Source organism: Bufo gargarizans, unplaced genomic scaffold, assembly GCF_014858855.1.
Source record: "Bufo gargarizans isolate SCDJY-AF-19 unplaced genomic scaffold, ASM1485885v1 original_scaffold_962_pilon, whole genome shotgun sequence".
In the NCBI taxonomy this organism is placed as follows: domain Eukaryota; kingdom Metazoa; phylum Chordata; class Amphibia; order Anura; family Bufonidae; genus Bufo; species Bufo gargarizans.
In genome coordinates this window covers 24,713-168,891 of record NW_025334773.1, presented here as the reverse complement: position 1 = coordinate 168,891, position 144,179 = coordinate 24,713, and the positions used below count along the sequence as shown (strand labels likewise).

Here is a 144,179-nt window from a genome sequence, read left to right as displayed (position 1 = left end):
TGCTTGTCTGTGCACTGCTTCTTTGCAGACTGCTTTTTTGCACACTTTTCTGCTCTTAGGTGCACTGACTGAAACATCTCCACAAACTTACTTCCCATCTTAGTTAAATTTTCTTCCCCAGTTTTCCTTAACAAGGATCTGATCTTCTCTGTATCTAAATATATATTTTTTTGAATTAATCCCTATACTTATATCTTGGACACCCTTTAGCTTTCACCATTCAATGCATTAATATTACCATTAATAATTCCAATGCTTATTAGGAGCCTCCTGGTTCAGGGTTACATATTTTAGAAGAATTGACAGTAGGACCATACCAAATTCACTACAAATCTGATAAGAATCCACTTTCAGTAGATATACATGAGGGATTTGCAACCCTGTTCACATGCAACAGAAGAAAGTGCACCTTTCTTTTCTTGTTTTGCTACTTGTCCTAACGGACTCCACATGAAAAATACTTTTTGATGAGCCCCATTGAACTGGGCAAATCCTCTAATGGACCTGTGGCCGATCATATTGCCTGTCTATGGCAGAAATCTGAGTGTCAGCCTTGGATCCTTTAGAAAGTATGGATTGGATTTGCCTATAGCAATCCTTATGGGCACTGCGATGGCGGTGATCAGTGGTTGTTGCCCATCAATTACCTGTGTAGAAGATCAGGGCACAGGGACATTCCCTATGAAAGCCATTGGTGCTGAATGGTGAAGGTGGCCATGGAGCTGGATGTTTCCGGGAGATTTTCCACTTGAGTTCATTTTACAGGTCTTTAAAATTTTACTATTAAGAATGTGTTTTTGGGGGATTTTGGAAAAATGGATCATTTACATGGCCTGGAGTCTTTTATAGGGAACTGGCACCAGTCACCCGGCTCGTTGCCGTGAAGAATAATATCATGAACTCGGCTCAATTTTATCACTCCCGGTAACGACCTGAGAAGTGCATATTTTTACACCTGTTCTACAAAGGAGAGACTTTGATAAATGACCTCTCGCTCTCTGCACTAGCTGCCGATCCGACAAACAGCAGGGTCAATTTGTTTCCCTTGGCCAGGCCCATCGGCTTCGCTCCTCGTAACAAAAACATCTCACTTGGGGGCCCCCGGCTGGTTCTGGCCGAGGAGCACACAGGTATGCTCAATCACCATGGTCAGATGGAGCCGCACAAAGTCAGCCCTATGCAAAGCATTCAATTTCCTGTTGTGCCTTAATCCGTAATTAAAGCATGCCACTGAACGAGGTGCCAACAGGATGTCCCCTCCTTTCCCACCAGATGTTTCCCAGGCTCAGCAGAACTGGCCCGAGCTGTAATAATTCAGACATAAATCAGAGAACGTTCTTGTGCATAATTTGGGTGTTTGCTTTGCACTGAGAAGCTCACCCCAGGAAGTGGAGGGGGCACCCACCGCCAACAAGAAAGGGGCACTATGTCCTTGGACTTGAAACGCTGCTTGAGTTGAACTTGCAGATACCTGTGGGCTCATTGACCGGGAGTGGCCAAGCTGAAAGGTCCATTTGTGAGGGATAAGTTACAGTCCGGACAAAGGGTCGGTTCTTCCTAGGTAGAAGGATGGTAGAAAAGTGACCTTCTGTCCTGTAATAAGTGCCCCAGTGATGGGTCAGAAGGGGACCACCCTGGGTCTTGCACAGAGACTCCTCACATTATCTGCTCCACAGGGACAACATATAGAATCCACGTCACTAATTCAGACAGAGCATTTCTACGTGAGGCGTGAAGCTGAACTATCCCACCACTATGGATCCCTTGGGCTCTCATGTCACCCTGCTCTGCCTCCCGCTTGTCTGACCCATGCAGCCCTGACCCAGACCATGCCATGAGTGGACATGTCTGATCCCTGAGGGGACCATGTAGCATGGCCCTCGCTGACCTTTGCGAACACTGATCACCTTCTGCATCCTTCCACAATTGCCTCATTGCCTGGTAGCAGACCTATCACAAGGGCAGATCATGCTTTCTCTATGGGGCCCGTGGTGCAGAGGGGCCAGCACACATCTGCTCCTGCTTCATTTCATGCTTGTAGTGTGGAGATAATATTGAGACATTAGACAGTTATAGTATATATATTATTTATAGCAGAGGGCCAGGCTTCTGCTAGGAGAACCGGTGTCCTCATGATCTTGATTTGCAATCCAAGGTGCAAACCATCCATGTACTGTATGTGCTCTGCTAGCGCTATCAAAACATCTGAGCAAGAAGCATGTACTGCTAAATAACAGTGCCATACAGTGTCCACATATGACTGCCATACAATACCAACATAACAGTACCATACAGTGCCCACATATCACTGCCATACAACGCCTATATAATAGTATCATACAGTGTCCACATACTGCATTACTGCCTATAAAATAGTGCCAAACAATGCCTATCTAATACTACTATACCGTGCCCACATACTACTACATACAGTGCCTACATAGCACTCTCATAAAATGCCTACATAATATTGCCATATGATGCCCACTTACTGCATTATTTTCTATATAATAGTACCCTACAGTGCCCACAAACTGTATTACTGCCTACATATAAATAATGGTACCCTACAGTACCAACACAGTATTGCCATACAATGAGTAAATAATGTTAAGAAGTGAACATGTAATGCTGCCATATAAAGACTAATTAATAGTGATATACAGTGCCCACATACTATTGCCTTATAATACCTTATAATTTTATAGTAGTTCTATACAGTACCCATATAGTATTTCCAAATCAAGCCTACAGAATACTGCTATACAGTGTCAACATAGTACTTCTATGTAAACCCTACATAGTGCTATTCAGTGCCCATATAGTACTTCTATGTAAAGCCTACAAAATAGTGCCATGCAGTGCCCACATAGTACTTCTTTATGAAGCCTACAGAATACTGCTATACAGTGCCCACTTAGTACTTCTATGTAAAGCCTACAAAATAGTGCTATACAGTTCCCACATAGTACTTATATGTAATGCCTACAGAATACTGCTATACAGTGCCCATATAGTACTTCTATGTAAAGCCTACAGCTTAGTGCTATACAGTGCCCACATCGTATTTATATTTAAAGCCTACAGAATAGTGCTATATCGTGCTAACATAGTACCGTACTTCTTTGTAAACCCTACAGAATACTGCTATACACCAACTTGACAACAAACTGCGCTGGATCACGGAACTGCTTGAACTTCAACGGATATGAAGAAATCGACGAATCGCTCGGACCTTGAACGAGAAACTGGCAGGATCACGCTCTCTGTGGACGATAGTATTCAAACTACAGATAAAACAAAACACGAAACCAGGCATAGTGTAAGTTACGACAGAGGTACTTACGGGGTAAAAAAGTCATATAGCATTAACACCATATTAATCTTACAGGAGATAGTAAAATAAATAAATAAATATGTAGATAAAAAACTACGGGAGGGAAAACGGGTGGGGCAATACTCGCCTCCGTAATTTTATATCAAGACACGGAGGCTCCTATTGCAAGTTTAAAGTCTATTCATAATGGAAGAGAATGCATGAGACGATGGTCGAAAATAGAATTCCCCAAACTTTGAAACACGTGACCAATCCGCCAATTTAAGGATTTCTTAAAGTCGCGCTCCGGACACCACCATGGACGTGGCGGCTGCACCCCTAGCGGACTGTGCAGTGAAAATGGAAGTGTCAATGCCCACAAGGGAAAGAATCCATTTAACCCAACGTGAAAGTGTAACACTAGTAACCGGGGTGAAGGGCCGTCGGAAAGAAATTAATAACTGAGAGAAACGTGACGAACGAAGAGTCGCCGTTCGAAATTCATATTCCCGCAAACAGACGACTGGACAAAGCGATGGCGAAGAAGAGAAAGTTGGATAGGAAACCGACCGAATAAAAGTATTATTCCGACGAGAAATGTTAAAAGTAACCCCATCTGGGGTAAAAGAGCGGGCGTCGTTGTCCAACGCCCGAACATCCGACACCCTCTTGCAAGAAATGAGGCAGAGCAGGGTCACCAATTTAGCAGACAATTGGCAAAGCGAAAGATCTGAGTTAGCCGGCCAGGAGGCCAAGAAAGTAAGGACCAAAGAAACATCCCAAGAAGTCGTAAAGCGAGGTCTAGGTGGATGGGACAGACGAGAGCCCATCAATAAACGACATACCAAAGGATGCCGGCCTGCTGGGCAGCCGTCAAAACCGTGATGTCTGGAAGAAATCGCCAACCGGAAAAGATTCATAGTGCGATAAGCTTTCCCTTCCTCAAAAAGGGAGGTAAGGAATTGCAAAATATCCGTCACAGGCGCCTCAACGGGATCCAGATTCCGAACACTGCACCAACGAGTCCAAGATCCCAAGGCTGCCTGATATGCCCGTCTGGTACCAGGGGCCCATGCATTTTCCAAAAGGATCCTAGTCGTCTCCGAAACTCCCGCCATGTCCCAGGGACTCCTGACACCCTGCACACCAGAAGCCGCAAGGAACCGTCCAGAAGAAGAGGGTGCAGCTGGTTCGAAGGACCCATCAACAGTTCCAGATAACTGGGAAGAAGGAAGGGCTCTTCGACCAGTAACTCCAAAAACTGGGGAAACCAGGACTGAGTCCTCCAAAAGGGCAGAATCAAAACCAATTCGGCTAACTGACGGCGAATTTGGGCAAGAACTCGTGGGATCAGGGCAAACGGAGGAAAAGCATACATGAGAGAGCCCGTCCAATGCTGTATAAACGCGTCTACCGCCTCTGCATCTGGATCCGGACGCCAACTGTAAAATCTGGGCAGTTAAGCGTTCAAGCGTGAGGCGAATAGATCGATGGAGATGGGACCCCAAAGAGACGATATGGCAGAGAATACTGTCGCGTCTAATTTCTAACCGCTGGCATCCGAGATATAACGCGAACTTCAGTCTGCAAGGGTATTGTGCAGACCCGGAAGGTATACCGCCACAACCGTGATGTCCTTGTCCAGACAAAAGGACCAGAAGTCCTTCGCCAGATGAGTCAACAAAGTGGAGTGAGTGCCGCCCATTGAATGTACATAACGGACCGCCGACACATTGTCCATCCGGAGTCTGATGCACGCCGTGGCTTTGCCGTTGGTGAAATTCCGAATAGCGAAGGATCCCGCCAGAAGTTCCAAGGCACTGATATGTAGTCGGGACTCATCCGCCGACCATGGGCCTCCGGTGGAAACACCGTTGCAATGCACGCCCCAACTGTGGAGACTGGCGTCCGAATCCACGGCCAGATCCGGTTGGGGACCAAATATTGCTCTGCCATTCCATGCCGAGAGATTGTAGATCCACCACGTTAACTCGTCCCTGGTCTCTTGATCCAGAGTAATCAAATCCGCATAAGACGCCCCCGCCTGGAGATGGGCAATCTAGAGGCATTGAAGAGCTCGGTAATGTAGAGGAGCTGGGAAAATCGCCTGAATGGATGAGGACAAAAGGCCTATTATCTAAGCAAGGTGTCGGCGGGAAAACTGAAGACGTGAAAGGGTGTGACGCAGCTCCTTGCGAATGGTACGTACCTTTGACGCAGGAAGACTGAGTGTTTGTGCGGATGAGTCTATCGTGAAACCCAGGAACTCCATGGACCTGGAGGGGCATAGACAGGATTTTTCCCAGTTGATGATAAACCCGAGATTGGAGTGGAGCGTTATTGACATCTGCAAGTGGTCCAAGAGAACGGAGCGACTCTGGGCCATGAAAAGGATGTCGTCCAAATAAATTATCAACCACACTCCCCGAACGCGGAGCCACGAAACAACCAGGCACATCAGTTTGGTGAAGGCCCAAGGGGCGGACGATAGGCCAAACGGAAGGCAAGTGAAACGCCAAACATGACCGTTCCAACGGAACTGAAGTAAATCTCTGGAGGCCGGTGCGATCGGGACTGTAAGGTACGCTCCCTTGAGATCGACCTTCGCCATCCAGTCTCCCGGTAGAAGCATGTCTCTGAATAGGTCGATACCCTCCATTTTGAAGTGGCGGTACCGAATGGGGAGCACATTGGCGGTAACACAATGGGAGCACATTGAACACATTTTATAAGTGGTCAGAAACTTGTAAATAACTCATGAAAGAATAAAGTTACGTTAAAACCAAGCACACCATTGTTTTTCTTGTGTAATTCCCAATAAGTTTGATGTGTCACATGACCCTCTTCCTATTGAAAAAACAAAAGTTGGATTAAAAATGGCCAACTTCAAAATGGCTGCCATGGTCACCACCCATCTTGAAAAGTTTCCCCCCTCACATATACAAATGTGCCACAAACAGGAAGTTAATATCACCAACCATTCCTATTTTATTAAGGTGTATCCATATAAATGGCCCACCCTGTAGATTCGTTTATATTGCGTATGTATAATTCAAAAAAAAATATATTATGGTTATTGTTATTATTATTGTTGTGATGATATAGGCGGTTTATTCGGCAACTGGACCAGTTAGTTTTCTGTGATTCTTTGTATATAATTGGTGTAGGGTGGGTGTATGTATATAATATCATGGGTGTCCTGGGTGGGGATGGTGTATGTATAGTATTAAAAAATAAAATAATAATAATGTTGTGGTGTAGGGTCAGTGTATATATGTGTAGTTGGTGTATGCCTATAATACAATATTGTGTACGTTGGTATATATTATTATTATTATTAGTTATTATTAAAGCGCCATTCATTCCATAGCGCTGTACATATGATAAGCGGTGCACATACATAATACAGACAAATTGCACTAAGCATGAACAAGAGGAGTTGCAAAGTGGTACAGAAGGAGAGAGGGCTCTGCCTGTGAGGGCTTACAATCTACATGGTATGGGAGAAGGACACAGTAGGTGCGGGTTAAGTTGGTCATGGCAGTATAGAGGCAGAAGGGTCACTGGTTGTAGGCATGTCTGAAGAGGTGAGTTTTTATGGTTTCCTTTGAAGGATTCCACTGTAGGTGAGAGTCTGATATGTTGGGGTAGGGAGTTCCAGAGCATGGGGGATGCACGGGAGAAATCTTGGAGGTGGTTGTGGGAAGAGGTGATAAGAGGAGAAGAGAGAAGGAGGTCTTGTGAGGATCGAGATTGCGTGTGGGGATGTATCGGGAAAGTAGCTCAGAGATGTAGGAAGGTGACAGGTTGTGGATGGCCTTGTATGTATTTTTTAGTATTTTTAACTGAATTCGCTGGGCAATGGGGAGCCAGTGAAGGGATTGGCAGAGGGGAGAGGCAGAGTAGTAACAGGGGGAGAGGTGGATTAGTCGGGCAGCAGAGTTGAGGATAGATTGGAGGGGTGCGAGAGTGCTAGATGGAAGGCCACAGAGGAGGATGTTGCAGTAGTCTAGGCGGGAGATAATGAGGGCATGTACAAGTATTTTCGCAGACTCAAAGTTGAGGAAAGCGCAGACGCGGGAGATATTTTTGAGTTGGAGGTGGCAGGTGGTGGAAATGGCTTGGATGTGCGGTCGGAAGGAGAGGGCAGAATCCAAGGTCACTCCAAGGCAGCGGACTTAGTTGACCCGCGAGAGTGTGCAGCCATTGATTGTGATAGATAGGTCTGTTGAGGGGGTTGAGCAAGATGGGTGAATTCTGTTTTATCCATGTTAAGTTTTAAAAAGCGAGAAGAGAATAAGGAGGATATGGAAGATAGGCATTGTGGGATTCTTGATAATAAGGTGGTGATGTCTGGACCAGAGAGGTACATTTGTGTGTCATCAGCATAAAAGTGATACTGAGAGCCATGGGACTTTATGAGCTGTCCCAGGATGAAAGTGTAGATAAAGAAGAGCAGTGGTCCTAGGACAGAGCCTTGTGAGACACCAACAAAGAGGGAATGAGATGAGGAGGTGGTGTGAGAGTGGGGGACGCTAAATGTCCACTCTGTTAAAATTGTTAAAAAGTTGTTTAGGGCTGTGGGACAGGGAAGATATAAGAGATGAGAAGTAGGCCTGTTTTGCATCAGGATTTGAAAATGAGGAGGAATTGCTTGTATGCGGTGAAGTGATCCTTAGAGTGGGATTTCTTCTATTGCCGCTCAGCAGCCCTGGAAGCTTGTCTGAGTTTCTTTGGTCAGGTTGGTGTGCCAGGGTTGTCTGTTGATTTTTAGGGTCTTGTTGTGTGTGAGAGGGGCAACAATGTCCAGAGATATACTTATTGTGGTGTTATACAGGGTGGTGGCAGTATCTGGATCTTGGAGGGAACAAATGGTAGAGAGTGGCAGAAGAGGTCAGAAAGCAAGCAAAAGTCGAGATTTTTAAGGATCCTGCAGGGGGGTGTTAGTGTGTGGACCGGGGGAGCAGCAGAAGAGACCAGTGAAGAGAAGGTGAGTAGGTTGTGGTCGGATAGGGGGAGAGGAAAATTACAAAGGTTAGATAGAGGCAGGTTAAGATAAGATCCAGAGTGTGACCATCTCTGTGGGTGGGAGCAGAAGACCACTGTGAGAGGCCGAAGGAGGAAGAGAGCGATAGGAGTTTAGCAGCAGCTGAGTGGCAGGTATCATTAGGGATGTTGAAGTAACCCATGATGATAGTGGGGATGTCGGCAGAAAGAAAGTGTAGGAGCCAGGTGTAAAAGTGGTCAAGAAAGATGGTGGCTGGGCCTGGGGGCGGTAAATGACAGCTACTTGGAGGTTGGAGGGAGAGTAGATGCGAACAGAGTGTACTTCAAATGAAGTGAGTGTAATGGAGGGTGGCAGTTGAGTTGGGCTGTAGGAGCAGGTTTCTGATAGGAGAAGACCAACTCCTCTACCATGTTTGCTGCCGGGTCGGGGGGTTTGAGTGAAATTAAATCCGCTATAAGAGAGTGCAGCATGGGAGGAGGTGTCAGAGGGTGTCAGCCATGTTTCTGTGAGACCCAGAAAGGAAAGTTTCCGAGAGATGAAAATATCATGAATGTAGGACAGTTTGTTACAGACCGAGAATGCATTCATAATGGTCCTGCAAGAGGGACCAAATTAACAGGGGTCAGAGGAATGGTTATTAGGTTTAAGGGGTTGCAGAAATTTGTAGAAGGAGATTTGTAGTAGGAGGTAGAGGTGATAGTGGGGATTTGCTGAGGGGGGCCTGGATTTGGAGAGATATCACCAGCAATAAGGAGAAGCAGAGACAGTGTTAGTAGGTGAGAATAAGAGAGGGCATGAGGTATCTGTGTGTGTTTGGGAAGGAAGTTTTTTATGTTGCCAAACAGGTTTGTGCAAGCGGTCAGATGAGAAGGTAAGATGGAGGGAGAGATGAATAGTTATTTGCTGGGTGAATGGATGTGGGAGTATTTCAGGAGGTTTTGGAAAAGTGGGAAGAGTAAGATGAAAGATTGAAACATTGTTTGCATTAACTCAATTGACTCAATAATTAGGGGTACAGATGGGCCAATCTGTCACAAAGAATCCCGGTCACATCGCACGGTGTGCTGTCTTCCTGGCGCTCGAGTTCGACACATCGTGGATCAGGTTGACAGATTACTGGGAGGGGCTGGAGAAGATCCAGCGGTCATGGTCCATATCAGAACCAATGACAAAGTTAGAGGAAGGTGGAGCGTCCTTAAATGATTTTAGGGATTTAGGTCAAAAGCTTAGGGAAAGGACCTCAAAGGTAGAATTTTCCACGAGCCACACAAGAAAGGCAGCGGAAGATTAGGGAGGTTAACAAGTGGCTCAAGAACTGGTGTAGGAAGGAGGGGTTTGGGTTCCTGGAGAACTGGGCCGACTTCTCTGTCAGTTACAGGCTTCATTGTAGGGATGGGCTGCACCTCAATGGTAAGGGGAAGCTGTTTTTCGGCAGAAGATGGCTAGAAGGTTGGAGGAGTGTTTAAACTAGGGATTGGGGGGGGGTAATTACATTATAGGATGGGAAGATAGTGCAGATAGAGACCGGGGGCAAGGTAATGGGACTGGGGGAGAAATGGAAGGAGGGACTAGAACAGCTCAGAAGGAAAAGTGTAAGGTACAAAATAGACATAAACCTCTTAAGTGTATGTATACTAATGCCAGAGGCCTGACCAATAAAACTGGGGAACTGGAATTAGTTATGTGTGAGGAGGACTATGACATAGTGGGAATAACGGAGACATGGCTGGATGATGGCTATGACTGGGCAGTTAATGTACAAAGTTACAGTCTGTTTAGAAAGGATCGCCAAAACCGGAGAGGGAGAGGGGTCTGCCTTTATGTAAAGTCTTGTCTAAAGCTCACAGTCCGAGAAGATAAAAGTGAGAGACATGAACATGGGGAGTCACTGTGCATAGAAATATATGGAGGCAAAAATAATAATAAATTACTAATAGGAGTTTATTATATACCACCTAATATACCAGAGTCCACAAAAAATCTGCTACTAAACGAAATAGATCAGGCGGCAAATCATAATGAGGTGGTTATTATGGGGGACTTCAACTACCCAGATATAGACTGGGAAACTGAAACTTGTTTATCTCATAAAGGAAACAGGTTCTTGGCAATACCCAAAGACAATTACCTTTCCCAACTGGTTCAGGACCCGACTAGACGTACGGCCATACTGGTCTTAGTATTAACCAATAGACCTGACAGAACAATAGATGTGCAGGTTGAGGGACACCTGGGAAATAGTGACCATAAAGTAATAACCTTCCAATTATCATTCAAAAGAGTGTTTCTTCAGGTAAGAACAAAAATACCAAACTTCAAAAAAGCTAAATTTAGCCAACTAAGAGAGGCCATAGGCCTAACTAACTGGGACAAAGTCCTCAAAAATAAAAATACAGCCATATACTGGGATATTTTTAAAAGCATGCTAAAATCTAATTGTGAGAGGTACACACCTTATGGGAACAAAAGGTTAAGGAACAAGAAAAAACTAATGTGGATAAATAGAACTGTAAAGAAAGCAATAAATGACAAAAAGTAAGCATTTAAATCACTAAAACGGAAGGATATCAAAGAAGCATTGAAAAACTATAAGAAAAAAAAATTTGAATATGTAAAAAACTAATAAAAGCAGCCAAACTAGAGACTGAGAGATTAATTTCCAAAGAGAGTAAAACTAACCCTAAAACATTTTTAAATTATAAAAATTGTAAAAAGTATAAATCTGAAGGTGTCAGACATTTACAGAGTAATGAGGGGGGGGGGAGTTGCAGAGAGCGATGAGGAGAAAGCAAAGCTATTAAATATTTTTTCTCCACTGTATACACTGATGAAAATAAACTGTCAGATGAAATGCAGAATGTAAAAGTTAATTCCATATTTAAAGTGCCCTGTCTGATCCAGGAAAATGGAAAAGCGGCGTGTTAAAAAGATTAAAATAGACAAATCGCCAGGACCAGATGGCATGCACCCCTGTATCCAAAGAGAATTAAGTAATGTCATAGCCAGACCATTATTTCTGATATTTGCAGACTCTATACTGACAGGAAGTGTTCCACAGGATTGGCGCATAGTAAAGGTGTTGCCAATATTCAAAAAGGGTCCAAAAACAGAGCCCGGAAACTATAGGCCGGTAAGTTTAACATCTGTTGTGGGTAAACTGTTTGAAGGTTTTCTAAGACATGCTATCTTGGAGTACCTAATGAAAATAAGCAAATAACTCCATTTCAGCATGGCTTCATGAGGGATCGGTCATGTCAAACTAATTTGATCAGTTTCTATGAGAAGGTAAGTTCTAGACTTGACAGTGGCGAATCAATGGATGTCGTATATCTGGACTTCTCCAAAGCATTTGGCACTATACCACAAAAAAAAGGTTAGTATATAAAATGAGAATGCTCAGACTGGGAGAAAATGTCTGTATGTGGGTAAGTAACTGGCTCAGTGATAGAAAACAGAGGTTGGTTGGTTATTAATGGTACACACTCAGATTAGGTCACTGTCACTAGTGGGTCACCTCAGGGGTCAGTATTGGGCCCTATTCTCTTCAATATATTTATTAATGATCTTGTAGAAGGCTTGCATAGCAAAATATCAATTTTTGCAGATGACACTAAACTGTGTAAAGTAATTTACACTGAAGAGGACAGTATACTGTATATATACTACAGAGGACAGTATACTGTATATATACTACAGAGGACAGTATACTGCTACAGAGGGATCTGGATATATTGGATGCTTGGGCAGAGAAGTGGCAGATGAGGTTTAACACTGACAAAAGTACGGTTATGCACATGGGAAGGAATAATGCAAGTCACCCGTACATACTAAATGGTAAAACACTGGGTAACACTTACATGGAAAAGGATCTAGGAATTTTAGTGAACAGCAAACTAAGGCTTCATCTCTGCTCCAAAATCATCTTCTGAGCGTAAACCTAACGGACCCCATTATATGGGGTCCGTAGGCTCCGCTCGGCTCAGTTATGTGCCCGATCCGTCCTTTCCGTTCTCCTGCTCCTATAACGGAGCAGGAGAACGGAAAGGCTGAACGCTGATGTGAACTCAGCCTAAGCTGTAAAACCAGTGTCAGGCAGCTGCTGCCAAGGCCAATAAGATAATGGGTTGCATCAAAAGGGGCATAGATGCCCGTGATGAGAACATAGTCCTGCCACTTTACAAATCGCTAGTCAGACCACACATGGAGTACTGTGTATAGTTCTGGGCTCCTGTGAACAAGGCTGACATAGCAGAGCTGGAGAGGGTCCAGAGGATGGCAACTAAAGTAATAACTGGAATGGAGCAACTACAGTACCCTGAAAGATTATCAACATTAGGGTTATTCACTTTAGAAAAAAGACGACTGAGGGGAGATCTAATTACTATGTATAAATATATCAGGGGACAGTACAGAGATCTCTCCCATCATCTATTTATCCCCAGGACTGTGACTGTGACGAGGGGACATCCTCTGCGTCTGGAGGAAAGAAGGTTTGTACACAAACATAGAAGAGGATTCTTTACGGTAAGAGCAGTGAGACTATGGAGCTCTCTGCCTGAGGAGGTGGTGATGGGGAGTACAATAAAGGAATTCAAGAGGGGCCTGGATGTATTTCTGGAGCGTAATAATATTACAGGCTATAGCTACTAGAGAGGGGTCGGGGATCCAGGGAGTTATTCTGATGCCTGATTGGAGTCGGGAAGTAATTTTTTATTCCCCTAAAGTGGGAAAATTGGCTTCTACCTCACAGTTTTTTTTTTTTGCCTTCCTCTGGATCAACGTGCAGGATAACAGGCTGAACTGGATGGACAAATGTCTTTTTTCGGCCTTATGTACTATGTTACCAACTATTTCTGTAAAAACCTTTGGTCCCCTTCTGGTTCAATTCTGGTATAATTCGGTATGTGCACTTAAAGAGTTGCACTTGAAAGATGTTGCATTGAAAAGACCAAGGTCTGAAAGAAAGGACGTAGATTTATACCACTCAGTGTTCAATCAGGTGTGAACAAGAGGGGAGGGGGCTACATGTGGTCTAATCAAAGGAGGACCAGATACAGGGGTGAAATAGTCAATGTAAACATATACTCCATAAATCCAGCAGGAAAAGAGACATTAAAGGTTCAATGCAGACATACCAGGGGATGAGAAGGAAAGATGAGGGGTGTGGACAATATCAGACTCTGGAAAAGTTGGGTGCAGCAGTTAGCTTCAGTGTAGACATACCTGGAGAGGAGAGCATTGGGTGATGGTCAGTTCAGTAGACCGTGATGACAAAGTGGATTCCATATCCATAATATTACATTCTGGTATAATTCGGTATGTGCACTTAAAGAGTTGCACTTGAAAGATGTTGCATTGAATAGACCAAGATGTTGCATGTGTGATAATAGTATATTAATATTGGAGTGAGGGGCTGGACCAGTGTTAGTTGTATTTACTGTTTGGTTGTGTTTGATATTTTGTGATGATTATGGTTATTAAAGGGGTTTTCTGAGTATCCCCTGGATAGGTCATCAGTATCTGATCGGTTGGGGTACGACTCCCAGGACCCCTACTGATCAGCTGTTTGAGAAGGCAGTAGTGTAGGGGCCTTCTCTTTGCTTTCCCTAGGCCAGTGACGGCGCGTTTATCGGTCACAAGGCCTAGAAGCAGCTCAGCCCAATTCACTTCTCTGCAATACCAAGCACTACCACTATACAATGGAGGGCGCTGTGTTTGGTAAGCTTGGAGAAGGCCGTGGGCTCACAGGAGAGCTGCTGCTTTCTCAAAAGGCTGATGTCGTACCCCCACCGATCAGATACTGATGTCCTATCCTGAGGACAGGTCATCAGTATAAAGATCTCAGACAACCCTTTTAAAGGTTCTCAGACATGTCAGGGGTTCATACATTTTAATTTCATCCTTATCATAAAAGGTTTTTCGAAATTTGCACTCATGTATTTGTTTTTCCACGTCACAAAACTAAAAGCTTTGTATTTTTGTTCTATTTTTTTTTTGGGGTGGGGGGGGGGGGGACTGTGCAGAATTCTATATGGCTCCCGGCAGGCGATGGGTTAAGTGAGAAGTAACAGAGGACTATTTGTCTTCATAAGGGCTCCTCTCCTCTGTAATATGCGGTTTTTGGTGCGCAGTCGTGACTCATTCAACCGTCCAATATTAATATTCCCATTCACTCAGGTCCTGTCATTGAACAACCGACATCTGGATGAAATTTGGCCGCTTTTCCGCTAGAAAAAAGTCAGCCAAAAAGTTTTAAAGCAAAAATAAAGATGAATCAAGAACTGCAGACTGGAAACAAAAGAAATATGAAGACGTGACCTCTCCAGAATCTTGACTCTTTACCAAAAGGCTTGAAGTCTGCTGCCCAGATCTACCCAAAAAAATAATACATAACAGGACCCAACAATCCAGTGACCGCACAGGGTGGTCAGCGGGGGAGCTCAGTGACGTAGGATCTCACCAACGACACAGTTCAGACGCAACCGTAGCTAAATGGGGGCTATCATAATGGAGGATGAGGGTACCTCAGGCTCTGGGTATGAGATCTGTGAGACCCCAAGTATAAAAATTGAAATTTTTGAATTCTTATGTGCAGATGTTATGTGGCCAAATCATTCTGTATCCACCAAAAGTGGACAGAACCGCTGCTCTATAGATTTATTTCCATGCAGAGGTTGCTGGACAGGCTAGAATTCTGCCTCCAAACCACTGGACGCAAGGAAATACTATATAACATACTCTGAAAACGAAGACATCACACTGTACAACAACAGTATCTGAGCTACCAAACTATACAAGGCCAAGCACTGGGATACTAAACTACAGAAGAACCGGAACTAAGTGACCCAGGATGGCGCCATACTAACACAGCTTATCACAGGCCAATCACTAGTGTTGATCGAGCACCAATGTGCACAATGGAAGTCAATGGGAGAACCAGAGCAAAAATTACAAGGAACCGGCACTGCAATACATCCTTCATTACACATAAAGGAGGGCATCATAATCACCCTTGAAAAATTATGATTGATGGCCTGCTGAGCTGACCCTCTAAAACATTAGGGGTGAGGGTCTGCTGCTGAGCTGACCCTCTAAAACATTAGGGGTGAGGGCCTGCTGCTGAGCTGACCCTCTAAAACATTAGGGGCGAGGGCCTGCTGGTAACCCTCTAAAACATTAGGGGCGAGGGCCTGCTGGTAACCCTCTAAAACATTAGGGGCGAGGGCCTGCTGGTAACCCTCTAAAACATTAGGGGCGAGGGCCTGCTGGTAACCCTCTAAAACATTAGGGGCGAGGGCCTGCTGGTGGCCCTCTAAAACATTAGGGGCGAGGGCCTGCTGGTAACCCTCTAAAACATTAGGGGCGAGGGCCTGCTGGTAACCCTCTAAAACATTAGGGGCGAGGGCCTGCTGGTAACCCTCTAAAACATTAGGGGCGAGGGCCTGCTGGTAACCCTCTAAAACATTAGGGGTGAGGGTCTGCTGCTGAGCTGACCATCTAAAGCATTAGGGGCAAGGGTCTGCTGCTGATCTGACCCTCTAAAACATTAGGGGTGAGGGCAGCCTAATAAGCATGTTGATATGATGGAGGAGGAGGACGAGAAAAGGAGCTTGAACCATATACCCTTTTTTGTGGGGTGCATAGGAATATAGTGTATTCAATACACCATAAAAGCCACATTTAAAGTGCCTTTATGTTCAGCCGCTTTCCTTTGGTGGAGTAGTCAGGGGCAATCCAGGCCTTGTTCATTTTTATAAGAGTCAACCTGTCAGCATTTTCAGTTGACAGTCGGATACACTTATCAGTTATTATGCCCCCAGCAGCACTAAATACCCGCTCTGACAAAACGCTGGCGGCAGGCCAGCACCTCCAAGGCGTAGAGCGCCAGTTCGTGCCACGTGTCCAGCTTGGACGCCCAATAGTTGTAAGGCACAGAGGGATCACTGAGGACGCTGACACGATCTGCTACGTACTCCTTCACTATCTTCCAAAATTTTTTCCTCCTTGTGACACTAGGCCGCGCATCAGGGTGCTGGCGGGGTGTCATAAAATTGTTACAGGCCTTGGAGAGTGTTGCCCTGCCTTTGTTGGAACTGCTGTGTGTTCCCCTCGTCTCGTCTCCTCGGTTGCCCAAGGAACTACAGTTGTGTTCAAAATTATTCAACCCCCACTGAAATTTAGTGTTTTTGGGCAGTTTGACATTGATTTTGATCATTTCCGTCATCTTGTTTACAATTAAATCACAGAGGCCCTTGTAAGTCAGACAAATCTAACATAACATTTATAATGAAATAACCACAAATGTCTTTTCTGTGCTCACATCGTTATCAGTTTTATTCAACCCCCAAGTGACATTCAATCTTAGTACTTAGTACAACATCCTTTTCCAGTTATAACAGCTGTTAAACGTGAAGCATAGCTTGACACAAGTGTCTTGCAGCGATCTACGGGTATCTTCACCCATTCTTCATGGGCAAAAGCCTCCAGTTCAGTCGCATTCTTAGGCTTGCGCGCTGCAACTGCTTTCTTTAAGTCCCACCAGAGGTTCTCAATCGGATTTAAGTCTGGTGACTGCGATGGCCACTTCAAAATGTTCCAGCCTTTAATCTGCAACCATGCTCTAGTAGACTTGGAGGTATGCTTGGGATCATTGTCCTGTTGAAAGGTCCAACGTCTCCCAAGCCTCAGGTTTGTGACGGACTGCATCACATTTTCATCCAATATCTCCTGGTACTGAAGAGAATTCATGGTACCTTGCACACGCTGAAGCTTCCCTGTACCTGTAGAAGCAAAACAGCCCCAAAGCATGATTGACCCCCCCGCCATGCTTCACAGTAGGCAAGGTGTTCTTTTCTTTATAGGCCTTGTTCTTCCTCCTCCAAACATAGCGTTGATCCATGGGCCCAAACAGTTCTAATTTTGTTTCATCAGTACACAGAACGGTATCCCAAAACTTTTGTGGTTTGTCCACATTACTTTTAGCATACTGCAGTCGACTGTTTGGAGACAGCAAGGGGGTGCGCCTGGGAGTTCTGGCATGGAGGCCTTCATTACGCAGTCTGAGCTGAAACTTCAGTACCCACAGCTGACAAATCTTTTTTCAGTTCCTCAGCAGTCACACGGGGACTTTTCTCCACTTTGGGCTTCAGGTAGCGCACAGCAGTCGAAGTCAACATCTTCTTTCTGCCACGACCAGGTAGCGTTTCAACAGTGCCCTTTGCCTTGAATTTGCGAATGATGCTTCCTATGGTGTCTCTTGGTATGTTTAACATCTTTGCAATCTTCTTATAGCCATTGCCCTTCCTGTGAAGAGAAATCACCTCTTCTCTTGTCTTCCTGGACCATTCTCTTGACTTCACCATGTTTGTAAACCCCCCAGTAAATGTCTAGAAGGAGCTGAGTATCACAGTCCTTTTACATCTGCCTAATTGGTGCTTATTATGCTTGATTGCTGCTCCTTGACATCCACAGGTGTTTTCAATACCTGATCGAAAACACTTGAATGAACCTCTGTTCTTAAGAGTGGTAGTCTTTAAGGAGTTGAATAATTGTGTCAATGAAGAAATCACAAAAAAAAACATTTAATACTGTATTACAAAAACAATTGATGTCATTTTAGTTGCATTTGGTTCTTTAAAAAGTCCTTGTAAGATTTCATTCTGAACACAATTACAAATGTACACTAAATTCCCTAAAACCCTTTACAGCATTGGGGGTTGAATAATTTTGAACACAACTGTACATACTCTACTGCCAGAGCGTTGGCAGATGGAAATTTTTGGAGCAATTTTTCCACAAGGACCTTCTGGTATTGCACCATTTTGCTCGTCATCACCACCACAGAAATAAGAGATGAGAAGTTCTCTTTGTAGCGGGAGTCGAGAAGGGTGAACAACCAGTAATCGGTGTTAGCCAAAATGCTTATAACGCAAAGGTCACGGGAAAGGCAGCCTAACATAAAGTCAGCCATGTGTGCCAGAGTGCCAACAGACAAGACTTCGCTGTCCTCATCAGGAGGATGACTCTCAATCTCCTCATTCTCTTCCTCCTCTTCGGCCCATCCACGCTGAACAGATGGAATAAACCTGTTATGGGTACTACCCTCTGTAGTGGAGGCAACCGTCTCCTCCTCCTCATCATCATCATCATCCAATTTGCGCTGAGAAGACGAACGAAGGGTGGTCTGGCTATCACCCTGTGTACTGCCTTCCCCCATTTCCACCTCTTCCACATGCAAAGCGTCCGCCTTCATTGTGACCAGCGATCGTTTCAGTAGACACTAGTGTTTGCGAATATTTAGAATATAGTGATATTTATACGCTATTTCGAATATTCTAGATTCTTGCTTGTGGGCCAATGAGGAGGCTGCAATGTCTTTGTCTGAGTTTAGCAACATCCCCAGCAACCAATAGGAAAGTTGCCTACCCCTTACTATATAAGAACCTCCCCGGCAGCCCTTGTGTGCAGTATTTTGCAGATCTGAGAGAGAGCAGTGTCATTGCTGTGCTCTGTGCTTTGCTGAGTCATTACATTAGTTAGTTAGTTAGTTAGTTAGTTAGTTAGTTAGTTAGTTAGCTTATATATAAGATAGTTAGTGGCAGATAGTCAGTGTAGGTTAGATAGTGATATAGTTCTGCTGTCCATACATACATGCTACATACATAGTGCTGTGATGTCACAAGTTCACAACAATACTTAGTGCACCAATCACGAATAAGTAGTCAGACCTGTTAAAATGTGAGGTTGCACGTATTGCGCCAAAATATTCGAATCATTAGTGCCGATTTTGCAATCACGAATACATTGGAGCACTCTATTTGCATATAAAGCTATTGTAATGTTCTGCCGTGCCAACCATTTTCTCCAGTCTCAGGAAACCTCTAGCAGCTTGGAAAATGTAGCTATAGTGCCCCACGCCTGTATTTCGCACGCATTACGCGAATATTACATTGACGATTTTTCGCGATCAAGAAAATAATCTCGAATTCTCCAATATATGACGAATATTCTACTAAATATTCGCGAAATACCACAAATTCAAATATTGCCCCTGCCACTCATCACTAGGACACAGAAGTTGGATGGTTACGCTGATAATAGCGTTATCGCCGCTCACCATTTGTGTTGATTCCTCAAAGTTGCGTAAAACCTCACAGAGGTCAGACATCCATGACCACTCGTCTGCTGCTCACAAAGCCTGGCCAACATGTGGAACGTGGAGTTCCAGCGCGTGCTCCCGTCTTACAACAGTCGGTGAGTTGGCAATTGCAAGCGCTGCTGCAGCGTTGCCAGACCGGCAGAAGCTGTCAATGACTTGTGGAAATGGGCACACATGAGGCGCACCTTCACCAGTAGCTCAGGCAAATCGGGGTAGGTTTTGAGAAACCACTGAACCACAAGGTTGAACACGTGGGTTAGGCATGGTACATGTGTGAGCTTGCCAAACTCCAAAGCTGCCACCAAGTTACGGCCATTATCAGACACACCCATGCCTGGTTGTAGGTTGAGTGGTGAGAGCCACAGCTCAGTCTGGTCTCTTATCCCCTGCCACAGCTCTGCGGTGGTGTGCTGTTTGTCACCTAGGCAGATCAGCTTCAGCACGGCCTGTTGCCGCTTCCCCACTGCAGTGCTACACTGCTTCCAGCTACTGACTGATGGATGACTGGTGCTGCAAGATGAGAATTCAGAGGTGGATGGAGGAGGGGGTGGAGGAGGAGAAAGGGGGGTTGCAGCCACTAGTATAGGTGGTGGAGGAAAACTTGATGGACGTAGGGCCCGCAATCCTTGGCGTCTGTAGCACCTGTGCCATCCCAGGGTACGACTCACTCCCGGCCTTCACAACGTTCACCCAGTGTGCCGTCAGGAAAATGTAGAGTCCCTGGCCAAAAGCACTTGTCCATGTGTCAGTCGTTAAGTGGAACTTCCCAATAACTGCGTTGGTCAGGGCACGGGTGATGTTACGGGACACATGCTGGTGTAAGGCGGGGACGGCACACCGAGAAAAATAGTAGCGGCTGGGGACTGAGTAACGAGGGACTGCCACTGCCATCAGGCTGCGGAAAGCCTCTGTGTCCACAAGTCTAAATGGTAACATTTCCAGGGCCAGCAATTTGGAAAGGTGCGCATTTAGTGCTATGGCCTGTGGATGGGTGGCTGGGTGTTTGCACTTTCATTCAAAGGCCTGGGGTATGGACATCTGTACTCTGTGCTGGGACACAGAAGTGGATGTGCTAGCTTATGGTGCTTGCGAAGGTCCAGGTGCAGGACGGGAGGCATCCGGGCCTGCGTCTTGGACAGGGGATTGGCCAGCACGTAACACAGGGGAAGAGGAGGCAGTGGTGTGACCCGCAGACACTGATTGTGGACCCAGGCGTTCGGCCCACCTATTAGGCTGCTTTGATGCCATGTAGTGGATCATGCTGGTTGTGGTGAGGTTGCTAGTGTTCACGTCCCTGCTCATTTTGGTAAGGCACAGTTTGCAAATGACAATTCCTTTATCGTCCGCACTTTCCTCAAAAAAGCGCCAGACTGCGGAACACCTACCCCTTGTCAAGGGAGATTGCCACTAGGGGGTGCTCCGGGAACAGTGCGGGCCTGTTTGGTGTGGCCCGCCTTCTCCCTTTTGCCACCCCACTGCCTCTTCCAGCCTGTTGCCGTGCTGCGGATCCCTCCCCCTCTGTACTGCTGTCCTCGCTCGGCTTGCCACCTTCCCAGGTTGGGTCAGTGATTTCATCGTCCACCACATCCTCTTCCACTTCCTCACTCTGGTCATCCTCCTGACTTGTTGCTAGCACTGATTCAGACCCTGTTCACACACCACAGACAGTTGAGTGGTAGGACCCCATGCGTGCTGAGACACCGTGACGTGGTGCATGAGGGGCTCCGATATGTTCCTGACTGGAAGATATTGGCAAAGTTCTCAGCTTTTAACATCGGCCTGAGGAATTAGCTAGTGTTGTCAGTTGCGTATCGTTTTGGTGCATTTTTTGCATAGATTTTTGTATGTATATTTTTTTCATCTGCACAATGTATCATTTTGTGTAAGATGTTCTTGTGGTGCATGTGGTCCGCCCCGGCATCCTCCATTGTACGCATTTTTTGCTGGGGATTGCCGTTGTCTGCGGACCGCATACGGAGGAATTGCTCCCCCGGTTATAGACACGCTACAGTGTCTGGGTTTGGAGCATTTTCACCCATTTAGGCCACTTTTTTCAGTGAGTTTTTTCATCCTCCTGACTTGTTGACCTAAAAAAAAACTCACTTATTGACAACTGTGTCTCATCCTCATCATGAACCTCTTGAGACACTAATTGCGGTTGACTTATTGGCAACTGTGTATCATCATCATCCACCTCGTGAAACACTAATTGCCTTTCCCCACCGTCATCTTTTTCTAAGTGTGAATGCTTAAGAGTTTGGGAATCAGTGCACAAGATCTCCTCATGTCCCTCTTCAAGCGGGCTTGGCGAGAGGGCCAAGTCAAGGAATGGCGATGGGAGGAGGAGGATAAGGGTGAGGATTCTGTTGACCAGACTCTTGGCTACTGAGATTGGACTTTGTGGAAGACAGGGGGGTGCTTAACCGACTGGAAGCATTATCTGCTGCAATCCAACCGACCACCTGGTCGCACTGGAGTGGTGTCCTGAGCCGCCCTGCAAACTGGGACATGAAGCTAGTAAGCGTGGATGAGTGTATTTCTTGTGCTCGGGCAGCAGGCACGGTTTCACAGCGCCCAGAGCCACGGCCTCTGCGTGCACCATCAGCAGCACGGCCACTTTCCCGTCCCTAACTGCTCGCCTTGAGCATATTAAATGGTATATATGCTTGCAAGTATGTCACACGTACAGTAGTGCAGGTTTTGTAGGTGTATGCGCAAATAAATTTTACTGAATGTCACAGATATTTAGGATGTGCAAACGTTATTGTAACGGAACTCCTGGCACCCCGACTGGGAACCTCCGTTGATGGATGCTCCTAGTGCTTCCCGAGGGCTCCAAGCACTCCACTTGACACGATAAGCACTGCAGACCCCACGAACCAGCACAGCTTGGTTGGGATCTCGCCGTCTTCTACCCACCCTGGACCTACGACAAGGCTTCGAGGTTTCAGTAGGTGAACCTCTCTTCCTTCAGAGAGTGATGCAGGAACAAGCTCTTAAAAGAGCTCAGGGATTATAGCCAGTGGAGTATACAGCGTATAGCATTCCCCAGTGTAGATGAAGCCTTTTCCCCACACACATGAGGCAAGGCTCTATGTTGAGGGTAAAACAGAAACTCTTTAATGGGGCTACATGTCAGCCTTTTATGCAGGTCTTCCAGCAAGGGATACTCCCCTGGGGACCTTGTGGAAGACTGAGACAGTTTTTACGTTAGCCAATCACATGCATTTACAGTATGGAAATGCTCCCAGAAATTGTACACAACCCCCTCTCTGCCTGTGATACAATTAACAAACACAATGAGCTCTGCCTGTGATACAATTACCAAACACAATGGGCTCTGCCTGTGATACAATTACCAAACACAATGGGCTCTGCCTGTGATACAATTACCAAACACAATGGGCTAACTTAATCACTCACAGGCAGAAAACACACATTTTTCCCCAAAACACAGAAAACACCCCAAAGCCCCACATATCCCCATAAATTATACATCCCTGGATAGCTCTGATCTGGGCAAACAACTGTCACGGATGTAGTAGGGGAGAACACCAAAAGACAATCAAGAAGGAAGGGGAAAGACACTAGGCCTCACTGCTAGGGAAGGAAAAGGGTCACCACCTATAAAACCCTGCTCCTGGCCCTAACTCCTATTCGTATGGGCACCTCTAGATGGTAGAGATACCCATACACGGGAACCTAGTAAACCCTGCTGACCCTCAGATGCCCTAAAGATAATGACAGGGCTGAAGGCAGAGACCACCTGTTCCTTCCCTGGTGTAGGAACTAGCGTCTCACTGCGGAAACAACCGGGGGGGGGGGGGGGATACAAAACACAACAAGCTGAACACTTAACTTCAGAGGATGAAGGATGAACAGGACTACAACACGAACCACACTCCAGCTCTTCCAAGACCAAATGAAGCTATCCCAAGCAAGTAGTAATGAGAAAAGTCAGACTAAATAGGGCAAGGTAAAGGTCACATGATCCACACCTGAACAGGAGGACCAGCAACACACAGACAAAGTGAAACCAAAAGAGGCTGTCAGATCACTAATGCGTAGATAATCTTTCAGACCTTCTGGGACCTGTCACAGATGTGACAACATATCCAGAAATCATCCAGATCCGAGCAGGGGTTCCCGAATTCCATGGAAGTCACATTTGACCGACTGCAAGCATGGCTTTCCTGCCCAAAACAGTTCCGCAGATTTAGGCTGTGTGGCCGGTCTACCTTCTCCTTCAAAGTTTTAGTATATGGGCCATAATCCTGAGGCAAAAGGCTGGCAAACAGGCCCTTCCAAAACCCAGTGGCGAGGTTATTTCCGCCATACATCTCCCCCTTCCAGGAAAGACTAACCTGGTACTTGACCTCACGCCGGTCGATACCTGAGTTAGTCTGGCAGCTCACCCACAACCAAATACTAGACCTGTTGAATTTGCTAGCCTGTCTCTGTCCAGTGAGTCCACCAAGGTTGTGTTGGTAGCTGGTACTCCCAGTCTCTTTGCTGCTCTCTGGCTGGGAGAGGAGGTTGCTTTGTGGGCAGAGATCAGCGGCACTCTGCCCCTCTTCCGCTGGGATGTGGTCAGGGAATCCTACCTGGTTGCGGATCTGCTGTGGAGAGGAGGGATCGCTTAACTCCTGCTCCTGGCATTCCTGCGGGGTTGGTTAGGGATCTGTACAGGCCGTCCAGCATCCCTGTAGGTCTGGTGCAGAGACCGCGGTCCCATCTGCACCATCAGAGTTAGGGGTGCTGTCCCCTTGTGGTTGGGGAAAGAGATCGGTTGTCTCCTCTCCCTGCAAGGTACACTGCCGCTGGGGAAGGGAGACGATGCTCTCCTCTCCCTGCAAGGTACACTGCCGCTGGGGAAGGGAGAAGACGCTCTCCTCTCCCTGCAAAACATACTGCCATTGGGAAGCAGGACCGACTGTCCCTACTCTCTGAAACTCCGGCTGCCGTTGGAGATCTGGGCCGACTGCCCCGCATCCCTGTAGGGCCGGTGGAGAGACCTCGGTCCCATCTCCACCTGCACTATGGAGTTCCCCCCAGAACCCATTAATAAGGTCTCCTATATAGCTGGTAGTGAAGTAGGGTGTACCTCAGCGGGGTCTTCCCCGCCACAGAGCTTTAAGTCTGAGGCTGCCACCCAACTCTCCTGCAGGGTATTCTCAATTATGTGGAGCAGATGTCAGTAGTCCTGCTCCAGCCCCCACTCCAGTGTCACTAGATATTCCAAGTCTGGTCTCACGTCATTGGGGTCAGCCCAATCTTGCATACCCTCCCTGAAGTCGTAGATGTCATAAAATTGGGTCTCCATAGTGCTCCCGAACTGCGGTTCTGTGAAAGCCTCCCACAACAGGCCAGGGCCATCGTAATCATACCCCTCCGGGTTGTCGTGCTCCGCTATCCAAGGTGTATTCCGAGCGGTACACCACCAGAGCGCCTGGTAGGCATTCTCTAGCCACAGCTCCTGTCACACCCGGAGCTCGAACTCGTTCACCCACTCCTCCAGGGGCTGCTCTCCCAGGAGGGGCATCTGTAGGGCCAGTCGCGTCTGTCATCGCTGGTCCTTGCTGGGGAGTCTCTCGCCCTGCCGACGCTGTACGGGGACAAGCGTTGCCCTCAATTTTGTAAATCCACGAACAGTGTCTCCGAGCTGCTTCTCGTAGCACTAGGACGCCATCCCACTGCTCCCACCTCTGTTACGGAACTCCTGGCACCCCGACTGGGTACCTTAGTTAAAGGATGCTCCTAGTGCTTCCCGAGGGCTCCAAGCACTCCACTTGACACCGTAAGCACTGCCGACCCCACTAACCGCCGCAGATTGGTTGGAATCTCGCCTTCTTCTACCCACCCTGGACCTAAGACAAGGCTCCAGGCTCCAGTGGGTGAACCTCTCTTCCCACAGAACAAAAAAGGATGAGGGTGCGCTCACCTGGATAATAAAGGAAGCACGGAACACGCTGGGAACAAAGCGTGGAAGTATCATCCAAAGAAACAGAAATCTAGCTTCCAGTACAAAAAAGTGGCAGCTTTTATTGGAAATAGTGCATTAAAAACCAGTTACAGATGTGCACAGTGATGTGTGTGGTATGTTATACACTGGTGAAAACGGAGGAAAAAGAAACCTGTAAATGGCGCCAGGTACCTATGGAATAGTATTTTTATCCCACCAAATAATAATCGGTGGCTGGTTATGGGATGTCTTCAATTGAAGACATCCCATAATCAGCCACTAGTTATTATTTAGTGGCATAATACTACTATTCCATAGGTACCTGGCGCCATTTACAGGTTTATTTTTCCTCCGTTTCCACTTCTGTACCATGTCCACATAGGATATTCCTTATCTGGACTATATCTGGACTATATACTATTACCTCCCCAGTTACTAATTACACCTAGAATTATTATTTACGGTCCTTCCTTTGGCACCCTGCCAGGATATCCCAGACCCCTTTTCTCCTAAAAGGGCCTGTGACTAATCCCCTCTTCCTTTTTCTTCCTCTTGTCCCTGCCTTGTGTTATACACTGGTCAGGTATACAGATGCGCACAGTGATGTGTGAGGTGTGTTATACACTGGTCAGGTATATAGGTGTGTACAGTGATGTGTGAGGTGTGTTACACACTGGTCTGGCATACAGATGAACACAGTAATGTATGTTACACACTGGTCAGGTATACAGATGTGTACAGTGATATGTGAGGTGTGTTACACACTGATCAACTATACAGATGTGCGCAGTGATGTGTAAGGTGTGTTACACACTGGTCAGGTATATAGATATGCACAGTGATGTTTGTTACACACTAGTCAGGTATATAGATGTGCATCAGTGATGTTCAAGGTGTGTTCTACAGTGCTCAGGTATATAGGTGTGTACAGTGATGTGTGAGGTGTGTTACACAATGGTCAGGTATACAGATGTGTACAGTGATGTGTGTTATACACTGGTCAGGTATACAGATGTGCACCAGTATTGTATGAGGTGTTACACACTGGTCAGGTATACAGATTTGCACAGTGATATATGAGGTGTGTTACATACTGGTCAACTATACAGATATGCACTGTGATGTATGTGGTGTGTTACACACTGGTTAGGTATACAGATGTGTACAGTGATGTGTGTGGTGTGTTACACACTAGTCAGGTATAGAGATGTGCACCAGTTGTGGGTGTGCTGTGTAATACACTGGTCAGGTATGCAGATGTGCACAGTGATGTGAGAGGTGTGTTACACACTGGTCTGGTATAAGGATGTACACAGTGATGTGTGAGGTGTGTTACACACTGGTCAGGTATATAGATGTGTACAGTGAGGTGTGTTACATACTGGTCGGGTATATAGGTTTGCACAGTGAGGTGTGTTGCACACTAGTCAGGTATATAGATGTGTACAGTGAGGTGTGTTACACACTGGTCAGGTATATAGGTGTGCACAGTGAGGTGTGTTGCACAATGGTCAGGTATATAGTTGTGTACAGTGAGGTGTGTTGCACACTAGTCAATTATATAGATGTGTACAGTCAGGTGTGTTACACACTGGTCAGGTATATAGGTGTGCACAATAAGGTGTGTTGCACACTAGTCAGGTATATAGGTGTGTACAGTGAGGTGTGTTGCACACTGGTCAGGTATATAGGTGTGCACAGTGAGGTGTGTTACACACTAGTCAGGTATATAGGTGTGTTGCACACTGGTCAGGTGTATAGGTGTGTACAGTGATGTGTGTTGCACACTAGTCATTTATATAGTTGTGGGAGGAGCTGCTTGGGCCAGGATAGGCATGCCTATGGACCGTCCCTGTCCCTATCCGACTGGCTGGAGTGTGCCCGGTGCCAGTGACGAGGTAAGGCCTGAATAAGTGGGCCACCCAAGAGGAAGGTATTTAAGAAAGGGAAGGGAGGGAGGGCAAGAAGCCGGGCGCCCTTACTGCTTGTGGGAGGGGGTTTAAATGAGGTAAGCGCGCCCCTCCCACAAATACAGGCTGCAAGCAGCCTTCAATACTTGTGGGAGGAGCTGCTTGGGCCAGGATAGGCATGCCTATGGACCGTCCCTGTCCCTACCCGACTGGCTGGAGTGTGCCCGGTGCCAGTGACGAGGTAAGGCCTGAATAAGTGGGCAAGAGAACCGGCAAGTGCAGGGTATGAAGTATTTATTGAAGTATTGTGCGGCCTATAATGCCAAAGAACAGAAGGCTCGGGATACTTCCGTCCGTGGATTTGGGATGTACCTTGAAAAGCAGGATGATCTCCATCGACCCATCTTACGGATGATGTGTGCTGGTACCTGGTGACTGGATGCTGCCGACGCCGCCCCTATACGAAATGAATGCCCGGATATTGCGCTAGGGTTGTAACCCAAACCTGCGGCCAGGGTGCGGATATTGGCGATGAACAAGGTGGAAGACAGGGGCTTCCCGAGAACTGGAAGTAACAGGCCGTCCAAAGCGGGAGATTGAAGTGAGGCCAGGAGCTCCTGGAGCACCTTGATAGGACACCAACAGTTAAACGAGGGGTAAAATTCCACCTCCGTGGGGGGACCGGTTTGACTGGTCTTGGAGAACGGAATGGACAAGACAAAGTGGTCGGAGTGCCATGCGAGATGCCGTCTTAGCAGGGTCGATCGGGAGATGGTGTTGCAGGTGAATTCCCCGGGCCTGAGGAACCCATAAAACCCGAGATACATGGCTGCCTTCGTGACGATGCTTGCAAACTGGCCAAAAGGAAGCCCATCCAGGGCTATGGATAACCTGCGGAAAAGCTCACCTGAGACCGGCTGCCTGCGCACCTGGACTGCCGTGCTGGCCTTCTGAACGCCCCTGAGGGTGGCTTTGATGGCCTGATTCGAGAAGATGGACCTGGCAGAGGGGTCGCTGAGCATCCGGTGGTGCTGGATGCCTGCCAAATACAGCCTGATGGTATTGTATGAGAGGTGGCGGTGGGAGTGGCAATGGGCTATGAACGCCATGATGAAGGTGACCTCATCTACGTTCCCCTGCGGGTGAGTGTCAGCAAAGCGTCTAAACATGCTGAACCCGGTATCGTAATTCCTGGCGGTGCTGGTGGCTAGCGACCGCCGGATCAATGACTGCGCTGTTGCGACCAGGGGCTCTAGTCCAACAGGAGGGCGCTGTAAGGTGGAGCTGGAACGCCGACGGGATCCGCCTCTGGGAGTTCCTGGAAGAAAGTACTGAGATTAAAGCGGGACAGGGCGTCAGCTGCCACATTCTGCGCTCCCTGAATATGGACCGCGAAGATGTGGAAGTTACACTTCAGGGATAGCCAGACAAGCCTACGCAACATGGACATAATCCTAAGATTTTTGGCCCTCCCCTTGGAGATCACTTCCACCAGAACCTGACTGTCCGTTCTCAAGACAACCGATTTGTTTGCCCAGAGCGGACCCCAGACATGGGCTGCCGCCACGATGGGGTATAGCTCCAATAGTGGCGAGGACCTCATGGCCCCTGCCTCGGACAGGAGCTCCACCGGCCAACCGCCGACCAACCAGTGCGGATAGAAGACTGCCGCGAACCCACGGGAGCCCGCGGCGTCCGTGTAAACCGTGGGGGAAGCCGCGTTTGGGGATGGCACGAACAAAGAAATGCCGTTCCACCCGGTCAGGAAGGTTCGCCACATCCTAAGATCCGCCATGGCGGGACCGTCCAGCCGGACGGTGGAGTCCTGGTCAGGCGCAGCCGGGAGGAGATTGAGGAGCCGTGAGATGAAGGACCTCCCCTGTGGCATGATTTTGAAGGTACATGTGAGGAATCCTAACAGGGACTGGAGCTCCTGCCTGGACAAAACTCCAGACGAGGCCGCGGAGGCCACGGCGGACTTGATCTTGGCCAACTTGGCTGCGGGGAGGCTGGCCTCCATGCGGACCGAGTCCAGAGTAATGCCCAAGAAGGTAACCCCCGTGCCTGGACCCTCTGTCTTAGCGGCTGCCACCGGGACCTTGAGCCTGGCGAATAGCTGGAGCAAGCTCCCCAAGCCTGATGGGGGGCTCTGGGGCTTCTCGATGATTAGGAAGTCATCTAAATAATGAATGACCATTTCCATCCCCCCATGATGGACAAGGATCCAATGTAAGGCACAGGCAAACTTGTTGAACAACCACGGGCTGCTTTTAGACCCAAACGTAAGGCGGTTGGCAAAATAAAACCTGTCTGCCCACTGCAACCCGTAGTACTGCCATAACCGAGGAAGGATGGGGAGTAGCTTGAAGGCATCCGCGATGTCGGCCTTGGCCAACCAAGCCCCCTCCCCGGCCAGCAGGATGAACTGAATGGCCTCGTCAATGGACGAATAGGACATTGAGTACTCCCCCGATGGGATCAGGGAGTTGAGACTAGGGATCGGCGACATGTGTGGAGCAGACAGGTCGTATATCAGACGCTTTTTATTTGATGCTTGTTTGGAGACTAGACCAATGGGGTTGATCCTCCACTCGGAAAAGGGAATGGCTTCAAACGGGCCTAGCAGGAACCCTTTGTGGACCTCGTCTCGCAACAGAGTGGCCACCGCCTCTGGATCCTGTAAGGCTGACTGCAGGTTCCCTCCTTCCCAGGAACTTTGCGGGAGGGTAATGAGTCCTGTGTTGAAACCCTTCTCGAAGCCGGTGATGAGGAACTCCACTGACTGGCGATCCGGGTGATCTCGTAACAGGATGCCCAAGAGCTCAACGTTGATGTCGGATAGTCATAGGCCCTTACGTTGCCTCTTCGGGCAGCTGGAGCGGGGGTGGGCCCTGAAGCAGAGGGAACACACATGCAGAGCTCTACAACTGTTGAAACCGCAGCCCCCGGCATTAAAATTGTTGCAGACCTGACTCTGGCCTAAGAAGGTGATGGGCCTGCCCAGCTTGTCGGTGGAACCCTGAGGCCGTTGCGCGCCAGATGGGCCTGGTTGGGGGCTTTCCCGGGCCGGGGTGGGAAGATTAGGGCACCAGTCGGCCGTGTGCTGGATGGATTGGCATGAAGCGCACGTGGGGGCCTGTAACCCAGCAAAATGCCGGCAGAATAGCTCCATGTCCAGGCTCGCCCAGTCCGTGGTGAACTGGAACTGGGCGAGGGCGGCTGCCGCTTTGGCTGAAAAAGACCTGTGATAATCGTAGAAGTTCTTTCCCCCGTACTTGTACCCTAAGTCGGTGACTTGGTACAGGTAGGAGTCCAGCTCCTCACGTCTGTGTGGCTGGACGCTGCAGACGGTATCTCGGTAAAGGCTGAATGCCAGGACGAACTCGGGAACCGACAGTTTCCGGTTCAGGCGGGAATCCTTGGCCCGCATGACCACCGAGACCTCCCCGCAGTTGATGATTTTATTCTCGGACACGTCTTGTGATGCAATGAGGATGGACGCCAGGTTGACGTCCCTCCCTGCCAGGATGTCCTTTTTAAGGTTTTCCGGAATGTAATGCGAGGGGGCAATCTGGGGTCTGACACGGACCGTACCTGGCGTCAACTCTTGGGATGTGGATGGCAAGACCGGCCGTGCTGGAGAAGGCAGGGCTGGAGGAGGCCGGGACTCCCACTCCCCCATCCTAGTCTGGATATCTGCCACCGAACCTGCCAGACTGGCGATGGTGGCCTGCAGCTGCAGGAGGGTTAGCTGGATCGATGAGGGAGAAGGCTCCTCGCCTGACCCTGATGGAGTCGTCATCAGGAGCCGGTACAGCTCCGCTTTCCTTGCGGTGGCCGGATGGTGAATCCCTCTGCGTCTGAGCTCCGCTATCAACTTCGGAACGGTCCAGCTCCTCAGGGAGGGGTTGCTGGCGTGGCCTGACACGGAGGTTCCGGCCAAGGACAGATTCTCCTCTGACTCAGGGACCTGTGACATCTTCAAGCTGCATGGAGGAGGTATGAAGGTGACATATGAGACTTCCTTTCCCCCCCCCCCCCCGGGAGCCCGACCGAGAGCTACAGGGGAACTAGTTCTCCTGACCGAATGGCGTTGCCTGCTACTTACCTTGACCGAAAGGAACCACGCTACAGACTTCTGTATGGGCAGACCTATGAACGGGAGCTTATGACCACGAATAGCTAAATGCGGAAACAGGTCGTAGCACCGCTTTGCGGTTGTATCTTACCTGAACCGGAAAAAAATAGGCGCAACGACCGTGATTTGCTAGAAGCTCCGGTGGGTGCGGCCCTGCTTATGACAAAATAAATAACATAAGCCGTGCTTACCGTTGCACGGTGAGGGCCGCGACCTGCTGGTCAGTGAACCAACCACACCTGAGCGATTCAGGGACCCGTTGCCCCTGAGCGATTCCGGGAACTATTGCGCCTGAGCGATTCAGGGAACCCTTGCGCCTGAGCGATTCAAGGAACCATTGCCCCTGAGCGATTCAGGGAACCATTGCACCTGAGCGATTCAGGGAACCCTTGCACCTGAGCGATACCGGGCACCCTTGCACCTGAGCGATTCAGGGAACCATTGCACCTGAGCGATTCAGGGAACCATTGCACCTGAGCGATTCAGGGAACCATTGCACCTGAGCGATTCAGGGAACCATTGCCCCTGAGCGATTCAGGGAACCATTGCACCTGAGCGATTCAGGGAACCATTGCACCTGAGCGATTCAGGGAACCATTGCCCCTGAGCGATTCAGGGAACCATTGCACCTGAGCGATTCAGGGAACCATTGCACCTGAGCGATTCAGGGAACCATTGCACCTGAGCGATTCAGGGAACCATTGCACCTGAGCGATTCAGGGAACCATTGCACCTGAGCGATTCAGGGAACCATTGCACCTGAGCGATTCAGGGAACCATTGCACCTGAGCGATTCAGGGAACCATTGCACCTGAGCGATTCAGGGAACCATTGCACCTGAGCGATTCAGGGAACCATTGCACTTGAGCGACTCAGGGAACCATTGCACTTGGGCGATTTCAGGGAACCAATGCACTTGGGCGATTTCAGGGAACCAATGCACCTGAGCGAATTCAGGGAACCATTGCACCTGAGCGAATTCAGGGAACCATTGCACCTGAGCGAATTCAGGGAACCATTGCACCTGAGCGAATTCAGGGAACCATTGTACCTGAGCGAATTCAGGGAACCATTGCACCTGAGCGAATTCAGGGGACCATTGCACCTGAGTGATCCCGGGAACCGCTGCACCTGAGTGACTCAGGGAACCATTGCACCTAAGCGATTCAGGGAACCATGCACCTGGGCGATTCAGGGAACCATTGCACCTGAGCGATTCAGGGAACCATTGCACCTGAGCGACTCAGGGAACCATTGCACCTGAGCGACTCAGGGAACCATTGCACCCGAGCGACTCAGGGAACCATTGCACCTGAGCGACTCAGGGAACCATTGCACCTGAGCGACTCAGGGAACCATTGCACCCGAGCGACTCCGGGAACCATTGCACCTGAGCGACTCATGGGACCATTGCCCCCGGGCGAATCAGGCAACCAACGTCCCTGAGTGACTCAGGGAACCATTTATTTTTTTTTTTTATTTTTTTACCATCATAGTCTTGGGACTTGAGACAGAGATACTGTGACTGATCTTGGAAGCCACCTGCATGCGACACCCTTATCATGACCTGGTCTGCTTAAGTGTGGCAGCCTGGCCCAGCACCATTGCTCAGGTTTACCTGCATGCTTGTGAAGTGGCACCTTAACCCTTCTGATGCTCCTGTTGCAGGCACTACCCCTTAATTAGTTTGCGGCCCGAGGTGTGTGACTCAGGGAGACCAGGCCTACTGCCTCAATCTCTGACCCCCTGACACACACACCGCCGTCATGGACGGTACACGGGCCGCCGCTGCTTCGTAAGCCGCCACCCCCCCCACAACCCCACACATAACCTCTTCTCCTGGCGTGCCGCGCGGTGCTCCGGCGGCTCTGCCGCAGCCGCCAGGCCGGAACCGGCAACCGCCGCATATGTCCGTTCATTCCCCCCCCCCCGATGCGCCGGGTGAGACGGCTGCTGCAGAACGAGGTGCCGGTGGCAAGGCGTATCTGGCCGGGCCGCAGCGGTGATACTCACGGTGCACTTCGGAGGTGATGACAGGGACGTACGAACGGGACGACAATCGACAGAGCCGCGACCGGAAGTGACGTCAAGGCGCTGGAAACTGCAAATGCAAGAAGCCGGGCGCCCTTACTGCTTGTGGGAGGGGGTTTAAATGAGGTAAGCGCGCCCCTCCCACAAATACAGGCTGCAAGCAGCCTTCAATACTTGTGTACAGTGAGGTGTGTTACACACTGGTCAGGTATATAGGTGTGCACAGTGAGGTGTGTTGCACACTAGTCAGGTATATAGGTGTGTACAGTGAGGTGTGTTGCACACTGGTCAGGTATATAATGTGCACAGTGAGGTGTGTTGCACACTGGTCAGGTATATAGGTGTGTAAAGTGATGTGCGTTAAACACTGGTCAGGTATATAGGTGTGCACAGTGAGGTGTGTTGCACACTAGTCAGGTATATAGATGTGTACAGTGAGGTGTGTTGCACACTGGTCAGGTATATAGGTGTGCACAGTGAGGTGTGTTGCACACTGGTTAGGTATATAGATGTGCACAGTAAGGTGTGTTGCACACTAGTCAGGTATATAGATGTGTTCAATGAGGTGTGTTGCACACTGGTCAGGTATATAGATGTTCACAGTGAGGTGTGTTACACACTGGTCAGGTATATAGGTGTGTACAGTGAGGTGTGTTGCACACTGGTCAGGTATATAGGTGTGCACAGTGAGGTGTGTTGCACACTGGTCAGGTATATAGGTGTGCACAGTGAGGTGTGTTGCACACTGGTCAGGTATATAGGTGTGTACAGTGAGGTGTGTTGCACACTGGTCTGGTATATAGGTGTGTATGGTGAGGTGTGTTGCACACTGGTCAGGTGTATAGGTGTGTATGGTGAGGTGTGTTGCACACTGGTCAGGTGTATAGGTGTGTACAGTGATGTGTGTTGCACACTAGTCAGTTATATAGTTGTGTACAGTGAGGTGTGTTACACACTGGTCAGGTATATAGGTGTGCACAGTGAGGTGTGTTGCACACAAGTCAGGTATATACAGGGAGTGCAGAATTATTAGGCAAGTTGTATTTTTGAGGATTAATTTTATTATTGAACAACAACCATGTTCTCAATGAACCCAAAAAACTCATTAATATCAAAGCTGAATATTTTTGGAAGTAGTTTTTAGTTTGTTTTTAGTTTTAGCTATTTTAGGGGGATATCTGTGTGTGCAGGTGACTATTACTGTGCATAATTATTAGGCAACTTAACAAAAAACAAATATATACCCATTTCAATTATTTATTTTTACCAGTGAAACCAATATAACATCTCAACATTCACAAATATACATTTCTGACATTCAAAAACAAAACAAAAACAAATCAGTGACCAATATAGCCACCTTTCTTCCTTTCTTTGCAAGGACACTCAAAAGCCTGCCATCCATGGATTCTGTCAGTGTTTTGATCTGTTCACCACTGGTCAGGTATATAGGTGTGCACAGTGAGGTGTGTTGCACACTAGTCAGGTATATAGGTGTGTACAGTGAGGTGTGTTGCACACTGGTCAGGTATGTAGGTGTGCACAGTGAGGTGTGTTGCACACTGGTCAGGTATAAAGATGTGCACAGTGAGGTGTGTTGCACACTGGTCAGTTATATAGATGGCACAGTGCGGTGTGTTACACACTGGTCAGGTATATAGGTCTGTACAGTGAGGTGTGTTGCACACTGGTCAGGTATATAGGTGTGCACAGTGAGGTGTGTTGCACACTGGTCAGGTATAAAGATGTGCACAGTGAGGTGTGTTGCACACTGGTCAGGTATATAGATGTGCACAGTGAGGTGTGTTACACACTGGTCAGGTATATAGGTGTTTACAGTGAGGTGTGTTGCACACTGGTCAGGTATATAGATGTGCACAGTGAGGTGTGTTACACACTGGTCAGGTATATAGGTGTGTACAGTGAGGTGTGTTGCACACTGGTCAGGTATAAATATGTGCACAGTGAGGTGTGTTGCACACTAGTCAGGTATATTGGTGTGTACAGTGAGGTGTGTTGCACACTGGTCAGGTATATAGGTGTGCACAGTGAGGTGTGTTACACACTAGTCAGGTATATAGGAGTGTACAGTGAGGTGTGTTGCACACTGGTCAGGTGTATAGGTGTGTACAGTGATGTGTTTTGCACACTAGTCAGTTATATAGTTGTGTACAGTGAGGTGTGTTACACACTGGTCAGGTATATAGGTGGGCACAGTGAGGTGTGTTGCACACTAGTCAGGTATATAGGTTTGTAAAGTGATGTGTGTTAAACACTGGTCAGGTATATAGGTGTGTACAGTGAGGTGTGTTGCCACTAGTCAGGTATATAGGTGTGTAAAGTGATGTGTGTTAAAAACTGGTCAGGTATATAGGTGTGTACAGTGAGGTGTGTTGCACACTGGTCAGGTATATAGGTGTGTACAGTGAGGTGTGTTGCACACTGGTCAGGTATATAGTTGTGTACAGTGAGGTGTGTTGCACACTGGTCAGGTATATAGTTGTGTACAGTGAGGTGTGTTGCACACTGGTCAGGTATATAGTTATGTACAGTGAGGTGTGTTGCACACTAGTCAGTTATATAGTTGTGCACAGTGAGGTGTGTTGCACACTAGTCAGGTATATAGGTGTGTACAGTGAGGTGTGTTGCACCCTAGTCAGTTATATAGTTGTGTACAGTGAGGTGTGTTACACACTGGTCAGGTATATAGGTGTGCACAGTGAGGTGTGATGCACACTGGTCAGGTATATAGTTGTGTACAGTGAGGTGTGTTGCACACTAGTCAGTTATATAGTTGTGCACAGTGAGGTGTGTTGCACACTAGTCAGCTATATTGGTGTGTACAGTGAGGTGTGTTGCACCCTAGTCAGTTATATAGTTGTGTACAGTGAGGTGTGTTGCACACTGGTCAGGTATATAGTTGTGTACAGTGAGGTGTGTTGCACACTAGTCAGTTATATAGTTGTGCACAGTGAGGTGTGTTACACACTGGTCAGGTATATAGGTGTGCACAGTGAGGTGTGTTGCACACTGGTCAGGTATATAGTTGTGTACAGTGAGGTGTGTTGCACACTAGTCAGTTATATAGTTGTGCACAGTGAGGTGTGTTACACACTGGTCAGGTATATAGGTGTGCACAGTGAGGTGTGTTGCACACTAGTCAGTTATATAGTTGTGCACAGTGAGGTGTGTTACACACTGGTCAGGTATATAGGTGTGCACAGTGAGGTGTGTTGCACACTGGTCAGGTATATAGGTGCGCACAGTGAGGTGTGTTGCACACTGGTCAGGTATATAGTTGTGTACAGTGAGGTGTGTTGCACACTAGTCAGGTATATAGGTTTGTACAGTGAGGTGTGTTGCACACTGGTCAGCTATATAGGTGTGCACAGTGAGGTGTGTTACACACTAGTAAGGTATATAGGTGTGTAAGGTGAGGTGTGTTGCACACTGGTCAGGTATATAATGTGCACAGTGAGGTGTGTTACACACTAGTAAGGTATATAGGTGTGTACGGTGAGGTGTGTTGCACACTGGTCAGGTTTATAGGTGTGCACAGTGAGGTGTGTTACACACTAGTCAGGTATATAGGTGTGTACAGTGAGGTGTGTTGCACACTGGTCAGGTGTATAGGTGTGTACAGTGATGTGTGTTGCACACTTGTCATTTATATAGTTGTGTACAGTGAGGTGTGTTACACACTGGTCAGGTATATAGGTGTGCACAGTGAGGTGTGTTGCACACTAGTCAGGTATATAGGTGTGTACAGTGAGGTGTGTTGCACACTGGTCAGGTATATAGGTGTGCACAGTGAGGTGTGTTGCACACTGGTCAGGTATATAGTTGTGTAAAGTGATGTGCCTTAAACACTGGTCAGGTATATAGGTGTGCACAGTGAGGTGTGTTGCACACTAGTCAGGTATATAGATGTGTACAGTGAGGTGTTTTGCACACTGGTCAGGTATATAGTTTTGTACAGTGAGGTGTGTTACACACTGGTCAGGTATATAGGTGTGCACAGTGAGGTGTGTTGCACACTAGTCAGGTATATAGGTGTGTACAGTGAGGTGTGTTGCACACTGGTCAGGTATGTAGGTGTGCACAGTGAGGTGTGTTGCACACTGGTCAGGTATAAAGATGTGCACAGTGAGGTGTGTTGCACACTGGTCAGTTATATAGATGGCACAGTGCGGTGTGTTACACACTGGTCAGGTATATAGGTCTGTACAGTGAGGTGTGTTGCACACTGGTCAGGTATATAGGTGTGCACAGTGAGGTGTGTTGCACACTGGTCAGGTATAAAGATGTGCACAGTGAGGTGTGTTGCACACTGGTCAGGTATATAGATGTGCACAGTGAGGTGTGTTACACACTGGTCAGGAATATAGGTGTGTACAGTGAGGTGTGTTGCACACTGGTCAGGTATAAATATGTGCACAGTGAGGTGTGTTGCACACTGGTCAGGTATATAGATGTGCACAGTGAGGTGTGTTACACACTGGTCAGGTATATAGGTGTGTACAGTGAGGTGTGTTGCACACTGGTCAGGTATAAATATGTGCACAGTGAGGTGTGTTGCACACTAGTCAGGTATATTGGTGTGTACAGTGAGGTGTGTTGCACACTGGTCAGGTATATAGGTGTGCACAGTGAGGTGTGTTACACACTAGTCAGGTATATAGGTGTGTACAGTGAGGTGTGTTGCACACTGGTCAGGTGTATAGGTGTGTACAGTGATGTGTTTTGCACACTAGTCAGTTATATAGTTGTGTACAGTGAGGTGTGTTACACACTGGTCAGGTATATAGGTGGGCACAGTGAGGTGTGTTGCACACTAGTCAGGTATATAGGTTTGTAAAGTGATGTGTGTTAAACACTGGTCAGGTATATAGGTGTGTACAGTGAGGTGTGTTGCACACTAGTCAGGTATATAGGTGTGTAAAGTGATGTGTGTTAAAAACTGTTCAGGTATTTAGGTGTGTACAGTAAGGTGTGTTGCACACTAGTCAGGTATATAGGTGTGTAAAGTGAGGTGTGTTGCACACTAGTCAGTTATATAGTTGTGTACAGTGAGGTGTGTTGCACACTAGTCAGGTATATAGGTGTGTAAAGTGATGTGTGTTAAAAACTGGTCAGGTATATAGGTGTGTACAGTGAGGTGTGTTGCACACTGGTCAGGTATATAGGTGTGTACAGTGAGGTGTGTTGCACACTAGTCAGGTATATAGGTGTGTACAGTGAGGTGTGTTGCACACGGGTCAGGTATGTAGGTGTGCACAGTGAGGTGTGTTGCACACTGGTCAGGTATAAAGATGTGCACAGTGAGGTGTGTTGCACACTGGTCAGTTATATAGATGGCACAGTGCGGTGTGTTACACACTGGTCAGGTATATAGGTCTGTACAGTGAGGTGTGTTGCACACTGGTCAGGTATATAGGTGTGCACAGTGAGGTGTGTTGCACACTGGTCAGGTATAAAGATGTGCACAGTGAGGTGTGTTGCACACTGGTCAGGTATATAGATGTGCACAGTGAGGTGTGTTACACACTGGTCATGTATATAGGTGTGTACAGTGAGGTGTGTTGCACACTGGTCAGGTATAAATATGTGCACAGTGAGGTGTGTTGCACACTGGTCAGGTATATAGATGTGCACAGTGAGGTGTGTTACACACTGGTCAGGTATATAGGTGTGTACAGTGAGGTGAGTTGCACACTTGTCAGGTATAAATATGTGCACAGTGAGGTGTGTTGCACACTAGTCAGGTATATTGGTGTGTACAGTGAGGTGTGTTGCACACTGGTCAGGTATATAGATGTGCACAGTGAGGTGTGTTACACACTAGTCAGGTATATAGGTGTGTACAGTGAGGTGTGTTGCACACTGGTCAGGTGTATAGGTTTGTACAGTGATGTGTTTTGCACACTAGTCAGTTATATAGTTGTGTACAGTGAGGTGTGTTACACACTGGTCAGGTATATAGGTGGGCACAGTGAGGTGTGTTGCACACTAGTCAGGTATATAGGTTTGTAAAGTGATGTGTGTTAAACACTGGTCAGGTATATAGGTGTGTACAGTGAGGTGTGTTGCACACTAGTCAGGTATATAGGTGTGTAAAGTGATGTGTGTTAAAAACTGTTCAGGTATTTAGGTGTGTACAGTAAGGTGTGTTGCACACTAGTCAGGCATATAGGTGTGTAAAGTGAGGTGTGTTGCACACTAGTCAGTGATATAGTTGTGTACAGTGAGGTGTGTTGCACACTAGTCAGGTATATAGGTGTGTAAAGTGATGTGTGTTAAAAACTGGTCAGGTATATAGGTGTGTACAGTGAGGTGTGTTGCACACTGGTCAGGTATATAGGTGTGTACAGTGAGGTGTGTTGCACACTGGTCAGGTATATAGTTGTGTACAGTGAGGTGTGTTGCACACTGGTCAGGTATATAGTTGTGTACAGTGAGGTGTGTTGCACACTGGTCAGGTATATAGTTATGTACAGTGAGGTGTGTTGCACACTAGTCAGTTATATAGTTGTGCACAGTGAGGTGTGTTGCACACTAGTCAGGTATATAGGTGTGTACAGTGAGGTGTGTTGCACCCTAGTCAGTTATATAGTTGTGTACAGTGAGGTGTGTTACACACTGGTCAGGTATATAGGTGTGCACAGTGAGGTGTGTTGCACACTGGTCAGGTATATAGATGTGTACAGTGAGGTGTGTTGCACACTAGTCAGTCATATAGTTGTGCACAGTGAGGTGTGTTGCACACTAGTCAGCTATATAGGTGTGTACAGTGAGGTGTGTTGCACCCTAGTCAGTTATATAGTTGTGTACAGTGAGGTGTGTTACACACTGGTCAGGTATATAGGTGTGCACAGTGAGGTGTGTTGCACACTGGTCAGGTATATAGTTGTGTACAGTGAGGTGTGTTGCACACTAGTCAGATATATAGTTGTGCACAGTGAGGTGTGTTGCACACTAGTCAGCTATATTGGTGTGTACAGTGAGGTGTGTTGCACCCTAGTCAGTTATATAGTTGTGTACAGTGAGGTGTGTTGCACACTGGTCAGGTATATAGTTGTGTACAGTGAGGTGTGTTGCACACTGGTCAGGTATATAGTTGTGTACAGTGAGGTGTGTTGCACACTGGTCAGGTATATAGTTGTGTACAGTGAGGTGTGTTGCACACTAGTCAGTTATATAGTTGTGCACAGTGAGGTGTGTTACACACTGGTCAGGTATATAGGTGTGCACAGTGAGGTGTGTTGCACACTGGTCAGGTATATAGTTGTGTACAGTGAGGTGTGTTGCACACTGGTCAGTTATATAGTTGTGCACAGTGAGGTGTGTTACACACTGGTCAGGTATATAGGTGTGCACAGTGAGGTGTGTTGCACACTAGTCAGTTATATAGTTGTGCACAGTGAGGTGTGTTACACACTGGTCAGGTATATAGGTGTGTACAGTGAGGTGTGTTGCACACTGGTCAGGTATATAGGTGTGCACAGTGAGGTGTGTTGCACACTGGTCAGGTATATAGGTGCGCACAGTGAGGTGTGTTGCACACTGGTCAGGTATATAGTTGTGTACAGTGAGGTGTGTTGCACACTAGTCAGGTATATTGGTGTGTACAGTGAGGTGTGTTGCACACTGGTCAGGTATATAGGTGTGCACAGTGAGGTGTGTTACACACTAGTAAGGTATATAGGTGTGTACGGTGAGGTGTGTTGCACACTGGTCAGGTATTTAATGTGCACAGTGAGGTGTGTTACACACTAGTAAGGTATATAGGTGTGTACGGTGAGGTGTGTTGCACACTGGTCAGGTATATAGGTGTGCACAGTGAGGTGTGTTACACACTAGTCAGGTATATAGGTGTGTACAGTGAGGTGTGTTGCACACTGGTCAGGTATATAGGTGTGTACAGTGAGGTGTGTTGCACACTGGTCAGGTATATAGTTGTGTACAGTGAGGTGTGTTGCACACTGGTCAGGTATATAGTTGTGTACAGTGAGGTGTGTTACACACTGGTCAGGTATTTAGGTGTGCACAGTGAGGTGTGTTGCACACTAGTCAGGTATATACGTGTGTACAGTGAGGTGTGTTGCACACTGGACAGGTATATAGGTGTGCACAGTGAGGTGTGTTGCACACTGGTCAGGTATATAGTTGTGTAAAGTGATGTGCCTTAAACACTGGTCAGGTATATAGGTGTGCACAGTGAGGTGTGTTGCACACTAGTCAGGTATATAGTTGTGTACAGTGAGGTGTGTTGCACACTGGTCAGGTATATAGTTTTGTACAGTGAGGTGTGTTACACACTGGTCAGGTATATAGGTGTGCACAGTGAGGTGTGTTGCACACTAGTCAGGTATATAGGTGTGTACAGTGAGGTGTGTTGCACACTGGTCAGGTATGTAGGTGTGCACAGTGAGGTGTGTTGCACACTGGTCAGGTATAAAGATGTGCACAGTGAGGTGTGTTGCACACTGGTCAGTTATATAGATGGCACAGTGCGGTGTGTTACACACTGGTCAGTTATATATGTCTGTACAGTGAGGTGTGTTGCACACTGGTCAGGTATATAGGTGTTTACAGTGAGGTGTGTTGCACACTGGTCAGGTATAAATATGTGCACAGTGAGGTGTGTTGCACACTGGTCAGGTATATAGATGTGCACAGTGAGGTGTGTTACACACTGGTCAGGTATATAGGTGTGTACAGTGAGGTGTGTTGCACACTGGTCAGGTATAAATATGTGCACAGTGAGGTGTGTTGCACAGTAGTCAGGTATATTGGTGTGTACAGTGAGGTGTGTTGCACACTGGTCAGGTATATAGGTGTGCACAGTGAGGTGTGTTACACACTAGTCAGGTATATAGGTGTGTACAGTGAGGTGTGTTGCACACTGGTCAGGTGTATAGGTGTGTACAGTGATGTGTTTTGCACACTAGTCAGTTATATAGTTGTGTACAGTGAGGTGTGTTACACACTGGTCAGGTATATAGGTGGGCACAGTGAGGTGTGTTGCACACTAGTCAGGTATATAGGTTTGTAAAGTGATGTGTGTTAAACACTGGTCAGGTATATAGGTGTGTACAGTGAGGTGTGTTGCACACTAGTCAGGTATATAGGTGTGTAAAGTGATGTGTGTTAAAAACTGTTCAGGTATTTAGGTCTGTACAGTAAGGTGTGTTGCACACTAGTCAGGCATATAGGTGTGTAAAGTGAGGTGTGTTGCACACTAGTCAGTTATATAGTTGTGTACAGTGAGGTGTGTTGCACACTAGTCAGGTATATAGGTGTGTAAAGTGATGTGTGTTAAAAACTGGTCAGGTATATAGGTGTGTACAGTGAGGTGTGTTGCACACTGGTCAGGTATATAGGTGTGCACAGTGAGGTGTGTTTCACACTAGTCAGGTATATACGTGTGTACAGTGAGGTGTGTTGCACACTGGTCAGGTATATAGGTGTGCACAGTGAGGTGTGTTGCACACTGGTCAGGTATATAGTTGTGTAAAGTGATGTGCCTTAAACACTGGTCAGGTATATAGGTGTGCACAGTGAGGTGTGTTGCACACTAGTCAGGTATATAGATGTGTACAGTGAGGTGTGTTGCACACTGGTCAGGTATATAGTTTTGTACAGTGAGGTGTGTTACACACTGGTCAGGTATATAGGTGTGCACAGTGAGGTGTGTTGCACACTAGTCAGGTATATAGGTGTGTACAGTGAGGTGTGTTGCACACTGGTCAGGTATGTAGGTGTGCACAGTGAGGTGTGTTGCACACTGGTCAGGTATAAAGATGTGCACAGTGAGGTGTGTTGCACACTGGTCAGTTATATAGATGGCACAGTGCGGTGTGTTACACACTGGTCAGTTATATATGTCTGTACAGTGAGGTGTGTTGCACACTGGTCAGGTATATAGGTGTTTACAGTGAGGTGTGTTGCACACTGGTCAGGTATAAATATGTGCACAGTGAGGTGTGTTGCACACTGGTCAGGTATATAGATGTGCACAGTGAGGTGTGTTACACACTGGTCAGGTATATAGGTGTGTACAGTGAGGTGTGTTGCACACTGGTCAGGTATAAATATGTGCACAGTGAGGTGTGTTGCACACTGGTCAGGTATATTGGTGTGTACAGTGAGGTGTGTTGCACACTGGTCAGGTATATAGGTGTGCACAGTGAGGTGTGTTACACACTAGTCAGGTATATAGGTGTGTACAGTGAGGTGTGTTGCACACTGTTCAGGTGTATAGGTGTGTACAGTGATGTGTTTTGCACACTAGTCAGTTATATAGTTGTGTACAGTGAGGTGTGTTACACACTGGTCAGGTATATAGGTGGGCACAGTGAGGTGTGTTGCACACTAGTCAGGTATATAGGTTTGTAAAGTGATGTGTGTTAAACACTGGTCAGGTATATAGGTGTGTACAGTGAGGTGTGTTGCACACTAGTCAGGTATATAGGTGTGTAAAGTGCTGTGTGTTAAAAACTGTTCAGGTATTTAGGTGTGTACAGTAAGGTGTGTTGCACACTAGTCAGGCATATAGGTGTGTAAAGTGAGGTGTGTTGCACACTAGTCAGTTATATAGTTGTGTACAGTGAGGTGTGTTGCACACTAGTCAGGTATATAGGTGTGTAAAGTGATGTGTGTTAAAAACTGGTCAGGTATATAGGTGTGTACAGTGAGGTGTGTTGCACATTGGTCAGGTATATAGGTGTGTACAGTGAGGTGTGTTGCACACTGGTCAGGTATATAGTTGTGTACAGTGAGGTGTGTTGCACACTGGTCAGGTATATAGTTATGTACAGTGAGGTGTGTTGCACACTAGTCAGTTATATACAGTCATGTGAAAAAATTAGGACACCCTTTGAAAGCATGTGGTTTTTTGTAACATTTTTAATAAAAGGTTATTTCATCTCCGTTTCAACAATACAGAGAGATTAAAGTAATCCGACTAAACAAAGAAAACTGAAGAAAAGTCTTTTCAAGATCTTCTGTAAATGTCATTCTACAAAAATGCCTATTCTAACTGAGGAAAAAGATAGGACACCCTTGCCCCTAATAGCGAGTGTTACCTCCTTTGGCTGAAATAACTGCAGTGAGACGGTTCTTGTAGCCATCTACCAGTCTTCGACATCGGTCTGAGGAAATTTTACCCCACTCCTCAATGCAGAACTTTTTCAGCTGTGAGATGTTTGAGGGGTTTCTTGCACGTACAGCCCTTTTCAAGTCACCCCACAGCATCTCAATGGGATTCAAATCTGGACTTTGACTTGGCCATTCCAGGACTCTCCATTTCTTCTTTTTCAGCCAATCTTTGGTTGATTTACTAGTATGTTTTGGGTCATTGTCATGTTGCATGGTCCAGTTCCGCTTCAGCTTTAATTTTCTAACTGATGGTCTCACATGTTCTTCAAGCACCTTCTGATACACAGTAGAATTCATCGTGGATTCTATGATGGTGAGCTGACCAGGTCCTGCTGCAGCAAAGCAGCCCCAAACCATGACACTTCCACCTCCATGCTTCACAGTTGGTATGAGGTTCTTTTCTTGGAATGCTGTGTTTGGTTTACGCCAAACATGTCCTCTGCTGTTGTGTCCAAATAATTCAATTTTGGACTCATCTGTCCAAAGAACATTATTCCAGAAGTCCTGGTCTTTGTCAACTTTATCTCTGGCAAATGTCAGTGTGGCCTCGATGTTTCTCTTGGAAAGCAAAGGTTTCCTCCTTGCACACCTCCCATGCAAGTTAAACTTGTACAGTCTCTTTCTGATTGTAGAGGCATGTACTTCTACATCAACAGTAGCCAGAGCCTGCTGTAGTTCTCGAGATGACACTTTAGGGTTTTTGGAGACCTCTTTTAGCATCTTGCGGTCTGCTCTTGGGGTGAACTTGCTGGGGCGACCAGTCCTGGGCATGTTGGCAGTTGTTTTGAAAGCCCTCCACTTGTAGACTATCTTCCGGACAGTGGAATGGCTGATTTCAAAATCTTTTGAGATCTTTTTAAATCCCTTCCCAGACTCATAGGCTGCTACAATCTTTTTTCTGAAGTCCTCTGACAGCTCTTTTGCTCTCACCATGGTGCTCACTCTCACTTCAACAGTCAGGAGCACACCAAACTAAATGTCTGAGGTTTAAATAGGGCAAGCCTCATTCAACATGCAGAGTAACGATCTACTAATTATGTGCACCTGGTGTGATATACCTGTGTGAGATCTGAGCCAATTTAAGAGGGAATACATGTGAGGGTGTCCTATCTTTTTCCTCAGTTAGAATAGGCATTTTTGTAGAATGACATTTACAGAAGATCTGGAAAAGACTTTTCTTCAGTTTTCTTTGTTTAGTTGGATTACTTTAATCTCTCTGTATTGTTGAAACGGAGATGAAATAACCTATTATTAAAAATGTTACAAAAAACCACATGCTTTCAAAGGGTGTCCTAATTTTTTCACATGACTGTAGTTGTGCACAGTGAGGTGTGTTGCACACTAGTCAGGTATATAGGTGTGTACAGTGAGGTGTGTTGCACCCTAGTCAGTTATATAGTTGTGTACAGTGAGGTGTGTTACACACTGGTCAGGTATATAGGTGTGCACAGTGAGGTGTGTTGCACACTGGTCAGGTATATAGTTGTGTACAGTGAGGTGTGTTGCACACTGGTCAGGTATATAGTTGTGTACAGTGAGGTGTGTTGCACACTAGTCAGCTATATAGGTGTGTACAGTGAGGTGTGTTGCACCCTAGTCAGTTATATAGTTGTGTACAGTGAGGTGTGTTGCACACTGGTCAGGTATATAGTTGTGTACAGTGAGGTGTGTTGCACACTGGTCAGGTATATAGTTGTGTACAGTGAGGTGTGTTGCACACTGGTCAGGTATATAGTTGTGTACAGTGAGGTGTGTTGCACACTAGTCAGTTATATAGTTGTGCACAGTGAGGTGTGTTACACACTGGTCAGGTATATAGGTGTGCACAGTGAGGTGTGTTGCACACTGGTCAGGTATATAGTTGTGTACAGTGAGGTGTGTTGCACACTAGTCAGTTATATAGTTGTGCACAGTGAGGTGTGTTACACACTGGTCAGGTATATAGGTGTGCACAGTGAGGTGTGTTGCACACTAGTCAGTTATATAGTTGTGCACAGTGAGGTGTGTTACACACTGGTCAGGTATATAGGTGTGCACAGTGAGGTGTGTTACACACTGGTCAGGTATATAGCTGTGTACAGTGAGGTGTGTTACACACTGGTCAGGTATATAGGTGTGTACAGTGAGGTGTGTTGCACACTAGTCAGTTATATAGTTGTGTACAGTGAGGTGTGTTACACACTGGTCAGGTATATAGTTGTGTACAGTGAGGTGTGTTGCACACTTGTCATTTATATAGTTGTGCACAGTGAGGTGTGTTGCACACTAGTCAGGTATATAGGTGTGTACAGTGAGGTGTGTTGCACACTGGGCAGCTGTATACTCGTGTCCGCACTGTTGTGTTCTCTCCTTGCACACTGTGCGGTTTGTGAGTGACACTGACACCAGTAACAGTTGGAGACTTCTGGGTTGTCAGGCTGGGAGGAGAGGAATGTGCAGTGAGTCAGCGGCAGGGAAGGGGTCAGCTCGGTGTTACTCGCAGCCCCCTCCCGCCCCTTACAGGAAGGACCCCCAGCCCCGCAGACTGGCAGAGCTGCTCTCCAATACCCGCACCGGCCGCAACTTCTTCCCGGGCCTCAGCGACTCCTGGAGGAACCCCTGGGACCCCCGAAAGTCTGCACACCGGAGGGAAGCCTCAGGGACTGGAGAGGAGACCCCCGGGGACCAGGAACTGGGACAGTTCAGGAGAGGGACAGCATGGAGCTTCTGGCCGGATAAAACAGCGGAGAAGTCTAAGGTGAGACAGTCCAGAGGCTGAGAGACCCCCTAGAGACCCCCGACACACTCCTGGATACATTGTATCATCGGATCTATCTTCAGATGAAGAAGTTATCAGCTTTGGAGACTCATGTGGTACCGAGACTGATACATTGTATCATCTAGTATAAGGTCTGGATACATTGTATAATCTAGTTTAGGCTCTGGATACATTGTATCATCTAGTATAAGGTCTGGCTACATTGTATCATCTAGTATAAGGTCTGGATACATTGTATCATCTAGTATAAGGTCTGGCTACATTGTATCATCTAGTATAAGGTCTGGATACATTGTATTATCTAGTATAAGGTCTGGATACATTGTATCATCTAGTATAGGCTCTGGATACATTGTATTATCTAGTATAAGGTCTGGATACATTGTATCATCTAGTATAAGGTCTGGATACATTGTATCATCTATTTTAATGTCTGGATACATTGTATCATCTAGTATAAGGTCTGGATACATTGTATCATCAAGTATAATGTCTGGATACATTGTATCATCTGTTATAAGTTCTGGATATATTGTATCATCTATTATAAGGTCTGGATACATTGTTGCATCTAATATAAGGTCTGGATACATTGTTGCATCTGTTATAAGGTATGTATACATTGTATCATCTACTTTTATAATCGGAGTCTATTGGAGTAGTATGGGGGGGGGGGTCCTACATATATTGTTTGTGCTGGAGACCATTTTTGTGTTATTACATTGATTCCTCTTTGTTGTCTTCTGCTGTGTTTCTGTGAAGTTCTGGACACATTGTATGTGACACATGATGTGTAAGGATATATAGACCATTGTTTATATGATGCTGTCCATACATTGTTGCCGACTATGGATACTGGATTGTAAAGTCTCCTTTACTGAAGAAGTAACTGGTGGCTGTGGGATGAGAGGACACAGGGTTTGTTTGTAGTCTGTTGCCATGGAAACACATAGCTCTGCATAGACCCTTAGCTTCATTCCTGTTATTAGATGCACTGGATAAATGGGAGCGGGCGGCCTCAGACGGCGGATGGGGGCCGCTTATTACATCAGTCTGTATTCTGATCGGACAATAATAATTTAATCTGCGCTTATAGTCATCGGGAACATAAGATTAGTGGGATTGTTGTGATGGAGGATGGGATCTAACCGCTCTACGTCCTGGTCGGAGAATGGACAGCGCCTCCGTTACTTTATGGAAGTATGGGGAGATTACTCAGCGACTACTCCAACAATAAAGTCTAAGTATATCTGATGGGGGTGATAGCACTCCAACCAAGATGATGGGAGGAGAATCCATTAAATAGCTCCTGACAGGTGACAGGACTGAATGTGTAGGACATGTTCTACAGGGTCGCCACCACTTTGAGGTCCAATAGCCATAACTACAACTCCTCTATGCCCTTACCATTGTCCAGTGCATGTTGAGAGCTGTAGTTTCACAAGGCACTTTCCGGGGCCCAACATTACTAGTTATGCTCCTGACAGTCACCATACATATGGTATTGTATACACTGCTCATCCCTGGAGTCCCCACCTCTCAGCAAGATGGGTCCAATGATTAGCGCCTGGTGATCCCATCCAGCCCAGATGTCAGTGGAGAGAGCCACGTGCATGCCCAGCCACCTCGGGTTCTGCCCCACATAAGGGCTCCCTTCAAACATTATGCCCAGTGGCCTCGGTTAATATAACTGTTAAGGATGAGCAAAATTCCTTTAGTTCCAATTTGGAAAAGAAAGTATTTGCATATTTTCCAGTGGATTACTCCATCAAATGTGAAGCCACCCTTAGCTTTATTTTCCTCTTAGAAAGAAACCTAATTTGCATATCCTTTTTCCCCAGAAACCCAGAGGAGCATTGCCTGCCCTTGAAGACTCCTCACACCTACTAGGCCCTCTCCATAAGGAGAAACAGTACCCCCCTGAATCCTGATCAAGGCCTCTCACCTAGCTAAGCCAGTTCTCTCCGCAGTCACTCTGTCTGTTGATGAGGTCCAAGTTCTGCTTCAAGGCCTGTTTACAAGATCAAGCATTAACTTTTGCTTTTGAGAGAACAGCTAATTTGCATACCCCTTTTTCCCAGAAATCCAGAGGAGCATTGCCTGGCCTATAAGACTCTTCCCACCTGCTGTCTATAAAGAGAAAATCTCTTTCTCTCTCTCTCTCTCTCTGGAAAAATTCTACCCAAACAAATGTGAAGAAATTCTGATTTTACCGAATCGGATTTCTTTCAAAACTTATTTTGATTGTAATGAATTGATTCGCCCATCTCTAGACCCTGTGTACGTGGCCTGAAATTCCAGAAAGTCATAAGAATTCATGCAGTAACACCATTATAACTGGAGATGTCTGTAAATGGTATCTGTATAAATGTCACATTCTGACAGTTATACAGAGATGAGCGGCGCCACATACACTGACTTTTCCACTGACTGAACGACATGTTGCAGTCCTCCGAGGTTCTACAGCAGCTGCACTGTGCATTTTAAGGTCCTGTAATATGGCGTATAACGCCGTCACCTTGGAGTCCCTTGTCCTGTAATAAACGGGCGGCTTGTAATATTCTCGTTTACCGTAATTTTACGCTAATTGTTCACGTGACGTAATCGACAGTGTGGGAAGTCTACAGAGACACAACCCTAATAGCGCAGCCATGACCAAGAGAACCGATCCACTTTCCTGACCGATCCCATTGACTTATAGTTGGGGGTTTCACGTTTCCACCATTTTTGCGCCATTCTTCCCATCGAAAAACGCGACATCACGGAGGATTTACAGGACCGTAAAATCTAAAATACGACTGGGATGTAAACCTGTCAGTCATAGGACCAAAGGTCTCGCTGCTTTCACACATCTACACAGTCACAACATCACAGTAAACATCTGCTTCTCTGCCGCAACTCTCACTCTCCTTGCTTCGTTGGGGGTTATCCTCCAACATTGTGCTAGAATGGAAGGACTGTAAGGGCCCCCATTATAAGGACTGTGGGGTTGGGGGTTGGAGCGGAAGCCGATTCTTCCCGGAATAAACCGAACATATCGTTGGCCTCCTGTAAGAATTATTGATCCGGATTTTGAACCGTCTTGACCATTAGGAGAATTGGTTCCTTCTGGCTCCGTTCTCTTCACCGGAACTCGTAAAGATGGAAGATGATCGGGAGCGTGCCCGAAATGAATGTGTGTGAATAGGGAGCCAGGAAATATCTATGTAGTGACCACCTAACAATCTAGATGTGACAATCAGGACTGCTGGGTGACCAAAAGCTATGCAGGAGACCAGGAACCCCCTGGCCAGGGCCAATGGGGTATCTGGTCTTCTGCCACTGAATGCTTGAAGGGCTTCTGTCATCAGAAACATGGACTTACCTTGGCAGCTGAACAAGATCATGGTTTTGGTCCCATCAGCCTCCGTCCCTGCATTCTGGAGTAAATTGCACTTTAGGAATATGCAAACGAGCCTCTAGGAGCAACGAGGGTGGTGAGGTGGCTCACTTCTCCACCGCTAAGACTGGCAAGCCAGGCAGTGAAAACATATTCACGCCTGACCCTGAAGTCTCGTGGGAGCACATTCGGACATGTGTAGTAAATGGATGGAGATTGCCCATCTGCTCGGTGATCTCCATCCCTTTACTGCACACGCTCCAGTGAGACTTCATGGTCAGGCGTGAATATGTTTTTCCTTCCCGGCTTGTCAGCCTTAGTGGTGGGGTGCGACATGAAGATGAGAGAGCAGGAGCAGCGAGGTGCAATGCCACTGCCCTTGTTGCTCCTAGAGGTTCATTTGCATATTACAAAAGTGTAATTTTCTCTGGAATGCAGGAAGGAAGACTGATGGGACCAAGACCATGATCTTCAGTTTTAGTTCCTTGTTTCTGATGACAGAAGCCCTCTAAAATGGCTCCCACCCTGGTGGACTCAAGCCCTCCATCCCTTTGTATTATGTAGAATCAGTCAAGAATTATGCTTGCTATCAATGAATGGAAACATTGGGAACTGAGCCTTGATACACTGTAACAAGCCATGTGTACTGGTGTGAGTTGGACATGATCAGGGCAAGTTTTCCATCTCTGATTGTGATGTTTCCATTCACTGACAACAAGCAGGGGTTACAAAGCTTTATTTAAGGCTTTGTAATATGTTCCTGTTGTGGATCGATGCATGAACCTCATTAATATCTTGCACAGGCCATGATCCTCAAGCTCTTCTGTATAATGGACCTGACGTCATCTCTGAACCTGCAGCTGTAGTAGTAGGAGGAGGGAGACGATAGGAAAGTATTACACAGGCACGGCCCAGTCTGCTGCAAGGTCGGACTGGGACCAGTAAGATATAGGAAGTTTCCGTAGTAAATGTGAATTTTCCGTGGCTGAGGACATTACACAGGCCGGAGGCTCATAACATGGTGATGCTGCGCCCGTCAGGAGACGAACCTCCCCACCATGCATGGAGAAAAAATGCAGGAGATAAAAGCTGGAGATACCAGGACTAAATCTAGGACTGGCCCCTGTACATGAGAGCAACCACCAGGGCTATAGTCCTCAACCTGCATCTCCAGCAGGTGCACAGCTACAAGTTCTGACACCATGGACTCTACCACCTTGAGGACCTAGGGGGCCTCCATACCTAAGACAGGTCTTCCAGCACTTTCTGGTTGCTCCCTTGGCATTCACTCTTTATAAGAGCAGGATATAAGCCACTCTCCTCTGGGACCCCAACTCTCAGGAATAGGGGGGTCTCCTGATGGCTTGTGCATATGTGGCACTCTCTCTGAGTTTTGAAGTTGTGCTGTTTCCATAATTCTCCATTTGCATGTGTGGCTCCAAGGGGTCAGATGAGGTCTGAGTACCAAACGTGGACTGAGGGCCCTCACCAAGCATGATCCAGCCCTGGCTGAGCGTGTGGCCTGGTTCCCATGGTCAGGCTTGCTTAGACAGATTTTGGTCCTGATAACCTTGTACAGTTTGCACTATTTTTATGCTTCCGTTGGATTTCCGTAGTTTTTTTATTTGTTCTCCTCAGATTTCCTGCTTTTGTTTACAAATAATCATAATTTAATATCTCAGCACAAGAGTCTGATCTCCAGAACGCATCGGTATCTGTCCGTGATACCAGCGATGATGTCATCTCCAGGAGTCCTGGATACCCGAGCTTCTGATTATGTAATCTCCTGGAGTCATGGATACTAGGGCTGCTGATGATGGCATCTACTGGAGTTCTGGATACTGGCGCTTATGATGATGTCATCTGGAGTCCTGGATAGTAGGGCTGCTAATGACGTTATCTCCTGGAGTTCTGGATCCCAGAGCTTCTGATCATGTCATCTCCTGGAGTCCTGGATACCGAAGCTTCTGACCATGTCATCTCCTGGAGCCCTGGATACAAGACCTGCTGCTGATGTCATCACCTGGAGTCCTGGATACCAGGGCTGCAGCTGATGTCATCTCCTGAAGTTCTGGATTCTGGGGTCCCTGAAGATGTCATCTCCTGAAATTTTGGATACCAGAGCTAGTGATGATATCATCCCCAGGAGTTCTTGAATCTGTGGCCACTAATGATGTCATCTTCTGGAGTCCTGAATGCTGAAGCTTCTGATGATGTCAGCTGCTGGAGTCCGAGATACCAGTGATGATGTCATCTTCTGGAGTCCTAGATACCAGAGCTTCTGATGATGTCATCTCCTGGTGTCCTGATTGGGGAGATTGGAGAATATAATTTATAAGAATATACGATCAGTAATAGAATGGCCAACAATACCCGACGTGTGACTGCCCCCGCTGATCCTTCCCTCTGCCGCTCTACTATTTCTCCACACATCTTCACACACAGCAGCTTTTGGGTGGGATTATTTTCTTGGTACTGATGACTTAGAGAAGACCCGTCACCTCTCCTGACCTGTCTCTCTGTACATGCTTGTACTCTGGAGCATCTACATTGTGCTGTTCCTCTGTTTTTCTTCCAGGACCTGTAACTCCTAATAATTTCAGTGACACTGAATGGTTCCTTGAGGACACCTGCAATGGTCCCACAGCTGGTGGCAGAGTGTCCCAGGGAGACTTCTACATCTCAGGGTTCAGAAGTTTATGAGGGATTTCTGGCTTCTTTCCTCCGGGACACGACAAGTTGACCACAGCATAATGCTATAATTAATGGTGGTCAGGGCCGTGAGGAGAACATAAAGCCGTAGCCCCCAGCTGAGACAGTTTCCTGGGCTGCCTCTAAATATTTAGGATATTCCAGCCCAGGCAGCGAGGAAGCAGGAGGATCCTGTCACCCGCGGACGCTTTTAGATTTAATAGTCCCTGGAAACATTGTTTGTGAACGAGGACGCGATGTACCTCATTAACTAACACCCCTGACTGCATGGCCAGGAAACCCAACATGTGTGCACATAAACTACAAGTCACCGAAGGGTGATGGGGACGCAGATTTCACAGTCGATAAATCTAATGTGCACCTAATTAACATAGCTAACCACAGCTACTTGTCAACCAAGGGTCAAAATCGGGCAAAAATTGCAAAAAAGAATGGAGCCAGGAGCAATTCCTGATACAAAATGCAGACCTCCCGGTGCACCGCCGTATGACGCCGCGGTCTGACCTCCCCCGATCGCCCGCTCTTACTCTGCTCCACATAAACACTTTCTTTTTTTCCGTTACGAGGAGGGCGCAATTACTTTCTAAATGTCGTCTGGAGGAGAAGCAGCTGAAAAGTATGTGGTGGGGGAGGGGATGCCGATGTTCTGGATGGGGGAGAAAAGGTGTTGGTTTGAAAGGGTTAATGAGAACCCTAGAAAACAGAAGTGCTGCACATTACACGCAGTCTGTTGTCCGCTGGTATCAGCCGTCAGGGCTTAGGGCTCATGCACGCAACCGTTGGATGTTTTGCGGTCTGCAAATTGTGTATCCGCAGAACACGGATAGCGGCTGTGTGCAGGACAGAACGTCCGGCCCTTGTCCGTAATGCGGTCAATAATAGGACATGTTTAATAATTTTGCGGGTGCGGATAGAACATGGTGTCCTGTCCACATCTTTTGCGGCCCTATTGAAGTGAATAGAAATTCACTCGACCAGCGAACAAAAAATACGTTTTGGTGAATGACCCCTTATGCTAATTTTGCTTCTATTTTAGATCCGTTATTTTAAATGAAAAAAAAAAAAAGCTTATGTGACCGCGGCCTTAGTGGTATACGTATAGCAGTGACCGCTCTGGGGACTCTCCGTAAACGATCTGCTATATTCAGGGGACGGTGATCGGCAGGATTGAGGCAGTGCATCCTGGGAAATGGAAGCAGATAACCCGGGTCTGTAATCGTGTGCAGGGGAGGCTGAGGGGGCCACATGTGGGGGTACAGACGCTTCAAGCTGTGAGACTGAAGGGCCATGTAGCAGCACTATCTGGAGGTGGACTATACGGCAGTACATTATATACCGTGCACTATATGGCAGTACATTATATGGTGCGGTACTATGTGGCAGTCACTATCTGGAGGTGCACTATATGGCAGTACATTAGATGGTGTGGTACTATGTGGCAGTACACTATATACCGTGCACTATGTAGCAGTACACTATATACCGTGCACTATATGGCAGTACATTATATGGTGGGGTACTATGTGGCAGTACACTATATACCGTGCACTATGTGGCAGTACATTATATGGTGCGGTACTATGTGGTAGTCACTATCTGGAGGTGCACTATACGGCAGTACACTATATACCATGCACTATACGGCAGTACACTATATACCATGCACTATATGGCAGTACATTATATGGTGGGGTACTATGTGGCAGTACACTATATACCGTGCACTATGTGGCAGTACATTATATGGTGCGGTACTATGTGGTAGTCACTATCTGGAGGTGCACTATACGGCAGTACACTATATACCGTGCACTATGTGGCAGTACATTATATGGTGCGGTACTATATGGCAGTCAATCTGGAGGTGCACTATACGGCAGTACACTATATATTGTGCACTATATGGCAGAACATTATATGCACCTCGTCATATATTAGCCTTATCTGAGACAGTCCATGCACCTGGCAGAAAAACGATACCAGCCCCAGGCATATCGCTATAACGGCGCTCAGGATCGTCTTTTTACAGGATGTTTTTTTCTTTATCTTCTGTTCTTCCGATGGATCAGAAGAACGGAAAAATAAACGGTAACGTGAACCCGGGTAGATAATACAAGGGACCGTAGGTACCCCAAGTGTCATCTGTACCCCAAGTGTTAGTCCATGTTTTGTCCTCCTTGTTACCATTGGGGGGCTTTTCTGGATACATACAGTCCAAACTTCTCTAACCACAGTAGACAGGAACCCCTATTGCCACCATTTTTAACTGCTTGCATCGACTAAACGCTGCTCGAGCACCCCTCCCCAGCTGAACCTGCTAGTAATGGGGGGTGTCACATTCGGCATGACTGAAAAGACAGGAGTTGGAAGCCCATCAATGCTCCTCACTCTCCTCTGCAGGTCCTGTTACTGAGGAAGGACCTGCGGTCACATTACCATACTTGTGTAGATCCTTAAGCCAAAGAGCAGAGCTGCAGAGCTTCACACAGAAGGAGATGATGAGCTGTCTGTATTTATTGTGGGATCTAATGTGGGGTCTGTATTCATTGCGGGGGATCTTTTTGGGGTACAGCGTGTGGTGTAGATATCTGTGTTGGAGGGAAAAGGGTTGCACAGATGAACCTCTCGGTAGTCTTCACTACCCAGTGTAGGGTCTTTCAATCCAAGACGGTGGAGTTCCCAAACCAAGGATGCTCAGGATGCTCTCGATGGGCCCTCTGTTGAAGATATTGAGGAAGGGAGGTGAAAGGTGGGCTGTCTTCAGCCTTGAGAAAGTATAGGCATTGCTGTGCTTTCTTGCAAATAGAGGTGATATTGAGGGACAAGGTGAGATTCTCCTCTAGATGAACACCCAGGGAGTCGACGGTCTTCACAATCGCAACAGAAGTGCAGCAGATGTTCAGTGGTGAAAGTGATCTCCCGAAATCAACAACCATCTCCTTCGTCTTGTCTACGTTCAGAGACAGGTTGTTGGCTTTGCACCAGCTCGTTAGCTGTTCCATCACTTCTCTGTAATCCGACCTATCACTCTTGCTGATGAGACCCACCATGGTTGTGTCGTCCGATGTGGTTTCAGTTGTACTTTGCTGTGCAGTCCTGGGTTAGCAGAATGAACAGCAATGGGCTGAGCACACATCCCTGCGGGGCCCCAGCGCTTAGCTTCACAGGTCCAGAGATGTTCCTTCCATCCAATGTAGACTGTGCATTGGATGGAATGTAGTCCAGGATCCAGTTTCAAAAGGTTGTATTAGGTTTTGTGGAATGATGGTGTTGAAAGCCACACTGAAGTCTGTGAACAGCATCGAGACGTACCTGTCCTTCTTTTCCAGGTATGTGAGAGCCAGGTGTGGCATCATCCATAGAGTGGTGGATGCAGTTAAGGTGGCAGTAGGGACTTGATATGCTTTATGATGAGCCTCTCTAGGCACTTCTATAACTGTAGACGTGCAACAGGACATTCATTAAGGCAGGACACTTGTGACTTCTTCGGGGTGAGCACAATGGTTGTTGCCTTGAGGCACGTCAGGACAGGGATGCTGTTCAGAGAGATGTTGAAGATGTCCATGAGGACCTCCCGATAGTTGATGTACACACTCACACACTTCACTTGAATGGGGCTGAGCTGCTCCTAGGCCACACGAATGATGAACGTGTCATTACTGGCCTAGGAAAAGCAGTGAGAAGGCTGTGGCGTTCACTGGAGTGCTGCTGCCTTCTCGAACAGCTGATCTGCGGGGGTCCCCCCCGTTGTCGGACCCCCACTGATCATATACTGATGACCTATCCTGACCTAGGTCATCAGTAAAAAAAAAATCTCAGAAAACCCCTTTAGCTTCTCAAACCATGCATAGAATTTGTGTAGCACATCTGGAAGGGAGATATCCTTGTCGAAGACAGGTGGTGCTGTCGGTGATAGCTTGGATGCCCTGCCACAGACTCTGCGTGTCTCTGCTGTTCCTACAGTGGCTGTGGATGGCTTGACCATGTGCCCACTTTGTTCCCTGATTGCCTTAAACCATCTATCCCTCCCTATTCTGAGGGCTCCTTTGACACCTGTTTTGAAGTTGGCATCTCTGGACCTCAACATGGCACACACTCCTGCCACCATCCATGGTTTATTAGGAAGAATGGTGATTGATTTGGAAACCGTGATGTCATCAGTGAACTTGCTAATATATCAGGTCACTGTGGTCATATACCCATCCAAGTTCACACAGCCGTCATATGTCACCGGACGTTTAGCGTCTCCCACTCCCGCACCACCTCCTCGTCTCATGCCCTCTCTGTTGGTGTCCCGCAAGGCTCTGTCCTAGGACCCCTGCTCTTCTCAATCTACACTTTTGGCCTGGGACAGCTCATAGAGTCCCATGGCTTTCAGTATCACTCCTATGCTGATGACACACAAATCTACCTTTCTGGTCCAGACATCACCACCTTACTATCAAGAATCCCACAATGTCTATCTTCTATATCATCCTTCTTCGCCTCTCGCTTTCTTAAACTTAACATGGATAAGACAGAATTCATAATCTTTCCCCCATCTTGTTCAACCCCCCCAACAGACCTATCTATCACGATCAATGGCTGCACATTATCCCCAGTCAAAAAAGCCTGCTGCCTTGGAGTGACCTTAGATTCTGCCCTTTCCTTCCGACCGCACATCCAAGCCCTTTCCACCACCTGCCGCCTCCAACTCAAAAACATCTCCCGCATCCGTGCTTTCCTTAACTTCGAATCTGCGAAAATGCTCGTACATGCCCTCATTATCTCCCGCCTAGACTACTGCAACATTCTCCTCTGTGGCCTTCCATCTAGCACCCTCGCACCCCTCCAATCTATCCTCAACTCCGCTGCCCGACTAATCCACCTCTCACCTTATTACTCCTCTGCCTCTCCCTTCTGCCAATCCCTTCACTGGCTCCCCATTGCCCAACGAATCCACTTCAAAGTACTGACAAACACATACAAGGCCGTCCATAACCTGTCCCCTCCCTACATCTCTGAGCTACTTTCCCGATACATCCCCACACGCACTCTCCGATCCTCACAAGACCTCCTTCTCTCCTCTCCTCTTATCGCCTCTTCCCACAATCGACTCCAAGATTTCTCCCGCGCATCCCCCATACTCTGGAACTCGCTACCCCAACATATCAGACTCTCACCTACAGTGGAATCCTTCAAAAGAAACCTGAAAACCCACCTCTTCAGACAAGCCTACAACCAATGACCCTGCTGCCTCTATACCGCCATGACCAACTCAACCCTCACCTACTGTGTCCTTCTCCCATTCCATGTAGATTGTAAGCCCTCACGGGCAGAGCCCTCTCTCCTTCTGTACCAGTTTGTAACTCATCTTGTTTATGATTAGTACAATTGTCTGTTATGTATGTGCACCGCTTATCATATGTACAGCGCTATGGAATGAATGGCGCTTAAATAATAAATAATAATAAATAATAATAATATGTTGCAGCCTTTCTAAACATCCCCCAGTCTTTCAATGTGGAGATGGCTCCTTCTGGCCAGATTCTCACCTGCTTCCGGACCAGTCTAGAGCATCTTACTAGTGGCCTGTAGGCTGGAATCAGCCAAGCTATGGTCTAAGTGTCCTAGGTGGGGTCGGCTGCCCACCCTATATGCTCTGGGGTATTTGTTTATGCAAGGTCCAGTTTGTGGTCTGTATTTATTATGGGGGTCAGATTTGGGGTCGGTATTCATTCCGAGGGTCTAGTTTGGGGTCTGAATTCATTCTGGGGGTCTAGTTTGAGGTCTATATTCATTGAAGGGGTCTGGTTTGAGATCTGTATTCATTCTGGGGGCCTGGTTTGGGGTCTGTATTCATTCTGGGGGTCTCGGTGAGGTCGATATTCTTTTGGAGGTTCTAGTTTGGGGTCTGTATTCATTCTGGGGGTCTGGTTTGAGGTCTGTATTCATTATGGGGGTCTAGCTTGGGGTCTGTATTCATTCTGGGGGTCTGGTTTTGTGTCTATTCATTCTGGGGGTGTAGTTTGGGGTCTGTATTCATTATGGTGGTCTAGAGTGGCATATGCATTCACTCTGGGGGTTTGGTTTGGTGTCTGTATTCATTCTCGGGGGCTAGTTTGCGGTCTGTATTCATTTTGGGGGTCTTGTTTGGGGTCTATTCATTCTGGGGGTCTGGGTTGGTGTCTGTATTTATTATGGGGGGTCTAGTGTGGGGTCTGTAATCATTCTGGGGGTCTGGGTTGGTGTCTGTATTCATTCTGGGGGTCTAGTGTGGAGTATGTATTGATTCTGGGGGTCTGGTTTGGGGTCTGTATTCATTCTAAGGGTCTAGTAGGGGTCTGTATTCATTCTGGGGGTCTGGTAGGGGTCTGTATTCATTCTGGGGGTCTGGTAGGGGTCTGTATTCATTCTGGGCGTCTAGTTTGGGGTTTATTTCGCTATCTGCATTACTCTTGGGCTGCTGTAGACCACTGTATGGGATAGCGCAGTCTACTGTCCAGGGGCTGGGACCGTTCATGAAGCTTTTACACTGGGCCCCCCAGTGTGATATTACGGCCCTGTATACAGCACTCCTGTGACTGCACGGACGCTCTCTATATACCGGATGTCATCTGTGTATTAGACTCCACTTTATAAACAGCAGATTTCTCAGGAATCGAAAGTCTAAAGCGAAAATTCCTAAAGACAAGCAGAGGCGATGAGTTGGGGAAGCGTCACGTCCTTTCTCCTCCAGTATCTGTCCTGTCTCCGATGTGAGGGTGTCTTATAAGCACCTTGCGTTGACTCCCGTGACCTCCCACTTACAGAGCTGGATGACATGTTTGCCTTTACTTGGAGATCTGGGCACTAGTTTCCTGCCCGTACATGGAAGAGACGTGGGACCCGTTACACGGAGGAGGATTTATCGCTGTAAACACAGGAGCCCGATGTCTAGGGGCCACGCTCATACCTGACTGTACAATGAAATGCTCCATCAGCCCCACAGACATTAACCCCTTAGCTTCTAGCAGGTTCGATCCGGATGCACGAGACCTACGGTGTGATGTCTGCTCCTTTTAATGGGGTTAGATACGAAAGCTGAAAACATTATATTTTGATGTTGGCCCATCTTGATGTTCTGCAGGACACTCTGGTGAGAGTCTTAATGATAAAACTTCTGCCCGGTATCTGACAGGCCTTTTGTATTCATGTCTGGTGAAGGATATAAGCAGAATGTAGTTTGAGGATCCCAATGCAAAATCTGTACCTGGACCCCTAATCATCACATGCCATCTGTAGTACCGCTGCCCTCTAGGCCGTGCTAACAGCTCAGGAACGGTAGACATCCCATGTGGCTTCTCTAATGTGGTGGAGAGTAGGTTCTTGGAGCATGCTCCATAACTGTTGAGGTATTCCCCCAGCTGTCCTCCAAACCTCCACCCTTGTCCCCCAGCTCTAGTTTAAAAAAAACGGAGATATTTAAATTTTTGGGGTGTTCCAGCAATGTTGTGTCTCGTACCCTTAAATTTGAAGCCTCTGTGAACCTGCTACCCCCCAGTTCCCCTCTGTTTCTGTATACACAGCTGTCACTACTTGCAAAACCCCCTGTGGACCCGACATCAGAGCAGATGATGAGATCTTTTATGAGGCCGTAAATCTGTCCAGTGTGGAATTCATGGCTTGATGCAGCCTCTCCATAGACTCAGCAGAGGAGCTGGGTACAAATCACGAGAGCCAGGGTTTATATAAAGACAGAAGGAAGTATTACACATCAGGTCACATTCCTCAGGGTTATAAATATCACCATTCAGGCGACAAACTCTGGAAAAAGAGGAAACTTTTGGTGGAGTATTTTTAAATTTCTGTACTTTTAGTAGATGGAGATGGATTGATGTGAGGTCTTCAGGAAGGGAAGTCCAGTCATGGCCAACATTGTCCTCACTGGGAAAGAACGCCCTGGTTTAGGGGAAATTCCTTCTTCTTGATTGTCAGGTTTATCAGGAAAGTAACATGGCTGATGATGGTACTAAATCTCTCATCTAGAAGTTCCAGGCTAGACACTGAAGTCCAAAGGCAGCCATGAATGTGCAGGCATCTGACTGACACTGGTGGTCCCATTGACATCAGCCCATCTTCAAACCATCATCGAGGTCTGTTCATAGACAGTGCTTTTTATACATTGCTTCACCTAGTCTCATCAAGTCCTATTGTCCATGTGTGGGTCCATCTTGTGCTGCTGGTGACCACAAGCCATGATCTCCAAGCACAAGACTATGGTAAAAAAAAGAGCCTGAGAGCAAAACTGTAATCATACTACTGCAGCCACCATGAATACACATCTGAATGATGATCGCAGTGTATAGAAATATCTCACTGTCATGGGTGTACATAGAATAGAAGGGGTCTTTTGGAGAAAAACAACATGGCTTTCACCTCCTAGTCAATCCACCACAACTCTCATTGCAGGTCAGGTAGAAGGTCCTCAGACTGGTTCTCCTCTTTGTTTGGTAATGTTATGGTGGTTATGATCCAAGCTTAGGGTTCCACATGGGAAAGGTCGAGGAGAAATCCTTGATGTAGGGCCCACTATTCTCCATGGGTCCCATTTATGTTCCACAAACTTCAGTCCATATGTCGGACGTCCTGTCTGGAAGCGGACTCTTCAGTAATCAGTGGTGTGAAGTGACAGATCTCCAGGACTTCGGTTGTATTGTGATTGGATTACGCTCATGAAGATGACACTTGGCGGGTTGGTTGTGCTTGTCGGTAAGTTCACTAAGCCTTGAGTCTGTTTTCAGGATGGATTAAAATGCACAGGTGGAGCCTTACTCATGTCATGCCCAGGACATCTATGACAGATGAGCCTCTTGGGTTTGGCAGAGTTTGCTGGGATTGGGGGGTGGGGGCTGCTTGTAATTTTTTCACCTAACTTATTTGCAGACAGTGGACACAATAGTCCAGTTCCCATTAGTAGAACAATTCATATTTAATTTCTTCACTTCAGAGACCCAGTGACTAGTGATCTGAATGGCTTGGCGTGATGAGGAATAGAAGGGAGCACAGGAGGCCACATACATTAGATGGAAGATCGGCGACCAGCCATTGAGTTAGCGATCGTAGGGTGAATTATCATTCTCTCATGCAGCCATACACAGTATAGTCCATATCAGCTGTTACAGCATTAATTCAGAAATTTCACCCGAATAACAATTGTTTCTGATAGAAACCATCTATTTTGATTGACTTTAGGCGTAAACTGGCCATACACATTAGATGTATATCAGCCAACTATCAACTGAGTATGGGGGTTCCCAACTCTTAGATATCGGGGTTGACAAGGGTAAGGTAGTTGGATTTCAATATGCCCAGTCCTTTTGTTCTACAGAAGATTAGATGTGGCAAGTCTGGAGAAGACGGGCCTGGAGGGGGCAGAGGAGTCTGGAGAGGACAGAGGAGTCTGGAGGGGGCAGAGGAGTCTGGAGAGGAAAGAGGAGGCTGGAGAAGACAGCGGGGCCTGGAGGGGGCAGAGGAGTCTGGAGGAGAGCAGAGGGGTCTGGAGGAGAGCAAAGGAGTCTGGAGGAGAGCAGAGGAGTCTGGATGAAAAGAAGAGTGGTCTGGAGGTGGACAGAGGAGTCTGGAGAGGAAAGAGGAGGCTGGAGAAGACAGCGGGGCCTGGAGGGGGCAGAGGAGTCTGGAGGAGAGCAGAGGAGTCTGGAGGAGAGCAGAGGGGTCTGGAGGAAAGCAGAGGGATCTGGAGGGACGGAGGAGTCTGGAGGGGTCATAAGTGTCTGAAAAGGACAGAGCAGTCTGGAGGAGAGTAGAGGAATCTAGAGGTGGACAGAGGAGTCTGAAGAGGACAGCACAGTCTGGAGGAGACAAAGAATTCTGGAGAGGATAGAGGATTCTGGAAGAGAACAGAGGTGTCTTGAGGGGACAGAAAAGTCTGGGGGTGGACAGAAGAGTCTGGAGAGGACTGAGGTGTCTTGAGGGGGCAGAGGTACCTGGACGGCAAAGGAGTCTGGAGGAGACTGAGGGGTAAAATAGTAACATAGTTTAAAAGGCCGAAAAAAAGCCCTCTGTCCATCCAGTTCGGTCTGTTATCCTGCAAGTTGATCCAGAGGAAGGCAAAAAATCCCTGTGAGGTAGGAGCCAATTTTCCCCACTTTAGGAGAAAAAAATTCCTTCCCGACTCCAATCAGGCATCAGAATAACTCCCTGGATCAGCGACCCCTCTCTAGTAGCTATAGCCTGTAATATTATTACACTCCAGAAATACATCCAGGCCCCTCTTGAATTCCTTTATTGTACTCACCATCACCACCTCCTCAGGCAGAGAGCTCCATAGTCTCACTGCTCTTACCGTAAAGAATCCTCTTCTATGTTTGTGTACAAACCTTCTTTCCTCCAGACGCAGAGGATGTCCCCTCGTCACAGTCACAGTCCTGGGGATAAATAGCTGATGGGAGAGATCTCTGTACTGACCCCTGATATATTTATACATAGTAATTAGATCTCCCCTCAGTCGTCTTTTTTCTAAAGTGAATAACCTAATGTGCGCTGCCTCTGGGGTAGGTCCGGGCCGGTTATACCCACTTGATAGTTCGGAGTACTCTACATCCCCCCAGGAGGATCAGTACCCTAACCTAGGCCTGCAGGTTACAGAGATCTAAATCAGATGTAATGTAATACATTGTAACAAACCCTCAGCTCTGTGAGCATTAAACGGATCTGATGATCTTTCAGCAGAGCTCACTTGTTCTATTTCAGAGGCTGAAACGCGATAGTCACACTTTCTACTGCCCATAATCCCTTTATCTCTGTCATCTGAGGGCAGATTAAATGCTCACCTGTTTAGGGATATGATGACATCATCAGTGTGTGCGGGGGGAGGGGAGGGGAGGGGGGGTGAGCCAGTCACGGTTCTATAGGTGACATTTATCTGGAAGGTGTAGTCACATCTCTTCTATTTCAGGTAACTCCCTGCAGATCTGGTGCCCTGTGCCCCCTCCTCACCAGCTGTGACCCTATGCCCTGTGCCCCCTCCTCACCAGCTGTGACCCTATGCCCTGTGCCCCCTCCTCACCAGCTGTGACCCTATGCCCTGTGCCCCCTCCTCACCAGCTGTGACCCTATGCCCTGTGCCCCCTCCTCACCAGCTGTGACCCTAGGCCCTATGCCCCCTCCTCACCAGCTGTGACCCTATGCCCTGTGCCCCCTCCTCACCAGCTGTGACCCTAGGCCCTATGCCCCCTCCTCACCAGCTGTGACCCTATGCCCTGTGCCCCCTCCTCACCAGCTGTGACCCTATGCCCTGTGCCCCCTCCTCACCAGCTGTGACCCTAGGCCCTGTGCCCCCTCCTCACCAGCTGTGACCCTATGCCCTGTGCCCCCTCCTCACCAGCTGTGACCCTATGCCCTGTGCCGCCTCCTCACCAGCTGTGACCCTAGGCCCTATGCCCCCTCCTCACCAGCTGTGACCCTATGCCCTGTGCCCCCTCTTTAACAGCTGTGACCCTATGCCCTGTGCCCCCTCCTCACCAGCTGTGACCCTAGGCCCTGTGCCCCCTCCTCACCAGCTGTGACCCTATGCCCTGTGCCCCCTCCTCACCAGCTGTGACCCTATGCCCTGTGCCCCCTCCTCACCAGCTGTGACCCTATGCCCTGTGCCCCCTCCTCACCAGCTGTGACCCTATGCCCTGTGCCCCCTCCTCACCAGCTGTGACCCTATGCCCTGTGCCCCCTCCTCACCAGCTGTGACCCTATGCCCTGTGCCCCCTCCTCACCAGCTGTGACCCTATGCCCTGTGCCGCCTCCTCACCAGCTGTGACCCTAGGCCCTATGCCCCCTCCTCACCAGCTGTGACCCTATGCCCTGTGCCCCCTCCTCACCAGCTGTGACCCTATGCCCTGTGCCCCCTCCTCACCAGCTGTGACCCTATGCCCTGTGCCCCCTCCTCACCAGCTGTGACCCTATGCCCTGTGCCGCCTCCTCACCAGCTGTGACCCTAGGCCCTATGCCCCCTCCTCACCAGCTGTGACCCTATGCCCTGTGCCCCCTCCTCACCAGCTGTGACCCTATGCCCTGTGCCCCCTCCTCACCAGCTGTGACCCTATGCCCTGTGCCCCCTCCTCACCAGCTGTGACCCTATGCCCTGTGCCCCCTCCTCACCAGCTGTGACCCTATGCCCTGTGCCCCCTCCTCACCAGCTGTGACCCTATGCCCTGTGCCCCCTCCTCACCAGCTGTGACCCTAGGCCCTGTGCCCCCTCCTCACCAGCTGTGACCCCTATGCCCTGTGCCCCCTCCTCACCAGCTGTGACCCTATGCCCTGTGCCCCCTCCTCACCAGCTGTGACCCTATGCCCTGTGCCCCCTCCTCACCAGCTGTGACCCTATGCCCTGTGCCCCCTCCTCACCAGCTGTGACCCTATGCCCTGTGCCCCCTCCTCACCAGCTGTGACCCTATGCCCTGTGCCCCCTCCTCACCAGCTGTGACCCTCTGCCCTGTGCCCCTCCTCACCAGCTGTGACCCTATGCCCTGTGCCCCCTCCTCACCAGCTGTGACCCTATGCCCTGGCCCCCTCCTCACCAGCTGTGACCCTATGCCCTGTGCCCCCTCCTCACCAGCTGTGACCCTATGCCCTGTGCCCCCTTCCTCACCAGCTGTGACCCTAGGCCCTATGCCCCCTCCTCACCAGCTGTGACCCTATGCCCTGTGCCCCCTCCTCACCAGCTGTGACCTAGGCCCTATGCCCCCTCCTCACCAGCTGTGACCCTATGCCCTGTGCGCCCCTCCTCACCAGCTGTGACCCTATGCCCTGTTGCCCCCTCCTCACCAGCTGTGACCCTAGGCACACTATGCCACCCTCCTCACCAGTCTGTGACCCTATGCCCGTGGCCCCTCCTCACCAGCTGATGACCCTATGCCCTGTGCCGCCATCCTCTCACCAGCTGTGACCCTATGCCCTGTGCCCCCCATCACCAGCTTGATGACCCTATGGACCTGGTGCCTCCCTTCCTCACCTAGCTGTGACCCTATGCCCTGTGCCCGCCGTGCCGCCTCCTCACCAGCTGTGACCCTAGGCCCTATGCCCCTCCTCACCAGCTGTGACCCTAGGCCCTGTGCCCCCTCCTCACCAGCTGTGACCCTATGCCCTGTGCCCCCTCCTCACCAGCTGTGACCCTATGCCCTGTGCCCCCTCCTCACCAGCTGTGACCCTATGCCCTGTGCCCCCTCCTCACCAGCTGTGACCCTATGCCCTGTGCCCCCTCCTCACCAGCTGTGACCCTATGCCCTGTGCCCCCTCCTCACCAGCTGTGACCCTATGCCCTGTGCCCCCTCCTCACCAGCTGTGACCCTATGCCCTGTGCCGCCTCCTCACCAGCTGTGACCCTAGGCCCTATGCCCCCTCCTCACCAGCTGTGACCCTATGCCCTGTGCCCCCTCCTCACCAGCTGTGACCCTATGCCCTGTGCCCCCTCCTCACCAGCTGTGACCCTATGCCCTGTGCCCCCTCCTCACCAGCTGTGACCCTATGCCCTGTGCCGCCTCCTCACCAGCTGTGACCCTAGGCCCTATGCCCCTCCTCACCAGCTGTGACCCTATGCCCTGTGCCCCCTCCTCACCAGCTGTGACCCTATGCCCTGTGCCCCCTCCTCACCAGCTGTGACCCTATGCCCTGTGCCCCCTCCTCACCAGCTGTGACCCTATGCCCTGTGCCCCCTCCTCACCAGCTGTGACCCTATGCCCTGTGCCCCCTCCTCACCAGCTGTGACCCTATGCCCTGTGCCCCCTCCTCACCAGCTGTGACCCTAGGCCCTGTGCCCCCTCCTCACCAGCTGTGACCCTATGCCCTGTGCCCCCTCCTCACCAGCTGTGACCCTATGCCCTGTGCCCCCTCCTCACCAGCTGTGACCCTATGCCCTGTGCCCCCTCCTCACCAGCTGTGACCCTATGCCCTGTGCCCCCTCCTCACCAGCTGTGACCCTATGCCCTGTGCCCCCTCCTCACCAGCTGTGACCCTATGCCCTGTGCCCCCTCCTCACCAGCTGTGACCCTATGCCCTGTGCCCCCTCCTCACCAGCTGTGACCCTAGGCTCTGTGCCCCCTCCTTAACAGCTGTGACCCTATGCCCTGTGCCCCCTCCTCACCAGCTGTGACCCTATGCCCTGTGCCCCCTCCTCACCAGCTGTGACCCTAGGCCCTGTGCCCCCTCCTCACCAGCTGTGACCCTAGGCTCTGTGCCCCCTCCTTAACAGCTGTGACCCTATGCCCTGTGCCCCCTCCTGAACAGCTGTGACCCTATGCCCTGTGCCCCCTCCTAAACAGCTGTGACCCTATGCCCTGTGCCCCCTCCTCACCAGCTGTGACCCTATGCCCTGTGCCCCCTCCTCACCAGCTGTGACCTTATGCCCTGTGCCACCTCCTCACCAGCTGTGACCCTAGGCCCTGTGCCCCCTCCTCACCAGCTGTGACCCTATGCCCTCTGCCCCCTCCTCACCAGCTGTGACCCTATGCCCTGTGCCCCCTCCTCACCAGCTGTGACCCTATGCCCTGTGCCCCTTCCTCACCATCTGTGACCCTCTGCCCTGTGCCCCCTCCTCACCAGCTGTGACCCTATGCCCTGTGCCCCCTCCTCATCAGCTGTGACCCTAGGCCCTGTGCCCCCTCCTCACCAGCTGTGACCCCATGCCCTGTGCCCCTTCCTCACCAGCTGTGACCCTATGCCCTGTGCCCCTTCCTCACCAGCTGTGACCCTATGCCCTGTGCCCCTTCCTCACCAGCTGTGACCCTTTGCCCTGTGCCCCCTCCTCACCAGCTGTGACCCTATGCCCTGTGCCCCTTCCTCACCAACCTCTCATCTCATTGCTGTCGCCATGCACTGCTCTGTGGTCTGATATTTGGCGGTACGGTAGCGTGTTCCGGGCGCCGGACTCTGTAGACTCAGCCTATCGCTGTGAGGTTGTGGAGTGTTTCCAGCACTCTTCTATAATTTACACAGCGGGGGAGGGGTAATCTCCTTTATCTCTCGGGCAGCGATAACCCGCCATATTACTGCCTCATATGGAAAGATTTACCGTGATTACAGATTATTTGGCCGGGGGCGGCAGATTCCTGTCTGCTCATCCACTGCACATTACTACAAATCACATGAAAGATTCTGTGCAGATCTTCACTGTGCTCCAGTCACATCCAGAGCTGTACTCCAGTCACATCCAGAGCTGTACTCCAGTCATATCCAGAGCTGTACTCCAGTCACATCCAGAGCCGTGCTCCAGTCACATCCAGAGCCAGGCTCCAGTCACATCCAGAGCCGTGCTCCAGTCACATCCAGAGCCGTACTCCAGTCACATCCAGAGCCGTACTCCAGTCACATCCAGAGCCGTACTATAGTCACATCCAGAGTCAGGCTCCAGTCACATCCAGAGCCGTGCTCCAGTCACATCCAGAGCCGTGCTCCAGTCACATCCAGAGCCGTGCTCCAGTCACATCCAGAGCCGTTCTCCAGTCACATCCAGAGCCGTACTCCAGTCACATCCAGAGCCGTACTATAGTCACATCCGAGCTGTACTCCAGTCACATCCAGAGCTGTGCTGTTATGCCACTGTTATGGCGGATCTGTGGATGTCATTGTTTATAGGGGCAATGTGAATGTCACTGTTATGGGGTCTCTATGGATGATACTATTATGGGGGCACCGTCAATGTCACTGGTACGGGGGGCACTGTGGATGTCATTGTTATGGGAGCACTGTGGATGTAACTGCTATGGGGGAATCTATAGATGTCACTGTGTCGGGGTCACTGTAGATGTCACTTTTTTGGGGATACTGTAGATTTCACTATTATGGGGGCACCATATAAGTTACTGTTATGGGGGCAATGTGAATGTCACTGTTATGGGGGCACTGTGGATGTCACTGTTATGGGGGCAATGTGAATGTCACTGTTATGGGGCACTGTGAATGTCACTGTTATGGGGGCAATGTGAATGTCACTGTTATGGGGGCAATGGCAATGTCACTGTTATGGGGGCAATGTGAATGTTACTGTTATGGGGCACTGTGAATATCACTGTTATGGGGGCGCTGTGAATGTCACTGTTATGGGGGCTCTGTGAATGTCACTGTTATGGGGGCACTGTGGATGTCACTTTTATGGGGGCTCTGTAGATGTCACTGTTATGGGGGCAATGTGAATGTCACTGTTATGGGGGCGCTGTGGGTGTCACTGTTATGGGGGCACTGTGGATGTCACTGTTATGGGGGCACTGTGGATGTCACTGTTATGGGGGCACTGTGGATGTCACTTTTTTGGGGGCACTGTGGATGTCACTGTTATGGGGGCACTGTGGATGTCACTGTTATGGGGGCACTGTGGATGTCACTGTTATGGGGTCACTGTGGATGTCACTGTTATGGGGGCACTGTGGATGTCACTGTTATGGGGGCACTGTGGATGTCACTGTTATGGAGGTTCTGTGGATAAAAGCCTCATGCAAACTTATAACTGATTCTTAACAATCGGAATTCTAGTTTGAAGTCTCTCTGACCCCAGGTCCTCCATCACATGACAGAAATGTGTCAACATCAAAGAAATCATGATCCTGACGTATTACTTCTTGAGGAATTTCAGACCGCCATATCTGTCACCACTGTGCTGGTCGATCAGTGACCCCATAATCCGACCATCAACCTGAACCTCATGTCTGATTCACGCAGACACCGAGAAAACCCAGGTGTAGAGAGCAAGAAACCTCATGTATCAACTGCCCAAATCATACCGGCCAGAATTATAGTAGTTATATACTTGTACATAGGAGCAGTATTATAGTAGTTATATACTTGTACATAGGAGCAGTATTATAGTAGTTATATACTTGTACATAGGAGCAGTATTATAGTAGTTATATTCTTGTACATAGGAGCAGTATTATAGTAGTTATAGTCTTGTACATAGGAGCAGTATTATAGTAGTTATATTCTTGTACATAGGAGCAGTATTATAGTAGTTATAGTCTTGTACATAGGAGCTGTATTATAGTAGTTATATTCCTGTACATAGGAGCAGTATTATAGTAGTTATATTCTTGTACATAGGAGCAGTATTATAGTAGTTATATTCTTGTACATAGGAGCAGTATTATAGTAGTTATAGTCTTGTACATAGGAGCAGTATTATAGTAGTTATATTCTTGTACATAGGAGCAGTATTATAGTAGTTATATTCTTGTACATAGGAGCAGTATTATAGCAGTTATATTCTTGTACATAGGCAGTATTATAGTAGTTATATTCTTGTATATAAGAGCAGTATTATAGTAGTTACATTCCTGTACATAGGAGCAGTATTATAGTAGTTATATTCTTGTACATAGGAGCAGTATTATAGTAGTTATATTCCTGTACATAGGAGCAGTATTATAGTAGTTATATATTTGTACATAGGAGCAGTATTATAGCAGTTATATTCTTGTACATAGGAGGCAGTATTATAGTAGTTATATTCATGTACATAGGAGCAGTATTATAGTAGTTATAGTCTTGTACATAGAAGCAGTATTATAGTAGTTATATTCTTGTACATAGGAGCAGTATTATAGTAGTTATATTTGTGGCGAAACCAACCTCGCCACTGGGTTTTGGAGAGGCCTGTTTAAACGCCTCTTGCCTCAGGATTATGGCCCATACTAACTTTTAAACGCCTGAACCTATTCCAGGGAATTTTGGATAGGTTTGTCCCCAAGTTATACTGTTTAAATTGATGTAAGTTATATGTATGGACAATGTAACCTCACAAAGTTGTAACAATTTATAATAAGTGTAACTTGTCAGCTTGGGAGATAGTTGAGTGGATAGACAGAGGGGAGGAATATGCTGGGTGTGTTTCTATTATCCCATTGTGCCATTGTCCCATTGTGTGTTAAAATGGTGATGTCTGTCCTGTTGTCTCCACATGTGTATTGGCGATCTCCCTTTGTCCTGAGAGATAATTGGATTGCCCTCAGTTGTCTCCGGGACAGAGAGGAGAAAACCATGATGCATTGTGGGGATGGGTTGTATCTGTTCTGTGTCGCAGTCTCCCTTCTGGTCCTCTAGGGGGCATGAACGATTGGTTGCTGTACTTGCATTGTGTGTGTTGTAAGATATTGATTGGTTGGATTTCAAAACCCTGTGGACAGTACTATGTTTGTTTTTTATGAATAAAAGAGGCTGTACCTGAAGTACAGTCAGACCACTGCTTGACCCTCAACACGGAGCCTTGTACCGTTATTGGGGGGATTCCCTGTATGCTGTTAGAGACTGATTGCCAGGAGTGTAAGCTGATTGTATGCTTTTCCTGTTCGTCTGCTAGCAGCTATTCGCGAGGTTCCAGTTTGGAGTGCTATTTTGTATCCAGTTCGGGAGGTTGGTGTTCTGCAGTAGTTGTGCCTGTCTCTCAGAAAGGGGCATATCGCCTAAACGGATTTTAACCCCTTGTCTGCTGAAACGGTCCGTTACAATTGGTGGCAAGCAGCGGGATCGTTCTTACAGCCAGAAGGACAGCTACAGGAGACACAATTTCTTTGGATTTTACAACTTAAGGGCAACGCATGTCTCAGTACAGCGACCCTAAAAGCACCAGGATGGAACCAGCAGTGGAGTACAGATACTCTGTTGAGGAATTTGACCGTATGATGTGGTTGTGGCTGAACTTCTTCGGACCCAATCCAGCTGAGAAATCCGTGAAGTTCATGAGGAGTCTAGTGTTCAAGACCCTACTATACCGGGCAGAAGGTGACGGTCAGCTGCCACGTTGGGTGGACCTCCATCGGAAGTTACAGTTGCGGGACAGAGGGAGCCCAGTCTCCATTCCTCAGCGGCAGTGTGAATTGCAGGGAATTGGGAGCCCAGTCTCCATTCCCCAGCGGCAGTGTGAAGTGCAGGGAGAGGATAGCAGCGTCCTCCCTCCCCAGCGGCAGGCTGAGTTACAGGGGGCAGAGGTAGTTGTTCCTGCCCCCCAGCAGCAGAGTGATATGCCGGGAAGGCAGTGTGAAATGCAGGGAGAGGAGAGCAGCGTCCTCCCTCCCCAGCGGCAGGCTGAGTTATACGGGGCAGAGGTAGTTGTTCCTGGCCCCCAGCAGCAGAGTGATATGCCGGGAAGGCAGTGTGAAATGCAGGGAGAGGAGAGCAACGTCCTCCCTCCCCAGCGGCAGGCTGAGTTACAGGGGACAGAGGTAGTTGTTCCTGCCCCCCAGCAGCAGCATGATTTTTTGGGAATTGGGAGCCCAGTCTCCATTCCCCAGCGGCCGAGTGATGTGTCAGGAATTGGGAGCCCAGTCTCCATTCCCCAGCGGCCGTGTGATTTATTGGGAATTGGGAGCCCAGTCTCCATTCCCCAGCGGCAGGCGGAGTTGCAGGGGGCAGAGACAGTCAGTCCTGTCCCCCAGCGGCAGAGTGTCCCACAGGGAATAGAGAGCCCAGTCTCCTTTCCCCAGCAGCAGGACACTGTATTGGGAGCGGAGACAGTCGGTCTCCCCCTCCAACAACCAGGCTCCAACCAGGCTTCTTCCATGGTAACGCTGGCACCAGGGCAGAGTACCGCTGATACCTGCCCACAAAGCAACCTCCACTCCAAGCCAGGGAGCAACACAGAGACCGGGAGTACCAGCTACCAATATAATCTTGGTGGATTCACTGGATAGAGACAGGCTACTAAATTCAACAGGTCCAGTATTGGGTTGTGGGTGGGCTGCCAGACTAACTCAGGTACCGACCGGCGTGAGGTCAGGTATCTGGTTAGTCTTCCCTGGGGGGGGGAGATGTGTGGCGAAACCAACCTCGCCACTGGGTTTTGTAGAGGCCTGTTTAAACGCCTCTTGCCTCAGGATTATGGCCCATACTAACTTTTAAACCCCTGAACCTATTCCAGGGAATTTTGGATAGGTTTGTCCCCAAGTTATACTGTTTAAATTGATGTAAGTTATATGTATGGACAATGTAACCTCACAAAGTTGTAACAATTTATAATAAGTGTAACTTGTCAGCTTGGGAGATAGTTGAGTGGATAGACAGAGGGGAGGAATATGCTGGGTGTGTTTCTATTATCCCATTGTGCCATTGTCCCATTGTGTGTTTAAATGGTGATGTCTGTCCTGTTGTCTCCACATGTGTATTGGCGATCTCCCTTTGTCCTGAGAGATAATTTGATTGCCCTCGGTTGTCTCCGGGACAGAGAGGAGGAAACAATGATGCATTGTGGGGATGTGTTGTATCTGTTCTGTGTCGCAGTCTCTCTTCTGGTCCTCTAGGGGGCGTGAACGATTGGTTGCTGTACTTGCATTGTGTGTGTTGTAAGATATTGATTGGTTGGATGTCAAAACCCTGTGGACAGTGCTATGTTTGTTTTTTATGAATAAAAGAGGCTGTACCTGAAGTACAGTCAGACCACTGCTTGACCCTCAACACGGAGCCTTGTCTCGTTATTGGGGGGATTCCCTGTATGCTGTTAGAGACTGATTGCCAGGAGTGTAAGCTGATTGTATGCTTTTCCTGTTCGTCTGCTAGCAGCTATTCGCGAGGTTCCAGTTTGGAGTGCTACTTTGTATCCAGTTCAGGAGTTTGGTGTTCTGCAGTAGCTGTGCCTGTCTCTCAGAAAGGGGCATATCGCCTAAACGGATTTTAACCCCTTGTCTGCTGAAACGGTCCGTTACAATATTCTTGTACATAGGAGACAGTATTATAGTAGTTATATTCTTGTACATAGGAGCAGTATTATAGTAGTTATATTCTTGTACATAGGAGGCAGTATTATAGTAGTTATATTCTTGTACACAGTAGCAGTATTATAGTAGTTATATTCTTGTACACAGGAGCAGTATTATAGTAGTTATATTCCTGTACATAGGAGGCAGCATTATAGTAGTTATATTCTTGTACATAGGATCAGTATTATAGTAGTTATATTCTTGTACATAGGAGCAGTATTATAGTAGTTATAATCTTGTACATAGGAGGCAGTATTATAGTAGTTATATTCTTGTACATAGGAGCAGTATTATAGTTGTTATATTCTTGTACATAGGATCAGTATTATAGTAGTTATATTCTTGTACATAGGAGCAGTATTATAGTAGTTATATTCTTGTACATAGGAGCAGTATTATAGTAGTTAAATTGTTGTACATAGGAGGCAGTATTATAGTAGTTATATTCTTGTACATAGGAGCAGTATTATAGTAGTTATATTCTTGTACATAGGAGCAGTATTATAGTAGTTATATTCTTGTACATAGGAGCAGTATTATAGTAGTTATATTCTTGTACATAGGAGCAGTACTATAGTAGTTATATTCTTGTACATAGGAGGCAGTATTATAGTAGTTATATTCTTGTACATAGGAGCAGTATTATAGTAGTTATATTCCTGTATATAGGAGCAGTATTATAGCAGATATATTCTTGTACATAGGAGCAGTATTATAGTAGTTATATTCTTGTACATAGTTGTAGTATTATAGTAGTTATATTCTTGTACATAGGAGCAGTATTATAGTAGTTATATTCTTGTACATAGGAGCAGTATTATAGTAGTTATATTCTTGTACATAGGAGCAGTATTATAGTAGTTATATTCTTGTACATAGGAGCAGTATTATAGTAGTTATATTCTTGTACATAGGAGGCAGTATTATAGTAGTTAGATTCTTGTACATAGGAGCAGTATTATAGTGGTTATAGTCTTGTACATAGGAGCAGTATTATAGTAGTTATATTCTTGTACACAGGAGCAGTATTATAGCAGTTATATTCTTGTACACAGGAGCAGTATTATAGTAGTTATATTTTTCTACATTGGAGGCAGTATTATAGTAATTAATATTTGGTGCAGTGGCTTCTCTTTGACGTTGGTTTATTGTGCAGATCTCTTTTTTCTTATTGATATGACGATGCTATTTGGATTTATAGGGATCGGTTTTCCTTCTCTTTGTCTGGGGATGAATGACTTGTGATAAGCAGCTGTCACTTCTCTTGGGGACCTGTTTGCCTCCGGATTATTTTCTGGTATTTATTATCTTCTGAATGTTAATCTACCCCGGGGCGGATTGGATGCAGCGGATGAGATAGGACGATGTGTGTTCAGATCTGTGGTTGTAGCTGGTTACCAGGCACAGTGTGGATTATCTCATGCAGACATGGAGGAGATATTGACCCAATCTGCTGCTTTATTATGCGTGTCATGTTAGTTAAGTTCTTGGAGAATATTCAGTACGAGGAATGAGGCGGTATTACAGCTCAAGTTATTGTCCACGACACGCACAATCTGGACTCTGTTTACCCAGAAGCCGCAGGATACGTGACAAGTATGTGAGTCCAGCTGCAGGGTTCCAATAGGTTTTGGGGGTCATTTGTCCCCTGTGAATGGGGCAGCAGCGCACATGCTCGACCACAGCCACTGTGAATGGAGGGTCATGGTCTCATCATCACTGGAGGTCCCAGAGTTGAAATATTTTTTTATTTTTATGCAGCTTTGAATGTGACTAGAGTGACTTATGTGCTCCGGTCACGTGACTCCATACATCACTGGAGACTTGGCCGATACACGGATGCACGGCGCCTTCCAATATTTATTACAGCGCAGTCCGGGCTCCGGCCGCTGCTCCCAATTATCCGTCTCTGGACGCTGTGCGATAAGCCGGCATGCCCAGCAGCCATGTCTCCTCTCTGCGTCCACCAGACGCCAGGCCTCTGCGAGCCCAGCAGAATCAGCGTAACCCAGCCCAGGTCACCCGGGGGTTAGGGTGAGCCAACGTCGGGAAGGACTTCCGATGGTTCAGTATTTTTAGTATAAGGAAAATGACAGAACCGCTGCAGCCCCGAACCTCAGACATGGAGACTGCGGATGTTCATGGACATGTCCCTGACCGCCCCCCTCCTCCCCAAGATCAGCACACTCCGATCCTGAAATACTCTGTGCTGCTGAGGACTCTGCTCCTTTAGAAAGTTACTCTCAGTCTCTGACCTTCCACAAGATCAGCACACTGCTCTCCTATGACCTCCCACAAGATCATTGCCCCTCTTCTGAAATCCTCTGTGCTGCTGGAGACCCTGCTCCTTCCATTACGTAACACTCTGACTGGGACCTCCCACTAGATCAGCACACTCCTGTCCAGTGTCCTCCCACAAGATCAGTGCCCCTCTCCTGAAATACTTTGTGCTGCTGGGGACCCTGCTCCTTCCACTATGTTACACTGGGACCGTGACTTTCCACAAGATCAGCACAATCCTCTGCTGAAATACTCTGTGCTGCTGGGGACCATACTCCTTCCAGTATGTTACACCAAGACTGTGACTTTCTACAAGATCACCACACTGCACTTCTGAAATACTCTGTGCTGCTGGGGACCCTGTTTCTTTAGTAAGTTACCCTGAGTCTCTGACCTTCCACAAAATCAGCACACTCCTCTCCTGTGATCTCCCACAAGATCAGCACACTCCTCTCCTCAAATACTCTGTGCTGCTGAGTACCCTGCTCCTTTAGTAAGTTACTCTCTGATCTTCCACAGGGTCAGCACACTTCTCTCCTGAAATACTCTGTGCTGCTGAGTACCCTGCTCTTTCAGTAAGTCTCTGACCTTCCACAGGGTCAGCACACTCCTGAAATACTCTGTGCTGCTGAGTACCCTGCTCCTTTAGTAAGTTAGTCTCTGAACCTTCCACAGACTCAGCACACTCCTCTCCCGTGACCTCCCCCATGATCAGTGCCCCTCTCTGGAAATACTCTGTGCTGCTGTGAGATACTTTACATTTTAGCTAGGGGTGAGTGCGGCAGATAAGTGGCACCACATGGCGGTGGTCACCGTGTCTGTTTGCTGATCCTTCACCATCTCTTGCTGCTGTTTCGCCCAGTGTTTATTCACAGGAGACGTCGGCCATTGCCAGCTCCACGCCGCAGCCAAGAGACTATTAATATGGTTACCACATCGTCCTTCCCCAATTACCATCCAAAGTCCGTAAATCTGTTAACGAGGAGCAGGAGGGGGGGCAGCTCTGTGCCATTCATCCTATGAAATATGGAGGTGCTAAGAAGGGCCACCCCCAGGGCTCTGTGCCCGTGCCATGGCGGAGCCAAACCCTACAGAACAGCCATGATGACAGCATGGGGCCTCCGAGTCTTCCGGGCTGGGGGGCCGCAGCCAAGTACTTGGCACAATGATTAACCACCGCAAGATGTTCTGCTTTGTACATTCTTTGGCAGAAAAGATCCTGGTTACTGTAAGATTCTGAGGAGCTTACCATCCGCTCCAAGCTGGGGACAGGATAAAGACCGAGTCCACCGCCTGTACCGTTCATATTGTACCGTTCAATAGCTGCACCACGATAGTGGAAGATATTATTACAGCTTACTACTATACCGACCCCAATGTACACACCGCCTCCCCAAACATCATCAGAAAACTAACCAGCAGGGAGAGGAATGGTAGTCATACCATTATATACTGGAGCAGTATTATAGTAGTAATATTCCTGTACATAGGAGCAGTATTATAGTAGTTATATTCTTGTACATAGGAGGCAGTATTATAGTAGTTATATTCCTGTACATAGGAGCAGTATTATAGTAGTTATATTCTTGTACATAGGAGGCAGTATTATAGTAGTTATATTCTTGTACATAGGAGCAGTATTATAGTAGTTATATTCTTGTACATAGGAGCAGTATTATAGTAGGTATATTCTTGTACATAGGAGGCAGTATTATAGTAGTTATATTCTTGTACATAGGAGGCAGTATTATAGTAGTAATATTCCTGTACATAGGAGCAGTATTATAGTAGTTATATTCTTGTACATAGGAGGCAGTATTATAGTAGTTATATTCCTGTACATAGGAGCAGTATTATAGTAGTTATATTCTTGTACATAGGAGGCAGTATTATAGTAGTTATATTCTTGTACATAGGAGCAGTATTATAGTAGTTATATTCTTGTACATAGGAGCAGTATTATAGTAGGTATATTCTTGTACATAGGAGGCAGTATTATAGTAGTTATATTCTTGTACATAGGAGCAGTATTATAGTAGTTATATTCTTGTACATAGGAGCAGTATTATAGTATCTATATTCTTGTACATAGGAGGCAGTATTATAGTATCTATATTCTTGTACATAGGAGGCAGTATTATAGTAGTTATAGTCTTGTACATAGGAGCAGTATTATAGTAGTTATATTCTTGTACATAGGAGCAGTATTATAGCAGTTATATTCCTGTACATAGGAGCAGTATTATAGTAGTTATATTCTTATCCATAGGAGCAGTATTATAGTAGTTATATTCTTGTACATAGGAGGCAGTATTATAGTAGTTATATTCTTGTACATAGGAGCAGTATTATAGTAGTTATATTCTTGTACATAGGAGGCAGTATTATAGTAGTTATATTCTTGTACATAAAAGCAGTATTATAGTAGTTATGTTCTTGTACATAGGAGCAGTATTATAGTAGTTATATTCCTGTACATAGGAGCAGTATTATAGTAGTTATATTCTTGTACATAGGAGCAGTATTATAGTAGATATATTCTTGTACATAGGAGCAGTATTATAGTAGATATATTCTTGTACATAGGGGCAGTATTATAGTAGTTATATCCTTGTACATAAGAGCAGTATTATAGTAGTTATATTCTTGTACATAGGAGCAGTATTATAGTAGTTATATTCCTGTACATAGGAGCAGTATTATAGTAGTTATATTCTTGTACATAGGAGCAGTATTATAGTAGTTATATTCCTGTACATAGGAGCAGTATTATAGTAGTTATATTCTTGTACATAGGAGGCAGTATTATAGTAGTTATATTCTTGTACAAAGGAGCAGTATTATAGTAGTTATATTCTTGTACATAGGAGCAGTATTATAGTAGGTATATTCTTGTACATAGGAGGCAGTATTATAGTAGTTATATTCTTGTACATAGGAGCAGTATTATAGTAGTTATATTCTTGTACATAGGAGCAGTATTATAGTATCTATATTCTTGTACATAGGAGGCAGTATTATAGTATCTATATTCTTGTACATAGGAGGCAGTATTATAGTAGTTATAGTCTTGTACATAGGAGCAGTATTATAGTAGTTATATTCTTGTACATAGGAGCAGTATTATAGTAGTTATAGTCTTGTACATAGGAGCAGTATTATAGTAGATATATTCTTGTACATAGGGGCAGTATTATAGTAGTTATATCCTTGTACATAAGAGCAGTATTATAGTAGTTATATTCTTGTACATAGGAGCAGTATTATAGTAGTTATATTCTTGTACATAGGAGCAGTATTATAGTAGTTATATTCTTGTACATAGGAGGCAGTATTATAGTAGTTATATTCTTGTATATAGGAGGCAGTATTATAGTAGTTATATTCTTGTACATAGGAGCAGTATTATAGTAGTTATACTCTTATACATAGGAGCAGTATTATAGTAGTTATATTCTTGTACATAGGAGCAGTATTATAGTAGTTATATTCTTGTACATAGGAGCAGTATTATAGTAGTTATATAGCATTATATTCCTTCATTATTCCTCATTAGTAGCTGGCAGGATGGAACAAAGTGGTTTTCAGTCTGTTAATAAGTATGTGAACCTCTTCCTCTTGCCGGTGACAGGGCAGGTGTTGGTTCTTTCTTCTCCTGTGATTTGTGGGGGGGGTGATAGGGATATCAGTGATCTGTCAGCGCTCGTCTCCTCCAGGTGCTGTAGAGATGACGTTGGCGGACTTCTGTCTCTAATGTGCTTGGCCTCGGGATACAGTAATTTAACATGAAAGACTTGTGAATATTGTGGTTGTGTGTGAGCAGGATCCGGCGGCGCCTGATCACTGTCATTACTATCTGTATTATACCCAGCATTATTAGGTGGGTCAGATCTTACTGTGGATGAGAACCCCACCGATAACCCCAGGCGCCTTCTTACACACGTCTTCCAGGAGAAGGATCTCTGATGTTATCAGCGTTTTCAGTAAATGTTTTTATCTGGAGTATTTATCTGCTTTTCCTCCCTGGCATTGCCTTCATCTACCCTTGGCATTCCTTGGTAAATGGAGGCTGTGCCCACCGCTCTACTGTTTCCAGGCTTCACTGCCAGCTGTGAAATGTGATCGGCCCAACCACGGTCAGCGGGCAGACATCTGCTGTGCTGCCAGTGGCCTGTAATCAGTACAAGACGCTCCCGGGGACCACACTACTAGGGGCAGAGAACATGGGCGGCGGGGGCTGCCAGTGCTGGGGGGCAAAATGCTACAAAAACTCCAAAAAGGACTGTGTGATGCCAGCCACAGGAGGCAAAACAGCGGACGGATACAGTCGCTGAGCCACATTGCTTTAGAGCTCATGTACGCGACCGTATGTATTTTGCGGTCCTCCAAAAATACGGATAACGTCCGTGTGCATTCTGTATTTTGCGGAACGGAGCAGCTGGCCCCTAATTGCGGGCAATAATAGGACATGTTCTATTTTTTTGCGAAACAGAAATACGGCTATACCCATTGAAATAAATGGTTCCGCATACGGTCCGCAATAAAACAGAACGGACAGGGAAATAAAATACCTTTGTGTGCATGAGCCCTTACTGCTAAGCTGCTCCTGTGCTCCAGTCACACCGAGAGCTGCAATCACAATTCTGGTGTTTCAGCTGCAGAAAACGTTGACGCGGCTTATGTTGTGCCGAGTGTCCATTTAAAGTATGCTGCCACTTACTATTCTGTCTTCCTCTCCAGTCACATCCAGAGCTGCAGTCATGGTTCTCCTGTTACATCATATCTTATACTCCAGTCACTTCCAGAGCTGCTCTCAAAATCGTTCAGCACTGAGTTCATAGCCCCTAAGGCTTGTTTCACTCATTGCATTTTTATTTTTTTTCCAAAACGCGCGGTCTAGCTGCTGCATCGAATTATGAGAGATGAAGTTCTTCTCTTACATCATCCCCCAGTACAACATGTGATAAAGCACTACATGTCCCAGAATGCAACGACCTGTACCGAGAGAGGGCATAAACCACGTGTTAACACAGCTCCTCGCTGTGCAACTTTCTACTGTCTCTGCTTGCTGTCAGTAACTGGAAGCATTCGTCATTGGCATCCACATGCTGCTCCTGTGCTGGTTTTTAGCCTCTGAATGTAAACTGCGAACATTCCCATTCACTGAAAGCAAGAGGAGGTCCTGAGCGTTCAAGGCACAGTGTTAGAAAGTTAATTACACAGTGATTAGGCCGTATTTACTCAGGACTTCGCCTTAAGTCAAGGTCAAGATAAGGCTTGATGGGACGACGTCCTGCCTGGAATATAACGTCCGTAAGGATTTCCAGCGTCGCCCACAGGACGGTATATACTGGGTGTCCACTTATTAAAGGGGCCTTCTGACTTTTGTATACCGATTACCTATTCTCAGGATAGTTCATCAGTATCTGATTGGTGAGGGTCCGACACCCGGGACCTGCGGACCATTGAAGTGAATGGGTCCAGATTCAGTGTGGGTACAATGCGTTCACCTCGCGCATTGCACCCGCGTGGAAAACTCGCCCGTGTGAAAGGGGCCTTAGTGTCTCCAGCATGAGTACTCACCTGGCCCCGTTCCCATGATGAACAGAATGGATCTCTCAGTGTAGATCGGCTCTGGTCTGTCTCACGGCTAAGAGCAGCAGGCAGCTTCTGCTGTATAGGTGTCCTGTGTATCTGCGTCCGCTATATAGGTGTCCTCTGTATCCGTGTCCGCTGTATAGGTGTCCTCTGTATCCGTGTCCACTGTATAGGTGACCTCTGTATCCGTGTCCACTGTATAGGTGTCCTCTGTATCCGTGTCCGCTGTATAGGTGTCCTCTGTATCCGTGTCCGCTGTATAGGTGTCCTCTGTATCCGTGTCCACTGTATAGGTGTCCTCTGTATCCGTGTCCACTGTATAGGTGTCCTCTGTATCCGTGTCCACTGTATAGGTGTCCTCTGTATCCGCGTCCGCTGTATAGGTGTCCTCTGTATCCGCGTCCTCTCTATAAGTGTCCTCTGTATCCACGTCCGCTGTATCCGCCTCCGCTGTATGGGTGTCCTCTGTATCTGCGTCCGTTGTATAGGTGTCCTCTGTATCCGCGTCTTCTGTATCCACGTCCGCTGTATCCGCCTCCGCTGTATAAGTGCCCTCTGTACCCGCATCCTCTGTATAGGTGTCCTCTGTATCTGCGTCCGTTGTATAGGTGTCCTCTGTATCCGCGTCCGCTATATAGGTGTCCTCTGTATCCGCGTCCGCTGTCTAGGTGTCCTCTGTACCCACGTCTGCTGTATAGGTGTCCACTGTTTATGTGTCCTCTGTATCCGCGTCCGCTGTATAGGTGTCCTCTGTATCCGCGTCCGCTATATAGGTGTCCTCTGTATCCGCGTCCGCTGTCTAGGTGTCCTCTTTATAGGTGTCCTCTGCATCCGCCTCCGCTGTATAGGTGTCCTCTGTACCCACGTCTGCTGTATAGGTGTCCACTGTTTATGTGTCCTCTGTATCCGCGTCCGCTGTATAGGTGTCCTCTGTATCCGCGTCCGCTATATAGGTGTCCTCTATATCCGCGTCCGCTGTCTAGGTGTCCTCTTTATAGGTGTCCTCTGTATCCGCCTCCGCTGTATAGGTGTCCTCTGTATCCGTGCCCGCTGTATAGGTGCCCTCTGTACTCATGTATGCTGTATAGGTTCCGCTGTTTATGTGTCCTCTGTATCCGCGTCCGCTGTATAGGTGTCCTCTGTATCCGCATCTGCTGTATAGGTGTCCTTTGTATCCGCTTCCGCTGTATAGGTGTTCTCTGTATCCGCATCTGCTGTATAGGTGTCCTCTGTATCCGCATCTGCTGTATAGGTGTCCTCTGTATCCGCATCTGCTGTATAGGTGTCCTCTGTATCCGCATCTGCTGTATAAGTGTCCTCTGTACCCACGTCTGCTGTATAGGTGTCCTCCGTACCCGCGTCCGTTGTATAGGTGCCCTGTGTATCCGCGTCTGCAGTATAGGTGTCCTCTGTATCCACGTCCGCTGTATAGGTGTCCTCTGTATCCGCGACCGCTGTATAGGTGTCCTCTGTATCTGCGTCCGCTGTATAGGTGTCCTCTGTATCCGCGTCCGCTGTATAGGTGTTCTCCTTATAGGTGTCCTCTGTATCCGCTTCCGCTACATAGGTGTCCTCTGTACCCATGTCTGCTGTATAGGTGTACTCTGTACCCACGTCTGCTGTATAGGTGCCCTCTGTACCCGTGTCCATTGTATAGGTGTCCTCTGTATCCGCGCCCGCTGTATGGGTGTCCTCTGTATCTGCGTGCGCTGTATAAGTGTCCTCTGTACCCACATCTGCTGTATAGGTGTCCACCTTATAGGTGTCCTCTGTATCCACCTATACTGTGTATGTCTCCTCTGTATAGGTGTCCTCTGTATCTGCGCCTGCTGTATAGGTGTCCTCTGTACCCGCGTCCGTTGTATAGGTGCCCTGTGTATCAGCGTCTGCTGTATAGGTGTCCTCTGTATCCACGTCCGCTGTATAGGTGTCCTCTGTATCCACGTCCGCTGTATAGGTGTCCTCTGTATTCGCGTCCGCTGTATAGGTGTCCTCTGTACCCATGTCTGCTGTATAGGTGCCCTCTGTACCCGTGTCCATTGTATAGGTGTCCTCTGTATCCGGGTCTGCTGTATAGGTGTCCTTTGTATCCGCTTCCGCTGTACAGGTGTCCTCTGTATCCGCATCTGCTGTATAAGTGTCCTCTGTACCCGCGTCCGTTGTATAGGTGCCCTGTGTATCCGCGTCTGCTGTATAGGTGTCCTCTGTATCCACGTCCGCTGTATAGGTGTCCTCTGTATCCGCATCCGCTGTATAGGTGTCCTCTGTATCCGCGTCCGCTGTATAGGTGTTCTCCTTATAGGTGTCCTCTATATCCGCTTCCGCTGCATAGGTGTCCTCTGTACCCACGTCTGCTGTATAGGTGCCCTCTGTACCCGTGTCCATTGTATAGGTGTCCTCTGTATCCACGTCTGCTGTATAGGTGTCCTCTGTACCCGCGTCAGCTGTATAGGTGTCCTCTGTATCCACGTCCGCTGTATAGGTGTCCTCTGTATCCGCGTCCTCTGTATAGGTGTCCTCTGTATCCGTGTCCACTGTATAGGTGTCCTCTGTATACACGTCTGCTGTACAGGTGTCCACTTTATAGGTGTCCTCTGTATCCACCTCCTCTGTATAGGTGTCTTCTGTATCCACGTCTGCTGTATAGGTGTCCTCTGTATCCGCGTCCACTGTATAGGTGTTCGCTGTTTATGTGTCCTCTGTAGCCACGTCTGCTGTATAGGTGTCCACTTTAAAGGTGTACTCTGTATCCGCCTCCGCTGTATAGGCGCCCTCTGTATCCGCCTCTGCTGTATAGGTGTCCGCTGTTTAGGTGTCCTCTGTATCTTCTGTATAGGTGTCCTCTGTATCCACGTCCGCTGTATAGGTGTCCTCTGTATCTGCGTCCACTGTATAGGTGTCCTCTGTATCCGCGTCTGCTGTTTAGGTGTCTGCTGTATAGGTGTCCTCTGTATCCGCGTCCTCTGCATAGGAGTCCTCTGTATCCGCGTCCTCTGCATAGGAGTCCTCTGTATCCGCCTCTGCTGTATAGGTGTCCGCTGTTTTGGTGTCCTCTGTATCTGCGTCCGCTGTATAGGTGTCCTCTGTATCCACGTCCGCTGTATAGGTGTCCTCTGTATCCGCGTCCGCTGTATAGGTGTCCTCTGTATCCGCGTCCGCTGTATAGGTGTCCTCTGTATCCGCGTCCGCTGTATAGGTGTCCTCTGTATCTGCGACCGCTGTATAGGTGTCCTCTGTATCCGCGTCCGCTGTATAGGTGTTCTCTGTATCCGCGTCCGCTGTATAGGTGTCCTCTGTATCTGCGTCCGCTGTATAGGTGTCCTCTGTATCTGCGTCCGCTGTATAGGTGTCCTCTGTATCCGCGTCCGCTGTATAGGTGTTCTCTGTATCCGCGTCCGCTGTATAGGTGTCCTCTGTATCTGCGTCCGCTGTATAGGTGTCCTCTGTATCTGCGTCCGCTGTATAGGTGTCCTCTGTATCCGCGTCCGCTGTGTCCGCATCCCGAGCATGTGGATGCAGTGATGCCACTGCTGGGGGAAAGGGTGACCTGATTCCCAGGGGCAGCAGGTGTCCCCCAATTTCTGGGACCCCCATTGAAGTGGGCTGTGTGGTGGCCAGATCCACCTGTAATCATGGCAGCAGAGTATTTTTGATATGATTATATGTATAAATATATCAGAGGTAAGTACAATCCAGGTGGTAGTCATTCATAGCAGGGCTTTAACTTAGTATGAGGATTCTTTACTGTAACAGCAGCCGGACAGGATGCTCTCTGTTCAAGACCTCACACTATGGAGATCTGTGACTGTTAAGGCTCATGCACACAAACGTTTTTGGCGTTCCGTATACGGACGGTATTTTGATTCCGTATATAGTCTGTATTCGGAACCATTAATTCCAATGGGTCCGCAAAAAAAAACTCTGTGTGCTGTCCGCATCCGTTGCTCTGTTCCGTGACCCCGCAAAAATTATGAAACATGTCCTATTCTTGTCCATTTTGCGGACAAGAATAGGCATCTCTATAATAGGCCTCCTGTTCCGTTCCGCAATTTGCAGACCACAAAAAAAGGCATGGTCGTGTGCATAAGCCCCTAAACTGATGATGAGTCGGGGGGGTGTAGTTCCCAGTGTACTAATCTTGGGTAGCAGTGCAGTCTGCAGTGAGTTAGTAGTGTTAGGGAGCAGTGCTTTATGTCAGTAATGTTAGAGAGTAGTGCAGGGTGTCTGTAGCATTGGGGAGCAGTGCAGTGTATCAGTAGTTTTGGATAGCAGTGCAGTCTGCAGTGTGTTAATAGTGGTGGGGAGCAGTGCAGTACAGTTTTCAGTGTATCAGTGATGTTGGGGAGCAGTGATTGCAGTGTGTCAGTGATGTTGGGGATCAGTGAGTGCAGTGTGTCAGTGATGTTGGGGATCAGTGAGTGCAGTGTGTCAGTGATGTTGGGGAGCAGTGAGTGCAGTGTGTCAGCGATGTTGGGGAGCAGTGCAGTGTGTTAGTAATGTTGTGGAGCAGTGAGCAGTGAGTGCAGTGTGTCAGTGATGTTGGGGAGCAGTGAGTGCAGTGTGTTAGTAATGTTGGAGAGCAGTGTGTCAGTAATGTCGGGGAACAGTGAGTGCAGTGTGTCAGTAAGGTTAGGGAGCAGTTCAGTATGTCAGTAATGTTGGGGAAGTGAGTGCAGTGTCAGTAGTGTTGGGGAGCAGTGAGTGCAGTGTCATTAGTGTTGTGGAGCAGTAAGTGCAGTGTGTCAGTAATGTTGGGGAATAGTGAGTGCAGTGTGTCAGTAATGTTGGGGAGCAGTGCAGTGTGTCAGTGCTGTTGGGGAGCAGTGAGTGCAGTGTGTCAGTAATGTAGGGGGCAGTGAGTGCAGTGTGTCAGTAAAGTTGGGGAGCAGTGAGTGCAGTGTGTCAGTGGTGTTGGGGAGCAGTTAGCGCAGTGTGTCAGTAATGTAGGGGGGCAGTGAGCGCAGTGTGTCAGTAATGTTGGGGAGCAGTGCAGTGTGTCAGTAATGTTGGGGAGCAGTGAGTGCAGTGTGTCAGTAATGTTGGGGTGCAGTGTGTCAGTAATGTTGGGGAGCAGTGAGTGCAGTGTGTCAGTAATGTTGGGGAGCAGTTCAGTGTGTCAATAGTGTTGGGGAGCAGTGAGTGCAGTGTCATTAGTGTTGTGGAGCAGTGAATGCAGTGTGTCAGTATGTTGGGGAGCAGTGCAGTGTGTCAGTAATGTAGGGGGGCAGTGAGTGCAGTGTGTCAGTAATGTTGGGGAGAAGTGCAGTGTGTCAGTAATGTTGGGGAGCAGTGAGTGCAGTGTGTCAGTAATGTTGGGGAGCAGTTCAGTGTGTCAGTAGTGTTGGGGAGCAGTGCAGTGTGTCAGTGATGTTGGGGAGCAGTGAGTGCAGTGTGTCAGTAATGTTGGGGAGCAGTGAGTGCAGTGTGTCAGTAATGTTGGGGAGCAGTGAGTGCAGTGTGTCAGTAATGTTGGGGAGCAGTTCAGTGTGTCAGTAGTGTTGGGGAGCAGTGCAGTGTGTCAGTGATGTTAGGGAGCAGTAAGTGCAGTGTGTCAGTAATGTTAGGGAGCAGTAAGTGCAGTGTGTCAGTAATGTTGGGGAGCAGTTCAGTGTGTCAGTAGTGTTGGGGAGCAGTTCAGTGTGTCAGTAGTGTTGGGGAGCAGTGAGTGCAGTGTCATTAGTGTTGTGGAGCAGTGAATGCAGTGTGTCAGTAGTGGTGGGGAGCAGTGAGTGCAGTGTGTAGTACTACATGTACTTGCAGTCTGGGGCAGGGAGGGCTTGGCTGGCAGCAGTGAAGGACTTGTCCCCCGGCTGCACCTCTGTGGACTCTTGGCAGGCTCAGGTTTCAGGGCTGGAGGAGGGGCAGGCGCTGGATCCGGGCAGCCTGGCAGGCGCTGCTGCACTCTCTCACTTTTCTAGTTTTCCTCTCAATTCGCTCTGTGGGTTTTTTGAGTTTTTCCAAAGCAGAAGCCTCCAGAGCTGCAGTTCCATCCACTATGCTGAGCTGCGGGGAAGTGACTGTGGGGAGGTGAAGGTAAGAGGGGCATCATAAAGGACCCAGCACTCCCTCCAGAGCACCCAGCATCCCCCTCCAGAGCACCCAGTACTCCCTCCAGAGCACACAGCATCCCCCTGCAGAGCACCCAGCTCCCCCTCCAGAGCACCCAGCACCCCCTCTACAGCACCCAGCATCCCCCTCCAGAGCACCCAGCACCCCCTCCAGAGTAACCAGAATCCCCCTCCAGAGCACCCAGCATCCCTCCTCCAGAGCACCCAGCATCCCCCTCCAGAGCACCCAGCACCCCCCTCCAGAGCACCCAGCATCCCTCCTCCAGAGCACCCAGCATCCCCCTCCAGAGTACCCAGCACCCCCTCTACAGCACCCAGCACCCCCCTCCAGAGCACCCAGCACCCCCTCCAGAGCACCCAGCATCCCCCTCTACAGCACCCAGCATCCCCCTCCAGAGCACCCAGCATTTCCCTAAAGAGCACCCAGCACCCCTCTCCAGAGCACCCAGCTCCCCCTCCAGAGCACCCAGCATCCCCCCAAAGCACCCAGCACCCCCCTCCAGAGCACCCAGCATCCCTCCTCCAGAGCACCCAGCATCCCCCTCCAGAGCACCCAGCACCCCCTCTACAGCACCCAGAACCCCCCTCCAGAGCACCCAGCACCCCCTCCAGAGCACCCAGCATCCCCCTCTAGAGCACCCAGCATCCCCCTCCAGAGCACCCAGCATTTCCCTAAAGAGCACCCAGCACCCCTCTCCAGAGCACCCAGCTCCCCCTCCAGAGCACCCAGCATCCCCCCAAAGCACCCAGCATCCCCCTCCAGAGCACCCATGATCGCCCCAGAGCACCCAGCACCCCCTTCAGAGCACCCAGCATCCCTTATCCAGAGCACCCCGAACCCCTCTTTCAGAGCATCCAGCATCCCTCTCCAGAGCACCCAGAGCACCCAGCGTCCCCCTCTAGAGCACCCAGAGTCCCCCTCCAGAGCACCCAGCACCCCCTCCAGAGCACCCCGCACCCCTCTCCAGAGCATCCAGCATCCCCCTCCAGAGCACCCAGCACCCCCCTCTAGAACACCCAGCATCCCCCTCCAGAGCACCCAGCATCACCTCCAGAGCACCCCCTCCAGAGCACCCAGCATTTCCCTAAAGTGCACCCAGCACCCCCCTCCAGAGCACCCAGCTCCCCCCTCCAGAGCACCCAGCATCCCCCCAGAGCACCCAGCATCCCCCTCCAGAGCACCCATCATCCCCCTAGAACACCCAGCACCCCCTCCAGAGCACCCAGCATCCCCCCCAGAGCACCCAGCATCCCCCTCCAGAGCACCCATCATCCCCCTCCAGAGCACCCAGCACCCCCCTCCAGAGCACCCAGCATCCCTCCTCCAGAGCACCCAGCATCCCCCTCCAGAGCACCCAGCACCCCCTCTACAGCACCCAGCACCCCCCTCCAGAGCACCCAGCACCCCCTCCAGAGCACCCAGCATCCCCCTCTAGAGCACTAAGCATCCCCCTCCAGAGCACCCAGCATTTCCCTAAAGAGCACCCAGCACCCCTCTCCAGAGCACCCAGCTCCCCCTCCAGAGCACCCAGCATCCCCCCCAAAGCACCCAGCATCCCCCTCCAGAGCACCCATCATCCCCCCAGAGCACCCAGCACCCCCTTCAGAGCACCCAGCATCCCTTATCCAGAGCACCCCGAACCCCTCTTTCAGAGCATCCAGCATCCCCCTCCAGAGCACCCAGCGTCCCCCTCTAGAGCACCCAGAGTCCCCCTCCAGAGCACCCAGCATCCTCCTCCAGAGCACCCAGCACCCCCTCCAGAGCACCCAGCTTCCCTATCCAGAGCACCGAGCATCCCCCTCCAGAGCACCCATCATCCCCCTCCAGAGCACCCATCATCCCCCTCCAGAGCACCCATCATCCCCCTCCAGAGCACCCATCATCCCCCTAGAACACCCAGCACCCCCTCCAGAGCACCCAGCATCCCCCCCAGAGCACCCAGCATCCCCCTCCAGAGCACCCAGCACCCCCCTCCAGAGCACCCAGCATCCCTCCTCCAGAGCACCCAGCATCCCCCTCCAGAGCACCCAGCACCCCCTCTACAGCACCCAGCACCCCCCTCCAGAGCACCCAGCACCCCCTCCAGAGCACCCAGCATCCCCCTCTAGAGCACTAAGCATCCCCCTCCAGAGCACCCAGCATTTCCCTAAAGAGCACCCAGCACCCCTCTCCAGAGCACCCAGCTCCCCCTCCAGAGCACCCAGCATCCCCCCCAAAGCACCCAGCATCCCCCTCCAGAGCACCCATCATCCCCCCAGAGCACCCAGCACCCCCTTCAGAGCACCCAGCATCCCTTATCCAGAGCACCCCGAACCCCTCTTTCAGAGCATCCAGCATCCCCCTCCAGAGCACCCAGCGTCCCCCTCTAGAGCACCCAGAGTCCCCCTCCAGAGCACCCAGCATCCTCCTCCAGAGCACCCAGCACCCCCTCCAGAGCACCCCGCGCCCCTCTCCAGAGCATCCAGCATCCCCCTCCAGAGCACCCAGCACCCCCCTCCAGAACACCAAGCATCCCCCTCCAGAGCACCCAGCATCCCCCTCCAGAGCACCCAGCACCCCCCTCCAGAGCACCCAGCACCCCCTCCAGAACACCCAGCACCCCCCTCCAGAGCACCCCCCTCCAGAGCACCCAGCTTCCCTTTCCAGAGCACCGAGCATCCCCCTCCAGAGCACCGAGCATCCCCCTCCAGAACACCGAGCATCCCCCTCCAGAGCACCCAGCATCCCCCCCAGAGCACCCAGCACCCCCTCCAGAGCACCCAGCACCCCCCTACAGAACACCCAGCATGCCCCTCCAGAACACCCAGCATCCCCCTCCAGAGCACCCAGCATCCCCCTCCAGAGCACCCAGCATCCCCCTCCAGAACACCCAGCATCCCCCTCCAGAGCACCCAGCATCCCCCTCCAGAGCACCCAGCATCCCCCTCCAGAGCACCTAGCATCCCCCTCCAGAGCACCCAGCCTCCCCCTCCAGAGCACCCAGCCTCCTCCTCCAGAGCACCCAGCCTCCCCCTCCAGAGCACCCAGCATCCCCCTCCAGAGCACCTAGCATCCCCCTCCAGAGCACCTAGCATCCCCCTCCAGAGCACCTAGCCTCCCCCTCCAGAGCACCTAGCCTCCCCCTCCAGAGCACCCAGCCTCCCCCTCCAGAGCACCCAGCCTCCCCCTCCAGAGCACCCAGCCTCCTCCTCCAGAGCACCCAGCACCCCCTCCAGAGCTCCCAGCTCCCCCTCCAGAGCACCCAGCATCCCCCCCAGAGCACCCAGCATCCCTCCCCAGAGCACCCATCATCCCCCCAGAGCACCCAGCACCCCCTTCAGAGCACCTAGCATCCCTTATCCAGAGCACCCCGAACCCCTCTTCCAGAGAATCCAGCATCCCCCTCCAGAGCACCCAGCGCCCCCCTCCAGAGCACACAGATAACTCCTCCAGAGCACCCAGCACCCCCTCCAGAGCACCCCACACCCCTCTCCAGAGCATCCAGCATCCCCCTCCAGAGCACCCAGCACCCCCCTACAGAACACCCAGCATGCCCCTCCAGAACACCCAGCATCCCCCTCCAGAGCACCCAGCATCCCCCTCCAGAGCACCCAGCATCCCCCTCCAGAGCATCCAGCATCCCCCTCCAGAGCACCCATCATCCATCCCAGAGCACCAAGCACCCCCCTCCAGAGCACCCAGCACCCCCCTCCAGAGCACCCAGCATCCCCCTCCAGAGCACCCAGCATTTCCCTAAAGAGCACCCCCCCCAGAGCACCCAGCCCCCCCCAGAGCACCCAGCATCCCCCCCCAGAGCACCCAGCACCCCCCCAGAGCACCCAGCCCCCCCTTCAGAGCACCCAGCATCCCCCTCCAGAGCACCCATCATCCCCCTCCAGAGCACCCATCATCCCCCCCAGAGCACCCAGCACCCCCCTCCAGAGCACCCAGCATCCCCCTCCAGAGCACCCAGCATTTCCCTAAAGAGCACCCCCCCCAGAGCACCCAGCCCCCCCAGAGCACCCAGCATCCCGCCCAGAGCACCCAGCACCCCCCTCCAGAGCACCCAGCATCCCCCTCCAGAGCACCCAGCATTTCCCTAAAGAGCACCCAACACCCCCCTCCAGAGCACCCAGCACCCCCCTCCATAGCATCCAGCATCCCCCCAGAGCACCCAGCAACCCCCTCCAGAGCACCCAGCTCCCCCTCCAGATGACCAAGCATCCCTTTCCAGACTTTTCTCCATGTTTGTCTCACGTTTGTTGTACATGCTTTGTCTACAACTTAGGTTGTGTCAGATTGATGGGAGTGATTGTTCTGCCCTGGCTCTTCTCCTTCATGGACAGTCTGTTGTGTGATGTTTGATACATTGTTGCAGTTTGAGGTAATGGTGACAGATGGATACATTGTTGGCCCTGACATTCCTTGGCTGAAGACCCTGGTGTCCTCTGCTGGAGGTGGCTCTCCAGGATCTGCTGCTCTCTCTGTTGTATCTTCTGACAATGGAGGACTTTTCATGATCTTTAATGCCCATTAACCCTTCTTTTACCAGCTCTCAGACGGTAGCTCCATTCATGCATTTTTAGTTGATCAGATTTGAGTCCATCCTGAGGGTCTCCATATTTTACTCCCCATACACTCCATTCTCTATCAGGTGGATTCAGCACATACAGATATCTGTCCAATCTGTGTCAATGGTTGTAGCCTGCGGCCGGAGTCTGAAGGCCGGGGGGACAGAATGGTAGCAGACCAATGGTAGTCGCCATGTGTGTGGCGGACTGGTCAGGAGTGATATTAGGGTAACCGGACATAATCGGTGCCACTGATTCCACTTCCAGTTGTGTCTGGACGTCATAGTGAATGGAGGTGAGGTGGGATCTTGTGGATGTAGCTGCACACGACGTATCCAAGGGACACCCAAAGATTTCATTCTGATGTGGTGGAGCTCTGTAAATGAGTTTTCCTACATTGAGAAAGGGGAAAGGTGAAGGGTCTAACAGCTGGGACCCCACAAATCTGTACAATGGGGACCCTGTTCCTATCATGGAGTGGGGAGGGCTTGTGTGGAGTGATGGCTGAGCATGCACGTGTCCAGCTCCATGTATACCTATGGGAGGTACGAAAACAGCCGAAGAGTGCACGTCTGTGGATAATATACCGCACGGAGGACTTACCTGCTCGCTCCTGTGTGACCGGTCATTGTCCAGAATCTTATATTAGGTTCTTCAAATTATTTGTCTGTATTTTCATGTAATGGTATATAATGGTATAATATAAAGGTTATATGGTATATAAAGGTATAATATGGTGTGATATGGTACATGATGGTATAATATGGTGTATTATGGTATATAATGGTATAATATGGTGTGATATGGTATATAAAGGTATAATATGCTGTGATATGGTATATAAAGGTATGATATGGTGTGATATGGTATATAAAGGTATAATATGGTGTGATATGGTATATAAAGGTATGATATGGTGTGATATGGTATATAAAGGTATAATATGGTGTGATATGGTATATAAAGGTATGATATGGTGTGATATGGTATATAAAGGTATAATATGGTGTGATATGGTACATGATGGTATAATATGGTGTATTATGGTATATAATGGTATAATATGGCGTGATATGGTATATAAAGGTATAATATGCTGTGATATGGTATATAAAGGTATGATATGGTGTGATATGGTATATAAAGGTATAATATGGTGTGATATGGTATATAAAGGTATGATATGGTGTGATATGGTATATAAAGGTATAATATGGTGTGATATGGTACATGATGGTATAATATGGTGTATTATGGTATATAATGGTATAATATGGCGTGATATGGTATATAAAGGTATAATAGGCTGTGATATGGTATATAAAGGTATAATATGCTGTGATATGGTATATAAAGGTATAATAGGCTGTGATATGGTATATAAAGGTATAATATGGAATTGTATGGTATATAAAGGTATAATATGGTGTGATATGGTACATGATGGTATAATATGGTGTTATATGGTACATGATGGTATAATATGCTGTGATATGGTATATAATGGTATAATATGCTGTGATATAGTTTGATATGGTGTAGAATGGTAGAATATGGAGTTATATGGTATATAATGATAGAATATAGAGTTACTTTATATGGTATATAATAGTCTAATATGGAGTTATATGGTATATAATGGTATAATATGTTCATAACCTGTGGTGTGATGTTGTGTAATGATAAAATATGTTGCTGGATTGTAGATGATGGGGTAAAATTATGTAATATTGTACATTACAATGTAATGTGGAATACATGACATACAGTATCATACGGTATGTCATCATGTAATATAGTGTTATATGGTGTAAAGTGGTCTAAAATGGTGATATATGTTATCATTTTGCAGTGCGGTGTCATATGTTTTAGCGCAGTTTAATATAGTATAATGGTGATATTACATGGCATGCCATTCTGTAAAGTGGTGTCCAATGTTATATTGAGGTAAATATGGGGTTATATAGCATCATGGTTCAGCATGGTACTACTGTATATGAGTTACCGCTGTGTGATAATGATGCTGAATAGTAATAATAATAATAGTAATAATAATGAGCTGGGCGGCGCTAGGAAGCGACTGGGCACAAAGGTAGGAGTAAAACCGCCCCTTGGGCATAAAGGAAGGTGATTGACAGATGATTATAAGGTTGTTTTTACATGGTTTACAATGCGGACAGGGGGTTCTCTTATGTGATTGGAATACACTTTAATAGACCTATGACTGCATAGGAATAACAAAATATGTTTATCGGGCCTGTCAGTGTCCCTTTAAGGTATATGATGGTGTAATACAATATCATGTTGTATATTATGGAATATAGTGTCATATGTTGTAAAATAATGTAATATGGTGTTGTATGATGTGTTATGGTGTGACATGGTGTCATATAGTCAGTATATAATAGTATAATCTGGTACATGGCATATGATGGTGTAATATGTATTGTGCTGTATGGAATTTCATGGCATGTATCCTTGTCTCTTACAGCTATGATACCATATGGTGTTCTATACTGGAAGTGTTGTCACTGTGCATGTGTCCATGTCATCTACAGACCTGGCCATGCACGGATCGTTCTGTATGATGGACATATCATTTATAGCCGCTGTGTCTTCCCGTAATTAACTGCTCTGCATGCAGCATCTGGAAGGGATATATAGCTGAGTTTATCCTGAGCCTCCTGGTTCATGAATGAAATAACAAGACTAGATACATGGTGAGGAGCGCGGGTCACCCAGATTACGATAGCGCCCCCTGTGGACACTGAAATGGCATCCGTCAGATAGTTTATGAGCACTGACATCTCCATATTACAGCTAAAACAGACCAGGGACAAGATGTTCCTACAACGCGGCTGATGTTCAGGAAACGGCTGACGATGGCCGAGTGTCCTGCGAGCAAAGCCCCCGACATCTGCGCAGCAGCAAATTCTAATGTAATAAACAGTCCATGAGCGACCGTAAATCTCTGAATTCCTCCAGTAATTCAGATGGAGGATGTGGATCATGAACTGTTTATACCCACTGTGATGCCTGTACACTTATTATACCCGCTGTGCTGCCGCCTGTAATTTATTATACCCGCTGTACTGCCTACTGTACAACTAATATACCCACTGTGCTGCCACCTTTACACTTATACCTGCTGTGCTGCCACCTTTACACTTATTATACCCGCTGTGCTGCCACCTGTAATTTATTATACCCGCTGTACTGCCTACTGTACAACTAATATACCCACTGTGCTGCCACCTTTACACTTATACCTGCTGTGCTGGCGCCTGTGCACTTATTATACCTGCTGTACTGCCTACTGTACACTTATTATACCCGCTGTGCTGCCGCTTGTAATTTATTATACCCGCTGTACTGCATACTGTACAACTAATATACCCACTGTGCTGCCACCTGTACACTTATTATACCTGCTGTGCTGCCACCTTTACACTTATTATACCTGCTGTACTGCCTACTGTACACTTATTATACCCACTGTGATGCCTGTACACTTATTATACCTGCTGTACTGCCTACTGTACACTTATTATACCTGCTGTACTGCCTACTGTACACTTATTATACCTGCTGTGCTGCCGCCTGTAATTTTATACCTGCTGTACTGCCTACTGTACAACTAATATACCCACTGTGATGCCTGTACACTTGTTTTACCTGCTGTGCTGGCGCCTGTACACTTATTATACCTCCTGTGCTGCCGTCTGTACACTTATTATACCTGCTGTGCTGGCGCCTGTACACTTATTATACCTGCTGTGCTGCCACCTTTACACTTATTATACCTGCTGTACTGCCTACTGTACAACTAATATACCCACTGTGATGCCTGTACACTTGTTTTACCTGCTGTGCTGGCGCCTGTACACTTATTATACCTCCTGTGCTGCCGTCTGTACACTTGTTTTACCTGCTGTGCTGGCGCCTGTACACTTATTATACCTCCTGTGCTGCCGTCTGTACACTTATTATACCTGCTGTGCTGGCGCCTGTACACTTATTATACCTGCTGTGCTGCCACCTTTACACTTATTATACCTGCTGTACTGCCTACTGTACACTTATTATACCTGCTGTGCTGCCGCCTGTACACTTATTATACCCACTGTGATGCCTGTACACTTATTATACCTGCTGTACTGCCACCTGTACACTTATTATACCTGCTGTGCTGCCGCCTGTAATTTTATACCTGCTGTACTGCCTACTGTACAACTAATATACCCACTGTGATGCCTGTACACTTGTTTTACCTGCTGTGCTGGCGCCTGTACACTTATTATACCTCCTGTGCTGCCGTCTGTACACTTATTATACCTGCTGTGCTGGCGCCTGTACACTTATTATACCTGCTGTACTGGCGCCTGTACACTTATTCCTGCTGTACTGGCGCCTGTACACTTATTATACCTGCTGTACTGCCTACTGTAAACTTATTATACCTGCTGTGCTACTGCCTGTACACTTATTATACCTGCTGTGCTGCCACCTGTACACTTATTATACCTGCTGTGCTGCCGCCTGTACACTTATTATACCTGCTGTTCTGCCGCCTGTACACTTATTATACCTGCTGTTCTGCCGCCTGTACACTTATTATACCTGCTGTGCTGCTGCCTGTACACTAATTATACCTGCTGTGCTGCCACCTGTACACGTATTATACCTACTGTGCTGCCACCTGTACACTTATTATACCTGCTGTGCTGCCACCTGTACACATATTATACCTACTGTGCTACCACCTGTACACTTATTATACCTACTGTGCTGCCGCCTGTACACTTATTATACCTGCTGTGCTGCCGCCTGTACACTTATTATACCTGCTGTGCTGCTGCCTGTACACTTATTATACCTTCTGTGCTGCCACCTGTACACGTATTATACCTACTGTGCTGCCACCTGTACACTTATTATACCTGCTGTGCTGCTGCCTGTACACTTATTATACCTGCTGTGCTGCTGCCTGTACACTTATTATACCTCCTGTGCTGCTGCCTGTACACTTATTATACCTGCTGTGCTGCTGCCTGTACACTTATTATACCTCCTGTGCTGCTGCCTGTACACATATTATACCTACTGTGCTGCCACCTGTACACTTATTATACCTGCTGTGCTGCTGCCGGTACACTTATTATACCTCCTGTGCTGCTGCCTGTACACTTATTATACCTGCTGTGCTGCTGCCTGTACACTTATTATACCTGCTGTGCTGTTGCCTGTACACTTATTATACCTGCTGTACTGCCGCCTGTACACTTATTATATCTGCTGTGCTGCCTTCTGTACACTTATTATACCTGCTGTGCTGCCGCCTGTACACTTATTATACCTGCTGTGCTGGCACCTGTACACTTATTATACCTGCTGTACTGGCGCTTGTACACTTATTATACCTGCTGTACTGGCGCCTGTACACTTATTATACCTGCTGTACTGGCGCCTGTACACTTATTCCTGCTGTACTGGCGCCTGTACACTTATTATACCTACTGTGCTGCCACCTGTACACTTATTATACCTGCTGTGCTGCCGCCTGTACACTTATTATACCTGCTGTGCTACTGCCTGTACACTTATTATACCTGCTGTACTGCTGCCTGTACAAGTATTATACCTACTGTGCTGCCACCTGTACACTTATTATACCAGCTGTGCTGCCGCCTGTACACTTATTATACCTGCTGTGCTGCCGCCTGTACACTTATTATACCTGCTGTGCTGCTGCCTGTACACTTATTATACCTGCTGTGCTGCTGCCTGTACACTTATTATACCTGCTGTGCTGCCGCCTGTACACTTATTATACCTGCTGTGCTGCCGCCTGTACACTTATTATACCTGCTGTGCTGGCGCCTGTACACTTATTATACCTGCTGTGCTGGCGCCTGTACACTTATTATACCCACCATTCTGTTGTCAGAAATTGTACGATGTAACTGATGTAATTATTATTTGAAATGTCAGTCGTATCATTCCGACTATTGTTAGTTGTCAACTTCCTATGTAGATGTCAGTCTTCACTGTAGTTCTGACATTCTGTTCATGAATCAGTAAATTCAGGATGTAAAAAGCTATAGGGGAGCAGTGGGAAGATGCAGAGACTATAAATAGTAAGAAGAATCCATCATATATAATAAACTGCACAATTATCACCAGTAAAGATGCTGCATCTGTGGGAGTCGGTAAAGCTTAGATTAGGACGGGTGCAGTGAATAGTAGGAGAAGATGGAATAACCCGTCTATGCTGTTCTGCTGCTCTACATTCTGCTGTACTGTGCTCTGCTATACTGCAGTCTGCATTACTGCGCTCTGCTGCACTGTGCTCTGCTGTTCTACACTCTGAAATATTTTGTTACGCTGTAATGCGCTGCGCTTTGCTATATTGCTCTCTGCTTTACTGCTCTCTGCTGTACTGAGCTCTGCTGTACTGCGCTCTGCTGTACTGCGCTCTGCTGTACTGCTCTCTGCTGTACTGAGCTCTGCTGTACTGCGCTCTGCTGTACTGCGCTCTGCTGTACTGCTCTCTGCTGTACTGAGCTCTGCTGTACTGCGCTCTGCTGTACTGTGCTCTGCTGTACTGCGCTGCGCTTTGCTATATTGCTCTCTGCTGTACTGCGCTCTGCTGTACTGCGCTCTGCTGTACTGCGCTCTGCTGTACTGAGCTCTGCTGTACTGCGCTCTGCTGTACTGAGCTCTGCTGTACTGTGCTCTGCTGTACTGTGCTCTGCTGTACTGAGCTCTGCTGTACTGCGCTCTGCTGTACTGCGCTCTGCTGTACTGAGCTCTGCTGTACTGAGCTCTGCTGTACTGCACTCTGCTGTACTGAGCTCTGCTGTACTGTGCTCTGTACTGTGTTCTGCTGTACTGTGCTCTGCTGTACTGCTCTCTGCTGTACTGAGCTCTGCTGTACTGCGCTCTGCTGTACTGAGCTCTGCTGTACTGAGCTCTGCTGTACTGCGCTCTGCTGTACTGCATTCTGCTGTACTGAGCTCTGCTGTACTGTGCTCTGTACTGTGTTCTGCTGTACTGTGCTCTGCTGTACTGCTCTCTGCTGTACTGTGCTCTGCTGTACTGAGCTCTGCTGTACTGCGCTCTGCTGTACTGAGCTCTGCTGTACTGAGCTCTGCTGTACTGAGCTCTGCTGTACTGCGCTCTGCTGTACTGCACTCTGCTGTACTGAGCTCTGCTGTACTGTGCTCTGCTGTACTGAGCTCTGCTGTACTGCGCTCTGCTGTACTGCGCTCTGCTGTACTGCTCTCTGCTGTACTGTGCTCTGCTGTACTGAGCTCTGCTGTACTGCGCTCTGCTGTACTGCACTCTGCTGTACTGAGCTCTGCTGTATTGCGCTCTGCTGTACTGCACTCTGCTGTACTGAGCTCTGCTGTACTGAGCTCTGCTGTACTGTGCTCTGCTGTACTGAGCTCTGCTGTACTGCGCTCTGCTGTACTGAGCTCTGCTGTACTGAGCTCTGCTGTACTGTGCTCTGCTGTACTGAGCTCTGCTGTACTGTGCTCTGCTGTACTGAGCTCTGCTTTTTCTATTCTGGCTGCTCTGCTATGTTTATGTTTTGGTGAATGGTATCTTGGAATCTGAAAAGACTGAGTAAACCATAAGTGAGAGGCCTCTCAATCATTACACCCGTCCCCCTCTTATTACACATCTGCAGCTGAGTCTGCTAGAAGAGACACTGCACAGTACTACTTCTTATACTGTAACTATAGACACTGCACAGTACTACTGATTCTGTATCTATAGGCACTGCACAGTACCACTTCTTATTCTGTACCTACAGTCACTGCACAGTATAACTTCTTATACTGTACCTATAGACACTGCACAGTACCACTTCTTATTCTGTACCTACAGTCACTGCACAGTACCACTTCTTATACTGTACCTATAGGCACTGCACAGTACTACTTATTCTGTATCTATAGGCACTGCACAGTACCACCTCTTATTCTGTACCTATAGGCACTGCACAGTACCACTTCTTATTCTGTACCTATAGGCACTGCACAGTACCACTTCTTATTCTGTACCTATAGACACTGCACAGTACTACTTATTCTGTACCTATAGGCACTGCACAGTACTACTTCTTATTCTGTACCTACAGTCACTGCACAGTATCACTTCTTATTCTGTACCTATAGGCACTGCACAGTCCCACTTCTTATTCTGTACCTATAGACACTGCACAGTACTACTTATTCTGTATCTATAGGCACTGCACAGTACCACCTCTTATTCTGTACCTATAGGCACTGCACAGTACCACTTCTTATTCTGTACCTATAGGCACTGCACAGTACCACTTCTTATTCTGTACCTATAGACACTGCACAGTACTACTTATTCTGTACCTATAGGCACTGCACAGTACTACTTCTTATTCTGTACCTACAGTCACTGCACAGTACCACCTCTTAGTCTGTACCTATAGACACTGCACAGTCCCACTTCTTATTCTGTACCTATAGACACTGCACAGCACCACTTCTTATTCTGTACCTATAGGCACTGCACAGTACCACTACTTATTCTGTACCTATAGGCACTGCACAGCACCACTTCTTATTCTGTACCTATAGACACTGCACAGTACCACTTCTTATTCTGTACCTATAGGCACTGCACAGTACTACTTATTCTGTAACTATAGGTACTGCACAGTACTACTTATTCTGTACCCATAGGTACTGCACAGTACTACTTATTCTGTACCTATAGACACTGCACAGTGCCACTTCTTATTCTGTACCTACAGTCACTGCACAGTACCACTACTTATTCTGTACCTATAGGCACTGCACAGTACTACTTATTCTGTACCTATAGACACTGCACAGTACTACTTATTCTGTACCTATAGACACTGCACAGTACTACTTATTCTGTACCTACAGTCACTGCACAGTACTACTTCTTATACTGTAACTATAGACACTGCACAGTACCACTTATTATTCTGTACCTATAGGCACTGCACAGTACCACTACTTATTCTGTACCTATAGGCACTGCACAGTACCACTTCTTATTCTGTACCTACAGTCACTGCACAGTATCACTTATTATTCTGTACCTATAGACACTGCACAGTACCACTTCTTATTCTGTACCCATAGGCACTGCACAGTACCACTTCTTATTCTGTACCTATAGGCACTGCACAGTACCACTTCTTATTCTGTACCTATAGGCACTGCACAGTACCACTTCTTATTCTGCACCTACAGTCACTGCACAGTATCACTTATTATTCTGTACCTATAGACATTGCACAGTACCACTTCTTATTCTGCACCTATAGACACTGCACGTACCACTTCTTATTCTGTACCTATAGGCACTGCACAGTAACACTTCTTATTCTGTACCTATAGATACTGCACAGTACCACTTCTTATTATGTACCTATAGGCACTGCACAGTACTACGTATTCTGTACCTTTAGACACTGCACAGTACCACTTCCTATTATGTACCTATAGACACTGCACAGTGCTACTTATTCTGTACCTATAGACACTGCACAGTACTACTTCCTATTCTGTACCTATAGCACTGCACAGTACTACTTCCTTTTTCTGTACCTATAGGCACTGGACAGTACCGCTTCCTATTCTGTACCTATAGACACTGCGCAGTACAACTTTCTATTCTGTACCTATAGGCACTGCACAGTACTACTTCCTATTCTGTACCTATAGGCACTGCACAGTACTACTTCCTATTCTGTACCTATAGGCACTGCACAGTACTACTTCTTATTCTGCACCTATAGACACTGCACAGTAACACTTCTTATTCTGCACCTATAGGCACTGCACAGTAACACTTCTTATTCTGTACCTACAGTCACTGCACAGTACCACTTCTTATTCTGTACCTATAGGCACTGCACAGTACCACTACTTATTCTGTACCTATAGGCACTGCACAGTACTACTTATTCTGTACCTATATGCACTGCACAGTACTACTTCTTATTCTGTACCTATAGGCACTGCACAGTACCACTACTTATTCTGTACCTATAGGCACTGCACAATACTACCTTTTCTGTACCTATAGGCACCGCACAGTACTACTTCTTATTCTGTACCTACAGTCACTGCACAGTACCACTTTTTATTCTGTACCTATAGCACTGCACAGCACCACCTCTTATTCTGTACCTATAGACACTGCACAGTACCACTTCTTATTCTGTACCTATAGGCACTGCACAGTACTACTTATTCTGTAACTATAGGTACTGCACAGTACTACTTATTTTGTACCCATAGGTACTGCACAGTACTACTTATTCTGTACCTATAGACACTGCACAGTACCACTTCTTATTCTGTACCTACAGTCACTGCACAGTACCACTACTTATTCTGTACCTATAGGCACTGCACAGTACCACTTATTATTCTGTACCTACAGTCACTGCACAGTATCACTTATTATTCTGTACCTATAGACACTGCACAGTACCACTTCTTATTCTGTACCTATAGGCACTGCACAGTACTATGTATTCTGTACCTATAGGTACTGCACAGTACTACTTATTCTATACCTATAGGCACTGCACAGTACCACTTATTCTGTACCTATAGACACTGCACAATACCACTTCTTATTCTGTACCAATAGACACTGTACAGTACCACTTCTTATTTTGCACCTATAGACACTGCACCGTACCACTTCTTATTCTGTACCTATAGGCACTGCACAGTAACACTTCTTATTCTGTACCTATAGATACTGCACAGTACCACTTCTTATTATGTACCTATAGGCACTGCACAGTACTACGTATTCTGTACCCATAGACACTGCACAGTACCACTTCCTATTATGTACCTATAGACACTGCACAGTGCTACTTATTCTGTACCTATAGACACTGCACAGTACTACTTCCTATTCTGTACCTATAGCACTGCACAGTACTACTTCCTTTTTCTGTACCTATAGGCACTGCACAGTACCGCTTCCTATTCTGCACCTATAGACACTGCGCAGTACTACTTTCTATTCTGTACCTATAGGCACTGCACAGTACTACTTCCTATTCTGTACCTATAGGCACTGCACAGTACTACTTCCTATTCTGTACCTATAGGCACTGCACAGTACTACTTCTTATTCTGCACCTATAGACACTGCACAGTAACACTTCTTATTCTGCACCTATAGGCACTGCACAGTAACACTTCTTATTCTGTACCTACAGTCACTGCACAGTACCACTTCTTATTCTGTACCTATAGGCACTGCACAGTACCACTACTTATTCTGTACCTATAGGCACTGCACAGTACTACTTATTCTGTACCTATAGGCACCGCACAGTACTACTTCTTATTCTGTACCTATAGGCACTGCACAGTACCACTACTTATTCTGTACCTATAGGCACTGCACAGTACTACTTATTCTGTACCTATAGGCACCGCACCGTACTACTTCTTATTCTGTACCAACAGTCACTGCACAGTACCACTTCTTATTCTGTACCTATAGGCACTGCACCGTACCACTACTTATTCTGTACCTATAGGCACTGCACAGTACCACTTCTTATTCTGTACCTATAGGCACTGCACAGTACTACTTATTCTGTACCTATAGACACTGCATAGTACCACTTCTTATTCTGTACCTATAGGCACTGCACAGTACTTATTATACTGTACCTATAGACACTGCACCGTACTACTTTTTCTGTACCTATAGGCACTGCACAGTACTACTTATTCTGTACCTATAGGCACTGCACAGTACCACTTCTTATTCTGTACCTATAGGCACTGCACAGTACTACTTATTCTGTACCTATAGGCACTGCACAGTACTACTTATTCTGTACCTATAGGCACTGCACAGTACCACTTCTTATTCTGTACCTATAGGCACTGCACAGTACCACTTCTTATTCTGTACCAATAGACACTGCACAGTACCACTTCTTATTCTGTACCAATAGACACTGCACAGTAACACTTCTTATTCTGTGCCTATAGATACTGCACAGTAACTCTTCTTATTCTGTACCTATAAGCACTGCACATTACTACTTATTCTGTACCTGTAGGCACTGCACAGTACCACTTCTTATTCTGTACCTATAGGTACTGCACAGTACTACTTCTTATTCTGTACCTATAGACACTGCACAGTACTACTTATTCTGTACCTATAGGCACTGCACAGTACTACTTCTTATTCTGTACCTACAGTCACTGCACAGTACCACTACTTATTCTGTACCTATAGGCACTGCACAGTACCACCTCTTATTCTGTACCTACAGTCACTGCACAGTACCACCTCTTATTCTGTACCTACAGTCACTGCACAGTATCACTTCTTATTCTGTACCTATAGACACTGCACAGTACCACTTCTTATTCTGTACCTATAGGCACTGCACAGTACTACTTATTCTATACCTATAGGCACTGAACAGTACCACTTCGTATTCTGTACCTATAGGCACTGCACAGTACCACTTCTTATTCTGTACCTATAGGCACTGCACAGTACCACTTCTTATTCTGTACCAATAGACACTGCACAGTACCACTTCTTATTCTGTACCAATAGACACTGCACAGTAACACTTCTTATTCTGTACCTATAGATACTGCACAGTAACTCTTCTTATTCTGTACCTATAGGCACTGCACATTACTACTTATTCTGTACCTGTAGGCACTGCACAGTACCACTTCTTATTCTGTACCTATAGGTACTGCACAGTACCACTTCTTATTCTGTACCTATAGACACTGCACAGTACTACTTATTATGTACCTATAGGCACTGCACAGTACTACTTCTTATTCTGTACCTACAGTCACTGCACAGTATCACTTCTTATTCTGTACCTATAGGCACTGCACAGTACTACTTCTTATTCTGTTCCTATAGGCACTGCACAGTACCACTACTTATTCTGTACCTATAGGCACTGCACAGTACCACTTCTTATTCTGTACCTACAGTCACTGCACAGTATCACTTCTTATTCTGTACCTATAGACACTGCACAGTACCACTTCTTATTCTGTACCTATAGGCACTGCACAGTACTACTTATTCTATACCTATAGGCACTGAACAGTACCACTTAGTATTCTGTACCTATAGGCACTGCACAGTACTACTTATTCCGTACCTATAGGCACTGCACAGTACTACTTATTCTGTACCTATAGACACTGCACAATACCACTTCTTATTCTGTACCAATAGACACTGCACCGTACCACTTCTTATTCTGTACCTATAGGCACTGCACAGTACCACTTCTTATTCTGTACCTATAGGCACTGCACAGTAACACTTCTTATTCTGTACCTATAGACACTGCACTGTACCACTTCTTATTCTGTACCTATAGGCACTGCACAGTACCACTTCTTATTCTGTACCTATAGGCACTGCACAGTAACACTTCTTATTCTGTACCTATAGATACTGCACAGTACCACTTCTTATTCTGTACCTATAGGCACTGCACAGTACTACTTATTCTGTACCTGTAGGCACTGCACAGTACCACTTCTTATTCTGTACCTATAGACACTGCACAGTACTACTTCTTATTCTGTACCTATAGACACTGCACAGTACTACTTATTCTGTTAATGAATGAAGAGTCCTGCAATTTCTGTAATTGTCTTAGTTTTACCATTTTCGAGATCTCTGCTTGGTGCCAGTGAATGGAGGCATTGTAATTTATATTAGGGTTTGTTGCAGTGTGGTCAGTGTAAGAATATCTTCTGTCAGGCAAACACAGTAGCTTAAATATCCTGCGCTGAAAGCTTGTAAAAGGCGTTATTCTGGAGATGTTCCCATTCATATGACAAATGACCCTGCTCTGCAGCGGCGCATCTCCTCAGATCCTCTCCGTGTTTTCTTCCAGATGAGCAGCTTGGCACAATGTCTTAGCCGGGTGATGTGTCTTCTCGCTGTGACTGCCGTCTCCGTGTCGCTGTCTTCTCATTCATGGAAGGAGGAGGGTAAGTGACCTCTTTATGTTACTCTGGGTAAATCGGATGATTAATAATCGTGACCTGTAGTAAGATCCATATGCACCGTTCTAGAGGTCACTGCCATGCTGCCAGTTTACTGCCCACTCTAGGGTAGAGAAGGGCGAGATCTCACAACACGGGTGACACCGAGAACCCATGTTAAGTTCTGCCCAATTATATAATTTCCCCAACCTACAGTATTCACAGTACAACCTGCTTCAGCACACCCCAGAAAGAATACAGACCACGCACCCAACCTCTGAAAGTAGCATACGGTAACAGTTTCTAGACCAGACCTCTTGTATACAGACCCAAGACCAAACCCTACTGTGCACAGACCCCAGACTAGACCCCACTGTGCACAGACCCCAGACTAGACCCCACTGTGCACAGACCCCAGACTAGACCCCACTGTATACAGACCCCAGACCAAACCCTACTGTGCACAGACCCCAGACTAGACCCCACTGTGCACAGACCCCAGACTAGACCCCACTGTGCACAGACCCCAGACTAGACCCCACTGTATACAGACCCCAAACCAAACCCTACTGTGTACAGACCCCAGACTAGACCCCACTGTATACAGACCCCAGACCAGACCCCACTGTATATAGACCTCAGACCAGACCCCCTGTATACGGACCCCAGACCAGACCCCACTGTATACAGACCCCAGACCAGACCCCACTGTATACAGACCCCAGACCAGACCCCACTGTATACAGACCCCAGACCAAACCCTACTGTGCACAGACCCCAGACTCCCCACTGTATACAGACCCCAGACCAGCCCCACTGTATACAGACCCCAGACCAGACCCCACTGTATATAGACCTCAAACCAGACCCCCTGTATACAGACCCCAGACTAAACCCTACTGTGCACAGACCCCAGGCTAGACCCCACTGTATACAGACCCCAGACCAGGCCCCACTGTATATAGACCTCAGACCAGACCCCCTGTATACAGACCCCCAGACCAGACCCCACTGTATACAGACCCCAGACCAGACCCTACTGTGCACAGACCCCAGACTAGACCCCCTGTATAGAGACCTCATACTCGACCCCCTGTATACAGACCTCAGACCAGACCCCCCTGTATAAAGACCCCAGACCAGACCCCACTGTATACAGACCCCAGACCAGACCCCACTATATACAGACCCCAGACCAAACCCTACTGTGCACTGACCTCAGACCAGACCCCCTGTATACAGACCTCATACTAGACCCCCTGTATACAGACCTCAGACCAGACCCCCCTGTATACAGACCTCAAACCAGACCCCCCTGTATACAGACACCAGACCAAACCCTACTGTGCACAGACATCAGTCTAGACCCCACTGTATACAGACCCCAGACCAGACCCCACTGTATACAGACCCCAGACCAGACCCCACTGTATACAGACCCCACTGTATACTGACCTCATACTAGACCCCCTGTATACAGACCACAGACCAAACCCCATTGTATACAATTTCAAGACCAAACACCAATGTATGCAGACCTTAGACTAGACCTCCCTGTATACAGACCTCAAACCAGACCCCCCCTGTATACAGACACCAGGCCTCTATACAGTCCCTACACCAGACCCCACTGTATAAAGACTCCAGATGAGACCCCACTGTATACAGACCACAGACCAAACCTCACTGTGCACAGACTTCAGACCAGACCTCCCTGTAAACAGACCCCAACCCAAACTAGATTCCTCCTTTATACAGACCTGAGACCAGACCGCCTATGGGAGGCCTTTTGTCTGCAATTTATTTTGTGACACAAAATGAATGTAGTAATCACAGAATTAATTTTGTCTTTACATAAACTTTTTGTCGCACACAATTCATAATGTGACACAGAATTGATTTTTGTCATACACTGTTATTTTGTAACACAAAGTTCATTTCTGTCATTTTGTTGCACCGAATGTCATTTAGTGGCACAGAATTCAATTTGTCACACAGTGTCATTTTGTGACATAGAATCCTACAAAATGAATTTTGTGTCACAAAATGCACTGTGAACAAATAGCGCCCAATAACCCCCTGTATACAGATCACAGACCACACTCCACTGTATACAGACCCCAGACCAGAACCCCTGTATACAGACCTCAGACCAGACCCCACTGTATACAGACCCTAACCAGACCCTCTGTATACTGACCCCAGACCAGACCCCTATATACAGACTCCAGACCAGACCCCCTATATACAGACCCCAGACCAGACCCCCTATATACAGACCTCAGACCAGACACTTATTTACAGACCCCAACCAGACCACCCTGTATACAGACCTCAAACCAGACCCCTATATACAGACCCCAGACCAGACCCCACTGTATACAGACCTCAGACCAGACCCCACTGTATACAGACCTCAGACCAGACCCTTATATACAGACCCCAGACCAGACCCCACTGTATACAGACCTCAGACCAGACACTTATATATAGACCCCAGACCTCCTGTATACAGACCTCAGACCAGACACTTACATACAGACCCCAGACCAGACCCCACTGTATACAGACCTGAGACCAGACACTTATATATAGACCCCAAACCAGACCCTCTGTATACAGACCTCAGACCAGACCCTTATATACAGACCCCAGACCAGACCCCCTGTATACAGACCTCAGACCAGACCCCTTCTATACAGACCTGAGACCAAACACCTTCTATACAGACCTGAGACCAGACCCCTTCCATACAGACCTCAGACCAGACCCTTATATACAGACCTCAGACCAGACCCCACTGTATACAGACCTCAGACCAGACCCTTATATACAGACCCTAGACCAGACCCCACTGTATACAGACCTCAGACCAGACCCTTATATACAGACCCCATACCAGACCCCCTGTATACAGACCACAGACCAGACCCCTTCTATACAGACCTCAGACCAGACCCTTCTATACAGACCTCAGACCAGACCCCACTGTATACAGACCCCAGACCAAACCCCACTGTATACAGACCTGAGACCAGACACTTATATATAGACCCCAGACCTCCTGTATACAGACCTCAGACCAGACACTTATATACAGACCCCAGACCAGACCCCACTGTATACAGACCTGAGACCAGACACTTATATATAGACCCCAGACCAGACCCCCTGTATACAGACCTCAGACCAGACCCTTCTATACAGACCTGAGACCAGACCCCTTCTATACAGACCTGAGACCAGACCCCTTCTATACAGACCTCAGACCAGACCCTTATATACAGACCTCAGACCAGACCCCACTGTATATAGACCTTACACGAGAATTACCCATTACAGCACATTACCAATTTACAGACCTCATACCAGAGATTTAGGTACTCACCTCTCCCTGTTCCTGCACCTTCCTCCTCTCCCATTCCTCCCCATCTTCAAAATCTCTGCTTGCTGTCTGTGAATGTAAATATTTCTTATTTCATCAATACACTGATCTCCTGCCCAGATCTGCCCATGCATCAGTCCAGCCCAAACCTCCCCTGTCCTGATGTTACCCTGTGTCAGTGCAGGTAAAATGTATCAACCTGGAGCATGAAACTTCCTATGTGGCTACATTGTAACAGTCTCATCAGTTGTGGGAGCAGGACTTTCAGCCTTGTGATGCAAACCAGAATTCTTCCATATTGACAGCAAGCAGAGATCTTGAGAATGGTGAAGAATTTGAACGCCAAGTCTATGTGTAAGTTGCAGAACTCTATGATTAGGTTTCATCACTCCCACAAGTCATGGTGCGGAAGGCGTCTTCTCTAATTGCAGGTGACCCCAATATTTGTTTTAGCCAAAGGGGTCTTGGAAGCTGAGATATGAGGAGCTGTTTTCTGTTCCTATAGAGCTGCAGAAGACTATTACTCTGTTGTAAGGAACCTACCAGATGGCATCCTGTATCTCAGCTTTCTCGGGTTTCCAGTACAAGTGTCCTGTAGTGAAGGACAGGAGGTCCACGTTACCCGCGTGTCTGTGAGATGACGCTCTAAGAGGAGTACACTGGGCGGGGGGTCCTGTGAGAGCCCCCACATGAATGCTACAGAATTGCCGCCCAGGACCCCTCACAGGCCCCCGTTGTCACAGCTCAACCGCTCTGCAGCAGGTGTCCTTTCCTTCATGTCTCCGGTGTCACCTCTGCTGGGCGGAGGCGGGAGGTGACAGCGTTATGTGGTGATATGCGATTCTTTCACATGATTTGCACTATTTTGAAGCCGGGGCACTGGGCTCGGTGAAGGATTAACCCTTCCCTATGTGTACAGGAGTAACAGCGGGGAGAGGGGGCAGTAACGTGGCAGCAATGTACGGAAACCCCCAAACTGTACCTCATATGACTACAGAAATGCTGCCCCATAAAGGGGCTTCCCTCCAATGTCAGTACCTTCTCCCATGTGAGCGCCGCAGGGCCCAATGTGGTGATTGGTCAGGAGGGGCCACATGACCTATGACTATAACCCCAGCAGAGCTCACAATCCAATTACCCATAACTCTTCTCTTTAGGTTCCAAAATGTCTGTAGTTTAATACATTGTAACAGTAGAGGGCAGAACTCACAGCAAGGGTTGACCCAGGGGGCAGTGCCCACGCAAGGCCTCACGCCTGAGGGGACAGACACCTCCTCCGCTCCTCTCCTTCTTTCTTGGTTGAATCGTGCAAGAACTGATCATCCTCATTGCCCGTAGAAAGTAAATAGGGATGTGCAGGAGGTCTCTACGAAGAGCTGACTGTCTCTTCCTCTTCTTCCAGGTGTCGTTTATGGGAAGGTTGGAGACACAGTGACACTGAGGTGCAGCAGCAGACATGCCAGGTGGGTATTACTATGACTGGCATCCTCCATCCTGTACCACATGACCTCATATGTTAGGAGCTGACGACCATACTATCTCTTCTTCTCTCTGCACAGTTCACAGGTAGAGTGGAGGTTCAATGGGTCGCCCAACATCACATGGGGGTTTGTTAGTACACTAGGAGACCTGGAACTTCCACCTCTAGGACCTTCCGTGATGGGAAACTACAGCTGCTATGACCGGTCCGGGGAGATGCTGACCTCTGTGATGCTAAAAGTTGGATGTGAGTAAAGGTGGGATGGTGGTATGGTGGGTGAAGACTGCCCCAACGACAAAGCAAGGTCTAGGACAAAGCTACTCATGTCATGGGTCAGCACGGTGTTTAGGATGTGGAGCTTGATGTGGAGAGTGGTTTGGATCTACACAATGTGCTTCTCAAAAGGCTGAACTTACAAAACTAAGGGCAAGAACTGTTGTCATGGGGTCACTGAAGAGGACTTACAGGCTGTCTATTATACACAAAACCTTTGAAAGCACTAAATGAGGTCTAGGGTAGTGGTCTTCTGCCTGTGGCTGGCAAGCTGTAGCAAAACTATAACTCCCAGCGTGCTCACAGAGATGGTGGCTGTCATATGAGAATTTCTCCTGGTAGGAGCTGAATGTACTCTTGCTGCGTGAGTAACCTTTCAATCATTGTCCCCTCGGCCTTGAAACCCGACCTCACTCTCCGGCTGCCGGATCACTCACTGAACCCAGCAGACGTGAACACGAAAGGAGATGTAGTGATATCAAGTGTGGCATATATACCTAGGACTCCTCCTGGTGACTTGGTATCAGTTCTATATAACTAGGACTCCTCCTAGTGACTTGGTATCAGTTCTGTATAACTAGGACTCCTCCTGGTGACTTAGTATCAGGTCTATATAACTAGGACTACTCCTGGTGACTCAGTATCAGTTTTATATGACTAGGACTCCTCCTGGTGACTTAGTATCAGTTCTATATAACTAGGATTCCTCCTGGTGACCCGGTATCAGTTCTATATAACTAGGACTCCTCCTGGCGACTCAGTATCAGTTCTATATAACTAGGACTCCTCCTGGTGACTTAGTATCAGTTCTATATAACTAGGACTCCTCCTGGTGACTTAGTATCAGTTCTATATAACTAGGACTCTTCTTGGTGACTTAGTATCAGTTCTATATAACTAGGACTCCTCCTGGTGACTCAGTATCGGGTCTATATAACTAGGACTCCTCCTGGTGACTCAGTATCAGATCTATATAACTAGGACTCCTCCTGGTGACTCAGTATCAGGTCTATATAACTAGGACTCCTCCTGGTGACCCGGTATCAGTTCTATATAACTAGGACTCCTCCTGGTGACTCGGTATCAGTTCTATATAACTAGGACTCCTCCTGGTGACTCAGTATCAGTTCTGTATAACTAGGACTCCTCCTGGTGACTTGGTATCAGTTCTATATAACTAGGACTCCTCCTGGTGACACAGTATCAGGTCTATATAACTAGGACTCCTCCTGGTGATTTAGTATCAGTTCTATATAACTAGGACTCCTCCTGGTGACTTAGTATCAGGTCTATATAACTAGGACTCCTCCTGGTGACTTAGTATCAGTTCTATATAACTAGGAGTCCTCCTGGTGACCCAGTATCAGGTCTCTATAACTAGGACTCCTCCTGGTGACCCAGTATCAGGTCTATATAACTAGGACTCCTCCTGGTGACTCAGTATCAGGTCTATATAACTAGGACTCCTCCTGGTGACTCAGTATCAGATCTATATAACTAGGACTCCTCCTGGTGACTTAGTATCAGTTCTATATAACTAGGACTCTTCTTGGTGACTTAGTATCAGTTCTATATAACTAGGACTCCTCCTGGTGACTCAGTATCAGGTCTATATAACTAGGACTCCTCCTGGTGACTTAGTATCAGGTCTATATAACTAGGACTCCTCCTGGTGACCCGGAATCAGTTCTATATAACTAGGACTCCTCCTGGTGACTCAGTATCAGGTCTATATAACTAGGACTCCTCCTGGTGACTCAGTATCAGGTCTATATAACTAGGACTCCTCCTGGTGACTTAGTATCAGGTCTATATAACTAGGACTTCTCCTGGTGACCCGGAATCAGTTCTATATAACTAGGACTCCTCCTGGTGACTTAGTATCAGGTCTATATAACTAGGACTCCTCCTGGTGACTCAGTATCAGGTCTATATAACTAGGACTCCTCCTGGTGACTCAGTATCAGGTCTATATAACTAGGACTCCTCCTGGTGACTTAGTATCAGGTCTATATAACTAGGACTCCTCCTGGTGACTTAGTATCAGTTCTGTATAACTAGGACTCCTCCTGGAGACTCAGTATCAGTTCTATATAACTAGGACTCCTCCTGCTGACCCGATATCAGTTTTGTATAACTAGGACTCCTCCTGGTGACCCGATATCAGGTCTATATAACTAGGACTCCTCCTGGTGACTTAGTATCAGTTCTATATAACTAGGACTCCTCCTTGGGGTCCTGTATAATTTAAATAGTAACTTTTCATCCTTTCTCTTGCAGATCCTCCTGGGATTCCCTCCGTTTCCTGCCGAGCCGCAGATTATCACAACTTTTCCTGTTCTTGGACCTCCAGCGTGGAGACGTCGCTGCCGACCAGATTCCTCGCGTCGTACCGGTGAGATGACGCTCTGTGTACCTCCTGTCAGCAACCTTAGACGTCTGATGAGACAGAAGGGGAACTCAGATCTCCTCAAACTCCAATATGCAATGCATCTGTGCTCAGGTCAAAGATCACAGCTGTACCCTAATGAAGCAGAGCTGCAGTGTAAAGCATGGGAAATAAGAAAAAAGCCTCCAGTCCTCTAGTCGATGAGTGGAGGTCTCAGTATTTCCCTTGGTCAGGGTCTCACTGTTGATATAAGCTGTGGGCCCCTGGCAGCGGGTCACTTCTGTGCAGGTGCCAGGATATTGGCTGGTGACCCGATGCAGGTGTGAGGAGCAGCGAGGGTTTAGCAGTCAGCGGTGGGAGCGGCGCTCAGCTCGCAGGTACTATCGTTCTCTTGGTCCCATGTGGGTGTCTGTACATAGCACACAACGCTCCCCCTATGCTGCGCACACAGCCTCCATTCAGGCGCCTCTGGCACTGGGATCCTTATCGCTGCCGCTGGCGGGCGCAAGAAGGAAGACGGAGGGGGTGGGGGGGGTGGAAGGGCGCCGCTGCTCCTCACACTGAGGAGGCTCATTGATATGTTCCTTCGCCGTCCTGGGGTCTGCTCCAGTAGTGGGGGGCATTGGGATTGTCTTATTGTGGTAATAGCAGAACGTAAGGACCGGTAACTTAGACGCCGCTCGTAGTCCCTGTCCGCTGCAGCTTGACGTGCCTAAATTATGTAGAGGCGCCGGCGCATTATCCGGCGCCATTCAACAAGAATACATCTACGCCAGCTCCCTCGCTGTAATTTTCTTTGCCGAAAACAGGCGACTAAAATAGGCGGGGAAAAAGGTGCAGATTTTGTGACAACATTTGCGCCTTAAATACACCAAAAAGGCGTATTCATCGGCGGATTGCCGCGGCGACTCCCATATTAAAGGGGTTGTCTATGGAGACATTATGGATGGCCCAGATACAGCAATGTCATACTCCAGAGATCAATGGCTGCACTATTGTGGTCTCTGAAATGTCAGGGCATGCTGGGAGTTGTAGTTTCTCATCAGGTAGAGAGCCCCGGGTTGGAGGTCAGTTCTTCGTCTCCCCGAGACAGGGATGACCATGGTGCGCGTGAGCAGAGCGCGCTCGAGGTCTGACGCCGGAGCGGTGTGAAGGCTTTTCTGTGCGTCTGATATTTTTGGTGTTTATTTGTCTTTAGCTGCTCAGGAAATGGCAGGAAATTAACATAATGGCAGCAATTACACTGGCGGGATGACTTCAGAGGAGGATGCGAGGGGCCTCTGGGGCGGCCTAAGATCCTCACCGAATCTGGCATTATTATCTCTCATATTTATTACCGTAAATCACATAAAACAGAAGAAGGAAACATAAAGGTCAATGAATACTCCAAGATAAAAATCATATCATTATCATGAAGCAAAATATAATTATTGTAAGAAAATGGTAAAAAAAAATAATAAATAGAACAACATCTAATAAATAAGACCATAAATTCCTAATATGATAAATAATAGCAAAAGAAATGCAATAAAATGATAGAATATTATGATATAAAGAATAATAAACAAAAATATTTCATGATATCTATATTCCTATTATTAATATCATTGCACCGGCATTTATTTTACAATTATTGTTAGATTTATATTATTACATTTAGATTTTTACATAATGTAATTATTATAGTTATTCATAATATTACTACGGTTATATTTTTTATTATTATTAGTATTATTACTGTTTTTATTATTATGATCTTATTTTTTATGTTCTAGTTGTTATATTATATTGTCATATATTATGTTATATTATTATCGGTAAATTATTATTATTTATGTTTCTTTTCTAGTTATTATATTATTACTATAGGATTATTATTATTATTGTTTTTATTATTCTAACATTTTTGTTATTTTCTGATTATATTATATATCAATTTTTTAATGCACTTATATAGCGCTGACATATTCTGCAGCGCTGTACAGACATTATCATTGCACGCTGTCCCAGTGGGCTCACAATCTAAGTTCTTTATCAGTACGTCTTTGGCGTGTGGGAGGAAACGAGTATATATATATGTGTGTTTTTACGTTTTTACGCTCCTTCTGCTCCTGGGCCGTGCTGTCACTCACAGTTTTTTCCATAATTTTGGAAAATCTTGCAGGATAATGACCTGCGTGGCCGTAATAGTAAATGAGATCCGTGTGTGCTGCGCCCCGGCCCGTGGCAGGGGAGGGGGTGATGTGTTCCAGGGTAGTTTTCTTTTACATTTTTCTATGAGATGGGCCGGGCCTCTGCCAATTTCGGGTCAGCAAGCGCTGGGATGTCATGCCAGAGCGAGCACGGGATTGTGGGTAATGAAAACATGCAGGGAAGGAACATGTGTTTCTGCTGCCGGCTGCAGAAGGGAAATGGGCCTCATTGTACAAACGTGCAGAACAAGGCGCTTCTGTCTGCCAGGGGCGAGGGGCGACTTTGGGGAAAGTTCTCAATGCAAAGTCCTACAGACCTAAACTTGTTTCCCACTCCATATGGTAAAGATCTGAAATATTCCCTGGATTCTTACTCTATAATTCTGACTGCACTGTACATGGCCAAAAGTATGTGCCCCCCGGCATCACCTCCATATGTCTAACCTTAGACATCAATAAGGAGCTGGTTACTCTCTCCTTGGAAAGCTTCCTATTAGACTTTGGCTCTAGGTGGACGTTATTGAAGCCCATCATGTGGGTGATGAGTTCTGGCTCATTATCTAGAAGTTGGGTCATTATAAGAACTTTTAGTATTAGGTTACTTCCAACTCCTCTTAAGTACGACTCATGTTCTTCCAGATGATCTAAGTCACATTCCCAGCCCTCCACTTCTAGCCCGTCTCTTGCTTTCATGTCATGCTTGTCCCTTCTCGTGATCTCAGTCTTATAAGATGAAGCTCTGGTTGTGTTTTTGGGGGGACCTTCACGTGGAGACTCCAGTTTGATTCTTGTGGATCTTCTGGTTTAGTTTCTTTCTCATCCACAAGATTCTCAAAAATCTTCACCAGTCAAGGTCAATACTTTTCCTGGTCGGATTTCCATCCATGAAGAGCCACCTACAATGTCACAGTAGGACCCTATGGAACAGCTTCAATCTTTAGATCTATACAAGGTTTTTCATGATCGTTCATGGTCTGCCTGGGGTTCTTGGTCCAGACCTGATACAGGAGGCACATATTAAATCCAAATAATAAAAAATAAAAAAATTGAGAATATCTATCATTTATCTTCCCCAGTGAGGCTGCAGGTCGGACGTCCGGCTGTCCATATGCTGATGATGGGCTTTTGGCACCATTGCCCATCAGATGTTCCTACATGAACCTTGGTTTCTCTCCAGTCCCCAAGCAGGAAATATCATCATGGACTGTCAGCCAATCTCTGGGAGGATCCTTCTATTTATAACATCTGCTTTGTCTGCCTCCTATGATCCATCAGACTGGTCTGCACCGAGGCCTCTTGGATCCCGGCCATCCTCTTCTTAGAGAATTCTAATTTAAAGGGGTATTCCCATCTGGACATTTATGATATGTCCTAAACCTCTTGGGCCCCCTCTTATCTCAAAAAGGGGGCCTCAACATGAAAGCATAGCAAGCTGCGCATGCGCTTCTTTCTCCATTCACTGTTATGAGCAAGTCCCGCATGCGCAGAGCGTTCTTCATTCGCCTTGTGGCCCTTTCTTTGATACCAAAGGTCGGATCTGCACCTATCCCACCATTATGGATTATGCTATTAGAGAAAGAACATATCCCTTTATGCTGAATGCACCCATCTCTTAGGGTCCTGCTGACCATCTAACGTGTACAGTGGCCTCCTGACTCTCCCCTGATGGCACATGTCAGTGGAGATAAGGATCAGGCGGTGGGATCCTGCCCTCCCCTCTCCCGATTTAGGAGGCATGCATGCTCTGCTGAGCTGAGCATGCATGTGTATGGAGGGGTGGTCACAGATCTAATGTATGGTCGGCTTTAGGGTCCAATTGGGGAAATTTAATAAATGAAGTTAATGCATAAATAGCAACATTACCAAGATAAAGTTTGTCCATGGGCCCTCAATTCTAAGGGCCCCATAGAAATACCACTGCCTCCCTCTATAGTGGTTATACCACTGACCATAGGAAGGTGTAGATACATTGGTATCTTATCCCGTCTACAATGTATCCGACCCAGACTCCAAAGTAACTCTGTGACGCCTCGCACCAGATGGATCAAATATTTCACCATAAGACATGAGCATGACTTGTCCAGACCACCCCCCCCCCCCCCCCCGGTGAGTGTAATTATTGCCCCTCGCCCACCCATCACTGCATTTGTTTAATCTTAATAACAGAGCATCAATCACAAAGGGAAGTCGCCCCAAGGGAGGCGATGCAGGAATCCTCCACAGATCTGCAATCCTATCTCCGAGGCTCTTCCCTGATCACTCACCATAGATATAATTACAGGGCCTGGAACGCCAGCTACGTCCATCTCCATCCAATTACACCGACCCCCTCGGCAGTGAATGTGTCACAGCCTGTGTAATCGGTGGCAGCTTTCCAGGCGCAGCTGAGAGGCAGAAAAACCATTATGATCCGTATAATGTCAGTGATGAGAGCAGCCCAGGATCCATAGTTATCACTGTATCATGTACACATGCAATGTCATACATCTTATAGATTACCAAGCATCACCCCTGTCTAATCAACGCCAAACACTACCCTCAGAGTACTGACTAATACCGTACAAAATGTACTAATTCGAAACAAAACAAGACTATAACTACTATAATACTGCTCCCTATGTACAAGAATATAACTACTATAATACTGCCCCTATGTACAAGAATATAACTACTATAATACTGCTCCTATGTACAGGAATATAACTACTATAATACTGCTCCTATGTACAGGAATATAACTACTATAATACTGCCTCCTATGTACAAGAATATAACTACTATAATACTGCTCCTATGTACAGGAATATAACTACTATAATACTGCTCCTATGTACAAGAATATAACTACTATAATGCTGCCTCCTATGTACAAGAATATAACTACTATAATACTGCTCCTATGTACAGGAATATAACTACTATAATACTGCTCCTATGTACAAGACTATAACTACTATAATACTGCTCCTATGTACAAGAATATAACTACTATAACACTGCTCCTATGTACAAGAATATAACTACTATAACACTGCTCCTATGTACAAGAATATAACTACTATAATACTGCCTCCTATGTACAAGAATATAACTACTATAATACTGATTCTATGTACAGGAATATAACTACTATAATGCTGCCTCCTATGTACAAGAATATAACTACTATAATACTGCCCCCTATGTACAAGAATATAACTACTATAATGCTGCCTCCTATGTACAAGAATATAACTACTATAATACTGCTCCTATGTACAAGAATATAACTACTATAATACTGCCTCCTATGTACAAGAATATAACTACTATAATACTGCTCCTATGTACAAGAATATAACTACTATAATACTGCCTCCTATGTACAAGAATATAACTACTATAACACTGCTCCTATGTACAAGAATATAACTACTATAATACTGCCTCCTATGTACAAGAATATAACTACTATAATACTGCTTCTATGTACAGGAATATAACTACTATAATGCTGCCTCCTATGTACAAGAATATAACTACTATAATACTGCCCCCTATGTACAAGAATATAACTACTATAATGCTGCCTCCTATGTACAAGAATATAACTACTATAATACTGCTCCTATGTACAGGAATATAACTACTATAATACTGCTCCTATGTACAAGAATATAACTACTATAATACTGCTCCTATGTACAAGAATATAACTACTATAATACTGCTCCTATGTACAAGAATATAACTACTATAATACTGCTCCTATGTACAAGAATATAACTACTATAACACTGCTCCTATGTACAGGAATATAACTACTATAATACTGCCTCCTATGTACAAGAATATAACTGCTATAATACTGCTCCTATATACAAGAATATAACTACTATAATACTGCCTCCTATATACAAGAATATAACTACTATAATACTGCTCCTATGTACAAGAATATAACTGCTATAATACTGCTCCTATGTACAAGTATATAACTACTATAATACTGCCTCCTATGTACAAGAATATAACTACTATAACACTGCTCCTATGTACAAGAATATAACTACTATAATACTGCTCCTATGTACAAGAATATTACTACTATAATACTGCCTCCTATGTACAACATTATAACTACTATAATACTGCTCCTGTGTGCAAGAATATAACTACTATAATACTGCTCCTATGTACAGGAATATAACTACTATAATGCTGCCCAGTATATGAAAGAGTAGTTGGGTGAGGTATATGTACACCCTGTTACACATTATAACCTGTGTTGGGGTTGGTGTGTATATCTGTCTCTTCGTGTTGATGTTATATTGCGGGCTTTTCTATAGACAGTACTTGGCGGTGTGGTTTGGTGTATTCTGTATAATCCTGCCTCCTCCTCCTCGTGCTGTGATATCATCTGATCAGTCAATGGCTTCTACAGATAGATGCTTTGAATGAGACAAATGCTTCTGTGACTCAGGGTCTTGTCATCTCAGTCAGTGAATGGAATCTCCCTTGGCTGTCATTAACCCCGAGACTTCTGGAACGGATTGCTGTTTATGTAACGGCTGGGGATGCGCCACAGCTGAGGTCGGGATCAGGCTGAGGTCATGTGATGTGGCCCCGTGGCCCCTGGGGAGCTCTTCAGACAATGTGTTGTGCTGCAGGAATGGCGTCTGATCCCACTGAAACAGATCAGATGTCTGGTGTGATGATAAGTATGTGACCCCCACCCCCAAGTAAATCCAAATTCTGGAGCAGCTCCTGTAATATACCATCGCACGTGGCTGCAGCCATCACTGGTGTCAGTCATATAAACCACAGATTTTCCGATCACGGATATCAGGCGCGTGGAATGTGGGGGGGGGCGGCGGTCCATGGTTTTCGGTGGTATTAGTTTTCTCCTAAAGTTGATTCCTCCCCCGACAAAAGTTTTCTGTAATAAAAAGTAATAGGAAAAAGTTCTACAACTTTCTGATTCTGCAAAATGTTCCAAGATCTCTGCTTGCTGTCAGTGAATGAGAACATTCTTGTTTACATTCAGAGGCTAAAATCCTAGGTCTTATCCTGCTGATGGATTGTTACATTGTGTCAGTGTAGGTGATACAAGGTAACAAAACCCTGGATGACGCGGGAGGTGGGGATACTATCACAATCATGTCCGTACGTTAGTGTCCCTTTAAGCTTCAGGCCATCCAGTGTGAGCCTGTAACTCCCAGCATGCTGCCTCCCTACAGAAGATGCTTGGAGTTGTAGTTGTGCAGTAGCACCTGGCTGTATCACCTTGTTGATACAGTCTGGTGTTTATCCTACCACTACTCTCAACATGTTCCTTGCTTACAGGAGATGCTGGGGGTTTTAATTGTATAGACCGTGTTGGCCAGTGGATGGGCTGGCACCCATATATACAGACTATTCATATTCAACTACAACTCCTGACATGCTGCTTGCTTACAGGAGATGCTGGGGGTTGTAGTTGTTAAGGAGCTGCAGAACTTCAACTCCGATTTGATAATGTCTACATGCCAGCTAAGTGATTCCTCTTCCCCCCTGCAGGAGGCGCTCTGATAACACTGGGGAGGTGCAGGCAGCCAGGTGCCTCCTGCGGATGTGTGAAGTTGCGCTGGACGCCTCTCTGGTGCCGTGGTCTCTGGGCGGCCGTCCTTGTGGTCAGGGGTCAGTCTGCTGTGGTTAATGAGGTCACAGACCAGCGAGGAGCCCAGTCACTGTGGCGGAATCTGCACAGGGGGCAACTCGCCCCATCAGGGGTTAAAGGGCTCGTTGTAGTGATGTCGCCCAGTGTGAGGTCCTTCTCCAGGAGCTATGTACTATCTCAGATGTCTACGTGCATAGACTCCCTCACTCCTGCCTCTGCTCTGCTCGGGTATAGGGGGCGCTGCACACCTGGTTCACAGCACCATTAATTAAATTGAATAGAGCTCATCATAGACATGCCCACCGGGCGACAGCGAGCAGGTGTACAATGAAGAGGAGGCAGCGCTGGCACGGCACGCACCTTCTCTTCAAACAGCTGATTGGCGGGAGTGCCGGGTGTCGGACCCCTGCCTATCTAATATTGATGACCTATCCTGAGGATAGGTCATCAATAAAAATAACTTGGACAACCCCTTTAAGATGGAGAGGTGCTACACTATGGCGTTAAATCATCTGTCACCAGGATCAACCCTATTAAACCATGCATACTGCCTGGTAGGGTTCATCATACTGATTAAAACTATACCTTTCTTTCGTCAGTATGCTAAACAGCTGCAGAGGTATCTGAGGTTTTATCCATATGCAAATGAGACATTGGAGCACCAGGAGGTGGGGCTGAATCCTTTGAGCAGTGCTTTGTAAAAACCCCTGTGCTCTGCACACTCTCCCTTCCCCTTAATTGACAGGGCTAGACATCAGTATACTAAGGGCAGAGCTGTGTCCTAGAGTCTACATATCATATACACTATGTACTTTATCTTTACCACACTGAGATCTGCTCAGAAAGCTAATCTACATATAATATACACTAAAAAAAAACACTATTCGCAATATAGTAAGGTTATTGTTATTACATAATTATATATTATAGCCTTTTATCATGGGTGAAATGAGAGCGAAAAAAAATAACAGAAAAAAAAGTTCATGTAAGTTTTTCCCAGGATTCACACCCGAGATCTCTACATGCGGAACCTTGCACTTAGCACCAAGCTACAGCATTACCACTTAGGGAAGCAAGTGCTTTCTATACTTAGAAGCTCACTCACATTACTGGGGTCTGTATAACCATATACTGTGGCTGTGAATAGAGATGGCCTTGCGGTTCGCCCGGCGGTCGTTTCGCGGCAAACTTTGCATGTTCGCGATTCGCCGAACATGCGAACATATGGAGATATTTGCGCCTGCCATATTCCTTTACATTGTAAAGAACCCATGACACATCCATGTACAGGACGGCCAATTGAGACGTTTCAGCACATGGACGTACCGCCTACCTTATAAATAGACCTGATCTGGCCGCCATTTTACATTCAGTGTTTTGCCAGTGTAGGGAGAGGTTGCTGTGTGGAGCAGGGACAGGCTGTTAGGGACACCAAACACTGGCTAATAGGGCCACAAAAGTCCCTTTAAGGACTGGCATAGGTGTGCTATCGATAGGTATGATACACAGAGGGGTGTAATATACTTTTATAATGAGTCAAAAACACATAGATCTATATAGTGATCACCTGGAAGTCTGGGGGGCTAGGGGCTTACTAGGGACATTTTTATTTAGGGTAAGGTTCCGGAAGGGGCCGCTCTTATCAGGGCGGGTGGTCTGTGATTAGGCTATCAGGGCCAGAATAGCACCCCCTGTAGGGCAATATCAGGGACAGTTCTTTGCCCACCCTGTCCTTCAACACCACATCATCATCTAGCCCAGGGATGGATGATTTTTGCTTTCCCTCCGGGATTCATCGATGTGCACTGGAACATCCCGTATTGTGGTAGGACATATGGTTTCTGATTTGGTGCCGCCGAGCACCTGATTTAGTGGCGCCGAGCACTTGTTAAAGGGGTTCTGCACTATGTTTTAACTGATGATCTATCCTCTGGATAGATCATCAGCATCTGATCGGCAGGGGTCCGACACCCGGGACCCCCGCCGATCAGCTGTTTGAGAAGGCAGCGGCGCTTCAGCAGCACCGCGGCCTTCTCGCTGTTTACCGCTGGCCCACTGACGTCACGACTAGTATCAACTAGCGTGGGCGGGGCTAAGCTCTGTTCACTTGAATGGAGCTTAGCCCCGCCCACGTTAGTTGATACTAGTCGTGACGTCACTGGGCCAGCTGTAAACAGTGAGAAGGCCGCGCCGCTGCCTTCTCAAACAGCTGATCGGCGGCCGATCAGATGCTGATGATCTAACCAGAGGATAGATCATCAGTTAAAACAAAGTGCAGAACCCCTTTAACTTTAATAATTTTATTTATTTTCATTTTGAGGGATATCTTTTCCATTCGCACTTCCGCAAAATGGGTCCGCATCCGTTCCGCAAATTTGCGGAACGGGTGCAGACTGATTCATGTTTAATGGGGCCGAAATGTGCTGTCCGCATCCACATTTTTGCGGATCCGCACTTCCGCATCTGTGCTTCCGTTTTTGCCCAAAAATAGAACATGTCCTATTCTTGTCCGCAATTGCAGACAAGATTAGGCATTTTCTATTATAGTGCCAGCGATGTGCGGTCAGCAAATTGCAGGATGCACGTTGCCGGTGTCCGTGTTTTGCGGATCCGCAAAACACTTACGGACGTGTGAATGGACCCTCATTGTAACATTATTAAAGGTTACGTTTTATCTTCATGTATATTCTAATGGATGCCTTCCGTGTACAATGTTATAATACACTTTCTATGTTAGTATATTATAGTGCATTTGTATTGTGCGGCGGTTGTGTGCGGTTCTGCTGCAATACTGCAGGTATATAGAGGGACAAGCGTTATTGGAACAAATGATTTCAACTGCTGCGATATACCAGTCCCCCCCAAAAAAAACTGATTGAAGCGGGGTGTTATATACCAATATACTTTCTTTATAGCGCATTTGGGTACTGTATAGTGCATTTGCGCATGCGCGTACACAAAAATTATATTGCCGATATTTCGCATTGAAAAAAATAATAAATGGAGATCGCAAATTCGAATAATACATCTGGTCGGTCACTGTCCATGTTGTGGGACTATTTGTGCACTTCTAGTAATTATTTCTTGGCTGCAAATATGAGCTGAAGGTTTTTCAGGTTCGCCCGCCATTGAAATGAATGGGACCCGCCGCGAACTTGCGGTTCGCGAACATTTGATCGTGTTCGTCCATCACTACCTGTGAATAAAGCAGTGATATGTAGATGAGCTTTCTGAGCAGATCTCAGTGTGGTAAAGCTATAGTACATAGTGTATATGATATGTACATTAGCTTTCTGAGCAGATCTCAGTGTGGTAAAGCTATAGTACATAGTGTATATGATATGTACATTAGCAGTGCTTTCTGAGCAGATCTCAGTGTGGTAAAGCTATAGTACATAGTGTATATGATATGTACATTAGCAGTGCTTTCTGAGCAGATCTCAGTGTGGTAAAGCTATAGTACATAGTGTATATGATATGTACATTATCTTTCTGAGCAGATCTTAGTGTGGTAAAGCTGTAGTACATAGTGTATATGATATGTAGATTAGCTTTCTGAGCAGATCTCAGTGTGGTAAAGCTATAGTACATAGTGTATATGATATGTACATTAGCTTTCTGAGCAGATCTCAGTGTGGTAAAGCTATAGTACATAGTGTATATGATATGTACATTAGCTTTCTGAGCAGATCTCAGTGTGGTAAAGCTATAGTACATAGTGTATATGATATGTAGATTAGCTTTCTGAGCAGATCTCAGTGGGGTAAAGCTATAGTACATAGTGTATATGATATGTAGATTAGCTTTCTGAGCAGATCTCAGTGTGGTAAAGCTATAGTACATAGTGTATATGATATGTAGATTAGCTTTCTGAGCAGATCTCAGTGGGGTAAAGCTATAGTACATAGTGTATATGATATGTAGATTAGCTTTCTGAGCAGATCTCAGTGTGGTAAAGCTATAGTACATAGTGTATATGATATGTAGATTAGCTTTCTGAGCAGATCTCAGTGGGGTAAAGCTATAGTACATAGTGTATATGATATGTAGATTAGCTTTCTGAGCAGATCTCAGTGTGGTAAAGCTATAGTACATAGTGTATATGATATGTACATTAGCTTTCTGAGCAGATCTCAGTGTGGTAAAGCTATAGTACATAGTGAATATGATATGTAGATGCTAGGACACAGCTCTGCCCTCAGCATGTCTACCCCAGCCAAACAAGGGGAGGTGGAGTGTGCAGAGCACAGGGGGTATTGCAAAGCAGTGCTCAAATAATTTAGCCCCGCCTCCTGGTGCTCCAGCTTCTCATTTGCATATGAATAAAAGCGCAGATACCTCTGCAGCTGTTTAGCATACATATTGTTTTAATCAGCATGATGATACCAGGTATGCATGGTTTAATAACTTCTGCACATCCAGTTGGGTCACTAGCTCCGCTCCTGCTATGGTCCATGTCCAATTCTGACATTATAAATGCTCTGGTTATCTTACAGGGTGGACAGGGGTAACCCGGAGATCTGTCTGCAGGACGCCCAACGTCCCAACATGTGCTCAGTGTGGAGCTCCAAGCTGTGGACGTCCTACCAGATGAACATCACGGAGGAGAACCCGCTGGGCTCCAGCTTCAGGATCCTGGAGTTCACCGTCCAGTCCATAGGTGAGAGGCTCAGACGTCTTATGTACTGTGTATACAGAGTGTGTGGTCACTGTACAGGTACATATGTAGGTGTGTCCTGTGTGAGGAGAATGATAGGAGTAGTAGTTCACATATGCTGTAACCCAGACTTCTCCTGGTATAACATAACTCCATCATTATCTGGGTCCATGCCTTCCGCTAGTTTTCCTTAAAGGGACGTTTTCATTTTTCATTTGCTGCTTGAGTTCTGCTCTGGAGGCTCCTGCGGAGCGTTCTCCATGGGACACAGTCGTGTTCGGGATATGTGTGCAGGGGTGAGCCAGGATGTTCTGCTGAGGATCAGCGGAAGACTCCTCCACCCACTGCTTATTGCTGCGCACATAGCCATATCTATATAGAGAGACATGCTGGTCAGCTGCTGCAGAACCTCTTCTAAAAGACTGTGGTCCTGGTTTGTCCAGAGATATTACACAGATATCAGTCACATAACCAGCATGTAAGGCGGTATTATATACGGTAGTATGAGGAGGTATTTGATATTGTGAGATAATATTATATATTCAAGTGCTATTACATAGCATGAGGAGGTATTGTAGTGTATGAGGTAGTATTATTTATTATGAACAGGTATTATATAGTATGAAGCAGTATTATATAGTATGACCGTGGTATTATATATTACAAGGCGGTATTGCATAGTATGAGGAGGTATGAGGCTGTATTATATTGTAGCTGGTGTTAAAATATAGTAGGAGGTAATATTATGTAATATATATGTACGAGGTGGTATTATATAGTATGTGAGGCATATTGCATAGTATGAGGAGATTTTATATAGCATGAGACAGCATTATGTAATATGACAGTATTATATAGTGTGAGGCAGTATTATTTACTGTAGTATGAGGCTTTATTATATAGTATAAGGCAGTATTATTTAGTATAAGGTTGTATTATATAGTATGAAGCTTTATTTTTTAGTATGCAGTGTTATATAGTATGACGCTTTATTGTATAGTATGCAGTATGATATATCATAAGGCAGTAGGTTATGGTATGAGGCAATTTTATATAGTATGAGACAGTATTATATAGTGTAAGGCAGTATAGTATGAAGAGATTTTATATAGCATGAGACAGCATGTTATATGATGACATAGTATTATATAGTGTGAGGCGGTATTATATAGTATGAGGCTGTATTATATAATATGATGCAGTATTGCATGGTATGAGGCGATATAGTATAAGGCATTATTATTTAGTATGAGGTAGTATTATATAGTATGAGACAACCTTATATAGTATAAGACAGCGTTATATATGATGAAGTCATATTATAGTAGTAGTATGAGGCGGTATTATGTTGTATGAGGCAGTATTATATGATTTAATTTATTCATTTGTGTTGTAGTTAAGCCAGATCCCCCAGAAATCCTGTCAGCGGAGCCGATCCCTCATGCTCCTAGACGGCTGCGGGTCACTTGGGAATACCCCTCCACGTGGCCCCAGGAGCCACATTTCCAGCTGAAGTTCCGTCTTCAGTACCGGCCTGTACTTCATATGTTGTGGTCCACGGTAAGAACATGGTCCATCATTTCACTGTACACAAGTCACAGAGATACGTAGCTTCTCAATCACTCATGGTCCCGGGTGCGCTTCTTCTGGGGCAGGTGGAGACGGCCAACCTATCGGACATCATCACCGACGCGTTCATGGGCATGGAGCACATTGTGCAGGTCAGCGCCAGAGATTTCCTGGATGCTGGTAACTGGAGCGAATGGAGTGTGGAAGCCAGAGCCACGCCGTGGACCAACACAGAGGAACCAGGTGAGAGCATGAGATGGCGGCACCAAGACCAGTTATTGGAGATCCTTGCAGTTGACCGCAGTGGTCCATATCTATATAAAATTGCATGCAGTGCTAAGAAAATGAGCTGCAGTGGAACATAATGTCACATGTACCCAAGTACCACCCTAGAGGTAACATACTGCCCCGCCCCCGAGGAGCATCCTGATAGAGCTTGGATGCTACAGTAAGATCTCGGGGCCAATATCAGTGACCACTTCGATGAGTTCATGTGGGTCCGGTTTCTCCACTACCCCTAGTGGGGTCCAGTTTCTCTAGTGCCCCTCGATTGGTTGGCGCTTACCTTGCCTATATTGTAATATATCCGACCTAGTGACCAGAAATGTGACGTCCAGTGACCCCTGTACACTGCACCCGTGTGACTCTTCACTACTCTCTCCATAGAGGTGGCCTCAAACGTCACTAATGAAACCACTACAGAGGAGCCCGAACCTCAAGTCCAGGAACCTATCGGTAACTTTTTCGTTTTTGTACCATGTGACTTGCACTAACCAATAGAAATATTGCTGCTGTAACACAGGCCACTCAATGGTATTTACTAAAACTGAGGCCCCAGAATAGCTGCGATACACAGTGGCAGTGAGTGTTATGGCTGGTAAATGTATGGAAGCAAAGGGATGCTCTACTTGCTGACGGTCTCCAAGCAAAGTGCCGTGCAGATAAATACAGGCTATCGCTCTCTGTTATCAGCCACTGACTGTAGTGTTCTTCAGTGGGATCAGTGTCTGTCTTTTACCATGGCGGGGGACCCTATCCAGTACATCTGTGTGCAACAGACTTACAGCCTAGAGAGGGAGCCCTACTGAACACCCCCTCCCCCGTTATACATGATGTATGTAAGCAGCTAGAGAGACACAATATCATGACCATTCTTACTTTATCACCCGACAGACCCCGTGGAGAAAGTGGCCGTTGTAGTATCTCTGGGGATTTTTGCTTTCGTAGTGCTTGTCGTTTTCTTGGCTATTGGCGCCCTCATCTGGTAAGTAGTAAAATTACAACTATTATATAACACACAACAGATGTTTTTATACTATACATACTATTATATATAAATGTGGCATATCACCCCCCAGTACCAGTCAGGAAATATTACACTCCTGCACTGGGGCTCACCATCAACAGCTGGAACAACATTCAAAGACATCCAAGGGCAGTATTATAGTAGTTATATTCTTGTACATAGGAGGCAGTATTATAGTAGTTATATTCTTGTACAGAGGAGCAGTAGTATAGTAGTTATATTCTTGTACATAGGAGCAGTATTATAGTAGTTATATTCTTGTACACAGGAGCAGTATTATAGTAGTTATATTCTTGTACATAGGAGAAGTATTATAGTAGTTATATTCTTGTACATAGGAGCAGTATTATAGTAGTTATATTCTTGTACATAGGAGCAGTATTATAGTAGTTATATTCTTGTACATAGGAGCAGTATTATAGTAGTTATATTCTTGTACATAGGAGGCAGTATTATAGTAGTTATATTCTTATACATAGGAGGCAGTATTATAGTAGTTATATTCTTGTACATAGAGCAGTATATAGTAGTTATATTCTTGTACATAGGAGGCAGTATTATAGTAGTTATATTCTTGTACATAGGAGGCAGTATTATAGTAGTTATATTCTTGTACATAGGAGCAGTATATAGTAGTTATATTCTTGTACATAGGAGCGTATAAGGTAGTTATATTCTTGTACATAGGAGCAGTATTATAGTAGTTATATTCTTGTACATAGGAGCAGTATTATAGTAGTTATATTCCTGTACATAGGAGCAGTATTCATAGTAGTTATATTCTTGTACATAGGAGCAGTATATAGTAGTTATATTCTTGTACATGGAGCAGTATTATATTAGTTATATTCTTGTACATAGGAGCAGTATATAGTAGTTATATCTTGTACATAGGAGCAGTATTATAGTAGTTATATTCCTGTACATAGGAGCAGTATTATAATAGTTATATTCTTGTACATAGGAGCAGTATTATAGTAGTTATATTCTTGTACATAGGAGCAGTATTATAGTAGTTATATTCTTGTACATAGGAGCAGTATTATAGCAGTTATATTCTTGTACATAGGAGGCAGTATTATAGTAGTTATATTCCTGTACATAGGAGCAGTATTATAGCAGTTATATTCTTGTATATAGGAGCAGTATTATAGTAGTTATATTCTTGTACATGGGAGCAGTATTATAGTAGTTATATTCTTGTACATAGGAGCAGTATTATAGTAGTTATATTCTTGTACATAGGAGGCAGTATTATAGTAGTTATATTCCTGTACATAGGAGCAGTATTATAGTAGTTTTATTCTTGTACATAGGAGCAGTATTATAGTAGTTATATTCTTGTACATAGGAGGCAGTATTATAGTAGTTATATTCCTGTACATAGGAGCAGTATTATAGCAGTTATATTCTTGTACATAGGAGCAGTATTATAGTAGTTATATTCTTGTACATAGGAGCAGTATTATAGTAGTTATATTCCTGTACATAGGAGCAGTATTATAGCAGTTATATTCTTGTACATAGGAGCAGTATTATAGCAGTTATATTCTTGTACATAGGGGGCAGTATTATAGTAGTTATAGTCTTGTACACAGGAGCAGTATTATAGTAGTTATATTCTTGTACATAGGAGCAGTATTATAGCAGTTATATTCTTGTACATAGGAGCAGTATTATAGTAGTTATATTCTTGTACATAGGAGCAGTATTATAGTAGTTATATTCTTGTACATAGGAGCAGTATTATAGTAGGTATATTCTTGTACATAGGAGCAGTATTATAGTAGTTATATTCTTGTACATAGGAGGCAGTATTATAGTAGTTATATTCTTGTACATAGGAGCAGTATTATAGTAGTTATATTCTTGTATATAGGAGCAGTATTATAGTAGGTATATTCTTGTACATAGGAGGCAGTATTATAGTAGTTATAGTCTTGTACATAGGAGCAGTATTATAATAGTTATATTCTTGTACATAGGAGCAGTATTATAGTAGTTATATTCTTGTACATAGGAGCAGTATTATTGTAGGTATATTCTTGTACATAGGAGCAGTATTATAGTAGTTATATTATTGTACATAGGAGCAGTATTATAGTAGTTATATTCTTGTACAAAGGAGCAGTATTATAGTAGTTATATTCTTGTACATAGGAGGCAGTGTTATAGTAGTTATATTCTTGTACATAGGAGCAGTATTATAGTAGATATATTCTTGTACATAGGAGCAGTATTATAGTAGTTATATTCTTGTACATAAGAGCAGTATTATAGTAGTTATATTCTTGTACATAGGAGCAGTATTATAGTAGTTATATTCTTGTACATAAGAGCAGTATTATAGTAGTTATATTCTTGTACATACGAGCAGTATTATAGTAGTTATATTCTTGTACATAGGAGGCAGTGTTATAGTAGTTATATTCTTGTACATAGGAGCAGTATTATAGTAGATATATTCTTGTACATAGGAGCAGTATTATAGTAGTTATATTCTTGTACATAAGAGCAGTATTATAGTAGTTATAGTCTTGTACATAGGGGCAGTATTATAGTAGTTCTATTCTTCTACATAGGAGGCAGTATTATAGCATACCATTTGTTCCTAATAATTGCCTAGCGTTGAGCGGAGAGCACCATTTACATTACAGTATCACTATTATGATCACTTCTCTTACAGATTCATAGTTTGTTGCTTCAGATCCCTGTGAGGTGGTGCAAACAACTAATGATTTTAGCTGCCAATTACCTGACAAACAAGTAACGTACTCTTATGTCCGGTGATCGGCACTACATTTACACCAGGCAATTATCTGGGATGAATATTCCTTGGAACATTTGTTAATGATAATTAGCCTGACAGTCTTCACATGTGAAGTGATTTACCAGGAGAATGGTGACGGCTGCTCTGGATGTGAAACATGATGCAGCTCAGTATGTTTTCTTTATGTATTTTTTTTATATGTACATCTTTTTCATAGGGTAAGAGTTGGAAGGACAGTGAAAGATGGCGGAATCAAGACAAACTTTCTGACAGCCATTCATCTGAAGACTCTGCCCAGTAAGTGTTCTCAGGAGCTCATGGTGGACTTCCGCCATTTCTCTCAGTCTCGTGTCACAGGCGTTGGATGTTCTTGTCTGATATTTCTGCTGATCTGGTTACATTGGGGACACGCACCCTGAGGGCACCGTCCGAAAAGATGACGCCTCATCAACTGCAGATCTATCTGAGATTTTCTGTTACTTTTTTTTTATATTTCTGCTTCTTTGTACCTCGTGAGATTACTCCCATTGTATGTGGGTAAGAAAAAGTGGCGAACAGATTTTTTTTTGTACAGGAAGTGTTGTCATGTGGACGAGGAGCTAAGCAGCTCTAGGTGACCCCTAATGTTGGGTGCAATTTACACAGATAGATCTTTGGACTTCGGTTCTTAAAGGGGTATTCTGATTCGAAAAAGTTATCCCCTGTCCACAAGGTAGGGGATAATTATTATATTGTGGGGACCCCCACCGATAATGAGAACAGGGACCTCATCAATGGACTGAGTGGCTGGTCAGAATGTGCGCCGCCGCTCCATTCATTTCAGTGGGAGTTCCGATGATGGCGCTGTACTCGGCTATCTCTGGCGCTCCCATAGAAATGAATGTAGGGTTGGGGGAGGGCGCTCCACGGGATATGGGGCCCCTGTTCTCATGATCAGAGAGGGTCCTAGCAGTAGGATCCCCACCGATCTAATAGTTATCCTCTATTTTGTGGATCGGGGATAACTTTTTCTCACCCCTTTAAGTTTATCTTATATTACTTTTTTGTATGATTCCTGTATGAATTTCAGGGCTGGGAGTGACGTCTATAACCTTGTATTTCCTTATCTACAGAGAACCAGATTTTATAGTCACCTTGAAACGTCGGAAATGGCTCCCAAGCAGAAATGTGACGTCAAGTATCTTCAGCTCTCCTCATCTCTAAGGATATGAGTTGAAAGAATGACTTTTGTCAGAATGGAGAAGTTGCAGTTCAAGGACTGTCCACCAGGCGGCAGACACGCATCTTCTGTCCGGACGGGTGGACTTGTGGACTGTACGGCGGAGGATCAGAGCATTCAATGCAGAGCATCCTCTTCTTCAGATGGCAGCTTGTTCATGATACACTCTCCGATGACAACCTGGTATTATCCCCAGCGAGGCGCCACTTTGATCGGGCTGGAGTTCAGTGAACTGTTTTTTGCTGCTATCACATAGACCTTTCTTCACAAGACAATGCACTCCACACCTGCTCTTCTCGCACACCAGCTGATAACAGAGAACAGATCGCACACTACCTTGTGGCATTCAAGATTTAAGCACAATTTTTCCTATGTAGCTCTATATGATCATATCCTAGCGCTGACAAAGCAGTTCATGAAGCTAAACGAGGTCCAGGTTCTCCCAGGATCCTCGTATCTTCTCACTCAGCACATGCATGCTACCACGAAGGACTCCTGATTGGTGTGTTGGGACTGGACACCATGTTTAGGGGTCAGTAAATCACTGCCATAAAGTAACCGTGTGGGATTATGAAGAGATCCTGCCGGTTACGCCAACTTTGCTTCCCCCACAATCACTGGTTAATCGGTGGAACCTGGAAATGTCTCTGATCTTCTCTATTTTTACTTCATTTACTTCCATATTGCCAGGCTGGTTCCTCGTGTTGTTGTGTAGTATGGTGTGACTTCGCTCATTATGTCCATGGTATCTAAGTGTATATACCCTCAGATCTCCTCGGCGGTGTCATACAATCGTCTGTAGACATGAGAGAGTTATTTGCAGATCCGTCCAATTTTTGTTTTCCTGACGTTCTTATGACTATGGCAGGCCATAGACATTACGCTGGTTGTAGGTCCTACTAAAATTGGATGGCTATTCCAATAAATATCTCATGTCTATGACCAGTTTTAGTCTTGTGTGACTGCCCTGACTGCCTCCATGTTGTGTGATTGGATAGCCTCCATGGTCTCATGTGGCTAGACCATCCTCTATCTCGTGTGGCTGCCCTGACTCCCTCCATGGTCTCATGGAGCTAGAATGTCCTCTGTCTCATGTGACTGCCCTGGCTCCCTCTATGTCCATGTTGTGCTCCTGGACTGTCCTCCTCATTATACTACCATAGCATCGATGGTGGTGTAAGATACCTATATATACTTCATTATGTTTGTCATATTGTTAATATTATAGAGCTTTTGTGACATGAAGCAGGTCTCATCCTAATGGATCTACTCCTCTCAAGAGGATCTTGGTCGTCAGCTGCTTCGAAACTGAATTACGATACTTGGTGGAATAGGAAATATTCTGCTGCCAAACAGATGATTCTCTACGTTTATGCCCCTGAGGTTACTTGGTGGCATGTCTTGAAGGCCAAGGCTAGACTAAGGACAATAATGCCAAATACCATATACCTGACATAAGATAGTTATCAGTCTCAGCCACAATTTTTCACTAGTATAGTCAGTGCTGTGCAACTCTCAATGACTGCGCCATCATGGATCCATTGTGTCTGAGGGTAGGTCACTGTCAGAGCACTATAGGATTAAGCATCAGCTACCTACCTGCTCACCATGTTGTGTCCAACTTCTACACTGCTATGAGCACAGGAATTGTTTTCCAGTATACACTACACTTTTATAGGTAATGTTAAGGCAAGGAAAGAGATTTTTTAAAATATACATTTACTAAAAATTTTACAATTTTTGATGAATCCAATATTCTCCTCTGTAGATGACTGGTCTCCTACATAGATGGCCTCTCTTTTTCTCTGTAGGTGGCCGATCTCCTTCTCCGTAGATGGACAATCTCCTCCTCTGTACATGACTGATCTCCTCCTCCTTAGATGGCTGATCTCCTCTGTAGTTGGCCGATCTCCTCCTCTGTAGATGACAGATCTCCTTCTCTTTAGACGGTCGATCGACTACTCTGTAGATGGCCAATCTCCTCTGTAGATGACCGATCTCCTCATCAATAGTTGGCCGATCTCCTCCTCTTTAGACGGTCGATCGACTACTCTGTAGATGGCCGATCTCCTTCTCTGTAGATGGCCGATCTCCTTCTCTGTAGTTGGCCGATCTCCTTCTCTGTAGTTGGCCGATCTCCTTCTCTGTAGTTAGCCGATCTCCTTCTCTGTAGTTGGCCGATCTCCTTCTCTGTAGTTGGCCGATCTCCTTCTCTGTAGTTGGCCGATCTCCTTCTCTGTAGTTGGCCGATCTCCTTCTCTGTAGTTGGCCGATCTCCTTCTCTGTAGTTGGCCGATCTCCTCCTCTTTAGACGGTCGATCGACTACTCTGTAGATGGCCGATCTCCTCCTCTATAGATGGCCGATCTCCTCCTGTAGATGGCTGACCACTTCTGCTGATCTCTACACCCCTTGGTTTGCTATTTTGCACAGATTTCACAGTGATAATTACTTGTAAGGAGCATTCAGTTGAGCTGTGGGGTCATGAGGGATTGCTACCATTATGTATGATCTTGGACATGATGAGTGAATGTAAAGTGGGCCATATTAATTAGATATGCTCATACTCATACACATACACGCCAAGCTGAGGCCGCTTATCACCCTGGAGAACATAGGGTTTGACTGACATTCGCCTAATGCGTACGGACATCAGCCATTGTGACCCCAGAACCACACACTACATCCTCATAAGATCCACACCCTACATCCTGGTGCTTCCAACCTTTTAGTTGCATCTATATAAGTCATAGGAGTAGCAAGGCTTGAGGGTTAGACATGGAAGTCCTGATACTATTAAACCTATACTTAAAAGGGTTTTACATGTTTAGTTCTCTTCTGAGTTGTTGGGTCGGTGGTTGGAAATTTTGCTGTTGATTTCAGTGGTGCAGTGTTGGGCCTAAGAAACGGGCCAGCATTTGGTTGGGTGCCGTCAGAACCCAGAACATGTCCATTACCATTTCAGCTATTAATTTTTATTTAAAGGGAAAGCGAGAGAAGTGATCAAGTTCTTGTAGATCACACGGGTTCTAGTCATAGGATGGGGTCACTGTGTACTGTATGTATTACAGCTGGGACGAGTGCTGCCCACTGTGACCGGGCGGATGATGTAACGTGGGGTGAGGAGTGGGGCACAGGGCTGAAAAATTATCCATAATGCCCACGGTGCATCAAAAATACTTGCCCCATTTTTGAGTGGCAAACCCCACGCCAAAGAAGCTGTAACAGATGTTGTGATTGACACCATGTTGCAACGTCTGAGACTATGTTACGTCTGGCACCACATACAATGTCTGACACCATATTACAGCATCTGAGACCATGTTACGACGTCTGACCCCTTGTCTGACACCATGTTCCATTGTCCGAGACCATGTTACAACGTCTGAGACCATGTTACAACGTCTGAGACCATGTTACAACGTCTGAGACCATGTTACAACGTCTGAGTCCGTGTTACAACGTTTGAGTCCGTGTTACAACGTCTGAGACCATGTTACAACGTCTGAGACCATGTTACAACGTCTGAGACCATGTTACAACGTCTGACACCTGTTACTAATCACTATGTTGCTGATTTTAAGCTCTTGTTCTGGCCGGGGAGGATCTGACCGCAGTGCGCTTCCATGGGATGAGGGGAAAGGAAGTCTGCTGTGCGCAGGGGAATGTCTTCCCTCCGTAATGATCTCAGCCATCTCCTGTTCCTGCTACTTCTATATGTGTCTTATATTGTAAGATTTATTATATAGTTACATAGTTAATACGGTTGAAAAAAGACAATCGTCCATCAAGTTCAACCAAGGGATAGGTGGGGACACAAGACGAGCAGCCGTGGACACAGGTTCAGATAATAAACACTATAGAACTCACCGGACCACATACGTACGGCAGCTGCGTATATTGGCGATCACCGGATTGAAACGCTGGAGCACAGTCAAACCAAGAAAAAAAATCCAGCGTCTGAAACATTTTGAAAACTTTATTTTTTGTAAGAAATTCTAAAATTACAGAAAAAGCATCGGGTGCATGAGTTTAAAAAGAATTTAAACCGTCCACCCAATGGTTTTTCAACAAATAAAGTTTTCAAGATTTTTAAGACGCTGGATTTTTTCTTAGTTTTTATTCTTGGTTCAGATATTAACTTCATTAACGAGGCTCCGGAGACGCAGATCCTTCCACTCCGATCTCTCATGGAATACGATGAGAAAATCAGTAGAACTTTTGCAAAAGTGATGCAATATGAGCAGATGTCGATGGGCTCTCAGTGATCGAGGGGACCTGCCTCTCCAGCGCCATCTGTTGGGCTCAGGGACGCACCCGCTTGGATTGCTGAGATCCCATAATGCATTGCACTAAGCGAAGGCGTGGCGTTTTCTATCTGCCGCACGCCTCCCCTGTAAAGCGCTACATCCTCCAACATGCTTTGTAAATGCCATGGACCTGCAGGGGGCAGCAGTGAGACACGGGCGGAAGAGGACGCTCGGCCCGTGTCTGTGTAGTCACATTTTTATTGTATTGTATGACGCCATTTATTCCTTCCCCCGGTGTATAGGGCGTCCTGTACATACATGTCACGTTACATATGGACAGTATCTGTCCCCGTGGAGCTCGCCGTTGATCTGTATATCTAAGTTAGATGAATCTCCGTCACTTTCCGTGTCCGTTTGTTGTAGAAATTCAGAGCTTGTCGCCATGAATCTCCTGTGACTACCCGCTGTTCATCTGTAGCCATAGAAATCTGTCAGTGTCGTCGGTGTCTTATACCGTAGCCGTCCCCTGTCGTCACCCTCCCCCACATTATGGTGTCTATTAACCGTTTGTGCCCTGTATATATATCATCTAGTCTGTGTTCTCGTTTTTTACTCCTCGTGTATCCAGGACATTGTAAAAATAAAGCTGCGGTGGTGATGACGATGATGATGGATGCCGTCTCTGTTACCGCTCGTGTCTCCTCGTTTCTGCATCAACCCTAACTTTTACTCTACCCTCTCAGGCTACACGATAGGTGATGGACGGCCATCACACGTCTTTATGGCCAATGGTAATCTATGGGGTTATTCACACAGCAGTTTTTTTTGGATGGACAGTGAATAACGGATGTCCGTTTTTCACTGACCGACTGCCCCCATACATTTGAATGGGTCCGTTTTTTTAACTGAGGTTTTCTTTCACTGTTGTGTGCATGTAGTCTTAGGGGATGTTGACATGATAGATTTTGAAAATCTGCCTACAAAATTCAGCGCTGAATCCATGAGCTTTTTTGTGCTTTTTTCATGCACTTTTTGGGTGTTTACTCCAATCCAAAACTGTATTTTTTAGCTTGGGGTTTTTGGTGCAGATCTGTGCCCATTACGCTTCCCATTCATTCAGCGCAGATTCTGCCCCAAGATCGGGCGCGCTGCTTCTGTTTCCCATTGAAATGAATGGGAGGATGTTTTAAGGTATTTTTGGAGCTGATTTTGAGGTGGAAACGTTCCAAAATCAGCACCAAAACTGGTCCTTAGGTACCAGCAAATTTGTATGCAGAAAATCCACATAAAACCGCCACTAAAACTGCATTAAAAAAACATACAAAAATCCTCACTGTTTATTGCGGTTTTTATGTGTTTTTTGGGGGGGATTTTCAGTTTCACTCCGCAGAAGGAGCGGAAACAATTGACGTGATCCAGATTTTAAAATCCACATAAAAGGTCCATTTCCGCACAGAAGAAAAAAAGCTAAGTGTCCATGAGATTTGCAGAATCTGTCGCTGTATTACGATGTGTTTTTTCAATGCAGAAACCGCAGTGTAATCCGCATTGTGCGCAGGTAGCCAAAGGCCTCCTTCACACGACCACGTTTTTCACGCATAATATCTGCGTTCAGGAAAAATCATGGCGTGTTCTATATTGTGCAGCTCTGGCTCTATAGAAGTGAATGGGGCGTTTTTCACTGATAGTGGCTAGGAGATGACTTACTAGGATGGACGATTAGTACGGCCATTTTACCACCCCATCCCTTTCCCATAACAAACACATGGAGGCCTCATTTTTGGTGTAAAAGGCCGTAGCGGCCCATTTATTAACAGATTAACTTGCATATATATCTGAACAATGTCCCAACTTCATGACCACCTGATAATGAGGGATCCTGGACCCCATCCTTTTGATCCTCAGTTGAAGTTTTACCTTCCCCTCGGCCGCACTCACCGACCCAAAGGCACCAAACATAAACATTGTGCCGCTGCAGAGCCTTGTAGCCCAAACAGGAGCCCCCATCCTTCAACTCACCAAACCGCCTAAGATGCATGCCCCAAAGAGTCATGCAACTATTCCAAATAGTTTTGCCTCCCAGAATCCCCCTTTTTACCTGCCACAAACGAACATCGGTGACACCTCACCTCTGGTCGATCTGCCACACCCGAATTGCCATCTCCAACCCCAACACCCACAAATCAATACCTACCTCATTCAAATAAACGCCATCTACCTGTAGAAACTGAGTAGACGCCTCTTCTAACTCCCTACGACTCCCTTGTTCAACTTTGCCCGTGCCTTGTTGATACAATCTACGGATCTAGCAAACTTCCATGTATGACAGGCTACCACCTCAGACCAGACGAACTTTGCCCACAGCCGCAACAGATCCAACTTGATGTCCCTTATGACATCCCTAGATCGAAGCACCCCCAAATCGTTCCCACCAACATGAAGAACCAAAATATCTGGGAGTCTATCTAAAGAAACATAGAATCTAAACTCCGGTAGAACCCTACCCCACAAAAGACCCCATAAACCTATCCAACGAACCTGTATCACCTCGTTCGGAAAACCCAACTGTCTTCCGTTCTTTCGAACATCAATATACGTAAGAGTGCCCAAATATCCAGGCCAAACACGAAGAGGACCCTGCAGCAACAAGAAGGAAAACATCACACATCAAAGCTACTATAGCGCCCCCCTCTTACCCCCATGTAGCCCAGCAAACAACAAGCTATCTACTCCATCACCTCCTAAAGTGAATGAGGGTGAACGTAAGAACAAAAACATGCCGACTCCCAACGGCCGATCCGCTTAATTGCAGCATTGCCTAAACCCCAACTGGCTGCCTCTGTAGCCGCCCCGATCCTAAAGGAATGGGAAGCAAACTCCCCCACCGGCAAACCCGCGACTGTAAATTGCTATAAACTGTAAACGGGAGAGAGCGGAGCCATTCTGATGAACTAACAACGGCTCCGTACCCTCCGGGCGATGCTGCAGCAATTCCTCCACACATCGAACCGGACACACCGCACAGCCTAACAACGGATGTAGATTAATCCGCAAATCTTTTCCAACTGGGTCAGTCTTTGACCTCCTCAATAAACACTGCAAACCATCCGTCCAGACAATTACGTCCCCCCGCAGTAAACCCCCAACCCGTTTGCTACTGCTAGAAACTAACTCTGAAACCCGAAATGCCCCAAAGAAAGCCAAAGAAAAAGCAGCCCAAAACAAACAAGCCTCGTATTCAGACCTGCAAACTTCAACATTTTACACACTGTCTGCGCCTGACGCACCAAAAATCCTTTAGATACATCCACTAACCCCCATAAACGCAACCAAAGAGCAACCGCTGGAACCTTTTTTGACACTGCTGATTTGCTGAAAATGACGCACCGATCTCAAAGGATAACCCCCACTAAAAACACCAATAACATCTGAAAATCATCTGATGAAACGCAGCCCCCACTTGATCTATCAACTTTTCCCACTGCGACCAGTACCTCTACTGACCGATTGCTGAATCAAGGATACTGACACCCCAAGGCCACCCTCCAGAGCCACTGGGGGCAAGGAAGCCCTTTCTCGTCCGCTGCTGGCACCAACCGACAAAAACGATCCCACTGGAAACGAGAAAGAGAATCTGCCACTGAATTATCAACCCCGGGCACATGCACCGCTACAAAACATGAATTTAACTTCAACCCCCTAAGAAAACAAATGCCGTAACAATTACAAGACCGTCAATGAACTAGCTGTTTGCCTGTACCACCCCTAGATTATCGCAACAGAACCACACGCGTTTGTTACGTAACAGGTTCCCCCGCAATTCAGTTGCTAATAATATTGGAAATAACTCCAAAAGCGCCAAATTGGTTAAGAAACCCGTCGTACGCCAATCCTCCGGCCAAGGACCCACACTCCACTGTCCCCGACAAAAAGACCTATAACCACACGCCCCGGACGCATCCGTATACAACTCCAAATCAAAACTAGACACCAGCTCCTCCATCCAAACTGAACGCCCATTAAACTTGCACAAAAAACTATTCCAAACCGCCAAGTCATCCCTTACTTCCACTGACAATCTCACATAGTGAAACGGTGCTGTCACCCCTGCCGTCGCTAAAGCCAAACGTCTACAAAAAACCCGACCCATCGGCAAGATTCGACAAGCAAAATTCAATTTTCCCAACACTGACTGAACCCTTCTAAGCTGGACCTTTTTGACCCCTCGCAACGAAGCCACCTCTGCCTGCAAATCTGACACCTTGTCCTCAGGTAACCGACATTCCATCTCCACAGTGCCGATAACTATACCTAGCAACTTGACCGACGTAGAGGGTCCTTGTTTTTTCTGGAGCCAACGGAACCTCAAACGATGCTGCCACCCGGTCCATTGTATGTAGCAGTGGAACACACCCGCCTATGCAATGCGGAATTCCAACCTGACTCCTGTTTCACTACCCACTCCAAACACGAGCTGAATGTCTCAAACAATGAACAAGAGATTGCACATCCCATAGGCAAACAACAGTCAACGTAAAATTGACCCTCCCACCGAAACCCCAATAAATGAAAACTACTTGGATGAATCGGCAGCAAACAGAATGCCGCTTCGATATCCGTTTTTGCCAAAAGAGCTCCCCAACCAAAACGCTGAACTCAACTGACCGCCGCATCAAACGACGTGTATGAAACCGAACATAACTCTCGCTCAATACCATCATTAACCGAACTCCCAGCCGGATAAGAGAGCTGGTGAATGAGCCAGAATTTGTTTGGTTCCTTTTTAGGAACCAAGCCAAGGGGAGACACCCTCAACCCCGGCAAAGGAAGCACAGAAAACGACCCTCTATCCGACCCGCTCTCAATTCTTTCTCTATCTTTTGCTTCACCACATCTGGGCTGGTCAATGCTGAAACCAAGTTCCTCACCACCGCCTTGGAACCAACCAATTTGCACGGAATCCGAAACCCTTCCGTAAAACCCGAACGCAACAATTCAGCCCCTGCCTTATTTGGATATCTCTTTAGGAATGGCAACATCGCGTCCACCCTCCCGGTGTCATTCCTCTTATGCACAGCCTCGAATCCCCTACCCCACCTCGCTTGAAAAAACGGGATAAGCTGTGTACCCCTCCACAACCGGAGCATTCATGCTTGAACCGGCAATCAGAAAGGAACTTGCAGAACCCTTCATTGTATTGCCAGCAACACCCTTCCCTACCACCCACTGACGAATCCGAGGCCAAGGAACCCCCGGTCCCCCCGTGAATGGGCTGCATCCCTGCCTTTGGAGCCGCCATCAAATTCATCCAAAGACTAATGTATTTGTGATCCCATCTGATACTGGGCCGCACCGCCTTCCGCTGCCGAAACTATTTGTCATACCTAAGCCAAGCTACTCCCTAATAGTGTCCATATAACAAAACAACACCAAGCACTGTTCCGGGAACTTTTCCCTCACTACACTTCCCTCTAAAGGAAGCAACGAAAAAATTTATACATATTCTCCCTTACAAATCTTCTCCCTAACCTCCTGCTTCAAATGTGCCCCAAGGGGACCTTCAAAGCACACATAAACTTCCCCTCTCGCCGCGTCCGCCAGCCTTACGTCCTCAACCACTGCAACTTTTTTGCTACTCCCTGCTACCACACCAGAAGGCCCCGCCACTTCAGCCCCGTCTGATGCCAACTCAGGCCTCCTTCCCGTGGAACCTTAACTCTCCCCTGCTGTAGCAAATGCCGGTGCCCAAGCCGTAGCCGGAGAAACCCCGAACTAGACCCCAAGTGCGACACCAACGCCAACAACCCCGCCAACAACTCCTGCGCCATCCTTCCCGCACTCTCAACCCCATTTATGCCTGCACTACTCTCTCCAAACCCCCCCTGAATTGCACGCTGTACCCCTGCCGTCCACTCACTAGGCTGTCCCTGAGAGGCCCTCTCAGCGGCCGCTGGACTTTTTCGCGCTGATCTTCCTTGGGTCATCGGGGTAGATGTCTCCACAGGAACAGGACAGATGCACGGCGTTGCTGTATCATACCAACCTCTCCTGGGCATCCCAAGTGTCTTGGCTCCATTGCCCTTCTTTGACCGACCTGACGGCTGGAGACCCCCCGCGATCCATAAGGGGCAGGGCCTGCATCTTCATCCATGATAAGACCTAACCTTCCATCCACTGGAGACACTTGACCAGCGCCTTGTGTACATTCTGAGTACACTTCCCAGCAGACCGGCTCCTCAACTCTCCTGACACCCTGCCATC

At 46.9% G+C, this 144,179-nt stretch overlaps 1 protein-coding gene across 2 annotated transcripts; it reads left to right on the top strand.

The window, feature by feature from the left end:
- The first annotated feature begins 47,140 nt into the window (after positions 1-47,140).
- IL11RA (interleukin 11 receptor subunit alpha) lies at positions 47,141-138,585 on the top strand. Of its 2 annotated transcripts, none has more exons than XM_044275198.1 (12): positions 47,141-47,420; positions 106,701-106,797; positions 111,579-111,639; positions 111,736-111,902; positions 114,210-114,324; positions 126,645-126,808; positions 128,202-128,365; positions 128,461-128,617; positions 129,041-129,109; positions 129,548-129,638; positions 132,668-132,747; positions 133,563-138,585. In XM_044275198.1, the coding sequence occupies exons 2-12, from the start codon at positions 106,701-106,703 to the stop codon at positions 133,577-133,579; spliced, it is 1,182 nt and encodes a 393-aa protein (XP_044131133.1). In that variant the 5' UTR covers positions 47,141-47,420; the 3' UTR covers positions 133,580-138,585. The 2 variants fall into 2 exon arrangements, with proteins under 2 accessions (XP_044131133.1, XP_044131134.1); XM_044275199.1 differs by lacking the exon at positions 47,141-47,420 and adding an exon at positions 87,982-88,151.
- The last annotated feature ends 5,594 nt before the right edge of the window (positions 138,586-144,179 follow it).

Coding starts and splice junctions, on each gene's coding strand:
- IL11RA (XM_044275198.1), top strand. CDS start 106,701: ATGAGCAGCTTGGCACAATGTCTTAGCCGGGTGATGTGTCTTCTCGCT. Junction 128,366..128,460: donor TTCATATGTTGTGGTCCACG/GTAAGAACATGG, acceptor CTTCTGGGGCAG/GTGGAGACGGCCAACCTATC. Junction 129,110..129,547: donor TCAAGTCCAGGAACCTATCG/GTAACTTTTTCG, acceptor ATCACCCGACAG/ACCCCGTGGAGAAAGTGGCC.